Source organism: Ochotona princeps, chromosome 12 (genome assembly GCF_030435755.1).
Source record: "Ochotona princeps isolate mOchPri1 chromosome 12, mOchPri1.hap1, whole genome shotgun sequence".
In the NCBI taxonomy this organism is placed as follows: domain Eukaryota; kingdom Metazoa; phylum Chordata; class Mammalia; order Lagomorpha; family Ochotonidae; genus Ochotona; species Ochotona princeps.
The window spans coordinates 12197764-12320767 of NC_080843.1; the positions used below are offsets into that span (position 1 = coordinate 12197764).

At 38.5% G+C, this 123004-nt stretch overlaps 1 protein-coding gene across 2 annotated transcripts; it reads left to right on the plus strand.

Moving 5' to 3' along the window:
* Positions 1-962: 962 nt before the first annotated feature.
* On the plus strand, positions 963-121183 carry UGGT2 (UDP-glucose glycoprotein glucosyltransferase 2). 2 transcript variants are annotated; one of them, XM_012926534.2, is made up of 39 exons: positions 975-1194; positions 8120-8202; positions 14316-14446; positions 14851-14963; positions 20097-20271; positions 23466-23562; positions 26951-27023; positions 30734-30834; positions 32671-32770; positions 36404-36464; positions 41544-41635; positions 42883-43033; positions 47553-47672; positions 48504-48589; positions 49037-49172; positions 51415-51546; positions 55787-55951; positions 56370-56493; positions 56577-56675; positions 58248-58339; positions 62372-62578; positions 63030-63161; positions 67373-67497; positions 68316-68411; positions 72969-73071; positions 75467-75546; positions 76207-76396; positions 79893-80051; positions 80355-80440; positions 92193-92277; positions 95936-96021; positions 98144-98239; positions 99149-99233; positions 103165-103347; positions 104696-104856; positions 105476-105590; positions 114660-114776; positions 119870-119996; positions 121135-121183. In XM_012926534.2, the coding sequence occupies exons 1-39, from the start codon at positions 1043-1045 to the stop codon at positions 121155-121157; spliced, it is 4539 nt and encodes a 1512-aa protein (XP_012781988.2). In that variant the 5' UTR covers positions 975-1042; the 3' UTR covers positions 121158-121183. The 2 variants fall into 2 exon arrangements, with proteins under 2 accessions (XP_058526609.1, XP_012781988.2); XM_058670626.1 differs by lacking the exons at positions 99149-99233; positions 104696-104856; positions 105476-105590; ... (1 more) ...; positions 119870-119996; positions 121135-121183 and having other exon boundaries at positions 963-1194; positions 103165-103307.
* The last annotated feature ends 1821 nt before the right edge of the window (positions 121184-123004 follow it).

Consider the following 123004-nt stretch of genomic DNA (forward strand, 5'->3'; position numbering starts at 1 on the left):
AAGGGAGGGAGGGAATGGTTCTTAAAATGCAACAGAGCAAGGGAGCTACAGGAAAAAACAAACAAAATAATAGAGGACGGATGCCTCTCTATCACTGTCTTCCCCCTTTGGCTGCGGTTTCTTCTGCCATAGTACTCTAACAAAACGATCCAGCGCATACCAGCTCCTCTCAGCACTTTTCACCTGCACACTTGCATGCGTATCAAAATCACCTGGGTGCCTGCTAAGTGGAAAGTCTCAATCAGGAAGTCAGCCCGGGGCCTGTGATCCACATTTCTAAAGAACTCCCAGGTGAGACCTAGGCTGCCCCTCAGCTCGGGGTAGAAAGGCTACACCTGTGGTTCCCAGGTAAAGCCAAGTTCTCGGGCTTCCAACAATGGGGCGAGACCCAATGAGCCCTACCCTCAGCGAGCAGCTGATGCTGGAGAACCACTCATAGGAAACGAGTTGTGGGATCGTCTGGCTGGCTGGAGTCACCAGCGGCTTTTAAAATGCGCCTCACGATGAGCCCCGGCCGGCCCTAGACCCTCAAGGAATGTGGGGTGTATTGGGCAGCCAGCACTGCTGAAAATCTCTTTCAAAATTAGAGGATCCTAACAGGCAAGCAAGATGGAGCCCTCTGTGTGAGGTGAGTGCTTTTCTTCTCCGGCCTAGGTAAGTTGTGGGTAACATCCACGGGATTCTTGGCTTCTCTGTCAGATTTTGGCATTTCCAGCGGCCCTAGCCGGGTCTCGGGGCGCCCGTTTCCCGACCCCGGAGCCACCCCCCATCCGGCCGCCGTCCGGGGCGCTCCGACGTGACCCGGCTGGCGGCGCGGCCAGCCGGCGGGGACTCCCCGAGGCAGCGTCCCGGGGCCGCCGGCTCCCCACGCCAAACAGGCCGGAGTGGGACACGCATGCGCCGGGCCACGGCCCGGGTCCACCCCGACTAACGGACTCGAGCTCCCCCAACCGGAAGTGGGCGGAGGCGGCTGGAGCTGGCAGCCGGGCGCTCAGGGGGCCGCGTCGTCGTCGGCGGCGGCTCGCGCGTCGCTCCGAGCACCATGGCGCCGGCTGGGCACACGGTGCGGCTGCTCCTGCGCTCCGCGCTGCTGTGCTTCTCGCTCCTCGGCGCCGGCCCGGCCTCGGCGGCCAAGGCGGTGACGGCCCGCTTGGCTGCCAAGTGGCCCGAGACCCCGCTGCTGCTGGAGGCGAGGTGGGTGCCGGCGCCCAGGGGTGGGCGAGCGGGGCCGGGGGCGCTGGCGGCCCCTCACCCCCGGGGTCCTCACGCGGGCGGCGGGTGTCCCCGTGCCCGCACTCGGAGAGCGCGGTGGTCAGCCCCGGCCCTTGCCACTCCTCGTCCAGGGCAGTTTCCAGAATGTCTCTTGGTTTAATTCATTTACGAAAGGCGATGGAGTGTTTGACGCAAGTGCTTAGACTGAGGTAGACAATTTTGTTTCTAGACATCACTCTGCCGGGCTGGCTGTGGGGAAGGCTGCGTCTGTCCGATCTTCCTCCTTTTCTACTGCAACTGGTTCTTGTATCATTTACTGTTCCAGAACCAAAATTATATACTGTTGGGTTCTGCCCCTTAGCATTCCCTCAGTGAAATACAAATGGAAAGGTTTGTGTGTGTGTGTGTGTGTGTGTGTGTGTGTTAGACCATGTCCAGTTCTATAAGAACTATTGTTATCTGTGCGCCAGAGCAGCCCACCCACCCACTGCTTTTGGTCCTGAAGGGAGACTTGATCCCTCAACCTGGCCCGTGCTAGCTACTAAAAGGTTTTTGTTGAGTGATCGCAGCTTCATGTGGAACTCCTTAACTTCTCCGGTTCCCCCAGAGCTCGGCTGGATATGATCCCTCACTCTGCCTTCTCAGACTGCCAGGGTTTCGGCTTGCCTCAGAGTCCTAGGGTTGGAACCCTGTAGGATGCTCCCTCAGGCCTTCCTCATCAAGCCTACCCCCTCCCATTCCAATCTGGTTAGCATCATTAGGATAGTCGCATCCTGACTCTGAAGTTTGTGAAGTTACGGAGCTTAAGATAGATGGCATCGTTTTATTATGCCTGGGCTCCAAGTCCAGTACCATTGTCGGACACTGCAAATGACAGGGAGAACCAGGTGTCGGTGTGAAGATGGATTCAGAAAGGAGTTAGGCAGTTGCAGCCCAGAAACACCTGAAGCCACTAAAACTAGAAGGGGCAAGAAGGCAGTCTCCTCCGCACACTTGAGAGAGGCCGCAGCACTGCCAACACCCTGATTTTGTGTGTTGGGCTTCCAGAACACCCTGATTTTGTGTGTTGGGCTTCCAGAATGGAGGGTATATATTGTTGTAAGCCAGTAAGGATGTGTGTGTGTTTGTTTTTGTTTTGTTTTCCTTCTGGAGCGGGGGGGGGGGGGGGGGAGCGGTGGTGATTGCTTATAACAACTTTAGCAAAGCAATAACCAAAGCGTGTAGAATGCAGCTGGGACAAATTCCTGTATTAGCTAAGTCATATACCACACCTGGAGGGATTTTGAGACACAGGATATAAAAGTCTAATGGATTTGAGACTTCCAGAAGATGTCTTGTGATTGATTCCGGTGAGGACTTAAAGCAAGGAGCCCTGTGTGATAGCCTGGTGGTGGCTAAATTCTTGCCTTGTATCCGCTGGGATCCAATTTGGGTGCAGGTTCATATCCCACCTGCTTTACTTCCCATCCAGCTCCCTTTTTGTGGCTTGAAAGCAGTGGAGAATGGCACAAGGCTTTGGGACTCTGCACACATGTGGGAGACCTGGAAGAAGCTCCTGGCTTCAGATTAGCTCAGCTCCAGCTGTTGCAGCCACTTGGGAAGTGACCAATGGATGGAAGATCTTTCTCTCTGTATCTCCTCTCTGTATCTCTGCCTCCCCCCCCCCCCCCAATTTGTTTTCTTTTAAAAAGGGCAGATTTTAAATGAAGAAATCTCTAATCTTCTATAATGGTAGAGAATGTTTTTGTCAACCTAAATATTAGAAATATGAAACTATGAGGGGCACCTTATTTTAAACAAAAGGAGACTCTTGATAGTGACTAACAGGTTATAAAGTTTGTGGGAAAGAACCAGAGGTGATAAACTTCGTTGAAAAGGTTTCCAGGGAAAGTTTTTTACTATATAGATATAGATTATATATATTTTATTAATTACATTGCATTATGCGACCGCTTCATAGGCTCTGGGGATGCCCCAACCCCTCCCCGTACCCTCCCCCCATGGTGGATTCCTCCACCTTGTTGCTGTATTACATTTTTCTTTCTTTTTTTTTGGATTACATTGTATTATGTGACATGGTTTTATAGGCCCTGCGATTCTCCCCCGCCCCATGGTGTATTCCTCCACCTTGTTGCTTTACCACAAATCAAATTCAGTTGAGATTCTTTCATTGCAAGCATCTACCAGGCAAGAAGCCCAGCATCTTATTGTCCAGAAAAGCTCATCAGTTTCTTGGGAGACCATCTCTGGTCTGAAGGTAGAGCCGGCGGAGTGGTTTTGATAGTTCCACAGAACTGTATTGCTGCCACTCTCACCACTCCAGGCACGATGCAGTTGTTGGAAAATCCACTGATTCAGTCCATCATATAGTCTCCAGTTGCCCGGTCTTTTCATTGCCAACATATAGCTGAGGTGGTTGATTGACTTGTTCTGTCTTCTGTCATTTGATGTTTAGCGCTCGGAGACCGAAAGCTCGATTGGGGGATCCCAGAAGAAACTTTGTGTGAGGTGTTCCCAGACCTGATTCCTGTATGCACCAGCAAGCACAGGGCCCAGCACAGTCCATCGCCCTTATCAGCTGGTGGTTGCAGTTGCTGGGTTGGTTCCACTTCCATCCCTGTTTTCCACTGAAACCAATGGGTGTTTGCTGTCCAGCCTGGTTCTGACCATCACATACTGGACCCTTGCGTAAACCAGTGGGGTCTGCAGCCCAGCCTAGTCAGAGCGACCCACAATAACCCCAGCCAGGCCCGCCCTCTACCCTGGTGTGCCATCATGTGTAGCAGACTAGTCCAGTCTGTCCCACATCCCCTTCTGCTCTCATACATGTCAGTGGGTATTAAGAGCTTGTCCCATCTAACCAGCTCAACTGTCTAGCCTTCACGGATGTTGTTGGGTGTCACTCTGTCTAGCCACCCCAGCCCCCATCCTAGTTTTTGCGCCCTTCCGTTGTGGTGGTAACCCAAGAGGGGGGTGTCCACTGTTTCCCTCCCAGGCCACTCCCACTCCCAGATTATGCGCTCTTCAGGTGGTTTGGTGGTTTAATTTGACTGAACTGCCCCCCAGTGCTAGCTTCTGCCAGCTGATGCTGTGGTTAAGCCCCAACAATCCAGGGAAAGTGTTAAAGATACTGCCTGATTCTCTGCTGTTTATAGGAGAATTAGCAAGGAGAGAAAGAAGGAACAACTAAGGAACAAGGGATCAGCACTTGGAGTTTGGGAGTTCTCAGCCCATTTAGATTGCAAGGGATGCTAAGATTGGGGAACTCAGTATCAGAAATGTGTACTTCCGAAAAGTCCAAGGGAGGGTTAGCGGTCTTTTGCTGTTCAGATTAGTCAAGTGCTAGATCCTCCTAACCATGCCAGTAGAAGCCAGGTAGAGACGGAGTGTCCCGTAGAATCCTCATTTAATGGTGTGGACCCTGACAAACCCCATTTGGAGAATAATAGTACAAACACTGCCAACTTGAACCAAAAAATAAGATGAAATGAGGAGGTTATCGGACTTGTAAAATTCTATGGGCAGCAAGTGGACTGATAAGGCCGGTGGGAAGTAAACCTTACGTTCTTACCCAGGAAAGACTCCCTATGAATGTAGAGCCACAGCAGGCAGCATGCAGTGTGGAGTGCTGGGTTGCAGTCCTCCTCAGACCTCAAACCGTGGAATTTGCCTGCTGACTTTTGCACTTGCGTGGGACGTTCCTGGAGCCCTTTCATTCCTTTCAGTTTTTCCCTTCTGGACTAGGGATGTCCATCCTATGTCACTACTGCATTTTGGAAATAGTGAACTTGTTTTCTTTTGTTTGCTAAATGCACATTTGGAAAAGGATTTTAACCAGGATGGATAATACTTACAGATGCCCCGGAATCAGACTAAGATTCTAGTAGAGTCTGAGGAAGTGAATATATATTTTTTTTTACACATAGGACATATGTGGAGTTTCATTTGGCTGTTTTTATTAAGATTTATTTTTATTTTTGTTTGAGAGGTAGATTTACAGAGAAAACATAGAAAGATCTTCTGCCTGCTGGTTCACTCCTCAAATGGCTGCAAGACCAGAGCTAAACTGTTCTGAAGCTGGAACCCAGGAGCTTCTTCTAGGTCTTCCGTGTGTGTGCAGGCTTCCAAGGGCTTGAACCATCCTCTGCTGCTTTTCCAGGTTATAAACAGAAAGATGGATGGGAGGTGGAGTAGCTAGGACACGAACTGGCATGCATACAGGATACTGGTGCTATTGTGGCAGCACCCATATGTGCACTTTTAAAAGCCAGGGAGAAGGTGGCTTCAGTTATGCTCACCCCAAAAGAGATTCATCCTTGTCCTGAACCCTGGAATCTGTTACATCAACCCTGTCAAAACCTTAACTTCAGATTTTTTTTCTTCAAGAACCATGAGGGAATAAGTTTCATTTCTGTTGAGCCACCAGAGTTTGTGCGAGTGTCTTACAGTGGCTCTGGGATAGTAATCTGAGTACTGCTATACCACCATCCTTTCCTTATTGATACCTTATTTGTGCCGTAGCATATTCTTCGATCGTGGTTTTTTTTTTTTTTTTTTTTGACGGAATGAGTATGTTTCTATTCTGTCATAGCGTTTGGTTAGTCTTTCTGTTGTAATCATTATTGAAAGACATCATGTATACTAATTTCCAGTTTAAATGTGAACTTCTAAGGACTATTCATGTGTATTTTGACAAAGTGTAGCTCAGAAAAAGGTTAGGTATTTAATGATGTGTGGAAAGGATGTTTTTAATGGTAAGGTGTGTGTTTCAGTGCACTTCAGAATGACCTCTGCCCTAAACTGACCTGAGGAAACTGGTCTGTTTGGATAATCCAGACTGAATGCTCAGTGTTATTCATGGGCAGATTAAATTATCAGTAAGTTCCTTATTACATAGCTGAAATCCTCCTCACTGTATGTTTTATTTACTGGTCTTCATCCTTCTCTACCAAATCTGTTTATTCTGTGTGACAGTGAATGGCAGGTGAAAAGCCTATTTCTTTAACCATTCTGCTTTAAAAGAAAAAAAGGTAGGATCGGCATTGTAGCATAGTAAGTAAAGCCACTGCCCGAGACACCATCACATACAGATGTCGGTTCAAGTCCTGGCTGAGCCGTTTCCCTTGCAGCTCCTTGCTAATGTGCTTGGGAAAGCAGCAGAAGATAACCCATTTGCTTGGGCCCCTGTCACCCAGGTGGGAAACCTGGAAGGAACTTCTGGCCCCTGCCTGGCCCAGCCCCAGCTGTTGTGGCCACTTGGGATGTGAACGGATAGATCTCTCTGTGCCTCACTCTGTAACTCTACCTTTAAAAACCAAGAAACAATATGTGTATTTTTCCTATAACTTTATTCTGATAATATTCAATTCATATTAACTAAAAATCAGAACCCCCCCCCACATGATCTAAACTTCTAAATATTTTGAGTACCAGCCTAACATTAGAAGTAGAAAATTCCACATCTGACCTCATTATGGATTGCAGTAAAAGTACAGGTGCACCTAGAACATTGTATAAAAGTGGTTCCAGAGCGTGTTGGACGGTGCAGCCAAAACATAAATCAACTTCATGGTTAGACTTGGAACTAAAGTATATTCAGATATTCTAAAATCTGAAAGAAAAGTTCAAAGTAAAGGATACTCAGTATTTGGTCAAGTCAGTAGAATGTTCAGTGTTCATTTTTGTAGGATTTTGTACCATATTTTTGCCTGTTTGGGCCATGTCACATTTAGTGTTTCCTATTGTTTCTTTTGCTTTCAAGTTTCCTTCATTTTTTTAAGAGAATCATTGAGTTGTACAAAGTGACAGTAGTTGTTTTGAAGTTACTGATTACTTTAAATTGCGATTTCTTTTTTAAAGTTTGTATTGATGAATTAGTTTTTCTCCTCTCCTTCCTCCCCTCTCCCCGTTTATTGGCCATCTCAGACTTGTGGCAGTTAGTTATGAATGTGGTTTGGATATCCTCAGCAATTTCTTCTTAGAATAAGCATTAGTTTAGGTTGACCTGGGTTAGAGAAGAATAAGTTGGGTAATAACAAAGTTTTGGTACCGTATAATTGGTAGCTATTTTCTTTCTAGTTTAAATGGTTTTTTTCTTTTTGTGGATGTTTTAGGTATGTTTTGCATTATTTTAGGTAGCACTATTTCTAAAGTTTTGGAAGGCCTGTTCCATTTTTTTTTCTTATGTATACTGTAGAAAATTAGGCACTTCTGGGTGCTAAAAGCCAGCAACCTAGTGCAATATGTGATTTCCTGTCAGTTTTTAAATTAAGGTATTTTGTTTATAGTAAAATCTTTGAAGAATGTAAAAAAATTTGAGAGTCACAGAGACAAATCTTCCATGTACTGGTTCACTCCCCAAATGGTCACAATGGCCAGAGCTCAGTCAATCTGAAGCCAGGAGCCTGGAGCTTCCTGCAGGTCTTCCATGTGAGTGCATGACCCCAAGTCTTTGGACTGTTCTCTCCTTCTTTCCCAGGCCACAAGCAGGAAGCTGGATTGGAAGTGAAGCAGCCAGACCATGAACTGGCACCTGTATGGGATGCTGGTGCTTGAAGTCGAGGTTTAGCTGTTGTGCCACTGCGCTCGTCCCCAGACAATTTTTTATACCAATAGTTAAAAGAAAAAATTGAGGACTTGCATGAAGTGTTATGGAATGATTTTGTTTGAAGATTTTATTTCTTAGTAATATTTCATATGGAAAGGTGATTGTATCATTTTTTGTTGCTAATAAAGCTGAATTTCTCATGTAATCGTTTCCTGACTTTATACATTTAAGAAGGAACCATCAGTTTAATCTCTTTCTGTGTTAACAATAAATGAAAATCAGTAACATTACATTAGTTTTTGGAGGTTGATAGTATATAAACCACATTTCCTTTACGTTTATTAATTTTTATTTTTATAGTGAATTTATGGCAGAAGAAAGTAATGAAAAATTTTGGCAGTTTTTGGAAACTGTAAAAGAATTAGCAATTTATAAGAACGCAGGTAAGTTATATACACATTTTAACTTGTGTACTTTGTTTTCCTGTGTACAAATTGGATATAATTGTCTTTAATTCTAATGACTGAGAATCTGTGCTGGGTTAGTAAATCTAAGCCTTAAATATGGAAAGCTCTTTAACAGAAAACATCCCAAGTATTTTTTCATGAAAACCCTAATACTTGGTTGTAAGAAAACTCATGTAATCAGTAGCAATTGCTTTATAATAAAACAAATTGTTGTGATAGTTTGTTTTCATCTAGGTTTCCTTGAAATAGTTTTATATCTAGGAATTGTACACATTCTAAGATACTATTTTTTTAAGAACAGTTTTAAGTTCAAAGCAAAATTGAGCAAAATGTCGAGATTCTGTATACTTTCTGTCCCCATAGGCGAACAGCCCCCTCATTAACATGTCCCCCACTAGAGTGGCATGATTATTACAATTTGTAAATGTACATGGACACCTCACCCTTAGCAGGATTCTGTAGTTTACAGTAGGGTTTACTCTTGTGTTATTATAGTCTATATGTTTGGACAGTGTTTGCTGACTTGCAGTGCTGTATTGTTACTAGAATATTTTTAGTCAAACTCCAAAGGAATTTATACTGTTTTCTTCAAAAGCTATGTAACCACATTTAAGTGCAAGTTAGTAATACCTTTCTTAGACATTTTAAAACAGTATGTTTCTGAGAGTCAAACAGATGTCACATCTGCCATTTCCTCCAGAAAGCTTGAAATGGGCTCCGCTGGGCCAGGCCAGAGCCAGGAACCTGGAGCAGGACTGGGGCGTGGAGAGACTCTGGTCGTTGGAGTAGTCTTTATTTCCAAATATGGGGAAACTGTTTTCTGTTTTCCTATTTGTCCTAGTAATTTTAGTTTTGGCAATCAAGTAAAAATAGAATTGATATGAGAGAATTTTAAAAATACATGGAATGCCTGTGATAAAGACACTTGATTTCACATTTTTATTGCCAAATATTGTTAGCTTAACTTTTTTTTTTGAAAAGCAGAAAACAGAGTTCTTTCAGTCACTGATTCACTATCTAGACACCTACAAAAGCCAATGCTAGCTTACTTAAACACTTGAGCCAGATGTTTGAGCCCAATGTCTTTTAATTCCATTTTTAATGAACATTTTGATGTGTGCTCTTGTCAGATTTCATAATAGTTAACACCAAAACTGGTTGGGCCCGGCAGCGTGGCCTAGCGGCTAAAGTCCTCGCATTGAACGCCCCGGAATCCCATATGGGCGCCGGTTCTAATCCCGGCAGCTCCACTTCCCATCCAGCTCCCTGCTTGTGGCCTGGGAAAGCAGTCAAGGATGGCCCAAAGCTTTGGGACCCTGCACCCGCGTGGGAGATCTGGAAGAGGTTCCTGGTTCACGGCATCGGATCGGTGCGCACCGGCCCGTTGCAGCTCACTTGGGGAGTGAAACATCGGATGGAAGATCTTCCTCTCTCTCTCTCCTCTCTGTATATCCGGCTTTCCAATAATAATAAAAAAATCTTTAAAACATCAAAACTGATTGTCACCTAAAATCTGTAATATGTTAGTCCCAGTCTGTAAACAAGAAATGCCTTATATTAATGTTCAGTGTTTTGGAAAAATAATACTCAAAATTGCTCTTCCCAATTTTGAATGTTAATGTTTTTATTTAAAGATATATATACTTTTATTGGAAAGTCAGATTTACCAAGAGTTGGAGAGAGTGAAGTATCTTCCATCCACTGGTTCATTCCCTCCCAAGTAGCTGCAGCACCTGGAGCTGAGCCAATTGGAAGCCAGGAGCTTTTTCTGGATCTCCCATGTCCCAAGGCTTTGGGCCTGTCCTCAGGGGCTTTCCTAGGCCACAGGCAGGGATCTAGATGGAAATTAGTGCCGGGGCACTAATTGGTGCCCATATGAGATCCTGGCTCATTCAAGGAGAGGACGTTAGCCATTAGGCTACCGCACTGTGCCCTGAACGCTAATTAAAAAAAAAAAATTGTATCAAAGACCGAGTTCTCACACCTGGTTTACTCTCCAAACTTAAAACAGCCAGGGCTGGAGCCAAGCTGAAGATGGGAGCCAAGAATTCTGTTCTGCCGCATGAGTGGCAAGAACCAAACCACTTGAGCTGGTAGTAGGGAGCAAGTGAGCTAGAAGCCTGTTGATTGGCACTGGGGCTTAAATTCAGTGATTCTAACATGGAATACAGTGTCTCAATTGGAATCCTAAGCACTGTGCCAAATGCAGATGGCACCAGCTGCTCTGGTTCAAGTATGGCTGCTTGCTGGTATGACTTGGAATGCAGCAGAAGATAGCCCAAGTGTTTGGTCTCTACTACTCATGTAGGAGACATGAATGAAGGTCCTGGTTTCTGATGGTCCAGCTCAGGCCATTATAACCATTTCAGGCGTGAACTAGCAGATGGAAAATTCTCATTCATGTTTTTTCATTTTCTCCTCTTTCTTCCTGCTTCCTTAATTCTGCCTTTCAAATAAGCAGATTTTTTAAAAGGGTAAGCCTAATTATCGAATTGCCCCCAAATTACAAATTTGAAGTTTTGTAATGCAACAAATAGTTACATATCATTGAGTGAATACTTTGCTGTGTATCAGCAAATTAATGCCTATTAAAATAAATACTGTTTTTTGAAATATATAATACTGCAGAATTACATTTATTGATGTCTCAAGATTCAACTGACATGTTAACCTATGTAATTTTATGTGGTGAGTTATAAATATCAGAAAATTATATCTGACTTCAAATTACCTGTTTGTTTTCACATCACTACTTGTTTAGCATATAAAAATGTCATTCTGTAAGTCCTTGTAGATACTAATGGTTTCTGTGAAAGTAAAAATGCTTGTATATTGCTATGTAAAAGATGCGCAGAAAATGTAATGATTATATCTGTTACTTAAAATTGAGTACCAGCATGTAGGAGAATGTAGTTTGAATGTGTCACATTTGAAGAGGTTGTCAGATACCCAGATGCAGATATGAGTGACAGATTTAGGTTAAAAAAGAAGCTGGAATAAAGGGTGTAAATCCTGAGTTAGCAGCATAAAGACCGCAATTGAAGCTATAGGGAAATACACAAAATGAGAGTAAGATAGGGCCTAATGGCAGAACCTTGAATAATACCCGTGTTTAAGGGATGGTGAGAGGAATAACAGGTACTAGAAACTGAAGAAGAGTAACCGTAGAGATCAGTGAAAGCCTACACATGAAAGCCAGGACAACATTAATTGCGAAGTGATTGATATTATCAGCAATATAGACAGAATGGAAATATTAGGCATCTACTCGCCAGGTTTGTCCCTGGACCTCACAGAAGATTCTGACAGGCGTGGACAATCTCACTTGTAAGATACCACTCATGTTACTGTCTGTTCACTTCTGGTTCCATGGAAGTCAACTCCTTTTTGGGTTGTTTCCTTGTCCTTTAAGGACTATGTATTTTTAAATATATTCTTAAAGATACTTCTCATTTTTTGTGTGACTGAAGGAAAATCTTACTTGCATGTTTTTTTTATATTTGGGGAGAAAACTTACTGTGACTCCTACGTGCTGTTAAGTCACCTGGGAATTGTCAGAGAAGTTGACAAAGTTTGTCAAAGAAATAGGGGATGAAGAGCCTGCCTATTAAGTCAACTACTTAGAACTCCTGGATTAGGGCATGGGGTATCTGCCTAATGTTTGAGGTACTGATTAGGATTCCTGCGTTACCACACTGGAGTGCCTGCATTCGATCCTTGGATCTGGTTCCTGGTTTCAGCTTCCTGTCAATGTAGGAAGGTGAAAGGTGGAAGGTGAAAATGATTATTGAAGTAACTGGGATCCTTCTGTATGTGGGAGATCTGGATTGAGTTCCCAGCTTTTTCTTTTTTTCAGATTTATGTATTTTTATTGGAAAGTGGGATATACAGAGAGGAGGAGAGACAGAAAGGAAGATCTTCTATCTGATGATTCACTCCCTAAGTGACTGCAATGGCCTTTGCTGAGCCAATCAGGAGCCAATCCTGCACCATGTGGGTACAGGATTCCAAGACCTTCGGCCGTCCTTGACTGCTTTCTCAGGCCACAAGTAGGGAGCTGGATAGGAAGTGGGGCCGCTGACGCTTGAACAAGTGCCTATATCGGATCCTGGCAAAGTGTGCAAAGCGAGGACTTTAGCCACTAGGCTACTGCACTCTGCTTGGGTTCCCAGGTTTGATCCTAACCTAGCTTTGGCTGTTGCGGCAATTAGGAAGTGAAGTGGCAGATGGGAGCACTCACACTGTTTTTTCTTATCTGTCTCCTCTTCAGTAAAGAGATGAAGGTTTACAAGTAGGATCATTGGATTTGGAAGATATTATTGTCTAGAATAAACATAATAAAATAAATTTTATTTTATTATTATATTTTCCAAAAGTGTAAATATGTTCATTTGAAAGACTAGAAAGGATGTTTCTTCACAGCTTATGGGCCGATGGGAGACAGAATGAAAGAATTCTAAAAATCATTGTGTAATTGCAGTTTTAGAATTGTTCTGGAGATAGCATAGAAAGCCAAATTGAGTGTGTAATAGGAGCCAAGCTTGGGATATCAAAATCATTCTGAAATAAATGACAATTAAGCTTAGACTTAATGAAAAAGGACTTGGCTAAACTTGAATTTTAGACTAAAGGAATAACATGAAGGCCCTAAGTCCTTGATCTCCTGTTTCTCTAGACACTGTCCGTTTATATCCTATTGTCTGTCTATATTACAAGAGCAGTAATGGCTCTTGGTTTTTGTTCGTAAATATTCTTTGCTTAGCTTTGTTAAGTACTGACATTGTTATAACTTGCTATTTTAATTTCAATAATTTTTTGCTCTTGGCCAGTAATTACTGAGGAACCACTGAGATCAGTTTCTTTTTATTACAGTTTGTTTAGTGGAATTTTTTCTGCATCATCAGAACATACAACATTTGCATAGTCTTCTTACAATCTTAATCCCCAAATTTAGTCTTATTTCTGCAGCTAATTATACAGAACTCACTTTAGTTCCTTCTTGGTTATGTAAAGTTTGCTCCCTTGTTGATGCTTGATGAATAAATCTTGGAATGATAGCTCTTGAGTAATTGCTGTGCTGCCCACTTCAGAGTGTGATTTCCTGGGATGGTGTGATGGCTTAGTGTGTTAATCCTTAACTGCAAGTGCTGGTATCCCATATGGGCGCTGAGTCATATCCCAGCTGCTTCACTTCCCATCCATCTTCCTACGGCATGGGAATTCAGTGGAGGATAGTCCAAGTCCTTAGGCACCCATGTGAGAGGCCTGGAAGAAGCTCCTGGCTTCAGGTCACCTCAGCCCGGGCCCTTTTGGCCATTTTGGGGGATCAACCAATGGATGGAAGATCTTTGCTTCTCTCTATAAATATCAATAAATCTTTTTTAAGAAGTGTGATTTTTCCTGGCCAATTGGTGAGGAACAACAGTGGCCTTCCTGACAAATGATGAGCTACCTTCTCATTGAGGTGTCTGGCTTACCAAGATTTAAATGCCATCCTGTTGACCAATACTCTAAGTACATGCAAACATGGAGCAGTGAAATGGTGACTCCTGCAGAATGACCTCAAGGCCGGGCAGAAGACTTCAGCAGCCTTGAATGGTCCCAGGACCCAGCAGCCAGGTAGTTACAGCTGCAGACAAGTAATTCTTGAAGGTCTGTTTCAAATTCTGTCTCCTGAAGTATTCTGTCCACACTAATTAACTTGGTTGCTTAATCTCAATAGAAGTTTTTGAGAGTCATACTATAAAATTTATTAGTAGTCATACTTTAAAATTTGCTATTCTAAAGCTTAGATTTTAGATAGGACCTGCTGTTTAACTCACTCCAAGTTAAGGTTTTAACAATAATCAAAAGTGCCACATCTTCTAGATTTTAGTGGTAAGATTGTTTTCACCTGGTCTCATGTTGACTCCTGGAAGATCCACAATACTTAGTGACAGAACAGAGATGTTATTATTTTCCCATTTATCTCAAATTCTCTATAACCAGACTGAAGTTGAGTTTATATGACAATGGTTACCTTATAATGAGGGCTTGCCAGTTTATTGAGTATAAAATACTAACATCATTTTTAAAACTTCTTTTTATAGAATCAGATTATTCTTACTACAACTTAATCCTGAAGAAAGCAGGACAGTTTTTAGATGATATACACATCAATCTTTTAAAGTTTGCTTTTTCTATAAGGGCATACTCTCCAGCTGTTCATATGTTTCAACAGGTATGTAAAAACACCCAGCCTGCCTTGACAAAGAGGTATGTGGTTAATATAAAGTGATCTACAAAATTGTATGCAGTGCTGGACTCTGTCTATGATATTACATTGAGTGTAATATAATGGACTAATTTTATAGTTATAATTATAAAAATACAGTTGTAATTTGAGAAGGTTATGAAGTCAACTATTTAAATGTAATAATGAAAACTTTGATAGTTTTCTATATTTCCTAGGATAAAGGTGATTTTGTTCACATGTTTCATGGATTTGACCTATATATGTGTGCTTTTAACCTTAATCATACCAAGAACTTACAATTAGTGAATTATTTTAGTCAAAGTAATGTGTGTTTTAAAAATATTGTAATTGTCAACTACCGTAGCTAAATGAATCTTTGAAATCTTAAGCTTGCAGCTGATGAGCCACCACCAGATGGTTGTAATGCGTTTGTGGTTATCCATGAGAAGCACACCTGTAAAATTAATGAAATTAAAAAGCTACTGAAGAAGGCTAATTCAAGGTAAACTAATGTCAACTTCTAGTGAAAGTGGGGTTTATAGAGAGATGAAATAGCAGAAATTTCTTAAAAAGGTTAATTTTCAAACACCTATATCCACATGGGATATATGTTGAAAAGCTTGATAATACGAGAATATTTGTATTCACTAGCTTTTTATTTTAGGATATAAATTATACCAAAATGCCATAAAACATTAGATTTTAAAAATGTAAACAAATTGTTGTGAAACATGCAAAACTTTGTATTTGGACCCCTTTTTTTAATTGTATCATGGGTTTTGTCTATGATGTGTAAAAAAAAAAATAGATCTTCTTAAAAATTTGTTTATTTGAAAGCCAGAGTTAATGCAGTGAAGGGAAAGATCTCCTATCCACTAATTGACTCCCCAGAAACCTCAACAGGTGGGGCTGAGCCAGGCCAAAGCTAGAAGCCAGGGGCTTCCTCTGGATCTCCCATATGGGTGGCATGGACCCAAATATTTGGGCTGTCTTCCATTGATTTTTTTTTTTCAGGTCGTTAACAGGGATCTTGAAAGTGGAGCAGGTAGGAGAACCAGCACCTAGATGAGATGTCAGGGTTACAGGTGTTGGCTTTACCTGCTGTACCACAATGCTGGCCCCATGTTTCTTGATCTTTTTAGTAGCTTTCCAGTTTCTATTGAATTTATTACTGTTCTGATCATTATTTCTCACCTGATGCTGATTTGGGGTTTGATTTATTCTTGTTTTCTGTCTTCAAGATTCATCATTAGATCCTTTGTTTGAGTTATTTCTCTTTTTTATGCAGGTGCTTAATATTATAAATGTCTCTTAATACAGCCTATTCTATATCCTGCAGGTTTTGATATGGTTTCTTATTTTCATTTATTTCAAGAAAATTTATTTCGTCTTTAGTTTCTTTAGTGACCTATTGACCATTGAGTAGTCTGTGATTTAATTTTTGTGTATTAGTATTCTGTTGTTCTTGTTGATTTCTACCTTTTTTCTTTTGTGGTCTGAGAAGATACATGGTATGACTTCACTTTTTTTTAACTTACTGATACTTGATTTGTAGTATATAGTTTATCCTAGAAAATGTCCCATGTGCTGATGAGAAAAATGTGTTGTCAAGCTGTGGAGTGAAATGTCCTGTGTTCGGTTCATTTACTCAATAGTATTTCAACTCTGATGTATCTTTATTGAGTTTTTGTTAGGATGATTTGTCCACTGATGTGAATGGAATTTTAGGTCACCCTCTATAGTACTGGAGGCTATCTCCTTTTGGGTCTGGTATTTGTTTTATATATCTGGGTGATTTTGTGTTGGGTACATATTTATTGATTTTCATGCCTTGCTGAACTGAACATTTTAACAACATGTAATGTCCTTCTTGGTTTCTTACTAGTTTTTGGTTTAAAGTTTGTTTTATCTGACTTCATCTGTTCAATTTTGCTTTTCATTTGCATGGTGAATCTTTTTCCAGCTCATCTTTTTCAGTCTGAGTTCCTTGTAGGCAGAATATAATAGGGAGGGATCTTCATTTTTTTTTTTCATTGAAACAACATAAATCTTTTGGCTGTTGAATTAAATTGACTTACATTCAAGGTTAATATTGGTAGATAAGAATGAACATCTATTATTGATGTGCTTATTGATTTTTATTGTGTCTGTTGGTGAATTTGGGTGTGTCCCGTGTTTTCATGATGTTTACTTCAAGTAGAGGACTATTTTCTGAATTTCTTTGAAGGCTAATTCTATGGTGGTGAATTGTTTTTGCTTATCTGAAAAAATCTCCTTCACTTCTAAATGATGACTTCACTGGATATAACAGTCTTGGATGAAAGAATGTGTTTTTTGTAATATTTTTTAATTCATCTTGTGTTTTGGCCTTTAGGATTTCTGCCGAGAAATCTGCCCTTGCTCTGATTTTGCTTTCTATGTAACTTGCTGCTTTTCTCTTACTACCTTTAGGATCCTCTCCTTGTCCTTAGCTTTTGATAATTTGACTACAATAAGCTTTGGACAAGACTTTTTTTTAGGTTGAGTCCGTATGGGGTCTTTTGAGCTTCCCATAAAATCTGAATGTCCATGTATCTTTTAAGACCTGGGGAGTTTTCAGTTACTATGAGTTAGCAGGTTCTCAGTGACTTTTTCCACTTCCTCCTCTTCAGGAAAATCTAAAGCACACATACTTCATCATTTAATAGTGTCGCAAACCTCACAAAGATTTTCTTCATTCCTTTTAATTTTATTTTTACTTGATCCAATTGAGTTATTTCAAAAGTCTTGTCCTTGAAATCAAATTCTGTCCTCCACTTGGTCTATTATATTAAGCTGTCAATCATATTTTTTTATTTTGCTGATTAAAGATTTCATATCAAATTTTTACTTGATTATTTTGATCCTGTTACATATGTAATATTTTGATTCATGACACTTCTTGATTTCCTCACTTAAATTATCTGTATTCTGTTGCATCCCATTGACTTTTCTTCCAGTCATTTGAATTCTGGTTTTTGACACTTCGTAGTTTCTTTGAGATCAATGTATAACACTGGAGAATTGTTGTGTTCTTTGAGGGGTGTCCTGCTCTTACCTCATGTTTCCTACGTACTTACCTTGGCATCTACTCGTCTGGTATGTTTGTCCCTTCTTCAAGAAGTAGGATTTCTTGAAAAAGTGTGCGCATTGTACCTTGAGCTTTTGAAAAATTATTACATTTTAAAAATTTATCCTTTTATATTACCTACTAGAATTATTTGATTGGTAGCCTTTCAGTTCCCAACAATCAGTGATTTGAAGGAATAATATTAAATAAATATTCTATATAGATGTCCTTAGTACTGATGACAATCATTTTTTGAAAATAATTATCCAGCTGACATTAATGGTATTTGAGTTCATAGGTTTCAGTTAAGAATTGTGTGAATGATTCCAAAAATTTTCTCCAATGTAAGAAGTTTTATTTCTGATGCAAAGTATGACTTTCATAGCTAAATTTTTAACTTTAATAAATAGTATTACATGAATAATGATGATGTTGCAATTCACATCTCTTCATCTGCAGAAGTGAGAATTAGTGTAATGAGATGCTGTTTTGGACTGTTAAAATTCTTTTTATTCTGTGCTTCAAATACCCAAATATTGACAATATTTTAAGTCACATCTTGTATTAAATGCCAATAATTAAGTCAGATAGAAGCAGAAGAATGTAATAGATCCTTGTAAAATTTTATTTAAAAAAAATATTTATTTGAAAGGGTTGCAGAGTGAATTAGCAGGAAAGAGCATTACCCTTTATAGCTAATTCACTCTAATTGGCCGTCATGCTTGAATCTGGGCCAAGCCAATCCAAGAGTCAGGAACTTTGTCCAGGTCTCCACATGGAAGTCAGAGATTGAAATACTTGAGTCAGCTTCTACTCAGTTTTCCAAACATTAGCAACAAGAAGCTGGATTGAAGTAGAGCAAACGGGGACATAAATTGGTACCCTTATGGAATGAAGGTTTGGCAGGAAGTGGATTTACCTGCTGTGTCATGTGTCCCCCGCCCCACCTTTGAGAGAGAAAGAGGAAGAGTGAGAGCTTTGTTCTGCTGGCTTATTTCACAAATGGCCCCAAGCGCAAGGGCGGGGCCAGGCCAGCATCAGGAACTTGATTTGTTTTTGAGAGTTGTACACAAATGATAAAAACAAACCACCACCACCAACAAACACCACAACTTAATAAAAGACTCTAGATCTGTTCCAGAACAAGGAGTGCTATCAGATTCTTCAATATCCTTTAAAGAAATTGCATGTATATATTCATGTACTTGTAATTACATAGATGTTTAATCATGAATGATACACATTTAGGTCTTCATTCTCCTTGGTGTATTCTTCGTTAATATTTTAGGTGAAGGTTTGCAAAAAGGAGAAAAGTGTTCATTGAGTGCTACACATGTAATTTTTGCTGTCTTAGGCAATTTGCAAGTCATTTTGACAAATTCACTGACTACAGGATCTAAGTAGAATTTTCCCTTCAGTACAAATAAATAGACCTATGGGATATCAGATAATTACCCAAGGTTGCAAAGCTAGTAGTTATTTAAGCTATTATGTGAATGTATTCTGACTTCATAATATCCTGTCTTTTACTAACATTGTAGCAATGTTATCTCTACCCTTTTCTCCTCTCCCTAGTATTTTATACTTAGACAGTAATTGGTTGTATAAATATCTGAACTCATTAGATAATAGGTTATTTCTCAGTATCATTGCTACTACCTACATCATTTCTTAATTTCCTTTCTTTCTGTTTAAATTGCCAAAATTGCTTTGGAATTCCCTAGACATGAATTGATACTCTGAATTTTTTTGTATTGTCCTGAATAATTAATACCCTTGAACCCTAGAAACTCAACAGTTTAAGTAAATGATCACAATCATCCAATTTTTATAACAAAGATATAGTTTACTTATAAGTGTAAGGAATTTAACTCATTGTTTGGCAAATAAGATGCCAGTTACAGTTTTGGAGATGCATCGAGACCATAGTTGTAACTAAAATATAAAGCTTACTTCATGAAATATTGTTTTGTTTTATAGTGTAAAGAAAAAAATCCTGTTGGAAGATAAAATTTTTTGGAGATTTATTTGGAAGGCAGAGTGACAGAGAAAAAGGCTGAGCTGAGACAAAGATTTTCTATTAGTGTGTTCTTCACCTGGTTGCAATAGCCAGGTCTGAACAGGCTGCAGCCAGGAGCCAGGAAATTTGTTCTGGTTTCCATATGGGTGGTATTGGCCCGAGCACTTGAGCAAGCTGCTGCTGCCTTCCCAGGCATATGAGCAGGAAGCTGGATCAGAAGTTGAGACTCATACTGTCATACTAATAAAGGATGCTGGCATGCAAGTAGCAGTTTAACCTGCTACAACACAATTACTGATCCCAGGCAAAGACAAAACAACAAAACCAGTTTTAATCAATTTGGATTACCTGAATTTATTTTCTATCATGTAGTAGCAGTTAAGCGCATAGTGACTACAGGATATTTGAGTTTTTTTCTGTGATTTTGTGTATTATAAATTGTTTGATAAACAGATTGAAAAGTGTTGTGATGAATTTGATACATTCTTGACCTGAGCTTCATTTAAGTTTCTTTTGCTTTATTTTAGGCCCAGACCTTACTTGTTTAAAGGAGATCATAAATATCCTACAAACAAAGAAAACTTACCAGTGATTATTCTTTATGCAGAAATAGGTACCAGAGCATTTGCTGAATTTCACAAAGCATTGTCAAAAAAAGCTCAAAATGCTGAAATTTTGTATGTTCTTCGCCATTATATCCAGGTATGTTTCTGTTGTATGTAAGATTAGTTTGGCTATACTTGTTTTTTGATAAAATTATTGCATAAATTAAATAATCATATTATCAGAATAATTGAATTTTCAAGCTGGATGAGACAAATGTGACATGTGGAAAACCATTGGGATTCTGTCTGTTCTGGAGGTACTATGTTTATAGTCCTTTTTGACCTATATTTTACAGATTTTAAACTTGGATAACAACTAGTAGCAAAAACTCAATTTGTATACCACTTGTTACTACTCAAATGCAGCTATTTTAAGTAAAAATATATCACAGTGAAGAATTTTCCAGCATGTACCAATGTCCATCCAAATAAGTCTGCTGAAACTGTACACAAACATAGCAAGCCAAGCAAGCCAACTTTATTACTCAAATAGGCAAATAGGCAAAGGATTCATGGGAAGTATTCCCCTAAGCCTCTGGAAAGCTTGTCAAGACAAAGGTGTCCACCTTACAATTGGCCTGCAGCTGAGCAAACCTGAATGCACACTACAACCTGGGTTTTAAACTGCAGGGACCACTTGGTAAGGTGGACAGTGCATTACAGGACCTTCTGTTTTAGGAGAGGGGTAGAACAGAGCTTGGGCTGTTACAGTTTTGCCTGTGTCAAGTTGGTGCTTTCCGAGCTTATTTTTACAGTTACTCTTAAGTTGGAAGTACTTGAGAGGAAGTGATAAGAGCTGGGTTTCTAAGGCCAGCTAGCTTTTTATCCAGTAGTATCATATCAGATGTTTTTCCCCAGTGTTCTTTGCTATCCTTAATTTTAATTGCTCACTTTGGGTGAGTTACTGCTATTCAAAAGTAGAAAAATCTTACTAAATATTCCCGTGTTTCCTGTTGTGATGAAGTAGGATAGAGATATTACATGATCTATGAAAAGAAATACAAAAATGTGTCTTCAGTGTGTACATAATGGGTAAATTTTTATATTCATTTACTACGTTAATTTAATGAATATTTGAATACCTCTGTGCCAAGAACTGTTCAAATACCAGTGAATAAGATGAAAACATTTCTCGCTCTCAAAGAGTTGCCATTTTAGTTCCAGGTAGAACGAAGAAATGCATTTATGATAGCTGAAAATAAAATAATTTCAATAGCAGAGATGTTATGCTATGATTCACTCCTGGATGAGGCAGAGATGAATGGCAAATCAGATTAAGAATGTGAGTGAAGATGCAGATATTTGTCGTATTTAGCTCTGTCCCAAGTGGTTCTAATTTATGCCCTAAGGACATATGCCGACCTTTGAGAATGTGTACCAAATTATTCTCTGGAGAATGGCATTTGACATGGGAAAAGTAAATGAATTTAATGTTTTTATTCTATTACTGGGGAACTAATAACTTTCTGGAACTAATGGAAATTGGTCATGTGAAATTGCATTTGTTTTATGAACTGTGATAAGATACATGGCCTTAACTTTTCTTTGGTACCAACTATTTGTCCTTTGAGTAGCTGTTCAAAATATCTCTAAATTGAGATATGTAAATTGAAAGCTATTACTATTAAAAGATTTGCAACTTCTCTAGATTACTGTAATTATAAAGAACTCCATTTCCATACTATCTCTCACTGTAGCATTACCTGAGAAATTACCAAGTTAACATGAGCCGAATGCTAAATACTTGTCTATTTTTTGCATTTTTAAATTATTGTACAGTTCATAGGTTCTGGGGTTTCTTTAATCCCCTCAAACAATCCCCAGTGAGTTCTCCCATATCACTAGTTCCTCATAAACAGTCAGAAGTCCACCATTGTGGGCATGGACACTGGCAGGGAGTCCAGCATCCCATTGTTATGACACATCTAACAGTTCCACTGGGAGTCCATCCTCTATTCGGAAGTAGAGATGCACACTGCATCGTATCCTCACATCTTGATATGTCAGTCTACACAGTCACTATAAATCCCCACAAAACAATCAACAGAAAAGAAATTTACAACACCGTGAAGTTAAACAACATGCCACTGGATATGATAGTCTCCATTACACAGTTTCTATGCCTCCGTTTAAATGAAAAGCAACAAAACATAATTAACAGGAAGAAAAAATAAACTTACAACACTAGGAAGTTAACATGGTACTCAGTGACTAATGTGTCACTGAAGAATTGAAAAAGGAGATCAAGAACCTTCTTGAAGAGAATGATGCTACTGTGTGATCTGAGTCAGTGAAGAATTTAATGAGACAGTGTTTTGAAGAGATGAAACAAAAAACATCAAAATCCATGAGATATATTCTGCTGATCTTTGTTGGTGAGATTTATCTTCTGTAGGCACAAAATAATACTTCTTTAAAACAATACCAGTTGAAACTGGTAAGGTCCTTGGATGTCTTCTAAAATATTGTATATGTTTATCTATGTTGCTTTCTGTTGAATAAAACATGTGGTAGATTCTCTTGTTTGATGGGATAATTTCTGTGAGTCAATTTTACATCTTTTTCCCTTAAAAAATTTGTGTATTTGAGATACATAGGGATATATCTCATTTTGTAGATTTATTTATTTTAATTGGAAATGCAGATTTATAGAGAAGAGTCAGATCTTTACCTGCTGACTCACTACTCTCCAAATGGCCGTAATGGCCAGAGCTGAGCTGATCAGTTTTAGTCAGCTGTATCCCTTCATTCTGAAACAGCTTGTGTGTGGCATTTAGTATGCTAACCGTTAAGAAATATGAGAAGTTGAAGCAGGTTTTTCTAAGTCATTCTTGTCCCCTCTCCCGCTACTTTCCAAAGCTTGGCTTGTGTCATTCCGTTGACTTACTGTAGTGAATGAATATCATTTTCTGAGCAGCTCTTGTAGAGGTTTCTAGAAGGAGTGAAGTCTTTTTGAAACTTGACTCTTTTCATTAACTCGCAGGAGTATGGGAAAGTTGTGATGGTGTAACAGGGAAAAAACCTTTTTTGTTTGTTTGTTTTAAAAGACTAAATAGTACAGTTCATGAAAAAGTTTTTAGAAAATGGTGGTAGTCAGCCAATTTCTGATGCCTTAAGACTATGTAGAGAGAATATAAATGTTGCCCAATTGATACTTCATTATACCCCAAAGATTTCATAAAGATGTTTATTAGTTATTAACTGTAATGTACCACAGTATCCTAATACACATTCATACTGAATTTAAAAATGTATTGACTATATACTTTTTTGATAAAATCATTTGAACAGAAACCAAGTTCACGGAAAATGTACTTATCTGGCTATGGTGTGGAACTAGCAATTAAGAATACAGAATACAAAGCATTGGATGATACCCAAGTGAAAGGTGAGCTTTCTGAGGATGGGCTTGTGACACAGTGGTTACCATTGACACCTGCATTCCATGCTAGAGTAGCTGAATTCAGGCCCCAATGCCACTTCCAGTACTAGCACCCTGGGAACCAGCAAGTAATGGCTTCAGTGTTTGCATCCCTGCTCTCCTGGGTGGCCCAGGTTGGCTTTAACCTGGCCTGAGAGTGGACCAGAAAATGAGAAATCTTTCTCTGCCTTGGAATTACGCAAATATTCAAATATACTTTTTTTCTGAAAAAATTAATGTAGATAATTCTAGCTGTATTTCCCTCAAGCTGGAGATGAGGGGAACATTTTCCTACATAATTTGGAATTTAGTTTTCACAAGGTTGTTTTGCTGTCGTTGAAGCTCTTTGTAAATTCTGGATGCTAGTCCCTGATTGATTGTGCTGTGTGCAAAGATTTTCTCCCATTCTGTTTGCTGCTTCATTTTGTTGGTCAACGTCTTTGCTGTACAGAAGCTTTTCAGCCTGATGAAGTCCCCTTTGTTTATTTTGGCTTGACTACCTGTGCTTTTGGTAACTTCTAAGAAGTCTTTCCCAATTCCTATATCTTGGAGAATGCTTCTTATGTTTTTGTCTAGTATTTTGATGGTTTCTGGGTGCAGATTTAGATCCTTGATCCATTTGCAGCTGACTTTTGTAGAAAGTGGCATGTGGGTCTTGCTTTTTACCTCTGCAGGCTGCTATCCAATTGTCCCAACAGCGTTTATTGAAGAGACCAGGCTTTTTCCCTAGATTATTTTCAGTTCTCTTGTTGAAGATTTGGCTGTACATTTATGGGCTCCTGTCTGGGGTTTCTTTGCTGTTCCATTGATCTTCTTTGTTTCTCTAGCAGTCCAAGACTGTTTTGATGCCTGGAATATATCTTGAGATCTAGAAATTGTGATTCCTTCAGCTTGATTTTTATTCTTCTAGATAGCTTTGGCTATTCGTGGTTTCTTGTGTTTCCGGATGAACTTTTGCATCATCTTTTCTATTTCTGAGAAGAATGTTGGGATTTTGATTGGGATCACATTAAATCTGTATATTACTTTTGGTAATATGGACATTATGGTGTTGATCGTGCTGATCCAGGAGCAGGGTAGGTTTCTCCATCTTCTATTTCTTTTTTTAATGTTTTGTAATTTTCATTTTAGAGGTCTTCCATATCTTTGGTTACGTTAATTCCTAGGTATTTGAGGTATTTGAGATTCCTCTCCCCCATTTTAAAGGGAACTGTACTTAAAATCTTGCTTAGCCATGGAGTGATTTGTGTGTATACTCAGGGAGGCATCACTGATACTCATTGTGCCTGTCTCTTTTGCTCTTGGTCATTGCTATTCTGGTTAGACCTTAGGAGAACACAACCTGCTATGTTGTCCTACAGGTCACAGGTCGATTTTACTGATTGTTTGGTGTCCGGTTCTTTGTTTGCAGTTCTGTTCTGATTATCAGATTCTCCTCCTTAGGACAGGTTTCTGTGCTGTGCTATCCACAGGTCTACAGGTCAACTATGCTGATTGTGTTTGGTGCCAGGTTCTACTCGAACCACTCCCTCCAACAAGTTTCAATCTCAGGCTGTTGTGGTAGGCTCCATCGTCCCTGTGGCCCCAGCTCTTGGCTCGCCACTCTTTACCACCTTTAATCCTGCACAGCCTTTATCCCAATTCAGGCCCAAGCAATGCCTGGAATTATGAAGATACCAGGTGTCCTAAGTCACTGGGTGCTGGTTTTGCTGGAACCTGCTGGCCATTTGGTCTGAGGGCCAGCCAGACCTGTTTTGTTTGGAACCTGCAGGATGCCGGGTTGTACTGTTTTCCATGTGGGACCAGTGCAGTTCCACTGAGCAGGAATTGAGTTCACTCCCAGCTTAGTATTTGCATAGTTCTCTGTTGTGCCTCTGGTGCTACTGATGTGGCACTGATTGGGGGTCTGGGTCATGAAATCCACGCTGTTCCTGCACCGCCACTAAGTGTCTGCTCTTCTGTCTCTGCTCCTGGTTAGATCAAACATATCAGTAGGACAAGGCAGTTCTTTATTTCTGACCTCCTGATCTCCTGGTGAACTCCCCTTCCCACCTGGTCTCCGGTAGGGCTCTGATCATCAATGGCCGACAGCTCACCGCTGCTCAGATATCTGGTCACTGCAACACCGGTCAGTTGTCTCTGCTGCTTCCCTGCATCTGCAGGTCTGCAGGTGCCCACCTGCCATAGGCCTATCCTCGCTTATTTCCTGGAATCTGTCTTCACCCTGGCTAATTATTCTGCCAGCTTAAAGCTGTCCTCACCCTATACCAACATCTTGCTCTGGTTGTGCCTTCTTTTTTTATATATATATTTATTTAAGAGACCAAGTGACAGAGTTGAAGAGGGAGCTATCACTCACTCCCTAACATGAAATGGCCAGGACTGGTGTGGCTGAAGGCAGGAGGCTGGACTCCATGTGAGTCTCGGCAGCGACAGGACCCCAGGTGCTTGAGTTGGCATCTGCTGCTTTCCAGGGGTACCAGTAGGGAGCTGAAGCAGAAGTGGAGCAGTTAGGACTTGAACCAATGCTATAAACTAGGATGGTAGCAATTCAAGTGGCAATTGAGCCTGCTGTACCAGAATTGGGGCTTCTCTCTATTCCTTCTTTCAGAAACCCTTTCCATAATCTACTCTCATTGTATATTTACCTGTTTTCTTTTTCACCAAGGGTAATCAATACCATTTCTGTTTATCTTCCTGGTATCTGTACTACCAGTCCCCAGTCTTCACTCAGCAAATATTTGCCGGATGAATGAATAGAAGGAGAAAAGGGGACATTAGATCAGAGCATTGGTGTCTTCACTTGCAGTCTTAGAAATCCAGAGCTCTGGAAGAGTAAGAAGGGCAGGTTATGTGCTGAGCTCTGAAGAGAGAAACCCCATGCCGTTAGAGATCACAGGTCTCAAAATCCCAAAAGTACTCTCCAAGTATTTCACTTTACTGTGTGTTGTAAATATCTGCTATATTAGCTACTGTGATATATATCCTTTCTGGAGCCCGTGACTTTTGATGTTTTCCTGAAGATTCCTTGATGTTCTAAGGGTGTCAGAATATGCGTTTGTTGGGATTTGAACTTCTTTCTGTCTTTAGAGCTAAATTCAGCATTTGTTGCAAGCTGTTTGGCTTATTGTTTCTGATTATAAAATAAAGTTTGACCATGAAATTTATAAAGCATTTATCATTATTCAATAATATCCAAACCTTTTTGCAAAATATGTATTTGGGATATAAGAATTGTACAATGTATAAAGCTGGTCCATGAAGGTAAAACCAATGAAATACTATTTTCATGACTTTTTATTGTAAAATGTTATTTTCTGTGACGAAATTTATGTTTTTTTAACCCAAAATATAGCTGTGACTAATACTACCGTAGAAGATGAGACTGGAGCAGATGAAGTTCAGGGATTTCTCTTTGGCAAACTAAAGTAAGTTCTGAATTGAAATTAAATTGATACTATTTTTCCGTATTGTTTCCAAAAGAGCTAATTTGATCGTCTTTCATTTCTTTCATTTGTGTGGCAGAAAATGTGGGTGTGTATAAATAACACACAGCAAATGACAAAAACCTAGAGAAAGCAAAAATGAGTAATTCACTAACACCAATAAACCCAGTGTTACGTTACTGTTACATTTTGCTGTGTAGTTTTCCATCCTTTTTGTGCACATTTTTTAAAAAAAGATTTATTTGTTTGAAAGGCAGAACGAGAGGGCAAGAGCACTTCCCTGCACTGGTTCCCTTCCCAAATGGCTACAGTAGCGAGAATTGGGACCATCTGAAGCCAGGCATTCTACCAGGTCTGCCACCTGGGTACAGAGGTCCAAGACCTTGGGCCAAAATTTCTATCAGTTTAATAGATGAGGTGATAAGTTTATTTTAAAACCTGGAGTTATTTAGTTATACTGAATCATTTGAATTCAAGAACAGACAAATACAATTATTGCAAGAATTAATTTTTTTATTTTTCTTGGGTTTTGAATGAATTCTGAGGTACATTGCTTGTATGTCAACTTTGCTGCTGTTTGCCCTTTTTAAAAAAACTAATTTATAGTACCTACATTTCAAATGTTCTATATATTTTGTCCCAAGTTGAATTATTTACTGTTGAAGTTTATTTGCATATAAATCCTAAATATAGAAATTTATTAATTAGGTAAAGCTGTTAAGTTTCATAAAAAATTGGAAGTTTTATTTTTAATACTTGTACTGCTCTCTGGGACAACTAGGAAAACAAACTTGTTTGAGTTAGGTCTCTCTACCTAGTTTTTGATGCAAATAAATTGTCCTATAGACATAGAGTTGGCTCAAACTTTAAAACATAAAGCAGTGAATGCAAATCAGTTTGTTAGACTTGTATTTTGTTATCCTGTTTTGTATTTTCAGTATTTGATGTTATTACTATAAGACGCAGTTTTCTGTTATTGAAGATATTAACTTGTTTTGCTGAAGTCATTTCTGTATCAACACATTTTGTTTTATGATAGTTCTAGGAGCGTAGCAGCACTTGCACTCCACACTTCTCCTGCCTGCATTGCCCACTGACCCTCCCCTGCCTTCATTCTAACAAAGCTGCCGTAATAGGGAAGAATTAGCTGTATACTGCTTATTCACTAGGTTTACACGTTGAAGGTAGTATTTTAGCTTATAGTGATTTAATATGCTCTTAAAATTTCATATCATGTAATAAATGTATTTGTAAAATACAAATAGAAAAATGAATATTACCTTGTAATTTATTAAGACTTTTAAAAATAGTGCCAAGAAAAAATTGTACTGTTCATACTGAATTTCTTTTCAGTAAAAAAGCTCATTTTAAAGAAATATTGCAGAGGCTATCCTGGGCACATTAGGCTGTCATTTAGAAAGTTGACTTCCTGCTTGTGCCCTGATGTGAGTCCTGGCTGCTCTATTTCTAATCTAGCTACATACTAATCGACTTGGGAAAGCAGCAGATAGTGCTTGGGCCCCTGTCTCCCAGCTGGGAGATCCAGAAGGAATTGCAGGTGCCTGGCTTTGTCCTGGTTCGCCCTAGCTGGTTGGGGTCATTTGGAGAATGAACCAAAGGGATGGAAGATCCCTCCCTCTTTATCTGTCTCTCTCTAAATAAATAAATCTTTATTTTAGTGCACTTTTGTGCACTAATGGTGTTCTGAGAGTAAATGGCATTTTTATTGTTGCGCTAATTTGGCAAGCTGTAAGAAATTTCAATTATATTCCTTTAATTTTTAAAGGTATTCTGATGTTTTTGACATTCATAAAGCACAAGATAAAAATTAGACTAAAAATCTTTCATTTGACAAATTTGACATTGTATGCTTAGAAAATCGGTGTTAAAAGATAAAAATTGTATCTGGCAGAAACCTAAAATAAAACTGTATAGAATCTAAACGTTTGCAAATCTAACATAATCATATATGTATGATAAAGTTGAATTTTAAACTGAAGAAATTTATGCACAAGAAAAAGTGTATTCCTTAAAATTTTGTGTCACAGATTGCAATATTGAACAAGTTTTAATGTCTGCTGTTAATTTGATACACACATGAATACGCACATGAATAGTCTCTCAGAAATTAAAGCTGCTTCCCATTTTTTATTGTGCCACATTGATTGAAGACAGTAGGATGCGAGTCTTTAAAATGCACGAACGGGGATAGGTGTAAGTTCACCTGTGCCTGCTCACATTTACAGAAGAAAGCTTGATTCCTTCTTACATGAAATTAAAGAAATGTATTCATTAACACTTTGAGTTCTCATTTACTATTTCCAGAATTTATTAAGGACACAGAGTTTGTGTCTCCTGATGAATCTTTAACTGTAGATAGTGAGACACCATTGTTGGAGACCACGTTAATTTATATAGACAATTGAGTATATAAGGGTATTGATAGAGATGTGTATTAGAACTGTTAAAATTCAAAGTTGCTTATAAACCAGATTTATTTTAAGAAATTTATGAATTAGATAACAGTATTTTATCCAATTTTTAGCAAACTTTCAATTTGGAGTTCACTATTCTCCATGGGAATTTTTCATGGAGATAAGTTACATACACTGAAAAAAATTCACTGGGACTACAAGTTACTTACTTTTTAAAAGAAATACTTAGTTCTTCCTTAGCACTCAATTCATTGATTCTGTCAAGGCAAGGATCCCTTACTTTGAGATGTTATGAATAATGTCTCTGTTGCCTGAATTACAAAAGAATTTGAAAAAATAATGATTCTTAGCAAACTTTGGAAAACATTATTCTCCAAATTAATAATTGGTACCTTAAAACTTTAGAAAATGGATTCATTTACTTTTTAGTTACCTTTTAGGAAGAATTTATTTTTTTGCTGTTGAGTAATCTTCATTAGTCTTGATCTATAATCTAAGAGGAGTCTCATTGTAGATACAGTGAAAGATTTTGCCATTCTACTGTGGATGTTTAATCATAAAATTGATCTCTGTTTAGATGATCTATACATTTTTGTCAATTCAATTACAAAATGTTCCTATCAGCTGTTGGAAATAAGTATTTTGTAAGTTGTGCTATTAGCTGTATAAAACTTTTTTCATAATATTTTGTCTGTTTACATCTGAAAGCGGTTTTGATTCCATGAGCAGTGGAGGAAGGACAGTAGGCTGTATTACAGGAGAATACCATCCTAGTACATTCTGTTGTATCTAAAAGGTACCCAGATACGTGACATTTGGCAAAATAATCTGACTCAGTTTTTTAAGAATGAAGGACACAATTTTTCAGAAATAAATTACTACAAGATTGATGAGCTTTTTGTCATTTTGTAAAATTAGTTTTAATTATAGCAGAAATACTTGACATTTAGATGTTAAAATTATGTAACAAACTTAAACACTCTACTTTCCTCCTCACATCTCTACCCCATGCTTCTATCTCTTGAAGGCAACGTTAACACACTTGGGATCATCCTTTCAGATTTTGTTTTATATATTGAAAAAGAACACTTGAGAATGTCCTTAGCTCTATTCTGTGAATAAAGCTGTTATAATTCGTTGTTGTAATTATTAATAATTACTTTAATTGCTTTGAAGGATTAATGTCCAGAGCAAACTGTTTGTGTGTTGACTTGTATTAGGTGATGATAATTAACATGACTTAATATTCTGATGCAGAGAAATACACTCAGACCTTAAAGATAATCTAACAGCATTCCAAAAATACCTGATTGAGAGTAATAAAGAAATGATGCCTTTGAAAATCTGGGAGCTACAAGGTATTTGAATTACTTTGGCACAGCATTTTAGTAACTGATTTATTTTTTCTTTAAAAAGCTTTTATTTAGCATGACTGTCTATTAACATTCTCTGATTTCTGTATTTTGCCTACCCAACACAAATTTTCCATGGGCTAAACACTGTTAGAACTTAATAGAAAATTACTTAGTAGAATGTTTAAGAAATGAGATGATAAATTAGTTGAAAAGACTCTACCTCTTTGAACTGATAGAATCTATTCTGCTTTGACCACCCTGTTGTGGTTTTGTGTTTGAGCCAGATCTCATGCATGGTCCTCTTTTCATTATATAGCAACTATTGTGATTACTCTGTCATTTGACGTTATGGTGATAGTAAACACAACCAATTTCAACGGGGGTGCTAGGATACTCTTTCTAAAATAAAAAGTTGTTCTTGTGTACAATCAGCTGGAATTTATCACTTAGAAGTCTGATTAGGTAGCAGTCCTAAGAGGCAGCACAGGATGACATTGGTACACACAAACTAAGGAAGTTTAATACAAGGAAAACAAGAAAAATGGATTGTCAAAACCCAGTACTAGTAACTTAGGTTATCGGCTGTAATTGTGAAAAAGCGAGAGAAGGGTTATGAAACCTGGAGAAGATGTGGAGAGCAGGGCCCCCTGCTGGAGGGACGTGAGCCTCTCGCTCAGAGAGGTGAGTAGTAGGTTGTCAGTCTTCCTCACTAGCTGTCGTTAAAAAAAGGAAAGGACTTTTAAAAAATTTAAACCTTCCAAAGATTTTTTTTTTAAGGGAGAGGTGCTTAGAGTATGGCATGAGATACTGTTGTACCACCAGGAGTATCCTGGCGCTCACCCACAAGTTGAAGGGAAATGAGAAAGCCAGAGTGATGAGAATTGGGAGTTTGTTAAAGAAGCACAAGCACAAGGAAACATCTTCAAGGATGAGAAGATCTGTGATCCCATTACAAAAGGATTATAAGAGAAAGATTAAGACTGTTCATTTACCATTCCTAAGTCTAGCAGTGTCCATTAAGACACCAAGACACTTAAACTTACTGCAGCATTAGGCTCAAAACCTGTTGGATAGATTGAGAAAATTCAAAAGTTACTGAGCCAGTGTACATGAGAGCTGAAGTTGGAGCCATAGTTCATTAGTTTCTGTTGTCCCATGGAAGGCTACCCTAAATGCCTGATCTACCACTTCACTTTGAGAATTTAGAAACACAAGTAACTGATAATTTTACTAATATTTGATAAACTAGGGTTCTTATGAAATGTTTCAGAAAAACAATCATTGCTATTATATAATTCAATTTTGGAATCTCTTCTGATTCTTGACAAATAACTGAAACTAAAGATTCCTGGAAGCCACACAAGTTCTTTAACTAAAACTGTCATTTCAAGCAGAATGCTAAGTATAAGGTCTTATTTCATGATGAGCTAAAACAGTGTTGAATGCTTCGTATTTACTGAATTTAGTGCAGTGGGTTTTTACTATAATTATTTCCAGAACTGGATGTGCATACCCATTCCTCCTTTTTTCCCTTTTAGTTAAAACTTTGTCAACTTATAGAAAAAAATGCTCATGTCAGTATTTACACCTCTTTCAAAGTTAGATTGTAACATGTGAAGAATCAAGTAATAGACATTAGAGGGTAACTGTGTTCATGGAAGTATAAAGCTTACCTTAACTGGACATAGTAAAAAGTTTCCACTTAAAGCGCTAAATGGAAAAGTGTCAACTTGGTTGTTTGAGTCTGTGGGGAGATGGACTAAGTTTTTAAAGTTTATGCAAATATCTAAAAATGCCTTTCAGAGTTCTAGATTCATTAATCTGTTTTTTTCTTTCTAGATCTTAGTTTTCAAGCAGCTTCTCAAATAATGTCCACTCCAGTTTATGATGCCATAAAATTAATGAAAGACATTTCACAGAACTTCCCCATAAAGGCCAGGTATAGTAACAATTATCAGTTTAATTACAGCCACAAATCTTTCCATTGAATTTTATGGAAGCATCTGATTTCATTTACCATGAAGATAGCAATAATACTAGTATATACAGCTTTTATAAACTGTTTTTATTGTATGTGTTGCTTTTTTATTGAAGAAAATATTGGTCAGTGTTTGTGTTTTATGTACTATGAAATAGAACTTTTGAATTACACGCAAATTTAAAGTAAATATTTTATGAAAAATTTAAAATTAAGATATAATGTATGATAATTTTTAAATTAATAAGAATATATTTTATGGAGGACAATGAAATTATTGAGAAATTTTAAATTCTGTAATCACGTTCTTGCCTTTTCAGTTTCAAAACAATTAGTGATGTTTAATTGTGTGGAATATTTTGTGGAATACTTTGTGCTAGTAGTATGTTAATTGATCAGCTTTCAGAAAATACTGATGTTATATTAAATATATCTTCTATGTGTTACTGATTGTACAGTCTGGTTACCATGCTTTATGAGAATTAATGAAATATTGTGACATTGGTCATAGCTTGATGACAGCGTGGTTGGGAATGACAAAACTATGCAATAATTACTAATTTTATTCTGGTTTTCCATTATGCAATTTTGCAGGCATAGGGTTTCCTGCCTTTCCCTTCCTTCCCCCCTTTTCCTCTCTCACCCTTCTCCCCAATGCCCCTGTATTTTACAATACTATAGTCCTTAAATTGCAGTCACAACTCTATCCTTTTCTATGTGTGTCATGACATTGTAGGTATAGGCAGTGGTAGAGATTCTAGTATGTTGATGTCAGGCATATTAAAATTTTTGTTGGGGGTTGTCTTTTCTTTGTTTCCCAGTACTGTAGTCTCCATTACACTGGTTATGAGATGTGTGTGTGAACTTGTTTACCTAAGTATCTTTTTGTTTTATATTTTGTACAAAAGTTGTATTACATCAGAGACAACATTTGATATTTGTCATTTGGGGATTAGCTTATATGAGGAAAATGGTCTCCATTTGGGACCATTTGGTTACAAATAGTAGCATTTCATCCTTTTTGGTGGCTGAGTAATATTCCATAGAGTAGATATACCATAATTTCTTTATCCAGTCCTTTCTTGGTGGGAATCTAGGTTTCTTCCATGTCTGTGCTGTTGTGATTTGTGCTGCTATGAATGTAGGGATTCAGGTTGCTTTCTCATATGTAGGTTTCCCTCCGTTGAATATATTCTCAGGGGTGGGATTACTGGTTCATGTGGTAAACGGATTTTCATTTTCCTGAGCAATCTCCATACTTTGTTTCATAATGGCCGTAGCATCCTAAACTCCTGCCAACAATGAAGTAGGGTGCCTTCCCCTACATCCATGCCAGCTGATGTTATTTGAAGGATTCTGCATACAGGCCATTCTCACTGAAGTTAAGCGGAACCCCAGTGTGGTTTTTATTTGTATTTCCCTAATAGCTAGGGAGCCTGGGCATTTTTTCATATGTCTCTTAGGCATTTGATCTTTTCTTTTGAAAAATGCCTGCAGATTTCCTTTGCCCATTTCTCAGACTATACAATTATAAGTAACAGCTAAAATATGAAATAATTTCTTTGTAAAATTACATTTTAATTCATTAATACATAGAAAATTTATTTCATAAATTTTGTTGATAGGATTTCATGAATACCATGTTTTTATCCCTCCCCATTCCTTCCTTTCTTCTTAACTTTTGCAATAACAGACTTTAAATACAGGCTCAGTGCTTATCTAAACAAAGAGCTGTACAAGTTAAAAGTAGAAAGATGACTTTTCCACAGGAATAAAGTCAAGTTATAAGCAGTAATTAAATCACAAGATATGATTTCACTCGAATACATGAAGTGATTTTTTTGTAGTCTATATATTAGCTACCACAAATCAGATAAGACAATGATTTTTGTCTTTTTGGTTCTGATTTATTTTATTAAATATAATGATTTTCTGTTGGGAAGGCACAGATGTGTTAAGTCACGAGTGCATATGCAGCCATAGTGTTGTCTTGAGAGGAAATGGAAAGCAATCCATGCTTTCAGTGTAACTTTTAAGCATTGAGTGATTACTCTGCCTCCTTTTTTGGTCCCAAAATCTGTTCTTGTGCATTCATCCATAGTACAAGTTACAGAAACTTAAATCTTACATTCTTTGCCTTTTATAGATAAATATTCGTTAGTTGGCCTCAAAACAGAAGAAGAATATTTAGTGCAAGTAAAGATTGATGATTTGATTTGCAGGATAAGAGTGAATATAGTTAGGACTCCATTTTAACTGCCAAGAATTGAAGAAGTCAATACGATGGAAAGCAGAATATATATGAATAGGTATATCATTTAGCCACATAAAGTTATTTAGCTTCTGAAATTGTTAGATGAAATACAAGTAAAAGTAATTAGTTTTCAACAAGAGAATTGACTGCCTATATTAAAACTAAATCAGTATAATTATTGGAGGGTTTTTATGTTACATACTGTTTATGGCCACTAATAAAAATTTACAAAATGTGCTACTATTGCTTCATGGCTAGATTGTAGGCTTGAACATTTTTGATTGTAAATCTACTAGTATAAAATCAAATGTTTCATAAATCAAAATACTTAATAAAACTTAAATTTTCAATAGGGATTTTATTAATGCTCCTGAATTTTAAGGCATGATACATAATTATGGTGGGTTGTTTGAAGATACACCTTTGTGCTAGAAAACTTGACATTTAACAGTTATTTCAGTTTTAATTTATTTTCTGCTATGTATAAAGTTGAAAGATATATAATAATTATCCTTATTGATTATTAAGACGAATAAAATCTGTGTATATGACATGTATTAAAGACCTATCTTTCTCAGGGATTTATGAAATCTTCACGTGTGAGTAAGAAAGTAAGCGCAGTCTTCTGTATCTCAGGCTCCATGTCCGGAAGTTAAATGAATCAAACATTTTTATAGACATTTGAAAACATTGAACAACTGTTGAATATATACTAAACTTCTTTGCTCCCTGAATAGTGCAGTGTTAGCAACTACTTATGTAACATTTGCATTGTGTCATGCATTAGTTACGTAAGTTAAAGTATATGAGGGGATGTATGTAGATTCCATGCAAATACCGCATCATTTTATAAAAGCAACTTACGCATTTATGGATTTTGTTACCTGTGTTGGGTCCTGAAACCAATATGCCAGGGATGTTTAAGGACAACTGTATTATCAGCATGTGAGACCTGAGTAATCCAATAAAATACCGCACTAGCCGCAGTTCTTTATATTCCAGTATTCTGAATGTTGCCTATTTGCATTTATACATATGATAAAGTTGGTGAATTTCTAACAAGTATCTCTGTGGGAAAAACAGCACAGAGTAGCTTTTTTCATGTTCTGAAAAGGTAAATATTAAATCTATGACAATATGCAGTCCATGAAATTTTGATGATCTCATTGTATAACTTAAATATGCTTGTCAAAAAAAATCCTTAGTTCAATTGTCTATGTGGAAATAGTTTTCAGTCTTGAAAGGATTGACAGTTTCAGTTTCTTTAATGTGTATTACTGAATTGTGGATTAGTCATGAACAATTGAGAAAGAATGAATTATCAGCATTTATTTTCCCAGGTCTCTGACCAGAGTTCCTGTAAGTCAGCAGATGAGGGAAGAAATAAAGCAGAATCAAAAGGTTTGCTTAAAATACTGTCTTAAAATTACCATAATATTCTTATTTCAGGTTTTGAATACTTAATTGTCACACAAGGAAGTGTTGATCATAATGTTGATCTTTTTTAAAATTACTGAAACAGTTCAAATTCTTTCACTTTTATATTTATTATAAGTGTATACTCTGTGAATGTAGCTAGGTTTTCATGATGTCCACTACTTACTTCGCCCAACACTGTAGATTTTCTACCCACGAAGTATGATTTTTCTTCACAGGATAACAAAGCTGTGAGTTAAATATTTTTTGTAACTGACTTTGCTCGAAAACTTACTGGGACTGAAGCATTGTTAGCCATTGGAACATTAATAGATTCCTTAGAAAATAAGACACAATTGATCAATAGTTATGATTCCACCAAATCGTTTGTTATCTCTGGATCCCAAATGATCCTAACTATGTTAATAATAAAATGTTTATACTACTGCCTGTCTGTATTTTATGGGGCAGTTTTGACTTTCAGTAATATAATAATAGATTCACTGGGCCCTGAACAGTAGGAGTTGATGTTCTTTACATAAAAGTAAGTCTCAAAGCAAATGTATTTGGAAATTGCAGTACTGGTGCTCCACAGAGTAAGGAATACATCTGTGAAAATGTCTTGGCTTGCCGTTCATGGCTGCAAGTTGGGAGCCACACTTCTGTACTACCTTTCTGTCTTCAGAATTGAGAAAGGAAGGAAGGATGGTGCCAGCTGGTGCTCCACACAGCAGCACAAACAGGGTTGGAGAGAGCAACATGTAATTTAGAAAATGAGAAATGAGATGGACCAAAGTTCATACTATGAAAACAGGGAGGCCAGAGCGAAGCCCCTTTCACTAAGGAAGGATGTTCACTACCCCACCTTTATGTTACTGCTTGAGGAATCCAATGACAAGAATGGCATGGCATGCGCTTTCATAGCTGTGCCCCGTATTGATGCTGAGCAGCCAGTGCTTGCCAATCAGGAGGCAGCAGTGTGTCCCAAATACGAAAGTTCAGCACCGACTGTCTCAAGGACAGAGTTCTGTGGCCTTGGACCGTTGCCCAACTGTGGACCCTCACCAGTTGGCCTTGGCCTTCAGACTTTTGCCCTTCTGCAGATCGTTGCCTACAGACTTAGACCTTGGTTTCTTTCACCAGCAGTCTGTGAGCTCACACAGTCCATCCTGTACTTTCTGATCAAGTTACACCATTATGTTTTACAGATTGCCTGTGGCACCAGCCATGTTCATCTCATCACTAAATCTTTCCTGTAATGTTCGCAATAATTTTGATTCCTACATCATTGTCTAGTTTTGTCATGTGGTTATCCCTATCTGCTTTATGAAACAGTTTTCATTCCAGAAGATAACTCTGGAGTTTAATTAGGAAACTAAATACTTATGACTCCTCAAATAGTCATGGTGAACTATCTCTTTAGAGCAGAAGCATTGGTGAAAAGCAAGGATAATAATGGTATCCTGACTGTAGTTTTAGAAGAACGTATTTGGGCTAGCAGTACGTGTTGTCCTCTAGCCCGTGGGCATGTAAGAATTGTCGAATGAAATGGAATTACAGCCCTGGGAAAGAATAGCTCTGACTTGAAAGTCAAAAATATCTAGGGCTTTCCATGTGATGTACCTGCACATGGATTGGTATGTGGATGCTCTGAAGTGTGTAACCGTTCTAGCCGTCAGACATGCCAAAGAGCACATTGCCTGCAATACCTGTGGACAGAATCATTAGAGAAATAGAATTAAGCTGAAAAACAAAATTTCAGAACCTCAAAAATTGGACAAGTGTATTCTCTTATCAAGTAAGTCTTTTATGTAAGAAAGTAGAGAAAACTAAATATTTGTGTTTCCATAAAATAGTCACTAAAGATGAACAGCAATCTTTGAAAAACCAAAAAATATTTGAATATAAGGGATAAGTGACAAGGAACAGTTTAGAGGATGCCGCAGTTGACATAAAATTCCTTGTTTATGGCCATTTCAATACTTGGTGACTTTAGACTCATGTGAAAATTATTAAATTATGATCATGCTCAAGTTGTACAAGTAAATTGGGTTTGGTTTTGTTCTGAAGAAAGTTGCTTTAACTTGAGTGATCGTAAAATATTCCTGGGAAGATTATAATTGATGCTTTGAATAGCCAAAATCTACTTTTGAGCGATGCTTAAGTTCAATGTCAATCCAATATGTATGTATCATTTTTTCAGAGATGTTATATTTCATGACATTTTTTGTTTTTAAATAAAGTGGTCACTAACATTTTTTGTTTGAGCAGTGCAAAACACATAAAGTATATAACCTAATATAATTAAATGTAAAATTCAAATGATACTTTAACTGATAAGGTTACACCTCTCCTGAACATTTCCAACTAATTAGTTTGTATGAATATTTTACAGTTAAACATCTCCCTAATACTATTTTTTAAAAACATTTTTCTTGGAATCTTATTTTCTCCTATTATCTTAGATACAAACCTTCATATAGAAGGTTTAAATTTTTTAATGTGACTTCAGCTTTTTACAATTAGGATGTAAATAGTTGTACCTTACGAACTACCAGCCATGTTTATAAGCCAGTTTGCCTTTGAAAGCCAGTTAGAATGTCTTCAGCTTCAGTTAATAGCTCAGCTTTGGTGATATCCTTTTATTGGATGAAACTGATTTTTTAATAAGTGAAATCTTCTCTATGGGGATTTATGTGTATTTCTTAATCGCAGGAATACTCTTGAGTTTCCTTTCATTTTAAATAAAGACTCTTGGTTTTATACTGCTTTGAAACAAAACATAATGTGATTATCAGGTCTCAAAACCCATGTAAAGATAAACCAGAGGCCATAAATCAGGATGGAAGATTTTTTTCTTACTCTTACAGAAGCTAAGGCAAGATGGATGAAGTTTTGTGCTGTTTCTGAATACCATTTTGTTTCCTATTACACTATTGCAATGTGAGCATAGCACTTCTTGATATGTACACAAAGGCATTTTTGACTTTTTCCCCGTACTGCTATTCTTAGCTTGATCCCTCAGAATCCACATTTTCAGTCACCTGAGAAGTTTTAGCTTTCCTCAGAGCAGAACCTTGGTGACTGCCTTCCCTGGGTGCATAGTCCCTGTCATTTCAGTCTTAGGTGGATACTTTTTTTTCCCTAAGACTAAGCTATGTTTAGAGAATGTTAAAATCTAGAGTTAATGGTGTTTCATTTAAGAGGATTTTAGAATTGTTGGTCTGTTGTGTTGCTGGAAGTTAAGGTCTTACTCCTTGTTCGGGAAGGATCACTTAAGCAATACAGTTAGGCTGCTATGCCAGCATCTGAAGTTAGCCAGCTGGAGCAGAGGAAAGGGAATTTGTGAGCACCCATCTCTAAGTATTCAATCCATTATCTGTTTTTTAAACGCCCCCTTTTTTAAGGATTATTTGAAAGGCAGAGTTACACAGGGACGACTTCTATCTGCTGGTTCACTGGTTCACTCCCCAAAGGTCCCTATGGCCAGAGCTGAGCTGAGCTGAAGCCAGTAGCTTGAAGCTTCTCCTGGATTTCCTATGTAGGTGCAGGGGCCCAAAGCACTTGGGGCATCCTTCAGTTTTTCTAGGCCATCAGCAAACAGTTAGGTAGAAATAGAGCATCCAGGGCTAGAACCAGCACCAATATTCAAAGCCATTACCACAGGCAAAGGATGAAGTACTGTGCCATTGTGTTGGCCCCTTTTGAACACCTTTTGTTTCAACGCACTGCACAGAAGTTTTGAGGTTATTAACAATTTTGAGTGGATTTGTACTTATACTTTCTACTTACACACTGAAATTGAAGTAAATAAGGTGTTAAGAAGAAATTGAATTGATTGGTGTGAAGAATGAATGCAAGTTTGGCAAGAAACAATAGGCAATACAAATTTGTAGGGCATCGATTTGAAATTTGAAATAGATTTTTTAGTACAATTCACTGAAAGAAAAGTAAAAAAAAAAGCTCAACCTATGACTCTTGTGATGTTAGGTGTTTAATCTCTTGCTAGTATTCTGTATAAAATATGGGGAAATATTCCTCTGTCCTGTTGAAAAGTACTCATCTCCCTTTTCTGTGTATAACTCATCTGTCTATTGAGTGTTAATTTACAGAAAACTTCATATTTGGAAAGCTTTCTCTTAATCTGTTTAAGTTAGTTCTTCCCCTGCCTTTCCAGAATAATTTATACAAATCTCTATTAAATCACCTGCCTAGCATTGAAATGCATTTGGTTAAAATTGATTTTCCTCCTATATCAATTTGTTTATCCCAATAACACTACAAGTTTTCATTTGTGGTAGCTGTGCTTGTGATTAGACATATTTCAAATTTAAATCACAGCAAAATGATCAGATTTACATAATTAATCCAGTTTTACAGATGAGGAAACAAAGAATTACTGGATTGAGTTTGCCCAAAACTTGCAGTTGGTTGGTATCAAGACCAAGATTTAACCAAGTTCTGATGTCCCATGATTTTAATAACTTCATGGTAATGTAAAAATGGGACTGGATTTGTTTCTAACACGTGGGAGGCAGTCAGAAAATATTTATTGAATAAATAATAACAATTTAAACATGGTCGTAGGAGCAACTTTTATGAATTTAGAATAAACTCCAATTTTTTTATACATGTATGAAAATTTGACTTCTCGAATATTTTGTCTAAAGGAATAGGAATATTCTACCTCTTAAATTTTCAGTGTGTGCCTAAATATTATATAATATAGTAAGTATTATAACAATATAAGTTATTATGTCTTACTGAATCCAAATATTCCAATATTGCATTCTGTTTTTAACTGATGTGGATCAGAGATGGTTAAGCTGCTACTGTGGGCCATAATTTGGCCTGCCACATATTTTGATAAATAAGTTTTACTGGAACAGAATGATGCCCAATTGTGTATTTTGTTACAAAGGCAGAGTTGAATAGTGGTAGCAGAGACTATATACTCTACAAAGCCTAAGATATCTGTTCTATCTACAGAAATAATTTGTATAACCCTGGCATAGATGACTGTTTTTTGTCACTTGAGTAACTGTTATTTTGCTTTGTTTCAAGGATCTGCAAGAAAGATTTGAAATTCAGCCAGGTGATTCTCGCCTATTTATAAATGGCCTCCGTGTTGATAAGGATATTTATGACCCTTTTAGGTAAGTATTAAATTATTGACATAAACTATTGAAGGTTTATGTAAAGGTAAAAATTAACCTGAATTTAGTATTTGCCCAAGTATAAGGAACTGAAGGGCCGTAGTTGTGGTACAGTGATCTAACCAGCTGTTTACAACACTAGCAACCCGTAATGGAGTGCTGGTTGGAATCCTGGCTGCTCTGCTTCTGCTGTTGCTTGCTGGAAACTTGCCTGGCAAAGCAGAAGATGATGATGTGTTTGAGATGCCTTCGTACATTTAACTACTCTGGTTCAGAACTGGCTGATGGTGGCCATCTGGAGAATCAACCTGCGGATAGAAGATCTTCTGTATGTCTTCCGTCTGTTTCTTCACCTTTCAGATAAATAGATAAATCTCTAAAAAGATGAAGAATTAGTAAATATAGCAAGTGAAAAGTCTTGTTTTATTTTTAATTCACGTATGTATTCATTTTGATTTATCAGAGGCAGACAGATGAAAAAGTTTCTGTCTACTAGTTCACCCCTCAAATGCTTGCCATGACTAGGGCTGGGTTGCATCTCAGCTGGAAGCCAAGAACTAGTTGCATGATGGAGACCCGGTTAATTGAGCCACCACGTGCCACGTCCTGGAGTGTGCATTGGCAGAAAGCTGGAGTCGGGAGTAGAGCTGGCGAGTTGAGCCTCGGCCCTTCAACCTGCTAGACCAAATACTCCCCCTGGTGTGATACTCTGATAATGTGTGTGATGAGTTATCAGGGTGATTGATAACATAAATGTTAATCTTTACATTATCTCAAATATTCTAGATGTTGAGAATGTTAAAAATCCTCCCTGATAGCTGTTTAGAAATAAACAGTCAATTGTTAGTTGTTGCTACAGAACATTATAAATTAACCCTCCTGTCTACATTTTAGTACCCATAACCTATTTTGCCCCCAAAATGCATGCTTTTGATTGTGCAAAACAACTTATGAAAGAATATACCACCAAAATGTATGAACCCAAAATATCAGAATAGGAAAAGTCCTTAGAGAGATTGTTCAATTGAATGTTAATTTTATTACTCCTTTATCTTCCCGAAAGCAATTAATTTTACATTGAATGGCTTATTACAAGAAATATTTGATTATTAATGAACTTAATTTAGTAATATGTTTTTGACTATTAATAAAAACACCAAATGGTTTTCTTAAAGTCTGCCAGACCTTAAAAGACGTTTTTAATTTGGTCAAGCGAAATAAAATTTCTTTTATTTTTTTTAATGAAGTATTCTGGATTTTCTGAAATCAGATGGAAAAATGATGAATGGCCTGCGTAATCTTGGGATTGATGGGGAAAATATGAGCAAGTTTTTAAAATTAAGTTCCCATGATTTGGATAATAGCTATGTATTAGACATTCGACATTCTTCTATAGTGGTAAGTACTCTATGTCTTCCTTTTTCTGGAACTTTGAGTGCATTTAACAGGTAACCAAATATTTCCAGACTTTACACTAAATATAAGCATTTTGGAAAAGTACTCCATAAAACTAAAAGGTAGGTATGTAGACTTCTACTACTCATTTCTTACAGCTTCTGTTCCCTTTGTTACATTTTCTGAATTTTCTTAAACGAAAACACCTTATTTTCCTTTGGAAAATAAAACATGAAAAAGAAACTGGAGAATAGCCTTGATAATCAGCAGTGAAGTACTAAGTAGTGAAAAATTGGGAATATAGAATACCACTTGACATAATGCAGGTCTTGCCTAGTTGACTTCCTGACCTTCTGGTATATATATTGCAATCTAAGTGAATCTTTCTGATATCTGATCATTTGCTGAAAAGTACAAAGATAAATGGTCTTTGGTTTAGTCTGTGAGGCTGCTGGGCCTTCTTCCACCTTTACTTTCTCAGAGTGTGAAATAACTTAAAACCATTCTCACGGATATGCGCGCAATGAATTTTTTTCATTTCTTTATCCAGTCAGCTCCAGCCTCATTTCCAAATTCATCGCCAACAGTTCTTCCACAGAGCAGCTGTCCTCAGCAGTCCGGATGAGACACACACACACACACACACACACACACACACACACACACTCCGTGGCCCTCCCTTAGACCACCCTGAGCTTCAGTCACTTCCTGAGACTCTTCAACCCAGAAATTGCTACACTCATGGTTGTGCTGTGTTAGACCTGAAGCATGTAAAGCCAGGGTGTCAAAGGTGAAAGGCATGGGAAACCAGACACAACTTCTAGGACTTCTCACTTTATGGAGCTGTAGATGTTACGAAGTGCAACCTACCAGGGACTCTCCTGAGTTGGGGAATTCCAAGTTGTGAAAGGGTTCTGCATGTAGACATTCATTGGCTCTGTACCTGCCCTCTGGAATTCAAGTTCCAGATTCAGAGAAAAAGCACTGTTTGTATAAATTCTAGTCAGACTGCTCAAAGTTCTGCAGTATCACTCAAGGCCTAAGCATACAAAGCACCTTTACCAGGAAGAACATTCCGAGTTCAATTCCCAGGAGTGAGTGTTATGACAAGGTATTGGGGAATGTGGGTCTGATGTTGAGGTGCCATCCCTTAAAGGAGCCTCAGTTTGAATCCCCGCTGCTTCCTCTCCAGCTTCCTGCTGAGGCGCCTGGAAAAGCAGCAGAGACCAGGATAAAGTTCCTGGCTCTTGGCTTTTTTATACTATATATTCAAGCAGAGAAAAAAAACAATAATGAAGAATTTGCTTACTCTCGACAGAGCAAGAAAAATTTGCATTTTTCTAAAAGAACATGCTTTATGGTCTTAATTCTAGCTAAACATCTACCCTTATTTCAGCTCTCACTCTAATAGAAGCCTTTAAAATAGTTCTCTGTTAGGCCTGGCGTAGTAGCCTAGTGGCTGAAGTCCTTGCCTTGCATGTGCTGGAGTTCCATAGAAGCTCCTGGCTCCTGGCTTCGGATCGACTCAGCTCCGGCCCTTGTGGCCATGTGGGGAGTGAATTAATGGACGGAAAGTCTCTCTCCTTATCTCTGAATTTCCAATAGTAAATAAATCTTAAAATAGTTCTCTACTACATATGGCCTTACGTATTAATAATTGTTCAGACGCTGTCCATGTCCTCCACCATTACCTTTGTCTTTCCCAGAGATCTGGGAACAAAGATAAAAAGGAAAAAAAACTATTATCTTTCCTAATGAAAACTAAGGAACATACATGGCTGCATGAATTTGCATAAAGTAGTCAGTAGAATAAAGGGAACACAAATTCAAGGTTTTCTGGATCTGTCCAAAATTCTGTTCTGCATTTAATTTTCATGATATGCTTTTTATTGATTTTTATCATGACCAGCTTTTGTATTGATCTTTTGCATTAAATTGTGTTCTTTTTCACCCTGTTAAATCAGTCAACTTTTTAAAAAAAGATTGATTTGTAATGCAGTGCTACAGAGAGAGATGGATCTTTGATCCGCTGGTTCACTCACCAAATGGCCAGTGTTCAAGAGCTGGAGCATGTCAAAATATAACCAAAGTAGTATTAAGAACACTAATCGTAATAGAGCTTTAAAACCTAAGTTCGTGTATAGTGGTTTAAGTGGTTGGTTTTATAATGTTTAATCCCATGTATGATACCTTACCTTATAGAACAAAATGTTCAGTTCATGGTATGTATTGTGTTTTGAACAGTTCTATTACATTTAGGTTTTCCCCTGTGTTTACTATTGAATTAAAGGCACCTTTGGTTTTATTTATTTTTATCAAAGGGCCAAGGACTACAGGAAAATGGATAAGACCATTGTTTCCACACTAATATCATTTTTCCCCTGTATCTGGGTCAGAGGAGAAACAAAGGGAGAAGCCCCCCCCAACCTCCCACCCATCCCAGGTCCGCAATGTGGGGCACTTTCTGAGGGTCCTGCTCAAGCGGTTTTGATAGTTCAACAGTTTTGAATTGCTGCCAATCTCACCATTCCAATCACGATGAAATCTATTCAGAATCTACTGGCTGACATAGTCTCTTCATGGTTGGAGTTCTGAGATCAGTTCAGGTGGAGGGTTCTCCAAAGAAATCTCGTCTGAGGTGATCCCAGACTTGATTCTTGAGTGAGTTTGCCAGTACAGGGTCTGGCACAGTCTATCGTCTCAATCAGCTTATGCACTTGCTGGACACTGCGATTGCTGGGTCAGTTCTACTTCCAGCCCTGTCTTCCACGCAAACCGATGGGTGTTGCGGTCCAGCCCGATCCTGCCCACTTTAGACTTGGCCCTCACACAAACCAGAGGGAGCTGCAGCCCAGTTGGGGCGATTCCCCATAACCCTTACCAAGCCTGCCCCCACCCTGGTTTCCACGCTTGCCAGTATGTACCGCAGACTTGTTCAGTCTGTCCTACTTCCCATTTAGCTCTTGTACATGTCAATGGGAATTGAAGCCTCGTTCAACCCAACCAATCCTATTATTCAGCCCACACACATACTGGCAGGTGCCTTTCTGTCTAGCCACCCCTACCCCTGTCCTGGTTTTCATGCTCTCCAGTGGGAGTAGTAATCCAAGAGGGAGGTGCCCACTATTTCCCTGCTAGGCCACTCCCACTCCCAGATTATGCACTCTCCAGGTGGTTCTGGAGTTTAACTTGACAAGTTTACCCTGCAGTGCCAGCCTCTGCCAGCTGATGCTGCAGCAAAGCCCAACGCAACGCTCAGCCACTCTAATTTTTGCTTGCACCAGTTGGAACAGTCAGCCCATCCTAGTTTTTCCATGATCTAGCTCACATGAGGCCCACTGGTGTGGTAGCCCTGTCTGGTCTGGTCTGCCCCCATCCCAACTCATGCTCTCCAGTGGTAGACACCTTTGGTTTTAATTACTTGTGTTTTATTTCCGTAGAACTAGAAAATTAGCAAGTTTCAGTTGCAAAGAATGGGCTTTGTAGCAATAGTTTTCTTTGAGGTTTACTTATTTTTATTGCAAAGTCAGATACACAAAGAGGAGGAAGAGAGAGAGGAAAATCTGTTCATTGATTCACTCCCCAAGTGGCTGCACGGCCAGGGCTGAGCCAATCTGAAGCCAGGAGCTTGGAGCCTCTTGCAGGTCTCTAAAGTGCAGAGTCCCAAGGCCTTGGACCATCCTCAGCTGCTTTCCCAGGCCACAGGAAGGGAGCTGCATGGGAAATGGGGCTGCCAGGATTAGAACCTGCACCCATATAGGATCCTGGTGCGTTCAAAGAAAGAACTTAGCCACTAGGCTACTGCGCTGGGCCCACAATAATAAAATTTTACATGAATTAAATGTGCAGCCTCCTGATATTTAAAATTGTGTATGTAGAGGGAGAAAACCTCACAAAATGAATTTTAATAACTCAAGCATGCTATAATAGGATCCATAGATGCAAATGTGGCTCTGCCAGAATTTTAACACACTGCCCACAGGATTGTTTTATCTTGGACTTAATATACTGTTGAAGACCATCATTTCTTCTCCTCCCTTTGTTGCTTTTCCTTTGATTTCTTAAAAATTGGTTTTCTAGATTATTTGTCGTTTGTTGGAGATTGTCCTCATCAAGTACTAGAACACTACTATTTTTAAAATTTATTCTGTGCTACAGTTTATAGCTCAGGGATTTCCCCTTCTTCCCCTTCCTAATTGCCCTCTGTTCGCTGATTTCACGTGTAATCCTTCAAAAACTCATCAGTCCCATCATTACGCTGTGTAGGTGTATGCTGGCAGTGTAGATACACACAATGGCAGAAAGTCCAGCGTTACTTCTTCGTTACACACAGGGAAGACATAGCAACATGGAAACTGGGTTTTTGTTTGCTGAAAAAACATGGAAAACACTGTGTTACATATTCTGCTTGTCATTTGATACAATGAAAGTAAAGCTTTGAAAATAATTTTGTAGTCATACAGCTTTTTTTTTTTTTTTTTTTTTTTTTTTTTTTTTTACAAATTTCTCAATTCTTTTCTAGTGGATTAACGACTTGGAAAATGATGGTTTATATGTTTCGTGGCCTACAAGTTGCCAGGAATATCTGAAGCCACAATTTCCTGGAAGTGTGCCTTCCATAAGGCGTAATTTTCATAATTTAGTAAGTTTTGTATTTTGTTATTATATGGTCATGTGAAAACATCTTCTTTCCTTGTACGTCATCCTTGTGTTGGGGAATAAGAATCTTAGCCATGAAGTCCCTACGCGTGCAGCAAGCTTGAGGTGGTGTTTCTGGCTACGCAGCAAAGGCTCATCACTGCGCACAGTGCATTCAGCCCGTGGGTAATTTTGTAGTGCCAGTATCAATTGGTGGAACACTTCTACATTGTCTTAGAGGAATGTATAACGATACTTTTCTTCATCCTGTTTTATGAAGAACAAGTGATTAAATTTCAGTGCATTGTGTGGAAATGCATAAATACTACTTCAGCAGATATAACTTCATTATTGTAATGGTAAATATCTAAACAATTATTGGAACTTTGAAATATGCAGAAAACAGCTAAGGCTTTTTTCACATAAGAGAATCTTTTTTCTTAAAATCCTGAGAAAATATTACGTTGATGCTATTTTAGAGTCAAACATCAATTTATTTTTTTTAGAAATGACAGAAAATTCAATTAGAGTAAGGCATTTTACTTGGTATAAATGGTAAGCCTTATGTCATACTTTCAGAAAGGTGTTAAATTTTATGTGTAACTCTGGATTGCAGCTTTTAAAAATCCTTCATAATTTGTGAAATTATTCCTTATATACACACCCCAAAAAGTTTGTAAAATTGAAAATATTATTTTTATATAACTTATTTTTAATTTACATTATAAAAAGCACAATGATGTTATGAAATTAATTTCTGTTATAGAAATTAGACTAAACTTGGGTTTCATGAAAATTCTGAAGTATTCAAATAGTGATATGTAATCTCTTCTAGGTTCTGTTTATTGATCCTACTCAAAGATATACATCGGATTTTATAAAAGTTGCTGAACTTTTCTACTTTCATGAATTGCCTCTCAGGTAATTTTGAATTTAAATTAGCTATCAATTGAAGGAAATGCAGTGATGGACAGATCATGAGCACAGTGGAGCTCTAGTGCTTGTTGTAAGTAGCTGGGTGTTAGTTACCATCTGCCTTGAGTATAGACTGTTAGTGCTGCCTGGAAATGTGGGCAAGACCTGATGAGCTCAAGAACCATGAGAAGGGATCCATTTTCCCATGGCTGTATTTAAGGCAAGTGCACCTCCATGTTTATTTCTAAGACACCATGGCCATTTGGTAATGTCATCACTAGTGAGAGTGTTTAATATTTTGCAGGAATCCATTAGCTTTGAGAATATTGGCAAATAGACATTATAACAAAATATTCCCTTTTTCCTCCTTTATTCAATACATTGTTCTCATCTAAATTTTGTAGTCTAATACTATTTTCTAAATGATAGTAACATTTCCTTTCTTTTTTGCAGGATTGGTTTTGTGTTCATTCTTAATACAGATGATAAAGTCGATGGAAACAGTGATGCAGGCGTTGCTCTTTGGAGAGCTTTTAACTACATTGCAGAAGAACGTGATGTGTCAGAAGCATTTGATTCTATTGTAGATGTGAGTTCATGTACTAGTGATGCTCTCTTTAGAATACATAATTTTCTTACATTATAGTACTGCAGTATTCCAGTTTTTGAAAGCTATCATTGGGGTTGAAATCATGGGAATTTAACTGTTACAACTGCATATGGGTCTGTAGTATGCTAATTCTAAAAACTGGGGAAATAGGGACTGGCATTGTTTCTAGCTGGTAGAGTCATCCACAGCAATGCTGGCATCTCATTGGGTCTGGGTTCAAGTCTTGGTTACTTGACTTTTTGTCCATTTATCTGCAAATAACATGGGAAAGCAGTGGAGGATGGCTTGGGCTCCTACATACACATGGAAGACATGGATGAAGCTGCTGGCTTTTGCAGTCATCTGGGGAATCAGCCAACAGATGGATTTCTGTCTTTTCCTCCATCTCTCCTCTCTCTGTAACTCTGCCTTTCAAAATAAATAATAATTTTAGACAAATAAGGAAAGTAGGTTTTAAATAAAATAGTAAGATTATTGATAAGTTAAATATTATAACTGACAAAGTATATAGGCACTTCCTTAACAGTTCCAAAGGGAATCATTTAAGGATAGCAAATTGTGTGAAAGAGGTAAGATTGATATCAAGTTTAAATGATTATATGTGATGAAAAATCAAATTGCTAAGGAAATGATTCAAGAAAAATGAGGTAATACCAAGATGATTTCATAATTGAGGATTTGAAGTTCTGTATTTGGTTTCTCATGAGAATTTATTAACTATATTGTTTTTGCTGTGAAAAGTCAAGTTATAGCTTAAAAATAACTCTTTTTTACATCTTGATGTTCATTGAACTTTTGCTTGATTACCATATGAAGCAAGGACTGGTGCTTCTTCAGACGGAGAAATTTCCAAAGCAGCGTAATTATTAATCCTTCTTTTGTAGATCTCGGGAAAATCACTACATAGCTTATTAGTTCCTCAACTAATTATGTGTTAGGGTATAGAAACAAAACTAGTTGTACCTTAGCAGATTGAAGATGTACCTAGTTCTGTAAGATAGCAACCATATATATGTGTCAACATTGTATTTACTGTTCATCTTACTAAGTTATTTTTGTAAGAAATTATAAGTAGTTTAGGATGACATCTTTATTGGCATCCAACCAGTTTCTTATAAAAAAAGGCTCAGTATGATGTTCAAAATTTAGAAACTAAACAGACTCACATTTTTAATGTCAAAACAAAAAAGAAAATTGAATTAACATTTCTGAGTCCATATAGAACATTCTAACAACTTTATTTTGTTAGTATGTCTAATATTTCATTTAAAAATCTCAATGTTGTAGTCTTTGTATTTTTGGAAGGCTAAACTTTTCACTCTTCAAATTCTTCATGTGTTCATATGTCCTAATACAAGCTGAAAACTTATCCCTGAGATGAGATGCTCATGAAAGTAAGCTCTCTAAGTGTGGACCCAGGCCACTTTAAGAAATGCAAGGTCCATCATGATAAAGCTAGACCAAGAAAACATCAGGAGAAACATTAGGATTCCTTCACCAATAATATGAAGATTGCCTCTGGTATTTTTATGAGTATTTGCAATTGGTTTACCAAAATGCTACCTCATAATGTTTGTACTTAATCGTTCCTTTTTTGTCTTAAGGTTCCTTTCCCAAATAGCTTAGTGCAAGCTCTGTGGTCATCACTATGTTTCAACTCAGTTTTCTACACATAAATGCCTTATTTCTTACTCATACCAGGAACCATGCTTGAGTGGCAGTAGAGGGTCTCTAACCACTTACTAAGGAGAAAAATGGGGGTGGGAGAAGAAAAAGGAGTAACAGCTTATTTCTGCAAGTGTGTTTAGCAAATTTTAGAGTAGGAGAGAAATGAGGATAGAGATAACATTGGTCAAGGTATTGACTGAAGAGCAATCAAAAATGAAAATAAAGCATTTGTGAAATTCATCTTAAAATATTTTGTGTATACCTTATTAAGGATAGTTAACCATAATTAGGAATCACCATATATGGTTTCATCAAAGTAGAATATAACAAATTTGTTAGTATATTTCTGAAAACTAGGATATTCTAAAAGCTTTAAGTTAAATATAGTATTTTGTGTGTATTATAGTAGTATTTTGTGTATTATAGTATTTAAGGGTTGTGTATATATATAATTAGAACTTACAGATATAAAATGTTGAATTAACACATGTGTTTTGGAAAGAAAGTAAAAGTAATTGTTGTAAAAAGGGAAATTAATTATCTATTTCCACAGATGTACCAGAATGTCAAGGATAAAAACATACTCACTGTGGACAATGTAAAAAATGTTCTTCAGAGTAAGTTTCCTCATGCTGAAGTTGGAGATATTTTGGGAAGTTATTCACAGTATGATAAAGAGCGAAAGGTAAGGTGAGACCTTCTGTAAGTGATGAGCCAGGCAAATAGACATGTGCTGCAGGATGCCTATCAGCTGTAGAAAACAACCAAGTAGAAGTCATACGAACTGAAGGTGTAGTGGTTTTTACCAATACCTGGAAAGTGTGCTATTAAGGTGTCAGTTAAAGACACAGAATTTCAGTTACACATTACTGTGGGTAATAGCAGTCTATCATATATTTACAAATTAAGCAGATCTTAAGGGTTTTCTCTAAGAAAAAATAAGTATGTGAGCTAATACATTTGTTTTTTAGTCCTTTTAGTCATCCTATAATATATAAATGATATACAGTTAAAGGCCAAACCCAAAAGATTCAGAAATTTTTTTTAAAAAGCTTCACTAAGAAATTCTCAGAGCAAGAGAAATAGTGCAACACAATTCCTAAAATTGAGGATATGTGTCCAGTTTTGGAAGAGGTTCACCAAATATGTAATAAATCGGATAGACGAGGGCTGGCTGGAGACAGGAATGTTCTCTGAAGTAGTAATATTGAATCTGAATCCTGGAACAGGAGTTGAACAAAGAAAACAGTGAAGTGGTGAGGAATTAACACTTAAGCAGAGAAAGCTTGTAGAGTCTGAGCTGTGGAGGAAGTGAAGCAAGCTGATGTTATTATGTGTGCATTGCAAGCAGTGTTGAGTTTTGTTGTAGGGGAAATGCAGGAGCTGGGCCTGGGGAGGTCATCAGTGCGCAGGATTTCATGCAGAGATGTTCCTCAGTGTCCGCGGACAACTGGATTCAAGACATCCCCTGGATACCAAAATCCTGAAATACTTAATTTTCTTGCAAGAAGTTGCTTAATGTTGGTGTGTACCCTGTAATCACTTTCCTGTATACTTTAGGTGGTCATCTCTAAGTTACACACAATGTCCAAGAGTGTAAGTACAACATTAGTAGTAGTTGTGCCATATGATTTTGGGAATAGTGACAAGGAAAGAAGTCCGATACAGTTATTTTTTAAGTTCATGCAATCCTCGGTTGAATCTGCAGATGCCAAATTTGAAGATGCAAAGACATATTTAATTTAAACACAAATCAAAAGAAGTCAGCAATAATGGAAAATGTGTAAAGCATTTAAGAAATTAAGTGACAGTGACGTTCATTTGGGAAAAAAAACTTTCTCGTTGAGAATGCATTGCCAAATATGAGTCTTGTGATATGAATTGGAAAAGGGATGAGGCACTTGATCGTCTGGTAGGGTTTTGGACATAGAGGCGAAGGAAAATGGAAACAGGAATGTTGAACTAACATCCAAGATTTGCTGCTGGATTGCATAGTGTAGAAATTTTAAAGTTTTAAGGATGTCTCTCGAGTTTTATTTGAACTACTAACCGAAGAGTTTGTAATACCATTGCCAAAATGGAAAAGAATGGAAGAGAATGAGATCAGTTCATTGTTTCACATGTAGGATTCAAGATCTTGTACAATTTCCAAATGAAAGTGAAATAAGCAATAACTCAGAGAGCTGGGCTATTACCAGTATAAGATGCACTGTCATTAGCTTATTTGTGGTCATTAACATTTTGGTGGTAGAAAGGTTGCCTAATTGGAAATCAGAGTAAGAGCCAAAGAGGGGATTTTTTTAAAAAAGATTTATTTATTTGATTGAAATGTTAGATTTACAGAGAAAGAGAGACGGAACGATCTTCCATCGGCTGTTCACTCCCCAAGTGGCTGATCCAAAGCCAAGAGCCAGGAGCTTCTTCTGGGCTCCCCACCCGGATGCAGAGTCCTAAGGCTTTGGGCTGTCCTCTACTGCTTTCCCAGGCTCCAAGCAGGTAGCTGGAAGGAAAGTGGAGCAGCTGGAATGTGAACCTGTACCCATATGGGATCCTGTTGCATGCAGGGCGAGTACTTGAGCCACTAGACTCCTGTTCTTTCTGCCTTAAAGAGGGGATCCTTCTTGCTGGGACTTTAAAGATCCAGACATGTATATTTGATTTGCTACTGACTGGTTGCCTATTAAGTTCTTAAGTTAAACATCTAAAACAAGCAAATTGTTTTCCTTGTTAGTACATCTCTTCTTTTCTACTTATGTCCTGTCTTGGAGATTAGGGTAATATCACTGCTTACTCAGATTAACTATGCTAAAAGCCCAGCGATCCTAAACTACTTTTCCCGAAGTCTTTTACACTGAGTCTTCAAGGTGCAATATTAATGTTGGATATTGATTAGGAACTGACTGAATATTAATATAAAATAATTCAGAATCTGCTTCATTGTCACCTTTCCCACTGCCACTGACTTTCTGGATTTTTCTTTAACTTTTCCATCCTACTGCAGTAGCCCCCCAACTGAATGTGACTGTTACCTGCTCTTCCTTTAAAATATTGCTGCAGTGTTATTTTTGCAATACTATCACTGTTTTTCATAGTCTCTTCCTAGATAGAATTAGTTATTTCCTTAGTACCCCAGATATTAGATCCATGCTTGATTGTAATGTATCAACCTCAGTTTCTTTCGAATAGCATGTCTAGCATTTTTGTGTATGCATACGCCTAATGCATAATAGGTTCCCAGTAAACGCAGAGATGGCACAGTATAATGGTCAGGCTCTTGGGGGCACAGATGTTGAGTACAGAGTCACTGGTTCCACGAAATAGTAACTGACACTGGAATTGAGTTAATGTGTCTCATCATTTGTGAAATGAATGTAATAGTACACATGCAAATGCCTAATGCAAAAACACAAAGTCCTGAGTGCTCTAAAGTCTGAAACTCTTATTTAAAAATCAACACTCACTAGTCTGTCACCAAGTCCCTGCTCTCTTCTCATTCATGACTCAGAGATCTTAGGGGTTTCTCTGTAGAATTTTTCTTTCTTGAATTTGAGAGTGAGCTGCCATCCACTGGTTAATTCCCCCAATGCCTGCGCGACCCTAACTAAGCTAGTCTGATTCTGGAAGCTTGGAACTCCGTCTGGATCCCCCACGTGGGTGACAGGAAGTCAACTACTTGAACCCACCTGCTGCGGTCTAGGATGTGTATTGACAGGAGCTAAGTCAGGAGCTGTAAGCAGGCATAGAACCAGGTACTCTCACATGGTTCAGGCATCCTCAAAGACAGCTTAACCACTAGGCAAAATGCTTGCTTCTAAAACTGAGTACCAAATTTCAGATTTGTGATAGTTTGAAATTTGAATTTTCATGTACAAGTTGCTTGTTGGTTAAAATTGCAGAAGTATTGCAGAACTTGAAAAATCAGTAAGCTCTGAAGCACATTAGTCTTGAGTGTTTCAGATAGAGTATTTCATATATGCTTAGCTTCCTGGAGAGTTTGTGAGAATATAGGGTATAATTATTAATCATAATGTTTTAGTGACTCTAAGATAAAATACAAATGTTGAATACTTTCCTTCCCTGGCAGCTGCATAAAATCTTTTAACCTTGTTATCTGACAGTACTGTTTCTTTTGTCACCATATTTGTTTACCATAAAATGTTGTTTTCTAAATTCATTCCATTATTACAGTTTGATTTCATTGGCAATGTCTCCATTGTACTACCTGGAACATGTTAATTAATGCTTTAAGGCTTTCACTATTAACTCTGGGATCTCTACCTCTTCATTTTTAGCCTTGTTTCAATGTTTTCTGAGCATCTGCAGAAATTTGTGTATGTATGTGTTTTACTTAAAGATTTCAATTGGTGTTCAGAGTCTGGCCCAGTCCTGGGGCTATAACCAATTTTGATAAATGGCTTCAGGGATCAATATGTCTCTAATGCCTGTAAATTTTAAGTAAATGTCATACTCTGCATCAAGGGTCTATAAGCTCATGTACTTTTTTTTAAATGAAGCATTTTTGGCACAACCATGTTAATACATCCATGTATTTCCTGTGACTGATTTTTCACTAGCATGTCAGATTTGAATCATGAGAAATGATGGCTTCAAGCCTAAAATTACTAACTTCTCTTTTACAGAAAAAGCTTGCTAACTGCTGTATAAGTAAAATAACGTTTAAATTATGTTTGAAAGGTTAGGAAAAATTAGCGAAATGGCACTTTTTCTATAGCGTATGAGGGAGAAGAGTAGGGGTGAATGAAAGAAGTTTGGTTGTCTTCATGGGACTGACCCTGCGGAGTGCTTGAATACTGCCACCTTTATGTTAACTTAAAGAGCTCTTAAAAATGTAGCCATGTCCCTTTTCCTTAAATGCATCTTTCAAGTGTCAAAGTCTGCTAACACTCTGTTTTTGAACCAACTAGGCAGGAGCAAGCTTTTACAGAATTTCTGGCCTGGGCCCTTTACCTCAAGCTCTTTATAATGGGCAACCCTTTAACCATAAAGAGATGAATAGAAAAGAAATGCAATTGGCTATTATCCACAAAATGATGACTACATCAATAGATTTACAAAAAGCTATTCTTACGGTAAGTACTAATTTTGAGAAAATACATGATAAATCATATTTATGAATGATATGAAAAGCTTTTCCAAAGACAGATAATTTTATCAACTTTTCATCATTTGAGTTAAAATGAATTAACAAATATCATATGTTCTCTCTGATATAAGGCAACCTTCATACAAAATACAAAATAGGTGGATATGTAGGTAAACCTGTATATACATATATTCTCATAAATGAACTCTATAATTGAGATTAGCATACTGGAAAGTGGAGATATGTTGCAGTATGCATGCCTCTCCACTACTTTTATAAAGATGATCCCAAATTACATGTTATTTATTTACTTTAGATTGTGCAATCTTTAAATTACCTGGAAATTTAGAAAATGTGCATAAACATTGCTTGTATTATCTAAATAATATTTTTTGTCATCTTAGGGCACCTTACATGATAGACAGAATGCAATTGATTTCTTAATGGATAAGGATAATGTTGTACCTCGTATAAACTCTTCAATTTTGAACATCCAGCAGCAGTATCTCAATTTAATCCCGTCAACAGGTAAAATAATACTCCACATGCTGCTGTACAAATGCTGAAATTGTGAATGCTTTCTCATTATTTAACATTATGAAATCTTTCAGTAACTGCTGATATTGAAGATGTCTCTACTTTCTCTTTCTTGGATTCACACGATAAGAGTGCTGTAATTGCAAAGAACATGTTTTATGTAACCCAAGAAGGTATTCAGTTTATTTATTTTTCTAAGTTTACTGCTAAAGTAATAAAATATTTTAAAATATTACTGTGCTTGCCTAATATATAGATTTTATGTTACCATTTTTGTTGCCTAGATTTCAGTTTGAGTTTGTAATTTGTTAGGATTAAGAATTGGGCTGAGAAAATGATTTCTCCTTTGCTATGGAGTTCATTTTTGCTTTTTATCTTTTGGAAAAAAATAAATTCTACAGTTTTCCACATTTTAAGAGCAAGTAAAGCTTTTTTGTTTAATTTGAGAAGAGAACACTCCCATCTGTTAGTTCACTTCCTGTATGCACATAGCAGCTGGGACTAAGCCAGAGCTCCAAGTCTCCCACATGGGTCATGGGAATCCACTCATTGTGCCATCACTGTTAGCTGCTGGGGTCTGCATTGCCAGCAAGCTGGAGCCAGCTGGAGGTTAGAATCAAACCTCTGTACTTCACTGTGGGTTGCAAGTGTCTTCGCTGCTAGAACAAATGCCTATCCCAAACCTTTTCATGGTGTCAGCTGCCATTTTGTATTAAATGAAAAAGTGTAATTACCAAGACATATGAGATAAATCTCCTGCATTGTGATTAATCAGCAACTGAACATTTTGCCTAAGTTGGAAGTTAGAAGAATAGAAAGCAAAATAACACAGTTAGGAAATAAGGATATATACTAAACAGAAATTCTGCAACCATTGATTAGCATATGATGAGTTATGCAGATAACTGAAGATAATTATGGAAAAAAGGTAATTAGAATTTGGTTGTTTGTTTTGCTTTGCTTTGTTAAGCCTGCTTTGCTGTGGAGATTAAAAAAAATAATTAGTGTGACATTTAAAAAGGCTAACTTGGACTCAGTAGATAATGTAACTTCTTAACAGTGAGTGATCTAAAGATAGAATGAGTATGTTGTGTGGAATCAACATTTATGTATCAGTGATTTAAGGCATTAAGTTCACTTTGTAAGAATGTTGTAGCTTGGATTCAAAAGCTTTCATCCTATGGTCCTTAGTTTACTTTTTAATTGATCCTTTGATTTTTGTGTTCATAGAGTGATAAGTAGATAAGAAATCCAACAAATAATACTCTTAGAATTGTACATGTGCTGATTAGAAAAAAACAATAGGAATTAGGTCATTATTGATAACCAGGCATTTGATTGTGAATTATAAGCTAATAAAATATCACTCTATTTTTTATCTGCAGATGAAAAAAGTTGTATGATGTAACCATATCAGTTCTAAATGCCAATTTTATTTTCAATGAAGATAGCTAGGATGTAGTTGGTTAACTAATACTGGGATTGGAATGCCAATGTGCAGCTTTCTTCTCTGGTGAAAGTATTCCATAGAAGTGTCCTTAGAGGTTGTTCTTCCGTGTAGTTATCTGCATTAATATAAAGCGTAGGCAATGATTTACTCTCATAGTATTTTAAGTGTGTGTAGATACCTACATATACATATAAGAATAATGAATATTTGCTTACTAGAAATACTTTACCATATTTCTTTTTGTGTTTTATTACTTGCAAATGCTAAGTTTGATTAGACTGTTTGAAACTTTCAGATGATGTGATTTCTTCAGTCACTCTCTGGGTTATTGCTGATTTTGATACACCATCTGGGAGAAAACTGCTTTCTACTGCACTAAAACACATGGTGGGTAGATATTCTTACTATAAGAATAATAATTTGTAATTTCAAGAAAGTTATATGAAGAATATGTATTTCACTGCATGCAACATTTTCATTAAAGGGAAAAAAGTAAACACTAATATTAAATTTTAAAAATCAAATGCAAAGTATGAATTCATGAGGTACAGATATTCTTATATTATTAGTGGAAATCATACCAGTACAAATACTGTTAAAAAACTGTTTTGTGTCTTCAATTGAAGATATGCATATTTTGTTTGTAGAGCTTTAAAGTAGAAGATGATAAAGTATCAATATGGATAAAACAGATTATTCTAACAATGAAATCATGCATTATACCAAAAATGTGATCACAGTGACAAATGTAGTATTGGTGAATCTAACATTACTTCAAATGGGAATAGAGCACAAAATATTGTATACTGTATGACCCCATTTAGGTGAAATTGAAAGAGGAAATGTTTAATAATGCAAGAATATTGGTGTATTCTCACAAATGGAAGGAAAGTGGTTGTCTAAGAAGAGTATAGTATTGACAGGATTTTTTTTTTCTTTAATATTCATTTATTCATTAATTACATTGCATTACATGACTGGGATTCCCCCCCTTCACCCCAAACCCTTCCCCCATCATGAATTCCTTCACCTTGATGCATAACCACAGCTCAAGTTCCGTTGAGATTCCCTAATTAAAAGTTTACACCATACAGAGTCCAGCATCCCACTTGTCCAGTTCAAGTTCAACGGCCTCTTAGGGAGGCCCTCTCAGGTTATGATACATTTGCATAGGCCTTGAGATTTCCCTTAACCCCTCCCCAAATCCCTCCCTGAGTTCCCCTATATCATTACTGTAGTATTGTTCTTCAAACACAGTCATATATGTCCATTATTGAGGACATAGACAATTGCAGAGAGTCCATCATCCTATTGTCAAGATATAGTAAACAGTTTCATTGGGAGTCCATCTTTGGAAGTAGAGATGCATATTGCATTGTATCCTCACATCTGGATATGTCTCCATTACACAGTTACTATACATCCCTTTAAGTGAACAGACACAATACAAGATCGATAACAGGAAGAAAAATAGAAATTTACAATGCCATGAAGTTAAATAATATGCTGCTAGAAACGATATCTCCATTACACAGTTACTATACATCTCCTTAAATGAAAAGCCACAAAACAAAACCAACAGGAAGAAAAAATGACAATACCATGAAGTTAAATATCCTGCTACTTAATGACTAATGTGTCGCTGAAGAAATGGAAAAGAAAATCAAGAACCTTCTTGAAAATGATGCTACTGTATGACATATGAGTCACTGAATAATTTAATAAGAAAAAGGTGTTTTGAAGAGATGAAACTAACAAAAAAAATCACAATCCATGAGATACAGTTTCTGCGGATCTTTGTTAATGAAATGTGTCTCGTGTAGGCAACAAATAGATGGGTTTTGTTTTTTTAATCCAGTCTACTAATACGACATTTGATTGATGAGTTTAAGCCACTTGCATTCAGGGGTAATATGTATGAGTGGTAATTTGGTCCTGTCATTTTAGCAATGGGTTGTTCATTGATTTAGTCTTCTGTCATTTTACTGGGATGTCCTTTGCCTTTTGTTTTGGTGGGTGCTATTCCTCTTCTCTGTCAAGAGGATATCTTTAAGTATCCTTTGTAGTGCAAGTTTCAAACAGGCAAATTCTTTTGTTTATTTATTCATTTTGAAAGACAAAAGTTTTGCTGGGTATGTTACCCTGGGCCAGTAATTTTTTTCTTTTAGAATCTGGAATATGTCATTCCATTCTCTTCTTGCCTTTAGAGTTTCCTGGGACAGGTCTCCTGTGAGTTTAATTGACATTCTTTTATATGTCAATTGACTTTTCTCACATGCACATTTAAGGATCTTTTCCTTATGTTCAATTGAAGAGGCTTGATTATCATGTGTCATGGTGAAGATCACTTTTGGTCAACTCCGTTTGGAGTTCTGTGTCCCATCTGGATGCTTTTTCCCAATTCTTTCTCCAGATTAGGGAAATTTTCCCTTATTTCGTTGAATATACCTTTAATCCCAGTTTCTCTTTCTGCACCTTCTGGGACTCTGATAACTCTTACAGTAGGCCTTTTAATAGTCTTTCAACTCTTGAATACTGTTTTTTAGCTTGATCCAGCTCTGTTTCCAGCTTTCTGTTTGTTTCCTGTTGGTGACAGGAAATATCTTCCAATTAGGAGATTCTTTCTTCTGTCTCCTTCATTTTGATTTGGAGACTCTCCACTGTACTTCATTTTCTTCATTTCTGATATATCCGCTTTCTTTTGATTCATTTCCATTGTGACATTCCTTGAATTCCTTGAATGCCTGTTTTACATGCTTCTTGATGTTAAGCTTTATAACAAGTGCTTTTAATTCTGTATCCCTGTTTTCTAGGTGTCTGAGTTTGGCTTAGGGTTTTTCTCCTTTGCTGGGGAGTCTTCAGTAATATTCATTGTGCCTCTCTCTCTTCTTTTGCTCTTGGTCATTGTACTTCTGGTTAGCAGAGTCTTCTCCTTGGGGCAGGTTTCTAAGCTGTGTCACCCACAGGTCTTCAGTTCGATTTTACTTATTGCAGTCACTTGTGCCACTCCCTCCAGCAAGTTCCAGGTTTGGTTCTTATGTTAGATTTCCACCATGGTCTCTGTAGCCCCAGCTCCTGGCTCACCAGTCTGTACATTCTGTGTGACTCTGTGCTGCGGCTGCACCGTTGTCTGTACAACCCTTCTCCCACTTCTGGTTGGAGCAGGTCCCAGGATTTGGGAGACTCCAGGTATCCTATATAGCTTGGTTGTTTGTGGTGGTGATCTTGCTGAAACCTGTTGGCTGTGAGGCCTGAGGGCCATACACACCTATTTTGACACATACAATGCCATAAACAGTATTATTTCCTGTGGGACCAGTGCAGTGCAATGAGCTCAGTGAGTTCACTCCCAGCTCAATACATGCGCAGCTCACTATTGTCCCTGCAGTTTTAAAGTTTTTCCACACTGTATGAAATGGCGCCTGATGTGCCACTACTAGAGTTCTTGATCTGCTGGCCATCAGGTCTGGAGGCTACCTAGACCTGTCTGTGGTGGAATTTATAGGATGGCATGTTGGTACAGTTTGCTGAGCCTGAAATGAGTTCACTCCCAGCTCAGTGCATGTGCAGTACTGTCCATTCACCTTGCCTCCGCAAACAAAATGGTGCCCGATGTGGCTCTAGCAGGGCCGACTGGGCTATGAAATCCACGCTGTTCCCGCACGGCCTGTCTGGGATCCGCTACTCTGTCTCTGCTCCTGGTCAAGTCAAACAGACCAGCAGGATGGGCAGTTCTTTGTCTGGGTTCACCTCCGGAGATCCAAGTGTTCACCTCCAGAGATCCAAGTAAAACACCCTTCCCACCTGTTTGCTGGTCGAATTCTGGCTGCTGGTGGACTTTAGGTCGTTGTTTGGTGAATGCCACTGGGGTGTCGGTCACTGCAACACGACACTGTTTTCTCTGCTTTACTGTGTCCATCAGTCTCCAGATACCCCTCTGCTATTGTTCTGTCCTCTCCCACTTCCTGGAATGTGCCCTCTCTGCCTCACACTGGCTAATGCTTCTCTGTCTGTTTAAACGTGTCTTTATCCTATTCTGCCATCTTGTTTCTTCTTACAGCAGAGCTTTTACAAGGGCTTTGGATTGCTGACAGGGCCGGCCTTCTGGACCAGCATGGTAATTTTATGGTACTTGAACTTATTGAGCTCTGTGTTTCTGTTATTTGTAATTTTTTGTGTGTACTGTTTAACAAGCTTAGAAAAAGAGACTAAGTAAATTAGCAAATTGTAATCTTTCTGTGAAAATGAAATGACCACAGCTACTAAAATGATCAGTTCTTAACATATTCAGGAGTGTCATCATGGAAGTATTGGCATCAAAAGGTGTCCATGGTGAAGTAAACACATTCAATGAAAAGAAATTATTCTCCTATAAACTGTTTTATAAGATGATTTTTTAACATGGCATTGGTTTTGCAGAAAACAAGTGTTCACAGTCGCCTAGGGGTGATTTATAACCCTTCATCAAAAATAAATGAAGACAACACAGCTATTTGTAGAGGAATTTTGGTCGCTTTTCTGACGCAGAAAAGTAACTCTTTGAGAAACTTTCTTGGGAAGCTGGCAAAAGAAGAAACTGCTACAGCTATTTACTCTGGACATAAAATTAAAACATTCCTGTCTGAGGTCAGTACTTGCTTGAAGAAATACATTTTTTGTGTATTTTAAAAGTATAACTCAGTGTGTTTGGAAATGCCATGTTATAGAAAAGTAATAACTAAGCATAATGGATTGCGGATATGAAAATAGCTTTTACAATTTATGACACAAATATTTATGATATGACATTGCATATGACATTTTAATCAAATTTCATGTTTCATTAACTAGTTTTTAAAGTAGCTTAAATAAAAATATCTTAATTTGAAATTGACTTCCTTATTGTAATAAGTACAAATATAAGATTTAAACATAAAAGTTGGCAAAAGTGGTTGTTTAAAAAAGTTTTGAAATAATGCAGTGTTTTAAGATCATAATTTGGTGTAATCTCAAGTTTAGTAAATCTTTTGAAGGAGAAGTTTTAAGAAAATAATATATTTACTTTTACTAGTATCATCATTTAAAATTTCTCTGTTAGGGAATGGATAAGAATGCATTTGAGAAGAAATACAACACCATTGGAATGAATATTTTCCGAACTCATCAGTTGTTCTGTCAAGATGTACTTAACTTGCGTCCTGGGGAAACAGGTGTTGTCAGCAATGGGAGAGTAAGTAAAAACTTTGTTCACTTTGTGACTGACACTGCTCAGTCAAGTTTCAGGCCTTTCAGTCACAACACACCCGATGCAGAATATGCAGAAGGCAGTGTTTGTGGTAGCACAGCACATGGGGCTGAGCATCGCTGCCATGTGGACAGGGCACACCAACTCTTACTCCTCCTCCCACTGCTGTAAGCATGGCTACATTCATAAATTCATATTAGGAAGATTCTTCATCATTTATCCAGTTTAAAAAATACTTACTCACTGAATCTACAGTGTGATGGTACACTTAGGTAGTTGAATGATGGACTTGAAACTGTTGCTGACGGACTATGTTATTGTAATAGCATGGGGAAAGTGGTGTGGGGAAGGTGAAAGTGGAAATCCCTGAACCTTCAGAACTGTATCATGAAAACTGAAAAAATAATAAAATAATAATAAAATTACCAAAAATTTTGTTCACTTTTAGTGAACAAATTTCACATATTTTACAATATAGTTTTAAGAACAGTGATACAACATACTCTACTGCTCATGACCCCACCCACCTGACCTGTCCTTCCATCCCTGGCTCACTGCCTCACCCATATTTTTGCCATGGCATAATTTCAGTTCACTTCTCAAACACAGGCACAATATTCCTTTAGGTGAATTCAAGAACTGGGGCCTGGCACAGTAGCCTGGTGGCTTCCAAGTCCTCATCTTACACTGGATCCCATATGGGCGCTGGTTCATGTCCTGGCTGCTCCACTTCCCGTGCAGCTCCCTGCTTGTGGTGTGGGAAAGCAGGACGGCCAAAAACCTCGGGACCCTGCACCCGCGTGGGAGGCCCAAAGAAGCTCCTGGCTTCGGATCACCTCAGTTCCGTCTGCTGTGACCAGTTGGGGAGTGAATCAGCAGATCAAAAATCTCACTGTTACTCCTCTTCTCTGTATATCTGACTTTCCAATAAAAGTAAAGTAGATCTTTTAAAAAAATTCAAGAACTAGAAGGTAGAAAAGCAAAGACTACTGTTTCCTCAAGATTTGGCAAAGGCTGTATAAAATAATCACTTTCTGTACTCTATGTGTTAGTTACCATGGATCAGGGAAAGCATGTATTTCTTTTTTTTTTTTTTTTTTTTTTTTTTATAATCCATTTTATTGTATTGTTGTTGACAATCTTTACATAGTTAACTATAGTTGAAGGAAAAACAAGAAAGAGAGAAAAAAAAAAAAGGTTCAGGGGGATAGGGAGGTGGGCAATGCTATTATGTCCATATTGTTTCCATCATGTATCTGAGGTAAAAGGGGATATTGAGGGAGAAGCCCCACCCGGTTTCCCGCCCACCCCAAGTCCCGGATGTGGGGCATGCTCTGAGATATGTGCTCAAGTGGAGTTAATAGTTCTCCAGTTATGAGTCACTGCCAGTTTCGCTCGATGAGGTGGTCCACTGATTGATATGGTCCATCATGAAGTCTCCATTTGTCCCATATTTCGCTGCCAACATGTAGCTGAGATGAATGATTGTCCTATTCTGTCTTCTGTCTTTTCTTGGTTAGAATTCTGAGTCCAGCAGTTCAAGTGGGGAGATCTCCAAAGATACTTTGAGGTATTCCCAGATTAGTTGCTTGTATGTTCTAGCGAGCACAGGGCCCGGCACAGTCCATCACCCTAATCAGCTGGTGGTTGCAATTGCTGTGTTGGTTCTGTTTTCAGTCCCGAGTTGCACTGGAACCAATGGGTGTTGCAGTCCAGTCTGGTTCGGCCCTTACATCAACCAGTGGGAGCTGCAGCCTAGTTGGGGCGACCCACAATAACCCCCACCAGACCGCCCCCTACCCTGGTTTGCCAGTATGTGTAGCAGAAGACCAATCTGTCCCCCATCCCATTTGGCTCTGGTACTTGTCAATGGGTATTGAAGCTTAGTTTTATCTAACCAACTCAACCATCCAGCCCTCACAGATATTGTTGAGTACCTCTCTATCTAGCCATCCCAGCCCCCGTCCTAGTTTTCATGCCCTCCCACGGGAATAGTGACCCAAGGAGGGGGAACCCACTTTTTCCCTCCCAGGTCTCTCTGTCCCGGTTTATGCACTCTTTAGGTGGTCCTGTGACTTGACTTGACAGAATTAGTCCCCAGTGCCAGCTTCTGCCAGCTGATGCTGTGGCCCGAAAGCATGTATTTCTTTTGGGGACTTGCTTAGTTCACCAAGCATAATGATTTCAATCTGCCTCCATTTTGTTGCAAAAGACAAGATTTTATGGCTGTGTATGATTCCATAGTGTATACTAAAACACATCTTTTAAAATCCATGAATTGATGAAAATCTGGGTTAATTCTACATCTTAGCTATTGAGCTGAGCTGCAATGAACATGGGTATAACAATAACTATCATATGCTGATTGTATTTCTTTTGGGTAAATTTCCAGGTCAGAATTGCTGGGTTATATGGTAGATCTATTTTCAGATATCTTAGAAATCTCCAAACTGCCCTCCATAATGGTTGTACCAGTTGACATTCCACCAGCAGTATTTTAGGGTACTTTTCCCCCACATCCTTACCAGAATTGCTGATTTTTTGGAGTTTTGGATCATAGCCATTCTAAGTGTGGTAAGATGGCACCTCCATAACCTTTTAATTGGCATTTCTCTGATGGCTATTGATCCTGAGAATTTTTTCATATTTTTTGATCATTTGTATTTCATCCATTAAAAAGTGCCTGTTCATATTCTATACCCACTTCTTAAGTGGGTGTTTGTTTTGAATTTTTTGAGCTTTTTAAGATTTCTAGATATTCTTTTTTTTTCTTTTTCTTTTTTTTATTATTTTTAATTCATTAATTACATTGTATTATGTGACAGTTTCATAGATACTTGGGTTCTCCCCACCCCTCCCCAAATAGATATTAATTCTTTATCCATTGCATAATTCTTCCATATGGGTGGTGGGGACCCAGGTACATGAGCCATCTTCCCTTTCTTTTCAGGCACATTAACAGGACTGGTCTGGGATGCTGGTGTCACAGGTGTCAACACAGCAGAGCCGGCCCCATGTTCTTCTGTTACTTGATTGTCAAGTCTGAAGCTATTTTTCTAGGGACCTTAGACAATTTCATAGTTGCTTTTTTTTCCATATTAAACTTTAAAATAGGACACAGAATAATCAGGTTTCTACCTATTTTATGTTGTGCTTACAAAGGTAAAATACATCCAGTTCTCTGAGTTGATTAATAGTCTTACTAATCCTTTAAGAAAATAATTTAAAATTATATTTATCAGCTAATAACAGAATTGTACAAGTCACTCAAAGTATAAATCCAACTATTTTCCAAGCTTTCCTGTTCAGAGTTGCTAAAAAATGTAAAATTAGAAGTGCTTTCAAAGTTACCTTAAAAATTCTGTTAAATCCTAAGACAATGAAATACTCGTATAAGAACATTTCTAATCAAAGTGCCATTTGTGTTTTTAATAGCTTGTGTTTCATATTTAAGGTAAACTGTGATGTTTGTTTAGACATCCTAGATAATGTCATTTTTGATATGAGCAAGTGCAAAGGATTCAAGAACTATTCAGTGATTTTTTTTTTTAGAGAATGTTAATTGCAGAAGCAGATGGGGAAATAAGAAAATTTAGCTCCAGCCATTATATTTGTATTCTTTTTAAAAAAAAATTGGGGGAAAAAATCTGACTTTTTTTCTAATTGTAATTAAATAGAGTTGTTTAAAATATCAGATATGCCAGTCTCAACCTCTGTATCAGGGCTTTATGTACAAGATCACGTGATTCCATTTACAGAGGTGTTTTTAAAAACAATTTATTTTTATTGGAAAGGCAGATATAGAGAGGAGGAGAAACAGAGAGGAAGATCTTCCATCCAATGGTTCACTCCCCAAGTGGCTACAACAGCAGGAGCTGAGCCGATCCGAAGCCAGGAGCTTCTTCCGGGTCTCCCACATGGGTGCAGGATCCCAAGGTTTTGGGCTGTCCTCCACTGCTTTCTCAGGCCACATTCAGGGAGCTGGATGGGAAGTGGAGCTGCCAGGACATGAACCAGTGCCTGTATGGGATGCCCACGCTTGCAAGAAGAGGATTAGCCAATCTAGCATTACACCAGGCTCCAGAAACCTATATCTTAAACAACTTTTACCTAACAAAGAACTATCTGATGAGAGAATAGTATCTTTAACATTTGGCTTCTAGACGTCATATAATAATTCAACCTTTTCTTTTAAGTTTTTAGGGCCTTTAGATAAAGATCTATATGTAGAAGATTTTTACTTGCTGGAAAAAATGACATTTAGTCATTTAGCAGAGAAAATTAAAGGCATTGCTGAAACTATGGAAAGCAATTCAAAGAAGTAAGTGTTTATGATCAAAATAGCTGATTTTGGACTCTGGTTATCTCTAATTTTTCTTTTTAAAAATAAATTTAAAAAAATTTTAAAAAATGGTATATTATAAGACTTATAAAGACATTTGTGAGCATTGTGGTGCAGCAAGTTAAGCAACTGCTTAGGATGTCCACATCAAATACTGGTCTGCAAGTTCAAGACTTGGTTCTGTCCCTTCTGTTCTAACTCCTTGCTAATGCAAGTGAGAAGCAGGGATGATGCTTCAGGTACTTGAATGTCTGCACCTGTGTGGGAGCCTGGGTTGAGCGGCTGGCCTGGACCAGGCTCAGTCCTGCTATTCCAACAGTTGAAAGACCTGTCGGCATCTGTCATCCTGCCCTCTCCCTCGCTCTTTCTTTCTCTCCCTCAGTCTCCTCTGTCACTCTGCCTTTCAAACAAATTGATCTTTAATGAAAAAGATATTGGTTTACTCTAACACCAGACTTTGGATATTAATATTTCTCTTGAATTTTGCTGTTAACCCACCCATCTGTACCTCTTCCTTCCCAAGAGGTAAGCATTTCCTAAATGTTGAGTGTGTGTTTCCTCCATTTGTGTGTACGCATTTGCTCCATGTGCAAGTACCCTTTTCAGTGTTCCTGTACTGAATGTCTTGACATTTTTTAGAGAAATGTTATACTATAAATTTCCTTTGTATCATATTTCCCTAGGAGTTTTAACTGTGTTCATGTATTTAAATAGAGCATTTCTCAAGTCATTGATTGCAGCATGCTGTGTGGGACTCTCGCCCTGAATCTCATGCATTGCTTGTCTTCTTTATGTAGCGTAAGTGAGCTTGTTATGAAGATTGATTCCCTTGTTTCCTCTTTGCCCAACTTTGGAACTAGATATGACATCACATTTCTTAAAGAAGATCACAGGTAAAAATAATAGTATTTGTGGGTTTGCTTCTTTTGTTGTTGTCAGTACATTCATTACTCGTTTGTTTCCATAATGTATCGTTTTAATTAAAAGTTCTGTTAAAATTTTCCTTATTATCAAATATCTAATTATATATTCTAATGAATAAGAGTGAAAATGATGCATTTCAGATAAGTATTATGAAGTGTAATATGTTCTGTCATACTCACGATCATTTTTGCTGTATCATGAGATAATCATGAATAACCCCATCTTTGTGTGTTCAGTGTGTGAAAGCACTGTTACTGAAGAGTTTTAATCAGTGAATGTGAATGTGTCTGTAGACTGTAGTTGTCTGCCTATGTCTTGAGAAGCTTCAACTATATAGTATTTTACAACAGCATGTCCCAGATTATCTTCTGTGGAACACTGCTTAGGGAGTGAATTGTGAGGGGATGGCTGTCTAAGTAAATTTCAGGCACACTACATCTTATTGATTCAGTGTGCATCAGCCCAGTAATGGTTTTGAAAATTTGTGTTAAAAAAAAAAAGGAAAAAAAATCTTTTTGGATTAATTCAACAGTTAGACAAATCATTTATTTCTCTGTTACTCAGTGAAAATTGGGTACCATGCATTGTGCATGTTTGCTTTTAACTGATCTGATTCATGACTCAGAATTGTCCTGTCAGAGTGCCCCCATCTTCTGCAGGATGCCCATTCTATACCATGCTGGAAGCAATGGGGACCAACCAGGTTTCCTTCTATTGTATTTAAACACCCTCCTTTTCCACCTGTGCACCTCAAGGTCCAGCACCAGAAGTAAATGTCCTCAGGTGAACAGCTTTACTAACTCCCATAGTTGTCTGAGAGCAGCTCCTATAAATAATCCCTAAAATTCTTTCTTGTCCAGCTCCAATATGCTTGAAATACACAGGCCAATATGTTTATGCATGCATGCATATAGATCTCTTTTTAGGTTCCTGTCTCCATAATGGTTGTTCCATTGTACCTTCCCAAAGTGTATTTGGATACCTTTTTTGCAAAATCCTTAGCAGCACTTGCTGTTTTTGGACATTTGGATGATAGCAATGATATTTTAAGGTTTATTTTTATTTGAAAAGCAGATTTTGTGGAGAGAGAGGAGGAGAGAGAAAGATTGGGTCTTCCATCTGCTGATTCACTCCCCAAATGACCCAGAACTGAGCTGAACTAAAGCCAGGAGCCAGAAGTTTCTTTGGGTTTCCTCCATGGGTGCAAGGGCCCAAGGACTTGAGCCATCCTCTGCTGCTTTTCCAGATCATTGCTAGGGTGATAAATCGGAAGTGGAGCAGCTGGGACTGGAACCCGTGTACGTTTGAGGTACCAGTGCTGCTGGTGGAAGACTAGACTGTATACCATCACACTGATGCTCGTTGAGTGATAGTCATTCTAAGCCGGTTGAAGTGCAACCGGAAGCCACAGTTGTTTTCCTGTGTTTTCCTGATGACTTGTGATCCTGAGCAGCCTTTTGTGTCTATGGATATTTGCATTTCATCCTTTGAAAAACGCCTATTTGCATCATTAGTCCGTATGTGAACTGTTTTGTTTTTGAGTTTCTTGAGCTGCCTCTATGTTCTGGACAGTAATCCTTTAGTAGAAGTGCATAGTTTGTGAATGTTTTCAGCCAGTCTGTTAGTTGCTGCTTCACTTTGTTGAGTCTCTTCTGTGAAGAAGCTTCTTAACTTGGTGTACTCCCATTTGCTATTTTTTGCTTTTATTGATTGACTCTAGAGACTTGTAAAAATTCTTGTTTCTGCACGTGTTGTACAGTGTTGGCCTGTGTTCTCCTAGTAATTTTTTGCTTTCAGGTCTTAGATCGATTTTTATATAGGGTGTTAGGTAGTGGTCTTGCTTCCCTAATTCTGCATATAGTGATGTGATTTTTCCAAAACTACTTAAACAGACTGTCCTTTCTTAAGAGAAACATTTTGCCTTGTTTGTCAAAGATTGGTTGGTTGTAGGCATCCATGTGGGAGGCCAGGAAGAAGCGTGTTGAAGCCCTGTATTTTATTGAAGTCTGTGTCTCCCTTGAGGTTGTTTTTATAACAGTTACTTTAAATAGCCAGATGCCCTACCATTAGATGCATATGTTTTTCATCATATCCTCCTGTTGAATTGATTCCTTAATTATTATTTAATACTTTTTGTCTCAACAATTTTTTCATAGTCTATGATATTCCATTTCTCCCCCTCTTTTATCTCTTTTTAGTATTTGCGGTAACACCTGAAGTTTACATTGTGGTTAAAAAAAAAAATACTTCACTGAAAAAGTTGAACAAGTATGAAGGAAAACGATCCTAGCTTAGTGGGAATGCAGACATCTATAAATAGTAATTGAATGGAAAGGGGAAAAGCAGTTTTTTGGTATTAGGATGGCTACTCCTGCCAGGTTTTTGTTTGTTTTGATTTTTTAACTTGGAGTGTGTTTTTGTTGATGAAGATGTCTCTTGTAGGCCGCATATGGCTCAGTCTTGTCTTAATCCATCATCTAGTCTGTACCTTTTATTTGAAGAGATTGGCTTGTTTACATTCATGCTTATTATCGATGAATGTTTACTTGGTCTTGCCGTTTTCCTGTAAATATCCCTGTTATTTGTTGTGGATCACCTTTGTAGTAGTATTAGAAAGCTTATTGCCTTCACATTCTTTTATGATGATGACTATCTTTGTTTCTGTTTCTGATCAATCCTTAAATATTTGCAATGCCTGATGAGTGGGGACATGTTTTCAGGCTTTTTTAGGAGGTCTTTATTTCACCTTCATTTATAAATGAGAGCTTCTCTGGGTCTAGTATGTTGGCTTGATATTTCTTTTAGAACTTGGACTATGTCTCCCCATTCTCTACTAGACTGTAGGGGTTTTTATAAAAAAAATTAGCTGTAAATTTGTTTGAAGATATGTTGAATGAAACATGGCATTTATCTCATGCACATTAGAGAATCTTTTTTTTTTTTAATTGGAAAGTCAGACATACAGAGAAAAAAGAGAGGAAGATCTTCCTCCATCCGTAGATTCACTCCCTAAGCATCTGCAATGGCCTGAGCTGAGCCAATCCGGAGCCAGGAGCCAGGAGCCTCCTCCAAGTCTCCCCTGTGGGTGAGGGGTCCCATGGCTTTGGGCCGTCCTTGACTGCTCTCCCAAGCCATAAGCAGGAAGCCGGAAGGGAAGTGTGGCTGTCAGGATTAGGATTAGAACCAGTGCACATCTGGGATCCTGGTGCCTGCAAGGCGAGGACTTTAACCGCTAGGCTACTGCGCCAGGCCCTAGAGAATCTTTCTCTGTTCTACCTTTGAAGGTTTGACTGTTATGTATGATCGTGAAGATCTTACTGATCATGTCTGTTAAGAGTTCCATTTTGTCCTGTACTTACTTGCTTTAACTTTCTCCAAGTAAGAGAAGCTTTCTGCTGTTTCACTGGAAATTGTAATCCATTCTTTGTTTCCTACCTTTAAGAAGTCCTAAAACATGTAGATTTGCTCATTTGATGGTACTTCATAAATCTTATGTGCTATTTTCAGGTTTTCTAATTTCCTTTTTTTTTTTTTAGTTTCTCAGATTTTTACAAAGATTTGTCTTTTAGCTTGGATGATGTTCTACCTCACCAAATCTGTTGTTAAAGCTTTCCATTATCTTTTATTATTATTTCAGATACTGAATTCTAACATTAAGATGGAATATTCTATACTTCTCATCATATGCATGCCATTAACTTGTAATTACATTAAATGTAGAATCAATTATCTCTCCCTGGCATTTTCTGACTTCTAATGTTTTCCCACTCTCCTTCAAAGATTATTCTGCGTTCTGATTTAGACGTATGTCAATGAAATGGAAAATGGAGATGGCAGTGAGAATGAGATGAGAAGGAAAAGATTGCACACAATATTTTGAAATATTTAATAGAAGTGTTGAAAGTCTTTTCAATTACAAAGAAATTACTTAACTAGTACAAATGTTAATGGATATTTTTTATATTGTATGACCCCTGAGAATTTTGAAAACCTAAAATTAACAGCTGTAATGATTTTTTTTCTGAAGATTTATGTTATTTACTTGAGCAGAATTAGAGAGGGAGGCACAGAGAGCCTCCAACTGGCCTATCTCCAGTTGGCTCTAACTGCAGGGGCTGATCAGGTCGCCTGAGCCTGCGTCATCAGAAAGGCCTAAGCACTAGAGCCATTGTCCACTGCTTTACAAGCTCGTCGATGGGCTAGACTAGAAGTGGAGCGGCTGAGTCTCAAACCAGTGTGCACATGCTGCGTCAGTATCACCCACCACGGCAGAGCTAGCAGTCCCACAAGGCCAGCCCCAATGCAACTATTATTTAGAGAGTTTCTTTTAGAAAAGATTTGAAAAATCTTCCACTTTCTTGAATTCTTTACTGTTCTGTAGTTTGTTCAAATGTTAGACTTTCAAATTTTCATTTTATTATGAGATAATGCATGAGAAACAAAGCAATTTATAAGAAGGTACCTAACAGATCATGATTAATGAGGTGTTTGTACATGCTTAAGTTTTCATTATTTTGTTTTTGCAGCGTTGTAAAGATAAATCCTCAAGAGAGTGATATGTTCTTTGATGTCACTGCTGTTGTGGATCCGCTGACAAGAGAAGCACAGAGGATGGCACAGATATTGATTGTAAGATATAAATTGGACCTAATTTTTTAAGTTCTGAAACTTTTGCATCTATTTTCAATTATAAGCAAATAGCTGCGCGCTGAATCATTTATCCAACATTAAACAGACTCTCAAATATTGGTGTGGAAAATGAAATGACAGTTTTTCACAGAGTGTAATTGCAGTGCTGAGGGTAAGTGTTGCTGTGAGCTCAGATATGTCTGTCTCCCAGGGATTTTATATTTCAGCACATGTAATATGTTCCAGTGAATGTGAAGCCTTAACCCCCAGTGTGACTGTGTCTGGAAATAGATCCGTTTGTTCTAATGGAACCCATCTCTGATAGAATTGTGGCCTTAACAGAGAACTCTGAGTGCTCACATCTGAAGACCACTCAGCAGACTCTGAATCAGCCTTGTGCTCTTCAACCTCCAGAACTGCGGAAGAAACGCCTTTCTGTTGGGCCAAACACACCAAGTGAGGTATTACCGCATGGCAGCTCCATCAGAGGCATTCATCAGTTTTCCTCTGTTGGAAAAGTTGATGTGTAAGCTCATTGGTCCAGTTTAATTAAGACCAAACTAGTTGTACCTTCAAGAAGACTGGCATCCATTTGTATTATGGACCAGTCCAGTGGTATGTTCCTTAGTACTGTAAAGACGGTTTCCAGTGTGAGCAGCTCAGTTACTGGGTGACTGTTACTGAGATTTCTAAGTTTTAAATTGTGATGTAGCTTTGAGTAGTTGGATTTGATTAGCTGGTTACACTAAAAGGCTCTTTTAAGTTTTCAAACATCTTGTGTACTCCTGCAAAAGATTAGTGCTATTCTAACACATGTTTTTTAACAATAATTATACATAGGTTATAATTTTATACCAAAGAAGATTTTATATTTTAGTTATATTTTCCATGAACTATTTGAAGTACATTATAGAAGAAGTTATTGGAAAAGGGTGTTTCATTTAACATTTGGGAAAAACTATTTCAATAGTCTTTCTGGTATCAAATATGAAGAGTAATAAAATGAAAACTCATTTTTAATCCTTTATATATTATAATTACTCATCAAAACTATACTTTTGTTTCATCACTTCCTGGCCTTTCAGCCAAAACCATCTGTGGGTTGTTTTTTTTTTTTGCTTCTTCCTTTACTTGTTTGCTTTATTGTCTAATACCTTTCATATCTTCACTAATTCGTTGCCTGTGCAGACATGAGAATTACTAAAATTATTATTTTCCTGGTTTTTAAATCTGTATACAAACAGTTGTCTATATATACATATATGCATGCATCGCATACATAAGCACATATGCCCTTTTTCATACATACAAAGAGAAGGAAAGGAGGGTGGTGAGGAGGGGAGCATTGCCCCGTCTGTTGGCTGGCTCCCCTAATACCCACAGTAAAAGGGGTGAAGCCAGGAGCTGTGAATGCAGTCCAGGTCTCAGTCAGGTGTGGCAGGAACCCCATACTTTAGGCTGTCACTAAGCCTTCCAGGATCTCCTGCACTGGCAGGAAGCTGGAGCCAGGTGTGAAACCCAGATGTTCCTGTATGAAAAATGGGCGTCTTAATCCATATCCTAAATGCTTGCTGTCCTTTATCTATTTTTTTAAGATTTATTTATTTTATTACAAAATCAGATATACAGAGAGGAGGAGAGACAGAGAGGAAAATCTTCCGTCCGATGGTTCACTCCCCAAGTGAGCTCAACGGCCGATCCGATGCCAGGAACCAGGAACCTCTTCCGGGTCTTCCACGCGGGTGCAGGGTCCCAGTGCTCTAGGCTGTCCTCAACTGCTTTCCCAGGCCACAAGCAGGGAGCTGGATGGGAAGTGGAGCTGCTGGGATTAGAACCAGTGCCCACATGGGATCCCACTCACATTCAAGGGAGGATTTTAGCCACTAGGCCATGCCGCCGGGCCCCTTGCTGTCCTTTTTCTACTGTTTATGCTTTCTAGAAATAAAAGGGAAAGAGCATGTTTAATCTCTGTGACCATGAGAGCTTATTACATCTCTTATAGAATGGAATTCTAAAAACGATCGGATACACTCCACAATGCTACTGCATGAATCCACTTTATAAATCAAATTTTCAGTGATTATATTACTTATTCTTTGATAGTAAGGAATTTTAAATCTTATTTAAAAAGTCCGTTTTAGTAACTTGGGTAAAATTACTCTGGTACACTGAAATCAGCTGGTAGGGTTCAAATCTTACCTTTGCCATGAATGACTTGTGATTTTTGGCCAATTGCTTAGTGTTTCTGTGCCTCAGATATAGAATTACTGCTTCTAGAGGTTTTATAAGGACTGAATGAGATAATGAAGTGTTAATTACTAGTCTATAGTACTTGTTCAATAAATGTTAGCTGTCAATGTTGTCTGATTTTAAATGGGGGAACTTTTTAAAATAGGTACTTGGCAAGATTATCAACATGAAGACAAAGCTGTTTATGAACTGTCGGGGTAAGCTGTCAGAAGCCCCTTTAGAAAGGTGAGTCTGTATGTAATTGTGTTTGAAAAATCAGCATATGTTAGCAAGAAAAAGCAAATACTATTCTACTGACAGTACTTTATCAAGAAAGAGAAACATATCCTCTTTTGATCAGAACCGTCATTGTGAGCCACTCTTATTTATAAGAATATTAAATATCATTTAGGTGTCCTTGGGAAGGAAAAAATGTGTCCACTGGATGAGGATGGTTTTGTAGAACTTGTTCAGTGCTTTTCTATGTTTCACTTAATTTTGTAGACCTAAACCATGCACATTAGGTAGAAAAATAGCATTCACTTAATCCATATTATTAGTAGTGGTAAGAATTAAAATAACCCAAAAATATACATGGTCAAATTTGAAGAACAAGTGAATGACTTAAACTACAAACTACCATAGCCTACATAAGCCAGATATGACATGAAAAATTTTTAATCAGACTTGGTAAGACACAGGTAACAAGCTATATGGTATACATAGTCTTAAAGTGCCAGCAAAATAATAAATGTCTACTTACATGTAGTATGTTCTAGTTTTTAATTTCAGACTTTGTGATTATGTTGCTAGGCCATTTCCACATTTAAAATATTTTAGAGGAGAACATAACTGAAGTATATGTATTTATATTTATAGATTTGTTCTTGTTTGTTCTTTTAACAGCTTTTACCGTTTTGTTCTGGAGCCAGAAGTGATGTCAGGGCCTAGTGATAGTCCTTCTCTTGGACCTGTGGCAAAATTTGGGGATATCCCAGAGTCACCTCTTTTAACCCTCAACATGATTACTCCAGAAGGCTGGTTGGTGGAAATAGTGCAAAGCAACTGTGACCTTGATAATATTCACTTAAAAGATGTAAGTTGTGGTGTAAGATCATATAGAAACTGGGGTAAATTATTACCAGATCTCCAGTTGTCGTAACATAATGGTTGCTTGCCACAGTTTTCTCTATTTTCTTTATTTGCTGATTTTCCCAGTTTCCAAATTCAGCTTCTCTAGTTTTCCAAAAGTTCCTCAAATACCCTTGATATTTTTTGTTGCCTCAGACTGTTAGCCCCAAAGACTACTTTAACATATGAAGATAAGAAAACAAATTCTAGGTCACTTATTTTACCCTACAGTTTAGTTTTAACTCAGAAAGGATACTTTTCACACAAAGCATTTTTTCTGCTTTTCAGTGCTAAGAGAAGGCAATCTTAACAAATTCAACTAGAAAGCAGGAGTCAAATCCTCTGGCTAAATACACCTGCTTCCCGTTATCTCCAACAGACCCTTCTGTACTAAATAAGTTTCTCCTCTTTATATGTTGTCATTCAGTGCACAAGACAAAAGGAAAGGAGAATATTGTAATATAAACTTACTGTTTTAGAAAATTCAGAAAGAAAAATGCAGAAATCAAAAATTTAAGAACAGAAGCATTTTGGGATTCATGTCCAGAAATTTGGAGATAATAGTTGATTTATACACTCATGAATACTTTCTATGGGATCCTAAAGTATTTGCATGCAAATACCAGCACCCTCAACTGAACCCCTTAAGGAAATGTAAACTGATTCATGTTCATTATTTTAAATTCGTCCTAAAATTCTAGGGAAAGAAAATATGTGAAAAATAATTTGGGGGAAAATGTGAAAATGAACTTGGAAAGAAGTAAAAAAGTTAAGAAGATCCCTGTTTTCTTTATTGGATCCTTCTTGAAGCAAGTGCATCATTATTTATCAAGAAGACAACTTGAAAGGCTCTAACCAACGCTGCTGTGAGAACTTCACAGCAGAGGAATTAGCACAGCTTAGGAAGGGCTTTAAATGGATTCTGCTGATGTATACTTAGCAGCTGTTAAACAGTGGTGATTAAAGTTTTTTTTTAAAGATTTATTATTATTGGAAAGCCGGATATACAGAGAGGAGGAGAGACAGGAAGATCTTCCATCCGATGTTTCACTCCCCAAGTGAGCCGCAACGGGCCGGTGCTGCGCCGATCCAATGCCAGGAACCAGGAACCTCTTCTGGCTCTCCCACACGGGTGCAGGGTCCCAAAGCTTTGGGCCATCCTTAACTGCTTTCCCAGGCCACAAGCAGGAAGCTGGATCGGAAGTGGAGCTGCCGGGATAAGATCCGGCGTCCATATGGGATCCCAGCGCGTTCAAGGCGAGGACTTTAGCCACTAGGCCACACCGCCGGGCCCAATTAAAGATTTTTGTAGAGAATAGAACATTCTGGTCTGGTAGTGTTTATTTTCTTTTTTTTTTTTTTTTTTTTTTTTTTTTTTTTTTTTTTGGTGTGTATCTTTTTTTTTTTCTTTTATTATTATTTAACTTCATTAATTACATTGTATTATGTGACACAGTTACATAGATACTTGGGTTCTCCCACCCCTCCCCAAACCCTCCCACCATGGTGGATTCCTCCACCTTGTTGCATAACCACAGCTCAAGTTTAGTTGAGATTCCCCCATTGCAAGCATATACCAAACATAGAGTCCAGCATCTTATTGTCCCGTCAAGTTCAACGGCTTCTTAGGTATACCCTCTCTGGTCTGAAGACAGAGCTAGCAGAGTATTATCCCAGTCAATTGAAAGCTCCATCATACCATCAGCAAAAATTTACATCATTATGGAATTAATTGACATAGTAATGAGTAACCAATATGTTAAAAGTAAATGCGAGTTAGATGCTGTTTGAAGAGCATTAACACTAAAGTTAGAAAAGTAAAATCTTGTGTCTTCATGGACTATTTGAATAAACAAGGAAATTATAAATTGTTGCATCTGCAAGAAATTTATAGTTAACTGTCTATCAAATTCTTCCATTGTGTGCTTTACATAGAATATTGTCTGCAAGTGATAATTCTGAAAATTACCTTGAAATTTGAAATAATATAGTATTTTCCCTTTTGTTTTAATCATTTTTATTAATATAAATGGAAATTTTATGTATCCTTTAGGTGCAAATGCAAGACAGCCCCATTGCCCTCACTGCCCCCCACCTTTTCTTCATTAATTTTTACTAAGATACAATTTTAATCCACTCTGTATTTATAGACTTAATTTGCCCCAGGTCATAATTTTAATTATAAAGTAGGAAAACCAAGTTTTTTAGAACTATAAACATCATAATCCTATCCAAAAATAACCATCTCATCTGAGTATGTTTTTTAAAGATTTGTATTTATTTGAAAGACAGAATTACAGAGAGGAAGAGAGACAGAGAGCGAGCTTCCATCCGTGGGTTCATCTGCCAAATGGCCACAACAGCTGGAGCTGAGCTGATCTGAAGCCTGGAGCTGCTTCTGCTTTTCCTGGGTTGATATAAGGACCCAGGCATTTGGGCCATCCTCTACTGCTTTCCTAGATCATAAGCAGGGAGCTGGATGGAAAGTGGAGCAGCCAGGACTCAAACTGGTGCTCATATGGGAAGGTGGTGCTGCAGATGGAGGATTAACACACACTTCAAACATATTGGCTCACATTTCTATACAATTTTTATGTGCCATGTTAACTGCCCTCAGCAGAGAAGACATTTTTGTGTTTTGGAGGCTGGCATATTTCACTAAGCATAATAGTCTGTGGTTGCATCCATTTTGTTGCTAAATATAATATTTTTTTCTTTTTTGTGGCTGAGTAGGAGTCCATAGTGTGTATATATCACATTTTCTTTATGCACTCATCAGTTGATGGTCATCTGGGTTGATTCCAAGTCTTAGTTACTGTGAATTTAGCTGCAAATAAACATAGGGATACAAATGGTTATTTCACTCACTGAATTCATTTCACTTGGGCCAATTCCCAGGAATGGGATTATTGGGAATATATGAAAAAAAAAAGGATCTAGACAAATTCACCCTTAGTGGGGTTTAGCAACATAATTACAAGTGAAAATTTCATTGAATAGCCAATATTAATGCCATAATTTTCAATTACGGAGTTGAATGTTGTAGCACAGTGGATTAAGCCATCTTTTGGGACACCCAAATCTCCTGTCAGCAACAATATAATTATTGAAGAGTTTCCATTTGATTGCCCGAGTCATGCTTAAAATCATAAGTGAAACCATGTTATGAATGAAGACAATTGAATAAATTCAATTATCTTAGACAAAGCTTATTCTCTGAATTGTATATTAAATATATCTCAAACACTTAGCAAATTTGGGAGAACAGTAAGATATGTAGTAGAGATTTTTGGCCTCTCTGCAAAACTGAGCGATTTAACCCAAACTCGTAAAATATGATTCAGAAGAGTTACACTAGATTTATCAAAACACATTTGCTGATTTTCAAATCCTGCATATTTGTTGTTGAATATATTTTATGACCCCTACTAATGCTAAAACCAATGACATGTCCCCAACAGATTGAGAGAGCTGTTACAGCAGAATACGAACTCGAGTATCTGCTGCTTGAAGGACATTGCTTTGATTCAGTGACAGAACAGCCACCTCGGGGTCTGCAGTTTACACTAGGCACAAAAAATCAGCCTGTTGTAGTGGATACGGTAGTGATGGCGAATCTCGTAAGTATTACACACATTTAATTGGTGATATTGAATTAGGTGCTCTCGTGAAATTCTCTAGGTTTTCTGAGTAAGCAGAAATAATCTGTATTCTGCTGCTGTTATACAGCTTGCCAAAAACAAAATTGAAATGTTACTTAAACCAAAAATGCAAGCAATCATACTCTTAAAGGTAATTGTAAATCTTGGGATTCATTTAAAGAACTTACTTCACAGTAAACTTTCTTGGATGATTCTTGTGCAGTCTTTATTAAACAGTGGTGCTTTAAGTTATAAAACTGATTTTCCCCCTCATCTTAAAAGGGATATTTTCAGTTAAAAGCAAACCCAGGTGCATGGATACTGAAATTACGGGACGGAAAATCTGAAGATATTTATCAAATAGTTGGGTAAGTTACATGAACCACTTTTCTATTTTTTTTTTTTCTTGAACAGAGAAAATGAGTCAGAACTGCCATCTGTTGCTCAGTGTCCAAATGTGTGCAGTGGCCAAGGCTGAAATGGTGCTGGTGTTAGAACTAGGAATATGATCCAAGTCTCCCACAACAGTGTCAGTAACCCAAGTACTCGGGTTGTCACCTGCCTTCATGTCTGCTGAAGTCAGGAGCAAGACCTGGGATTGAACCCAGATACTCCCATGGCAGATACGGGCACCTGTTAGACTGTGTAAATGAATTTCTGGTCTGATTAAAAAGACTAAGTAAAGTCCAGATGTTATCAGTATGACAGAATAAAATTTTCCACAGCTCATCCGGCCAGAGATTTTGAATTATCCACACATGAAGAGGTTTTCATGGGGTGTGTGCATTTCTTTTGATAAGAAAACCAAATTGAGGATACGGCATTACCTACTGCAGCACAGGAATAGGAAAAGATGCTTCATAGAGGAGAGTATGGACAGTATTAACATTGTCAATTTCCTTGCCCACAATCCCAAGCTGCAGAGTCTGGAGTAGTCTGTTTTTGGGGAGAAGAGTTTAATTAATTGCTACCTTGATGGAATTAATTCCAGTGTGTACTTACAGAAATGGATGCGTATCATATATTCTGCTTGCTATAGAAGGAATGAAAGTACAGAAGCTAAGCAAGATCTACTTAGATCTGTATTTTAGCCTTATAAAAATCATGCTTTCGGGCCCGGCGGCGTGGCCTAGCTGCTAAAGTCCTCGCCTTGAAAGCCCCGGGATCCCATATGGGCGCCGGTTCTAATCCCGGCAGCTCCACTTCCCATCCAGCTCCCTGCTTGTGGCCTGGGAAAGCAGTCGAGGACGGCCCAGAGCTTTGGGACCCTGCACCCGCGTGGGAGACCCGGAAGAGGTTCCAGGTTCCCGGCATCGGATCAGCGCGCACCGGCCATTGCGGCTCACTTGGGGAGTGAAACATCAGATGGAAGATCTTCCTCTCTGTCTCTCCTCCTCTCTGTATATCCGGCTTTCCAATAATAATAAATCTTTAAAAAAAATCATGCTTTCAAGGCCTAAGAACTATTTCTACTTGTTCGAGGTGAATGAGGTTTGTTCTGTGTTCTTGGACATGATTAGCTAGTATTTTGTTGAGGATTTTTACACCTCTATGTATTCACTGGTTTATTGGCCTGTAGTTCTCTTTGTGTATCTTTTTCTGATTTTGGAATTGGTGATGCTGGCCTCATAAAAAGATTTTGGGAGGATCCCATTTGGTTGTTGGGAATAGCTTGAGAAGACATGGAATTAGTTCCTGAGAAGTTTGGTACAATTCAGCAGTGAAACCTGGGCTTTTCTTTGTTAGGAGTGTCTTTATTACTGATTCAGTCTGTGTCCTAAGTCTTGGTCTATTCATGTTTTTGATGTACAAATAACTCAGTTTCAAGCGATTGTGTCTAGAACTGTTTCTTACAGATTTTTAATTTGTTGGCATATGGTCAATTGTAATGATTATTGATGATTCTTTGTATAACTAATGTGCTCTTGTATTTCCCTTTTCATCTCTGAGTTTATTGATTAGGGTCTTATGACTCTTAGTGGGGAGGATAGTTGGGCTAATGTTGTATTGATTTTTGTTATTCAAAAAGCAGGTCTTCAGTTATACATAGCATTTCATATGTGTCTTCTTTTGGCTTCAATTTTAATTCTCTGATTTTAATTATTTCTTTCATGCGACATTGGGTTTGTTTTTTTTTTTTTCAAGTCCTTGAGGTGTATTAAGAGATGATTTATTTGAGGATTTTCTGATTTCTTCATATAGTCACTAATCGCTATGAGCTTTCCTTTTTTTCTCTATTTTGCTGATAATGTTTACATAGTTGATTATGGTGCAAAGGGTAAAAGGACTGGAGGAAAGTGGGTAAGACCATTGTTACCACATTCTCTTTTTTCCTTCTTGCATCTGGGGAACGGGGAGAGATAAGGGGAAAAGCCACACCCACCCTCCCAACCATCCCAGGGTCCCAAATGTGGGGCCTGCTTTGAGGGCTCCATTCAAGTGGTTTTGGTAATTCAACATTTCTGAATTGCTGCGGATCTCGCCACTCCAAGCACGATGAGATCTCTCCAGAATCTACTGGCTGATATAGTCACCTCAGAGTCTTCATTTGCTTAGATTTTCACTGCCAACACTTGGCTGGGGTAGTTGATTGATTTGTTCTGTCCTCTGTCCTCTGTTCTGGTACCATGTGTCCTGTGCAGGTTCTAGTGTGTACCATCATATCCTCCTTGTGCAACTGGCCATGCTGTCCACTGCTCCATCTGAGCCACTGAGGAGGCCCAGCTCTGACACAAGCATTCTATGGTCAGACCATGGACCCTGCAATTTTCTCCATGGCTGAAGTTCTGAGTTGAGCAGATCACTTGGGGGATCCGCAAAGAAACCTCATCTAAGGCAAACCCAGATCTGATTCTTATGTGTGCTTGCTGATATAGGGTCCGTCAGTCTGTCATTCCAGTCAGCTTACACACACACACACACACCCCGCAATTGCTGGATCAGTTCTGTCTCCAACCCTGTCCTTTACAAAAACCAATGGGTGTTGCAGGCCAGACAAGTCCCACCCACCACACTCTTGGCCACATAAACCAGTGGGAGCTGCAGCCTAGTTGGGGCAACTCCCAATAACCCCACCATGCCTGCCCCATGCCCTCATTTCATGTTTGCCAATATGTACAGCAGACTGGTTCAATCTGTCCCACATCTCATTCAGCTTTTATACATGTCAATGGTTATTGAAGAACTTTCTTAAATACGGCTTTGTAAGTTTTGCTACATTTCCAAGATTTGTTTTATTTCTTCTCTAGTTTATTAGTGTCTTTTCCAAGAATGTTATTTCCTCTCTAATTTATTAGCGTATTGTTAAGCTTGTTTTATGTTTTCCAGAGTTTCTTGAGTTATTGATTTCCAGCTTCATTCCATTGTGGTCAGAAAAAAATGCATGGTATCTTTCTTAATTTGCTGAGGCTTGCTTTATGGCCTAGAATGTGGTCTATCCTAAAGTAGGTTCCATGAACTGATGGAAAGAATCTGTGGGATAAAATATTCTGTAAATATCAGATCCATTTTGTTCATAGTATAGATTGACTGTGTCGTTTCTTTGTTTTTTTGTCTAGTGTCTCTCCGTTGATGAAAATGAAGTGTTGAAATCCTTCATTATTATTGCATTGGAGTGTTTGTCTCCTTTTGGATCCGTAAATACTTGTTTAGAATAGCTAGGTGCCCTGGCATTGAATGCAAACATAGATATTCTATAGCCACTTATTCTTGTTGAATTAATCACTTGATCATTATGTAATGCCTTTCTTCATTCTTCATGTCTTTTATTTATTGTTGTTTATTGCAGTCTGTTTTATTTAATATTAGGACCCCTATTTGTTTTTCCTTTCTGTTGGCATCTTTTTCCATCCTTTCACTGTCAGTCTCTGTATATGTTGGTGATGTACATTTCTTGAAGGCAGGAAAGAGGTGGATCTTGTTTTTTAAGCCATTCATCCGGTCTGTATCTTTTGAGTTCAGGCCATTTGCATTCAGGGTTATTATTGAAAGGTAAGGACTTTGTCCCACCATTTTTCCATAAAAAAATGCTTGCTTCGAATTCCATTAGTAGTTTTACTAGAAGATTTTTTTTTTTACCTTCATTTTCAATTTGGTGATTGTCCTTCTCTATTTCTGTGTGGTACAACCTAAGAATCATTTATAAGCCTAAGCAAGTGGTGGCAAATGCTTTTCATTTTTTGTTTGCTATAGAATGTCTTCATTTCACCGTCATGTATGAATAGAGCTTTGCTTGATGTAATGTTCTGTGTTTGCCTTGTTTAAAGTTCCTAGTACATGTTTCTTCATGCTGTCCTAACCCTTATGCATAAGCATGTATGTGTACTTATACAATGAGGAGTTAGCTGTTAGTCTAAATGGGGATCCTCCGAAGGTTACCTGATGTTTCTCTATTGCACATTTTTGAATCTTTATTTGTTACTGTCGAAAGTTTGAGTATAATGTGTAATTGGGACAGTCACTTCTGATCATGCGTATTAGGAGTTCTGTGTGTGTCCTGCACTTGAATGTCCCTGTCTTCTTACACGTTACGGAAATTGTCTGCTGTGATGCTGAATGTACCTCCTGATCCATTCTCTGTCCGCATACTCAGGAGCTCCTCAGATACATACGCTTGGTTGCCTGATAGTGTCCTATATGTTTTGACTGCTGTTTTGAGTTTCTCTAATTGTAAAAATATTTTTGGTTAGGTGATACCAGATTTTTGTCTTCAGTGTCAGAAATTCTTGTGCTTCCCCAGGCCTGTTGTGGAGGTTTGCCATTGTATTTTCCATTTGGCATATTGAATTATTTGTTTCTAATATTTGTTTTATTTCTCTGGAGAATCTCAGTGTCTTTGTAGAATTGGTCATCTATATCATGTATGGATTTCTTTACCTCAAAAGTTTATTTCTGAGTAATCCTATAATCGTTTTGTTTTACACATATAATCATTTATTTTTACACATTTTGTCAATCTCTTCATTTTTACCTTTTCTAAGATTGATTTTTTTTTTTCTTATTGCAAAGTCGGATATATATAAAGAGAGAGGCGGAGAGACAGAGGAAGATCTTCTGTCCGAAGGTTCACTCCCCAAGTGACCGCAATGGCCAGAGCTCTGCCAATCTGAAGGCAGGAACCAGGAGCTCTTCCAGGTCTCCCTCACAGGTGCAGGGTCCCAAGGTTTTGGGCCATCCTCCGCTGCTTTCCCAGGCCACAAGTGTTAGGAGCCACAGACTTATGGGCCTTAGACTTGGCCTACCTGACAGCCTGTTGCATTGCAAAAGCCAGCAAGCAGGGCTACAGCAAGCAGGATATTAGGCCAAAACATCCTCTGTAGAGCAAGCAGAATAGAACCTCCACCTTTGTTCCTGTTCAAATAATTAGTTCCTCTCCTATTTCAATATAGGTGATTAGTTCCTTCCCTGCTTCAACGAAGATAATTACTCCCAGGAAACCCCTCCCTTTCTCCCCCTCCCCTAGAGAAGAAGGTATATATATGAGGACAAAAAATAGAGAGGCACTCTTTTCCACCAAGTACGAGTGTCCGGGTGTTTCTTGGGCCAGCAGCCCGGGCTAATAGCCCGGCATTCCCAGTCCACCCTCAGGGTTTGAGCATCGTGTCCTGCAGGTCGGGACACACGAGCAGGGAGCTAGATGGGAAGCGGGGCTGCCAGGATTAGAACTGGCACCAATATGGGATCCTGGCATGTTCAAGGCAAGGATTTTAACAATTACGTTATCGCACTGGACCCAAGGTTTTCAAAGAATTCCTGGGAAATGGTAGGCCACCGCACCAGGCCCCATCTTTACCTTCTAATGCTGAAGAATTCTTATGTTCCTTTGGAGGAGTCATAATGTCTTCCTTGTGACGTTTTGTGTTTTTTTTGCCTTTATATGTAGTCATCTGTGGAAACATTTGTTGGTTTTCTTCTCTGAGGGTTTAACTAAAAATTCTCTGTGTTTAGACTTCATTATAACAAGTATTTGTTACTGTAAAATAAAACTAAATCGAAGCAATTGCCTTTCATTCTTAGCGTCAGCTTCTTTGTTTCCAGGCTGCATTGCCAGAAGCTTGGCGTTTTGTATAATTCACCATTATATTTTTGCAACAAAATTAAAGTGTAATTCAAATCACTTCTGTATCACAAACTATCTGTAAGATCTTGCATAAATTTCTTTATTGAATCTTAATTTTCCCTTCACAAAAGGAGATAAGCCTATTTACCGTGATAAGGATTACATGAGAAAATTATCATGGAATGCAGTATCTTGCATGTTGAATAAACAACCCATTTTCCTCGCACTTATTCTGCCATCTTTACAGACTACAATTGCAGTCTATCATGTTTAATACTTAATATTATACATTAAGTTTTATCTTCTTTGTGATTATTTTTAATTATGTGATCTACAGATGAATGTTGTAGGGAGAAGATATCCCCCTGTGTTATAGTTTATGAACTAGCACATTAGTAGAAAATTGGGATTTTTTATTGAATATTCAGATATAAAGAGAGAGAGAAAGATCTTCTGTCTGTTGATACACTCACCAAGCGAATACAACAGCTGGTGCTGAGCCGATCCAAAGCCAGGAGGCCAGAGCTGCTTCTGGGTCTCCATGTGAGTACAGTATCCCAAGGCTTTGGGCCATCCTCGACTGCTTTCCCAGGCCACAAGCAGAGTTGGATGGAAAGCAGGGCTGCTGGGATTAGAACCAGTGCCCATATGGGATCCTGGAGCATGCAAGGCAAGGACTTTAGCTGCTAGGCTACTGCTCCAGGCCCAAAAATTAGGATTTTAAATTCATAGACAACTTCTAACAATACAAATCACTTCATAGAAGGAAATGGTAAGCTTTTCTCAGTCAATTCCATCCAAATCAATTAACATATAGACAAACAAAACAGGAAAAAACATAAGTGATGCTTCCTATAGTAAAATTTCTTTGAAACTAAAGTGTCAATAATGAAAAGCGGATGGATATGTAATTGAAGAAAATGGACATTTTGTGGTTTCATTGCTGATTTACTTCTGATTGATATAAATTTATGTTTAGAAAGATATTGCTGACACATAACAGAAAATGTGAGGCAAAATGATGTTGACATAAATTTCTAAGTCCAGAATTTAAAGCCATAACTACAGATTCTTTCATACTTTTAAATTCAACTTTGCATTTACTAAGCATATTCTCAAATATACTGTCAATTTCTTCATATCTTTAACTACAGATTGACTAGTTCAATATGCAAAGCTCTCAAAGTATTCTGTTAGAAAAGAAAATCTTTGTAATTTTGCTAAAATTAAATGCTCCTCCAGATTTTCCCAATTAACTATAAATACCAAGGATGATTGTACCTCCCACATGCTAAATATTATGCTACATTTTTCATCTGGAATCTTCTGAAATATTCCTGCCAAATTGCTGTTTATAGAGAATTTTTTTATTCTCTTGAAGTTAAGCTGCTTTTCCTATATTTGGTGTGTGGACAGGAGAGGTTTTGGAAAAGACTGCACTGTTTCTCCACAGATAAATGAGTTGCTCCATTGTAAGCTGGCTCTGCACTCTGGTCCCCTGGAAGAAGACCTCTGTGGGCTCGTTAGGCGTCTGCAGCACTCCCCTCCCTCTACTCGCCTGACTCCCACTGGGTGCATCTGTTGCAGCAGGTCAGATGCTGTTAGACAACTGCATGATCATAGCAAAACCCAGGCCCCTACTTGGCTATAGCTGATGACTTGCCCAGCAAACCCTTAATCTTGGTTCATCGCAAAGGCGGTAAGCACTGTTCTGGCTCCTCAACTAAAACAGCCATTCTTTCCCAGACAAGCTTCAGTCTGTGATACGCTTTTCCAGCTGTGAGCCAAACACAATCCTGTGTGCCCTAACATCAGAATGTACATTGCAGGGTCCTCCCTCCCTGCATCGTCTGCCTGACTAAGTTTGGGAATACATGGTACAGATTGTCTACTTCTTCCCTCAGAGGGTGCAATAATGGGAATTTGAGGTCTAGCTCCAGCTCAGTGTATCCCATTCTTTGAGTATTCTTTACTCAGTTGGTTCCTCTGAGTGGCAGCCTGCATGGAATGGTAGTAATGGAAGATGATAGCAGTTCATTATCACTTCCGGGTCTGGTAGAGGTCTCAAATATGCCTCAGTGGCAGCTTTCTAGCATCATTTTGCTTCATACTTTCCCCCTCTTCTTCTCTCTTGTTCTTTTTGCGGATACTACTGCTAGTTACATATGGATGATATTGAACTCACTGTTAAATAATTTGAGGTTTTTTTCGCATTCGGTTTTTATTTAGCTAATGTCTGAGTTCATTTTATGCTGCTATCACAGTTAAGGATAAGGGGTAATGCCGGATTTCCTCTTGTTTGAGTATTCTGGATAGAATAGAAACCAGTCTGATGTTGCTTTTCCTACCTCTAAAAGTGAGTGATTTTTGCATGCAAAATTCTAGGAAGAAACAATATATGTTCTTGAATTTGGAAATGACTTTCACTGAGCTGTAATAGTTTCTAAAATCACCTTGAAAATAAGTTATTTGAATGCTTCCCATTTCCCTGTTAGTCAAGGACTTTGCCTGTGCTTTCAAGCTGCAGGTTTGCCTTGCGTCGGAGTGTTAATTGTTTCATCTTGATCAAGCTTGGACATGCAGTGGGATCCAGAATAATAATTAAACCCTCTACAAAGGATGGTTTATGGATTAGAGGAGTTAGCATCCATGAAATTCTTGGGATAATACTGAAGCAGAAAGAGCTCATCATGACTATCCACTACATTAGGACTTGCAGGTGTCTTGGGAGCAAGAGGGCCGAAGTGGCTGCATTCTGCCTCAAGGATGCACAACTTGCTTGCTAATGGTTTGTAGTGTGATGAATCAAAGCATTTGAAAGGTTTTTTTTTTTTAATTTGGGATTTGGGGACGTATGTAGCCTAGCAGTTGAGATGCCTATATACCAAATCAAAGAACTCAGGTTTGAATCTTAGGTCCAACTCGTGACTGCAGCATCCTTCCAGTGTAGATCCTAGGAGGCAGTGCTGATGGGTCAAGTAATTGAGTTCCTGTGTGTGAGACCTGGATTATATTCCTGGCTACCAGCTTCCAATTTCAGCCCAGGCATAGCTCCAGCTTTTATAACCATTTGGAAAGTGAACCATGCATCTTTCTGCTTTTCAAATAAATTAATGAAATTAAAATATACTAATTCTGGTATAAGGTAATAGTGGTAGAACTTCGGCAGCAAGGAGCTGAAGTTTGACAACCCCAGCTGATCTGTATCCTGTGACCCACCATAGGATGGCTAGAGCTACCTCCAACAGGGCAATTCCGGCCAGCCTCCACAGAACCCTTGGCCAGCTGTGCGGCAGCTGTGGATATCCTGTGCATGATAACCTGTCAGGACCATCCCAACTCCCTTCTGTTCTCCGCTCAGACCTGCCTCCCATGCACCTCAGAGTGTTCCCTGCTACTTCCTTCCTCTTCTAGTAGAAACCAGTATAGAAGCACTGCCAGCTGGAAATACTCAGTATGCTACAGGATGTGCCCCTGTTGTGACTGTTAGGGCATTATAAAATCATTATAATAAAATTATGATGGAGGACGCACTCCACTTCAGTCATGTACCTGACACCCTGGTATTTACAATGTTTGCAAAAAAAAAAAAAAAAAAGCTATGGAAATTGAGAGGACTTTACCCCACCCCAAGCTCTGCCCGCTTTGGCGTATTGATTTAAGCCCTAGTACCAGATACTACACTCTGCACCTCCTAATTAAAAAGCCCATATGTTTTTAAGGGGTCTTTTTTTCTGTGCTTTGCCTTTTTCTTCGTTTCTTTCTTTCCAGCCCACTTGAACATAGGGAATGTGCACTGTGCCTTTGCTTTTGAAAAATCCAGCTTCCCTATACACCTTTATGCCTCCACCTTGAATTCTTAGATGTGTGGACAGAAGAGGCTGGAATGAACCCAGCTGGGACCCGGGTGCCCACAGCAAGTTGACATGTCTCCTGTATAAATTGAAGCTGTTTATTTTGTGGTAATTGTTTGACAGGGCTTCGCCTTCTTTGTTTTATCCATCTTAGCTAGGCACTTTGGAGCACAACGGAGTCAAAGGCATACATTCAAGTAATCATAGTGCTGCAACAGTGATGTGGTGTTTTAGAGAAAGTCTAAGTGTATGTTATAAATATGAAGAATCTACTGAAGCTTTCTGTGATGACTTTCCCCTTTAAATTAATAATTGAATTATTTTAACATAAAATTCTTCAACATGCTGTGGGAATAGTATCAAAAAGTAATTACTGAGCACAGCTGTCATATTTGATTTACTTATCAGGCAACTTCGCAAACTAGGGAATGAACTATATGTAATGTAACTAAAAACATGCAGGTGTTGCAAATGTCATCACTAACAGTCTTATAGATTTAACGATGCATTTCACATTTGACATTGCAAAATGACTAGCAGATATTGAAAAGTCATTTGGGTGGTGGAGAATTTCTTGGACATGTAAACAACTTCCATATTTCATACTTCAATTACTGTATCAGATGTGAAAGTTTTGAGTTTTGAGGTAGTGTTGGCATACAGTAGTAAAGTTAAGCAATGATTTGGACAAGTGATTTTTTTTGAGAGTAGACATTAAGCTTTTTATATATTTATATATTATTGATTACATTGCATCATGTGACACTGTCTCATAGGCTCTGGGATTCCCCCAACCCCTCCCGGTACCCTCCCCCCATGGTGGATTCCTCCACCTTGTTGCAGTGTTACAGTTCAAATTCAGTCAAGATTGTTTCGTTGCAAGCATAGAGTCCAGCCTCTTATTGTTCAGATAAATTCAATGGTTTCTTGGGGAGACCATCTCTGGTCTGAAAGCAGAGCTGGCAGAATATCATCCCGATCAATTAAAAGCCACAGCATCGCCAAGATCAGCAAAATTTTACTTCAACACAACAAATGGCTAAATACTAAAATGAAATAGACACGAAACAGCTGAATGGTACCTTATAGCCATTTTAAGGTATATAGTAGCTGGTCCTGTATATAAACTAAAAGTGAAATGTCAATGAGCTAATCATAGGTTGTGGTTAGGACTTGTTTTTTTTGTTTTGTTTTGTTTTGGTTTTTGTTTTGTTTTTGTTTGTTTTGTTTGTTTTTTGTTTTTTTTTAACATACTGGTTACTCAAAACCATGTCAATTCCATAATATTGCAAATTGCTGTTGATGTTATATTGGGACTCTTAATCGACTGTGATGATATTCTACCAGCTCTAACTTCAGACCAGAAATGGCCTCCCCAAGAAACTGTTCAACCCATCTGGACAATAAGTAGCTGGACTCTATGCTTGGTATATGTTTGCAAAGAAAGAATCTTGATTGAATTTGAACAGTAATACTGCATCAAGGTGGAGGAATCCACCAGGGGGGAGGGGAGGGGGAAGGATGGGGGGACTCCCAGAGCCTATGAAACTGTCACATAATGCTAAATAATTAATAAAAAAAAAAAGCCACAGCATAACATCAACATCAATTTACAACATTATGGAATTAATTGACATGGTATTGAGTAACCAATATGCTAAAAAAAAAATGCAAGTTCTTAACCACATCACACATGACTACTTCATTGACATTTCAATTTTAATTTATACACAGAACTGGCTGTTATATACCTTAAAATGGCTATAGGGTACTATTCAGCTGTCTCGTGACTATTTTCATTTCAGCATTCAGCAGTTTATGGTGTTGAAGCTTAATTTTGCTGAACTTGGCAGATTTTGGGATAGTCTAAACTGACTTATAACTCTAACAAGGCATATGTCAACAGTTGAAGTGCAGAACAGTTTTAGGAGGGGTGTGCAGAGAAATCTTCAATGCCTTACTGAGGAGTAACTAATCTTTGGGACAAGTGATTATTTAATAGAAAATTTAATGAGTTAAAGCTTTTGTACAATTTTAAGTTAAAACTTATAATTATGAAAATTGTCTATTATAGCTGAATTCACCACAGAAAAAAATTACATGTGTACAAGTGATAATGTACTTTGTTAATTGCAAAATGAATTACTTGTCCTAATTAAATGTCTAGTCTGTGATTGGTTATGGACATTTCTGTGTTTCTACTTTTAGGCATAAAGGTACTGACTCTCAGCCAGACTTGGGCAATGTCACTGTTGTAATGAACAGCTTCAAAAGCAAGGTCCTCGAAGTCCAGGTGTGTGCGGCAGAAGCTTTTTTCTAAGCTCTCAATATTTACAAGTGTCTTTTCATCATTACTTGTGTGATGTTTATTTTACAGCTAATTTTGCAATTTATATAGAAACTCATTGGGGCCCTGGCAGTAATATGAAGGAAGAGTGGTAGTTTCATTAAGTAAAAGCAGAATGTGAAAATATGAGAAGGATTTTTAAAAAGATTTTTAAAAAATATTTATTAGAAGGTCAGATTTATGGGAGGAAGGAGAGACAGAGAAAAATTTTCCATATGCTGGTTCACTCCCCAAGTGGCCGCAACAGCCGAAGCTGAGACAATCTGCATCCAGGAGCCAGAAGGCTTCTCCAGGTCTCCCACACAGGTGCAGGGTTCCAAGGCTCTGGGCCGTCCTTCACTGCTTTCCCAGGCCACAAGCAGGGAGCTGGATGGGAAGTAGATCAGCTAGGATATGAACCAGTGCCCAGATTGGATCCCAGCACATGCAAGGTGAGGACTGTAGCTGCTAGGCTACCACGCTGGGCCCAAGAGAAGGAACGTTTCTTAAAGTTGTGCTTTAGCTTCTGTTTCTACCATACCTGTAGTCAGACAGTGTTACAAATTAGACTCTGTTAAAGAGGTTGAGACAGGGCTTAAACTGGTGCTGAAAAGGCAAGATGGTATCACTTCTCTTTAAAGTGAGAGAGTGTTTAAAGATGATAGTGTTGGTTCTTTTGGACTCTTGTGACTGCTAAGACTAGCTTTAAAGAGAGACTAGGAACTCAGTCATGTGGTCCCAGTGGCTACTCTTGGCCTGAGGAAGCTACTGCTGCCCTAGGAACATTACTGTACCCTGCAACACCTAAACTGTCACTTAGAGCCAGTGTGCCACGTTACAGGGGCAGGAATTCAAACCCAGGACTCACATGAAATATGCAGGCAATTAGAAGATTCCTTCTACAGTAAGTTGGCTCTGTGTTTTTAGTAAACTTAAAACAAAAACTTAGTCCACTTAGGTATTTAGTTCAACTTTGTGTCATCTGATTAGTGCAAGGAATCTCAAATCTTTAATTCATATTAAAATAGTTCAGGTTTATAGATTATGCAAGTGTCATGCAGAAGTATGCACAGTTCTCTGAAGTAGGTTATAGCAGCTATGATGCAGATTTTTTACTTAGAGGCCAACACATCAAACAAGTTCAGTAGAAACAAGAAAGAAATATGATAGCTATTAGCTGTTAACACAAACTCTAAAACAGCTGTGCTTACTGGGTTTAGTAAATAAGAGATAAACTTAAATAATTGCTGCATTTACAGGAATCTTAAGTCTATAGCATATTTTTATTAGGTAGAACTTTTGAGACTGAGCAATACAAAGAAAATTAAGAATTCAGTGGATGGCTTTAATATACTTATAGAGAGAATTAGCATATTGGAGGTTAAGCCAGAAGACATATCCCAAAGGAACAGACAGGAAAAAAGGAAAAAAATGCGAGAGCATGAAAACCATGGAAGGTCAGAAAAAAGCAAGCAAGCAAACAAACAAAAGTGGGTTTAAAATTGGTTCTACTATTCACTAGTAGTCTGATCTCCGATTACTTATCTTTTTGTATTATTTGCTTTGTCTATGAAATGAAGTTACCATTAGTAGCACCTTTTAAATATGTTTGTAACTTATTTGAATAAGTGAGCAAGTTTCCTGTATCACACAGTACAGGCTTACGGATGCAGGGGTACTTCTCTCCCAACTTTCCCAACTTCCTTCCTGCCCACTTTGCCTACCCACTCTTTTCCTTTCTTCCCTTTTTTTTTTAATTTTCAAATGGCATACTTTAATTTCACTTTCTAATTATGGGATTATCGGTGAATTAAAGATTTCAAACATAGCAAATAGAAGGAAAAGAAACCTATTATTCAAAAAAATACATAAAGGCGATAACCAGTTACTGTATCTCACTATTACCTAGTAATAGGGCTGTTTCACAGCTAAGACATTTTTGCTTTGTAAAGTATTTATGGGCCCGGCGGTGTGGCCTAGCGGCTAAAGTCCTCACCTTGAACACACCGGGCTCCCATATGGACGCCAGTTCTAATCCCGGCAGCTCCACTTCTCATTCAGCTCCCTGTTTGTGGCCTGGGAAAGCAGTCGAGGACGGCCCAAAGCTTTGGGACCCTGCACCCACGTGGGAGAGCCAGAAGAGGTTCCTGGTTCCTGGCATCGGATCGGCGTGCACCGGCCCGTTGCGGCTCACTTGGGGAGTGAAACATCGGATGGAAGATCTTCCTCTCTGTCTCTCCTCCTCTCTATATATCCGGCTTTCTAATAACAATAAAAAAAAATCTTTTAAAAAAAGTATTTATGAGTATTTGTTCAGTAGATAAAATCAGTTTAGATGGAGTTTTTGAACTTGATGAAAATATAGGGTAGGGTACTATTTGAAGCAGTGTGATTAATGGGTTTCATGAATTGATGAGAAAGACTAATTGCATTCTATGGCCTAGCAGTAGCTAGGTCCTTACAATCACATTTGCTTTTGTAATCATTTATTTATTGGAATTACAGCAAAAAGGGAGGAGGGGAAAAGGTAAGCTTTGTGAAAGGAGAAGTGCATGAACTCCCTGCTCCCTATGAAGAAGTGTAGTAGAAGGAGCAGAGACAATGTACCCTGTGGCTCAAGAGAGATCCTTGTTGTAAAAGAGCCCACAATTTAGAAGCAGAGTTAAGTGGGAAAGGCCAGGGAGAAAAGGCAGGCCACTATAATAGCAACACCAGCACACGAATGTCAGACTTCTCACTGCCAAGTTCAGTGTTAGGACATCAAAGCCTGCAGTGTTCCAAACAAATTCTAATCACAAAATAAAGTTGTCTTCTGAAGTGGGACGGTTCCTTTCTTGGAACTGTTTGCCAGCAAAATGGAGGTGTGCCCATGGCTCATGGACAGGTGACACTGGTCTGCAAACCAGTGAGAAGCAGGTGAGAGAACAGTTAACTGTGGTCGCACAGCAGACGTTTTAACCACACCGAAGAAATACGTGGCATTTACATTGTCATGACAGGCACTATCCTAGCAAAATGCAAGCAATTTACTGTTTCCTGAATTAAATAGTAATTATTCCGTATATTTACAAATGCTAATGTGAGTTGGGGGAAGGGGGGAAAGGGTAGAGATATTCATAGCTTTCTTATAAACGTGGCATACAGAGAAATGGTTGAAGATGAAAAACATAGACTTAAATACTATTTAAAGTTTTCAAAATAACACCATAGAAAAACTGAGGATATAGTTATTACTATTAGAAATTGCAGACACGGAGAAGGGGTCAGAGTGATATGGGCTGCTCATCTGTATTAACAATCAGTAAGGTTTAAACTTAGAGTCCAGAAATAACTGCTAGATAGTGCTTAAAGTCGGCAAATAGGCAAACCAGGAAATCAGTAAATCACCTTATTTAGCATTTTAGAGTCCACTAAACATCAAAGAAGCTAAAAATGAGACTGAGTTAATTTCAGGCCAGATTTTGACCATAATGTTGTGCTAAAATATTACAGACCTTCATTTGTGATTGCCATCTTTATTAGATTTGTAAGGATAATCTTGTCCAACATGTTCCACTTTGTAACTGTGCAATGTAATACTCAAAGTTGCCTAATTCTAAAAATTTTTCTTCGCCATGCCTCCTAGGTGCGAAAAAAACAAGACAAAATTAAGGAAGATATCCTTTCTGACAAAGAAGAGAAGAAAAAAGGAATGTGGGATTCCATTAAAAGGTAGTTACTAATACATAATTAAACACATAAGTAGATTTATGAAGAGTCTCGCTAGATGACTCTTCACTCTTGCAGGTGGTGAAAACCAAGACCAAGATTTTTCCCTGAAGAAGGTAAAATACATTCAGAAATGCTCTTGAATTCCTCCTAATTTGTGTGGTTTTGTTGCCTTATGGCTGGCCAAAACTTCTAAAACTTCCAAAACTTTATTGAATACAAATAGCACGAGAAGATGTCCTTGTCTAGTTCCAGAGAGAGGGAGTGTCCCCCACAGGAACAGTGCTGTCGTGGGCTTCCCATATACTGCCTTTATGATGCTGAGGTATGTGCTTGTCCCAGTTTACACAAATTACAAACTTTGAGCCATGCAGTAATTGAAAATGAAATGCTACATAAGCCGAAGGAGAAAAAGGGTGAATCCAGTTAGGAGGAAGTTCAGTAAAGACTTCTTAGAGGACTGGGTGACTGCTTTGTTTTCTAAGGACAGATAAGATTTCAAGTTTGAATGGAAAGTACCTGGTTACATGAAGTTACAAAGTAGTGATGGGTATAACTGAGACAAAAAATATAAAGTTAAGGCCCTAAATAAGATGTATTGTTAATTAAAAAAAAGTAGTGACAAGCATAAGTATTTAATTAGTAAAGATGCCCACATACAATAGCAGTTTGATTCCCAGCTCCAGCTGCCTGCTAATGCAGAATCTATAGGCGATAGAAATGGCTTACATTAGTGTGTCCCTGGCACCATATGGGATAATAAAAGTGAATTCCTGGTGCCCAGTTTTTACTTGGTCCGGTCTGGTGCTATGGGCCTATGTGGATTGAACCAGTGGGCAGGAGATATTCTCTCTTCCTCCTTCTTTCATTCTCTCCTCTTTTTTCTCTTCCTCCTCCCTTGTTCCCTGTATGGCTGTTTCTAAAATGGAAGAATGAATAATATTTCAGAAAAAGAAACATATAGGGCCACATATCGGTAGTATCCACGAATAGTCCTGACTTTGGATCTTTATGTGATGGGATCTGAAAAATTTCAGTGTATTCTAACTATTTCTGTGCCCACTCTTTTTCTTTTACAGATAGTATTTTTAAAACATTTGCCATCTCCAGTTGGAAGACATTGCCTCTTCTTTTTCAGATTCATTTATTTTTATTTGAATGGGCAGATATTAGAGAAAGAGGAGGAGAGGTGGAAAGAGATCTTCCATTCACTGGTTCACTCCCCAAATGGTCACAACAGGCAGAACTAAATTGTTCTAAGCTGAGAGCCAGGAGCCCCTTCTGGGTCTCTTACATAGGTACAGGGGCCCAAGGACTTGGACCATCCTCTGCTGTGTTCGCAGGCCACAGGCAGAGAGCTGGGCCGGAAGTGGGGTAGTTGGGACATGAATGGATATGCCCAAAGGGGATACTGGCACCACATGTGGCATTGGCCCTGATGTTGCCTCTTTATGAATAGTAGCAACAAAAGTTTCAGGAATAAACTCAGTGGTCTAGCTGTAGATATGTATCCCAAACCAAATTGATCATTGTGACTTTGATTAAATTAACTTAGATCATATACCTATCTTTAGAACCAGTGGGAAGGCCTTCCACAACTTGAACTTCATAGAATGAAATTTGAGGAGGAATAGGTTCTCCAGAAGCACTAGGTCATCATAACTCTAAGGGGAAAGAACGTTAGGTTGGGAAAACAAAAGCTGTCTGCTGTAGTCCACAGTATTGAGAACTTCAGAAATCCATTTTAGATTCTTGGGATTATGATCATTTTGTTCTAGGATAAGAAACAGAAACTTTAGCACAGACCCAGCCATCAAAGCAGATTTTGTGACATAGTCAAACATTATTCCATTATTTGGGATTTTCCCCAGTATAGACCTTTTTACATTTTTTTTTTGAAGACAATACAGTTTCACTTCAGGTTTAAATATATTAAAAACTCAAAACTTGAAGTGATGCTGTTGCATGTTTTAATATTAATCATGATTTTTTAGGGCAAGAGTTTGTTCATGGTTAATAACTATACATTCTTAAAAATGCAATCCTATTGCTTATCAAATCTTGTTAGCTAAAAGGAGTTTGCATATGAATACTAAATGGTGAATAACTACTTTTTATTTTCAAGTTTCACAAGAAGGTTACATAAAGAAGATGACAAAAACAAAGATGTTCTAAACATTTTTTCAGTTGCTTCTGGCCATCTATATGAGCGCTTTTTAAGGTAAATGTTTTCATGTGATATTTTTGAAAAATAAAATATTGCTATGGTTCAAAAGAATGAATAGAATGACAGCTCAGTGAAAAGAAATCTGTTCTTTGACAGCCAGGCCTGTGTAATAAATAGTAATGTTGTTTTTGTGTTCTGAAAAACATATATGTCATAAGTAGTTTTCCTTTAATCCTTGTTCACCCGAAGAGAAACAAAGTATATACTACTCTACACCTTATTTGAACTCATGATGTTGAAATATCTGTATTTTTAAAATATTACAAAATTTATCAGTTTTGTTTTGAAATATTAGTCATATATAAGCCTAGGATATCTACAGAGTCATAGGAGGGTAGGTGAGAAAAAGTATATAGTACATTTGTTTTCCAGGGAAGAAATGATTTGTCCTATAAAAAGGAGGCAATAAGAATGGAAAAGCTTATTTACAAGGTACAAAGCCTATTTCTCACCTGCCTGAAAAATATTTGCGTTGTGTTAGAGATATTTTAAAATGAAACACTTATGTATGCTTTTCATTCAAAAGCCTACGTTACAAAACAAATGAACATTCCAGTGAATTTGTCAAGATGCACATATTAAGCTCTTTTAGGTTTTAAAGACATGATTAATCACACCCACTGTTACAGAAAAAAAGATTAGAATCTGATTCCACTAAACAAAGCTATTTTAGATATTTTGTCAACTGAAGCAAACAAAACCCAATCAGTTTAGTATGCATTAGGTACTTACATATTTCTCTCTGCACACATTGCGTATTTGATCAACCATAGTGTTTGAAGATGTTTATTTCTTCACAATTGGTAGTGATAAACTTCATATTCACACTTCTAAATATTTAAAAGCCTTTTAAAAGTAGAATCAACTGTTAATGTATGTTGGATTTAATGTTGTTTTGTACAGAATTATGATGCTCTCTGTTTTGCGTAACACCAAAACACCAGTGAAATTCTGGTTTCTAAAAAATTATCTCTCACCAACATTTAAAGTAAGTACATAGCTTCTTTCATAAAGTGACTAAGGTTTGAAATGAAAATTCTTTGTGTAACTGTAAAATTCATCTTCAGAGTGAGACTTTTAACATTTATACTTATTTCTTGGTATTTTTAATTTTTAAAACTTCACTATTTAATAGTTTTTACCTAGCCCATGAAAATTCCTGTGTCATATTTAAAGATGTTTTTTAAAGGAAGGTTAAATATGGTAGATTTTACTTAAAAATATATGGGGTGGTTATTGATTTATTTATTGTAGTGAATAATACAGTTTATCAATGGAAAATATATAAATGTTTTCAATGAAAGGATTGGATTTTGTCATAGCTGTATAAGAGTAGAAACACTAAAAGCATGTTGGGAATATTTTCCCGGCACGGAGGCAATGAAGACCCCTAGGCGTCTACTCTGGGTGTCTGCGCACGTGATCCCAAGTGTGCTGTCCTTGCAGAGTGACCGACATTGGTCACCCACCGCCCAGCCCCCCACTCGTGCTGCAGAGTGTACACTACTCCTTCTGTGTTCACTGTATGATAATGAGATTTTTAAAATTAAGTCTCATTCATTAGAATTACAAAGACTCCTATTTCTGTATATGGAAAGTAATACTAAATACAAAAGCAAAAATAGTGTATTATGGTTCTGTTCCTTAATATTCCCAGGGATTTTGTAAAGTGCTGTCTTGAAAATATCCAGTGATTTTTCGCAGTAATGCCATATGGTCAGGAAATAGACTAGCCTGCACAATTGGAGGTACCACAGACCACCCATAGGGCCACTAATTTTAGATTGAGTAATCCATTTAGAAGGTCTCCTGGAACACAGAAAAGCAATTAGCCTCTCAGTTACCAAAGTATGCAAAAGGTTGGGTATATAAAAGTATGTGAGAGTTGGGCTAGTGTCCAGTGGGACAGGTGAGGAGCTGCCAGTTGGCCTCTCAGATGGCCTGAGGACAGTGCTCACCTGCCAGCAGCAGTGTGCGACTCCTCACGGAGCACTGCCAGCCTCTAGCCCCCCTGAGTTTGAACCGGTTTTCAGCTATTTGCCAGAATTGTGCTTAGGCACAGTTGTTTTCTGACCGCACTGTTTAAGCTGTAATGCTCCCTTATCTATCACTTGATTTCTTATTTTTCTGCATAGAACTGTCTAGAATAGTCAATTTGTAATTTCCTTTCATACCTGCTACTTCTGAAGTGTAAGCCTCATGAAGGCCGTGATTTCTGTTTCTTTGGTTCCTGGTCTCCTGATACCCTGGGGATTAGAACTGTGCTCAGCATATAGTTGGTTTACAAGGACTATTTTTGATATATACTTACTGTTTAATAAAGAGAATATTATAAAATTTCTCCTGTTAAATACTCCTACCAACCACTCCAGCATGATTTCCATGTTTGAATTCATAAATTGACACTCTAATGTTAAAGACCTTAATTTAAACTTACATTGTCCTTACAAATGCAAATTAAAAAATTGGAACTGAGCATAAACTGGGAAACTAGTTATCGATAAGAACTGAGTGAGGAAAAGAAAATTTCATCTTTAATTTTCTTTTAATATCCATCACTAGATTTTGGGAACTAGAGCACAATTGAGCTAATTACCTATTTCATAACTGCTTCTTGGTTAAACAGATAATAAAGTTCTTTTGTATCAGGTCACTGAACCAGCTCTTTAGACCACAGTCTTTCAGTTGAACCTCACACCTCCTGCAAAGAATGTAATCTGTAAACCTATACTTCATTTTGGTGTTTTTTCTTATTTATTTGATTATCATCATCATTATTTTATGATACAGTTCCATAGTCCCCTGGGATTTCCTTTATACCCCCTCAATTCTTGCAATTCTGAGATTCTTTCTTCTGCCTCCATTCTGTTTCGGAGACTCTCCACTGTACTTTTAATTTGCTCTACTGTATTCTTCATTTCTAATGCATCAGTTTTCATTTGATTTGTTTCCATTGTGACATATTCGTTAAATTCCTTGAATGCCTGCTTTACATGCTTCTCGTTGATAAGGTTTATAACAAGTGTTTTGGATTCTGTATCCTTGTTTTCTCGATGTCTTCCTCAGTTAACTCTGAGTTTGGCTTAGGGTTTTTCTCCTTTGCTGGGGAGTCTTCAGTAATATTCATTGTGCCTCTCTCTCTTCTTTTGCTCTTGGTCATTGTACTTCTGGTTAGCAGAGTCTTCTCCTTGGGGCAGGTTTCTAAGCTGTGTCACCCACAGGTCTTCAGTTCGATTTTACTTATTGCAGTCACTTGTGCCACTCCCTCCAGCAAGTTCCAGGTTTGGTTCTTATGTTAGATTTCCACCATGGTCTCTGTAGCCCCAGCTCCTGGCTCACCAGTCTGTACATTCTGTGTGACTCTGTGCTGAGGCTGCACCGTTGTCTGTACAACCCTTCTCCCACTTCTGGTTGGAGCAGGTCCCAGGATTTGGGAGACTCCAGGTATCCTATATAGCTTGGTTGTTTGTGGTGGTGATCTTGCTGAAACCTGTTGGCTGTGAGGCCTGAGGGCCATACACACCTATTTTGACACATACAATGCCATAAACAGTATTATTTCCTGTGGGACCAGTGCAGTGCAATGAACTCAGTGAGTTCGCTCCCAGCTCAATACATGCGCAGCTCACTATTGTCCCTGCAGTTTTAAAGTTTTTCCACACTGTATGAAATGGCGCCTGATGTGCCACTACTAGAGTTCTTGATCTGTTGGCCATCAGGTCTGGAGGCTACCTAGACCTGTCTGTGGTGGAATTTGTAGGATGCCACATTGTTGCAGTTCGCTGAGTCAGAAATGAGTTCACTTCCGGCTCAGCACATGTTCAGTTCTTTCCCTTGCCTCCTTATACAGCGGGGCCGACTGGGCTATGAAATCCACGCTGTTCCCACACAGCCTGTCTGGGATCCGCTGCTCTGTCTCTGCTCCTGGTCAAGTCAACACACCAGCCAGCAGGACTGGCAGTTCTTTGTCTGGGTTCACCACCCAAGCTCCCAGTGAAAGTCCCTTCCCACCTGTTTGCTGGTGGAGTTTAGGTCGCTGTTTGGTGAATGCCACTGGGGTATCAGTCATTGCAACACCACACCGTTGTTTTCTCTGCTTTACTGTGTCCATCAGTCTCCAGGTACCCCTCTGCTATTGTTCTGTCCTCTCCCATTTCCTGGAATGTGCCCTTTCTGCTTCATACTGGTTAATGTTTCTCCATCCATTTAAATGTGTCCTCACCCTATTCTGCCATCTTGATTCGCTGTTTTTTTCAAAATTTTTTGGTTTTTTTTTTTGGTTTTTTTTTGCTTTGTTTTATTGAAAAGGTAGACATACAGAGAGAAGGAGAGATAAAAATCTTCCAGCTGTGAGTCCCCAAATGGCCTCAATGGCCAGAGCACAGATAATCTGAAGACAAGAGCCACGTGGGTGCAGGATCCCAAGGCTTTGAGCCATCCTCCGCTGCTTTCTCAGGCCACAGGCAGGGAGCTGGATGGGAAGTGGAGCTGCCAGGACATGTACTAGTGCCTGTATGAGATCGGGCAATGCCAGGCCATGTGTTAGGTAATTGAGCCATAGTTCAACTTTACAGGCCCAGTCTTGGTACTTTTGCATGCCCTTTTCATTTTTGCATCATTCTGTCAGGCAGTAGCATACACACATACTCTTTGTCACAGAGATACTTAGTGGCTTTCATTTCTGGAGTTAAGATTTCTCAAGTGAAACACTGGTAGTAAGTTATAGAAACATAATGTAGTTTGATGTGTACTTGTGTTTTCATATTTGTGAGCATTTTCCTATTTCTCATAGGCATCAAAAGTAGTGCTTACACATTATGCTGATTAGTTTTTAATAGTTCATAGTAAGCACCACTTTCAAAATGTCATGTCTGTTTTCCTTGAACACGTTGTTTGCTTTTGTATGTATATGTTTTTAGGAGGTGATTCCTCACATGGCTAAGAAGTACGGATTCCAGTATGAACTGGTCCAGTACAGGTGGCCTCGTTGGCTTCATCAACAGACTGAAAAGCAAAGAATTATCTGGGGTTATAAGATTCTCTTCCTTGATGTCCTTTTTCCACTGGCAGTTGACAAAATCATTTTTGTTGATGCTGACCAGGTAATTGACTACTGTCTTTACTGTTCATGTTTTTCATAAGTTTCTGTCTGAATATGAGCTTAACTTACTGTTGCATATGTTGTACCGGCGTGCTCTGACAGAATTATAGTGTATGCGCAAAGAATCTACTAAAAAAAACAAATTTTCAGAGTCTTTAAGGAAATTGTAGGGATTGTTATTTAGAATATTACCATTTTTGCTCTGAAGTATTAGTTTTTAAAGGTTTGACTATAAAGGTTAAGACGTATTTATGTTAATGATAAGACTGGGTACATGAATTCCTGTGGGTGTGAACTGATACTTAACATTAGCAGTTTCTTCTTGCAGAAAAAACATAACAAAATACATCCAAGTCTTCTGTCATTCATCATCCTTCAACATTTGTTGGCATTCAAGCAGTAGGCTCATTAAGAAAAACTATGTTTAACCAAAAAAAAAATGTTAATATCTCAGCCTTCCAGATGTGTGTGTACAGGAGCTATGACGTTTTCCCTTCCCTCCTTGAATTTCCTTTGTAACTGCTGACGGGGAAGAAGTTCAAAAAGCATACAGATTTTCTAGATAACATGCGTATATGTGTGCATACATATATTTGTGTATGTATTTGTGTTATAATGCTATAATTTAAAGCCTGAATTATAGATATATAGATAGATACATAAATATACACACAGGACAAAAATTAGGTGTTCAAGTGCTACATCAAATTACAGTTAATATGTGGGCTCTATTAGTTTTGTACTATTTTCCAAATTATAATGTCCTTGGACATGTATATTTTGCATAATAAAAGCTAAAAGGCAAATGTAGATGAAGTAACCGTTTCCAATACACTAATGTCATTCATTCTCCTATCTTACTATTACTTTTCCTATAAGGCGCGATTCTGTTAAAAACAAAACATATACTTTAAATATATTTTATTTCGTGAATCTGTTTGGAATGATCAGAAAATCTTTCTTGGAGACTGGTGTTTGCCAATACCTAGAGTTTTAGCATAGAAATTAGTTTTGAATTGCCAGTTTATACTCCAAGAAACTGAGAGCATGAACTAGAGTAATATGTAATCCTTGACCTAAATATATTTGTGTAAAGTTTCTTGCTTAAAAATGGCACAACAGTGATATTGGTGTACAAGATGATTGTCAGAAACATTAGGAATATTCATTTTAGTTTCATTTATAAAGACAAAAGAAACTAAAATTCTAAAGCTTCTTGCTGCATAGAACTGCTGTGAGAATGGGGACCTCTGTCACTCCGATACTGATAAGATAATGATCTGAAATTCCTATAAATGGGGTTATGTTGTCTCACTGTCATCATCAGAGACACTGTTTTAATCCTTCAGATTGTGAGACACGATCTGAAGGAACTCCGAGATTTCAATCTGGACGGGGCTCCGTACGGATACGCTCCTTTCTGTGACAGCCGCACCAGCATGGATGGGTATCGTTTCTGGAAGACAGGATACTGGGCAGCACATCTTTTACGACGAAAATACCATATCAGGTAAGACAATTCATGCTTTTCACCTGTAGTAAATAAACACTGTATTGGATCACAAAATTCAGTTTTCTTAGAAGTTGTGCAATGTTGGTAACCAATTGTATGGTGCTTACTGCATGCCAATTATTCTTAGAAGCCTGTACATATAGTAACTCACAAAATGTTTATAATAATCTTTCTAAGACTGTTAATTTCCAGTTTCTGAGGGTGGAAAAATGAAGCATATGGCATTTATATAACTTGCCTAGTCTTGCCCTGCTTGTACATTGATAATCCAGGAGTTGAACCTCAGTAATACAGGTTATGTGAATTCTTTCAACTGCTGAAGGAACTGGACTTGATTCATGAAATACAAAATCAAAATAGTATCTTCATAGCTGTTACTGTTTTGTGGAGCCATGAGTTTAATGTAAATTCAGAAAAGCTTGACTCTGAAAAATGACAAATCCTAGCAGAATTACAAACAACTTTAAATTCCTTAGAGATAGTACTAGGCAATGAAAAGATTATTATTATTAAGTCCTAGGTCATCTGCAGGTAGATTGATTCCATCACTATAGACAGTCCCTGTCCTGGTGGGGAGCTAACCAACACAGGCTAGCAAAAGTATTCCTTTTTGCAGTGCCTTGTATGTAGTGGATCTGAAGAAGTTCAGGAGGATTGCAGCAGGTGACAGGCTCAGGGGCCAGTACCAACATCTCAGTCAAGATCCAAACAGTCTCTCAAACCTAGATCAGGTAAGTAAAATGTGAATAGAATTAATACAATAATTCAATACATAAACATAGCACACTCCATCTCCACCCCACCCCCGTAAATGTCAAAGCTTAGGTTTTCAATTTCTCTCTCAGCTCCTGCTCTTTATGCGGTTCTGTATTGGATACCTGTACTTCCCACTTTGACATAGAAATAAACGACTCTGCAGTCCAGAGTGTCTGTTTTCCTTTGTTCTTATTGGAATTTACGTCTGTATTCATTCATTTAAGCAAGGATCTGCTCGATACTTGTGATGTGCTGCATATTCTCGTAAGATGTGGGAATTGGAAAATTGAAAAAATAAACTTCATTTCTCAGTGTAAGTTCTATCACTTTCAAGATACTTCTGTAAGTGCTGATAACGGGCCATTTTATTCTTCCCTCAAGAAATATAGGATTAGGAATTTGACGTTGTAGGAACAGCCTTTATTACATTGATAATTGAAAAGTATTTTAAATTTTTTGAAAGGCACATTTTAAAGAGGAAAGACTTCTGTCAGTTGCCCCTTCGCTTTGTTGAGTGTTCACATTGCAGGAGCTTCTTAGCTGCTTATAATCCCATTTGTCAATTTTTATTCTTACTGCCTGTGTTTCTGGGGTGTTATTCAAGAAGTGTTTGCTGATTTAACTGCCCTGAATAGTTTCCCCAGTGTTTTCCGCTGGTGACTTTGATAGATTTAGATCCTCGATTCATTGTCAGTTGGGTGTTTTATAAGGTGTAAGGTTATGGTCCTGTTTCATACCTGTGTCATAGGTCCAATTTTCCCAGTATCAGCTACTGAAGAGACTGGCCTGGCTCCAGATTGATTTGGCTCATTTGTCAAAGATTAATTCTAGATTTGTGGGTTCATTTCTGGGGTTTCTATTCTGGCCAATTGGTCTACATATCTATTGTGCCAGTATTAAGCTGTTTTGATTATAACCACTCTGTCGTATGCCTTGAAATCTGACATTGTGTGCCTGTTTAGTTATTTTTGCATCTCTTGTGATTACATATGATTTTGGTGGGGTTTTTTCCTAACTTTGAGAAGAATATGCTATTTTGAAACAGGTTGCATTGAATCTGCAGATTTCATTGGGTAGTATGGACATTATGATGATGATGCTTCCAGTCCATGAACAGGAGATATTTCCTCTTCTTCCCTCTTTTTCTTGAATGTTTTATAATTTTCATATAGAAACATTGCACATTCTTGGGTAAATGTATTTCAAGTATTTAAGCTTTCATAGCTATTGTGAGCGTGACTAATCTTGCAGATGTTTTCAGCCACGGTCTTGTCTGTACAGATGCTGTGGAGTTTTGTGTGTTGAATTTATATCCTGAAACTTTCTAAACTCCTATGAGTTGCAACAGTTTTCTTAGTCCTTCAGTTTGCCTATCTGTAGGATAATGTCATCTGCAAACAGGGTTAATTTTACTCCTTTCCAATTTGTTTCCTAGGGTTTTTGTTGTGAAAGGATGTTGTAATTTGTAAATGTTTTCTCTACGTCTATTGAGATGTAATCATGTGCCTTCAATTTAATTCATTAATGTGCCGTGTCATGTTTACTGATTTGTGTATGCTGAACCGCCCCTGCACACCAGAGATCCCACATGGTCCAGCCGGGTTATCTTGCTGCTGTGTTGTTGGATTTGATTAGCTAGTATCTTGTTGAAGATCTTTTCATGTGTTTTCATCATTGATTTTGGTTTACGGTTCTCTTTCTTGTATTATTTTCTGGTTTTAAAAAGTAAAGTGATGCTGACCTCTTAGAAGGACTTTGGCGGGGCTTCGCTTTGTTTTCAGTTATTTATAATAGTTTAAGAAGAATTTGGATTATTCTTTAAAATCTAATAGAATGCAACAGTGACGTTCCATTTCAATTTTGGGAAGTTCTTTATTACTGATTCCATCTCTTAGTTATTAGTCTATTTAGGTTTTCTATATTTTTATGCCTTAATTTCAGTAAATTGTACATGTCCAGAAAGCCATACATTTGATTGATGTAAATCTATAATGATTCTTAATTTTTCTTATTTCACTGGCATAAGTTGTAAAATCTCATTTTAACATCGGTTTTTCTGTATCCTATAAATTTTGATATGTATTGTCATCTTCCTTTGTTTCAAGGATATTTTAAATTTCCCTTTTGATATGCTTTATGACCCCCTGTTCATTCAGGAGCATGTTGTTCAGCCTATGTGTGTGCATGTTTTCTATAGTCAGAAGAGAGAGATGATATGCTGACTGCTTTTAAAAATTTATCAAGACTTGTTTATGACCTAGCATATGGTCAGTCTTTTTTTAAAGGTTTATTTTTATTGGAAAATCAGATATACAGAGGAGGAGAGACAGAAAGATCTTCTGCCTGATGACTCACTCTCCAAGCAGCCGCACTGACTGCAACTATGCCATCCGAAGCCAGGAGCCAGGAGCTTCTTTGGTATCTCCCACGCTGGTGCAGGGTTCCAACGCTTTGGGCGTTCTCTACTGCTTTGCCAGGACACAAGCAGGAAGCCAGATGGGAAGCGGGACCTATGGGATTAGAACCAGCACCTATATGGGATCCTGGTGCATACAAGGCGAGGGCTTTAGCTGCTAGGCTACCATGCTGGGCCCACATAGGATCAATCTTAAATAATATTCCATGCACTGATGAAAAATATTTTCCAAGGCTATGGGATAAAATTCTCTGGAGATACTTATTAGATCTATTTGCTCTTTTTTTAATTATCATTTTTAATTCATTAATTACATTGTATTATGTAACACAGTTTCATAGGTACTTCGATTCTCCCCACCCCTCCCCAAACCCTCCCACCATGGTGGATTCCTCCACCTTGTTGCATAACCACAGTTCAAGTTCAGTTGAGATTCCCCCATTGCAAGCATATACCAAACATAGAGTCCAGTATCTTATTGTCCAGTCAAGTTCAACGGCTTCTTAGGTATGCCCTCTCTGGTCTGAAGACAGAGCCAGCAGAGTATCATCCCGTCTATTTGCTCTTTAGTGTAGATTAGCTCTGTTCTTTCCTTGTTGTTTTTCTACCTAGGTGATCTGTCTATTGATCAAAGTGGGGTGTTGAAATCTTCTATTGCGATTGTATGGTTTAGATTGGTGAACATTTTAAATAACCGAGTTTTCTAGCTTTGAGTGCATGTACACTTAGTGATCGAATAATTACTATATAATTACCTTGTTTTTTAACAGTTTTTAAAGTATTAATATTAATATAGCTCTTCTTTCCTTTCCATTTGCATGGAATATCTTCTTCCATCCTTTTTAGTCTATGTATAGCTTTATCAGTGTGGTCTGGTTCTTATAGGCAGAAGGTAGATGCTTTTTAGTCCATTCAACCAGTCTCTTAATTGGAGAATTTAATATATGTTCGAGCTAATTATTGGTGGGTGATGACTTGGTCTTGCCACTTTTCCATAACTATTCTTATTGTTTATTTTGGATCTTTTTGGTACAATTTTAGATTTGCTGCCTTCACATTCGTTCATGATGGTGATCATTTTTCTCTGCTTCTGTGTGTGTGTAGCATATCCTCAAACACTATTTGCAAGGCTGCAAAGTGGTGACAAATCAGTTTGTGCTTAATTTGGAAAGCCTTTATTTCGCCTTCATTTTTAAATGAGAGCTTTGCTAGTTACAGCAGTCTCGGCTGACAGTTCTTTCTGTTTGTTCCTTTAAGAACATGGACTATGTTCACTCCATTCTCTTCTAGCCGTTACAGTTTCTGGTGAGAAGTCTGCTGTCAATCTAAATTGGAGATCCTTTGAAGGTATTCTGGAGTTTCTTTCTTACACATTTTAGGATTTTTGTGTTTTACTCTTGAACGTTTGAATATTTATCATTGTGAAGATTTTTTCTGATCATGTCTAGTTGGGGTTCTATGTGATTCCTAAACCTGGATGTCCATGTCTTCATCCAGTTAAGAAGTTTTCTAGTATCATATCAGTGAGTAGGTTCTCTAAGTAATTATGCTTTTCCACTCTTCAAGAATGCTTAAGACACATGTATTTTGTTACTTGGTGTCATCCCAGAGGTCATGAATACTGTTTTCACTTTCTCTACTTTTTCTTCTGGGGGAAAGGAGTCAGATTTTTCAAAAGTTTTATCTTCTAGTTCAGATATTTTTTCTTATTCAACAAATGTATTGTTCAAGCTTTCCACTATTTTTATGTTATTTTACATATTACATATTGAATTGTTCGATTTAAAATATTTTCAGTTTGAGCTTTCTTCAACATTTCTGTTTCATAAAGATTTTGCCATCCATGTCCTGCATGTTGGCAGAATTAAGTAGGCACCCTGCCTGCCAACAATTTGTTCACCTGGACTCAAAGTCAGTGGGGGCCATAAGTTTCTTCCCCTAGAGAGAATCCCTAATGGAGCCTGGGCACACTCCTCCCACTTCACTCTGGAAAAACAGCTTCTGGCACCCCGCCAGCCATGAAATACGGGAGTCCCTGGCAATGTCCACAATCGGCTGCCCGTCTCAACCATCCTTGCTGCTCCCTGGAGTCTGTTTTCTGCCTGTACATGTTTGACTGAAAATGCTCTCCGACTATCCTCCAATAGGTCCTCCCCTGTTTTTCTGATATCTTCCCACCATAAAAATCTTTGCATCGTTTGTCTTTTCAGCCATCTCATAATCATTGCGATCTAAACCTTTTTTAAAAAAGATTTTAATTTTTATCAGAAAGGCAGATTTACACAGAGAAACATTTTCCATCTGCTAGTTCACTCCACAAGTGGCCACAATGACCAGAGCTGAGCTGATCCAAAGCCAGGAGCTAGGAGCTTCCGCTGGGTCTCCCACATGGATGCGTGATCCTAAAGCTTTGGCTCGTCCTTGACTGCTTTCCCAGACCACAAGTAGGGAGCTGGATGGGAAGTGGAGCAGCCGGAACATGAACCGAGATATTGTTGACTTTGTTGTACCATTGATGAGAAGTTACTTCTAAAGCCTGCTGGTTGTCCATGTCTACCTCAGTATGTTCAGCCTTATGTGCTTGCACTTTGCCAAAAGTGTTGTCGTTCAACTAGCTTTTTTTCCCACCTTTTGATAAGGCACTTGAAGTCCTCTGTTGGATTAGAGAAGCCAACTGTCTTAGCTTTCATGTGCATTTGAGTGTATTCTTTATCCTTGCATGAGAGTTAGTAACAGAGATAACCCAGGCTAGTAATATAAGCTCTGTTGCCAGTCCATGTGTCTATGTGAGGTTCCCTGAGTGGTGTAGTTGGGGAGACCCCCACAAACCCTTACCAGACCAGTCCTCAGGCCCAGCTCTCATGTATGCTGGTAGGTATAGCAGCCTGACCCAGCCCAACCATGCCCCAACCCATGCATGTACTAGTGGGTGCAGCTGCCTTGACCCAGCCTGCCTCTAATGAAAATCATAACTAAATTAAAGGTATTCTATACTTATGGAAAAGAAGACTCATTACCGTTAAGATGTCCATTTTCCCAACATCTACCTATAGATTCAATCCAAATTCAAAGCAAGTTGTTTTATGGGTATTTACCAATTTTAAAATTTACATGGAAAAGGAAATGACTCAGACTAATACTACCAAACTTGAAATCTTACTATAAAGCCATCAAAGTAATCAGGAACAGTTGGTATGGACAAAGATCCATGAAACAGAGACCTGTCACACACAGTCAAGTCATGTTTGACAAACGAGTAGACAATACAGTGGAGGGAACCAACAAATAGTGCTGGTACAACTAGAGTCAGTGTTGAAAATAAATCTAGATATGGCCTTATTCTTTGTATCTAGAAGATGGGAGATATTATTGCTAATCTGTGAAGCTCAGTATGGCTGGTGAAATGCATCTCGTTTTAACCTCATGAACGTGAATCTTAAGGCAAATATTGATTCTTACAGATAATGTTATCTATGACTCTGCTCTCACTTTTTTGAATTATTATTTCTTGCACTTCCCTCTTACACTGTCCCTCAGTGTTGTGTAATCCATAACCTACTTTTTGTTTCTAAGGGATTGTCTATGTGGAACTATCACATAAATCATACACTATGAGTTCTTTTGTATTTAGTTTCTCATTTACCAGAGTGTTTTCAGAGTCCATCCATATTGTAACATGTGTCAGTACTCCAGTCCTTTTTATACCAAAATATCATTCCATTTGTATAGATATCCAGCATTTAATTTGTCCACTCATCAGATAATAAGGTTTTAGGTTGTTTCCTGCTTTCCAGCTACTCTGAATAACAGTACCATGGAACATTTGTGTACAGATTTGGTTTGAGCCTGTGTTTACAGTTCTTTTTGGTCAGACAGTAACTCTAACTTCTTCTTAAACTTTATGTGAAAATCAGGGAGACAGAAAGAAGCATCCCATTTGTTCACTTCCCAAATGCTTGCAAGAACCAGGACTGGACCACCTTTTTCCTGGAGCCCAGAACTCAAATCTCATGAGAGGCAGGGACTCAGGCACTTGGGCCATCACCTGCTACTTCTTCAGATGCATACTGTCAGAACAGAGAATTGGAAGTAGAGCCAGGATGCAAACCCAGTAACTTCACATGGGACAAGCTTAAGCAGTGAGTCCTAGTGCTTAACTTCTTCAGGACCTGCCAAACTGTTTTCAAAAGAAACACAATATATTATGTCCCAACCAGGAGCTTATAATGTCTAGTCTGTCCATATCTTTTTAAATTGTATATGTATTGTAGGTAGCAAGTGATATCTTATGGTGGTTTTTATCTGCAGTTCCTAATGATTATTAAAGCTACATGTCCTTTTATGTGTTTCTTGGCCATCTGGATGTATCTTCTAAAAATGTGTATTTTAATCTTTTGACCAATTTTTTAATTGTCTTCTTTTTATTACTGAGTTGCAAGAGTTCTTTTTTAAAATATATATTTGAAAGGTAGTTAGAGGGAAAGACCGAGCTCTTCCATCTGCTGATTGACTCCTAGACAACTCTAATAGCTAGGGCTGACTAAGCCAAAGTTAGGAGCTATGAGCTTTATCTCAGTGTTCTGCATGGGTGCGGGGGCCTTAGCACTCAGGACATCATCTGCATTGCCCCCAGCCCATCAGCAAGGAGCTGGATTGGAAGTGGAGCAGCCAGGACATGAACTGGCATACATCTGGATGCCAGTGTTGCCGGCAATAACTTTACCAAATAACGCACTGGCCTCAAAGGAGTTATTTATATTCTAGGTACTGATCTTGTCAGATGCATGATTTGCAAATATCTTCTCCCATTCTGTGGGTTGTCTTTTCATCATCTTATGTCCTTCAAAGTATAAAAGCAGTAGATTTTGATACTATGCAACTTATTGATATCTTTGTTGTTGCTTTTGCTTGTATCTCCATGAAATTTTCTAATTCAAAGCCACTAAAAAGTTGGGCCCCTACTGTACATCATTAATAAAACTTAAAATGGATCCCAGTCTAGTAGGGTCTAGACCATAGAACTCCTAGAAGAGGGATCATGGGATAGTGACTGGATCCTGCTGATTTGACATTCTGTGGAATCCAAAAATAGAGAAGAAAGGAGACCAAGAAATGGAAATCAGAAGATTGAGCCTAGGATGGGTGAGTGACCAAAATAAGAGGATGCAGCAAGCTACTTAATTAAATATTCCAAGGGATGTAGGGTAATAGAACATTTTTATCATGTAGTTACCACGTGCATATTTATAGGAAAATGGAAAATAATGAGATATTCATATTTCTGGGATGTAAATTACTTCAATATTTGTACGTCTCTTTGCCAGTAATTCACTATTTTGATTACTATAGCATTCATAGTAAGTCTGGTTTTGTCAGTTCTTTTCTTTCTCTTTGAGACTGTTGAGTTGGTGCTCAATGTCCATGTCAGAACCTGATGAGAATTTGTACTTTGGGGTTGTGTGGAATTCATAGGTAAACTGGAAGGCAGACATCTTAACACTACTATCGTCTTACATATGAATGGACATCAGTTCTTCATGTATATTTGATTTCTTTCATCAGAATTGTATGGTTTTCTACATATACAGGATTATATTTTTTTATTAATTATTTTGCATTATGTGACAGTTTCATAGGCTCTGGGAATCCCCCCACCCTACAGGATTATATTTTATTGAATTTATACCAGAGTGGGGTTTTTTTGGTGCTGAAGTAAATAGTTTTTAAATTTCAAATTTAGTTGTTTGTTGCTGACATACAGAAAAGTGGTTAACTTTCATCTGTTAATTTTAGGTTTTAGAAGCTTGCTACAAATACTTATTGATTGTAGCATTTTCCCTCATTGTTATGTTTCCATGCATAAATAATCCTATTATTTGCAAATGATAACAGTTTCTTTTCTTCCTTTCAATCCACATCCTTCTGTTCCCCTTACTTTATTACAAGGACTGGAAGCTAGGACTTCCAGCATGTGTTTAATGGCAGTGTTGAGAGAAGATCCTCAAGCTACGACTCAGCTTACCCAGCATAGCTAGTACCATCGCCCTGCACATCCCCTGGGAGAGAGGCAGTTTGCACTTTGCTTGGAATGCAAACATGTTTTCTGGGGAGGATGCAAAGAACAACCCCTGGATTATAAACAGTTTTATGTGGGGACAGCATCTCAATCTCTCCACAGGTCTCTTAACTTACATGGTTCGTTTGCCAGTCAGCATCCTGTAATTGAGGTATCAGCAGTCTTTTCTTAGAAACTCCTGAACATGAGGGTGAGGGACTATGAAAATATTCATGGACTATTGTTTGTAATAGCATGATGAAAGATCAGCTCAGACCCTGCAGACTGGCCTGGTAACTGGGCAGAGGTAGTCGGGTCTCGGAGGCAGGGGTGGACGGATACTGAGTGTAGGTCCCCGAGTCTTCCTCTTCATCCCTGACACTAGCCGTGAAGTTTAAGGACGGTGCAGGTGTAGCACCAGTGCTCATGGTCATTCGCTAGTTGAATCTTGTTGGAGGTTTAAAGCTTAGACCTGCATGGCCTTTATGACCCAGTTACAGTTTTAATGGTATCTTCAGCTTATCCCTTTCTGACATTATCTATCCCTCTAAACTCAAATCCTTCTTTTTATAGGACCTTCCCAATAATATGATTTACCAAGTTGCCATTAAATCTCTTCCTCAAGATTGGCTCTGGTGTGAAACTTGGTGTGATGATGAATCCAAACAAAGAGCCAAAACAATTGATCTGGTGAGTATCTGTGATTGCATTTGTTTATAAGCACAAAAGGAAACAGATACATAGAAGTATACCCTCTGGATTTGTTTGTTTTTTTGAAAGACACATACATAGAGGTTGAAGATGGGTAGAGAATTTCCAAGTACCCACAGTAGCCAGGGCTGCAGCTGTGAGCTGGGAACTGAATCGAGGTGCCCCGTGTATACAGCAGAAATCCAGCTATTTAAGTCATCACTGCTTCTCAGGGTCCACGTTACCAGGAAGCTGCAATCAAGAGCTGGAGCTGGGATGGAACACCACTAGGCCAGACGGCCACATGTACCAAACTGTGTACCACACGTGCTGCCTTGCTTTTCCTGCTGCTCGGCCTGTTAGGGGTCCCTGAGACCAGGGGCAGGTTTGATGAGTGACTAGGAGGACTCATAAGTACACAGGAGAGCTGGATTCATGGCTTTGGATTATTATACTGAAAAGACTCAAAGGGGAAAGGGAAATTCTAAGAGCCGTTTCTCTGAATTACACAGACGAGCTTGGTTCCTCAAGCAATAAGACAGCCCACATTGCGTGGCAAGTATTACCTCTCAAGAGGACATTAGAAACCCAAAGCCAAGAGCTTTTATTGGGACCTGGTCACCACATAAACACCCTCTTCCTAGTGCATACCAAATACTCAGTGAGATTTAACACAAACCATGATGATTGGCCAAAAGCAAGGCACGCTGTTGTCAGGGAATGGAGAGCCCTGCAGCCTCCCACGGTCCTCCAGCCAACCGAAGGCTAAACTTGCGCGCAGGCAGGCCTCGCTCAGAAGGCAGTCTCAGTCACTGCGTTAGCTCATTGCTGCACAGAGTATTGAAAGACCACGAACTGGTTACAATTTTCACAGATTTAACTTTCATCTTAGCACCAGCAGGTTTTTTTTTCTCCTGACAGCATTGTCTGCCAAACATAATTTTGTCTACTTAAATGATCCTATGTATATCACATTTTTCCTTAGTTTTCAGAAATTTTTCCTCAGATTTTCATTTAAAGTGGCTCAATTATGCCAAATAGTTTCTTTCCGAAACATACATACTTCATGCTGATTTGTTGTCCAACCACCTAGAAATTATATTTCAACAGTATTATCTTTAATAGCAAAATATTTTTCTTCTAACTATATTGTTTTCCATGTTCTAAAAAGTCTAGAATAATTAGCTGATTCTTCAGTGAAGATCTCTATCAAAATGTTACGTTTGTACAATTCTAAGAAGGCTGGCAATAGAATGTGAGGAAGTCCACCAGTATAAAAATCCAACTCCGAGCTAATGCCGACCGGAAGGCAGCAGCGCCTGCCCCAGTGCCTGGGCCCTCCCAGCCTTGCGGAGACCTTTAGTGAATGCCTCACTCCGAGCTTCCTGCTGGGACAACACCAGGCATTTGGGGATGTGAATCACAGGGCAAAATTCAACCTCTGTCTCTCAAATAATTTGGTTTTAAAGAAAGTAGCACCCAGCATGGTACAGTGCAATCATAGGGAAAAGAATGTAGCAAGAAAAAATTAGGGGTTGGCACTGTGACCCAGTGGGTTCAGCCCACTGGGCATCCACTACTGGATGCTGGCTTGAGTCCCCACTGCTGTTTCTGATCAAGCTCCCTGTTAGTGCAGCTGTGAAAACAGCAGAAGACAAACCAAATACTTGGGCCCCTTCCATGCACGTGGAAGACTCAGATGGAGCCACTGGCTTCTGCTTGGCCCGGCCCAGCCCTAGTCACTGTGCCATTCAGAGAACCAGCAGACGAGGAAGTCTTTGTCTCTCCCACTTCTCCTTCCCTCTCCCCCATCCATTGCTTTGCCTTTCAGAATAAATCATTTTTAAAGTAAGTAAAATGGCATTGAGGAGGAAGCAATGCATTTTTTTTAATTTTAAAGATTTATTTTTTATTATTTTTTTAAAGATTTATTTATTTTTATTACAAAGTCAGATATACAGAGAGGAGGAGATACAGAGAGGAAGATCTTCCGTCCGATGATTCACTCCCCAAGTGACCACAACGGCCGGTGCTGTGCCGATCCGAAGCCGGAACCAGGAACCTCTTCTGGGTCTCCCACTTGGGTGCAGGTCCCAAAGCACTGGGCCGTCCTTGACTGCTTTCCCAGGCCACAAGCAGGGAGCTGGATGGGAAGCAGGACTGCCGGGATTAGAACCAGCACCCATATGGGATCCCGGTGTGTTCAATGCAAGGACTTTAGCCACTAGGCCACGCCGCCGGGCCCAAAGCAAGGGAATTTTTAAAGGAAAGATCAAGAATATTTCTGAATATAACGATTAAAATATTACCTGTGCTGTGACAGATGAGGTTGCATTGCATGATAATAATATTGGTCTCCTAGATGTTTGGTATTTAGGTTAGCATGAGCTGCTGTAACAGACACCAAAATCCCAGGGGCTTCACATTCACCAGTACAGCCACACCTAATGCATGCAGAAAGCCGGCACCCAGCATTGTCCTTTGGGCCTAGTGGCTCTCCAGTCCAGATAAATCTAAGCGATGAAGGGACCCAAGTCACAGCTGTGTGCATGGAGATCCCAGCTTTGCCACCAGGGGGCAGACTCCCTGTGCCTGGTGACTGGGAACTGCGCCATCTGTCATTGGGATTCATCTGGAGCCACTCCTAGAACAGCAGCCACTTGCTGCATGTGGTTACAAAGCCCTAAAAATGTCGCAAGCCTGGCTGAAATGCGCCACAAAGGTAGAAAAAGTAACAGTTCTGAAGACTATCGTTTTTTAAATGTAAGATGAATTAATTTTATAAATTTTATATTAACTAATTTTATATAATTGACGAAATGCTTACATTGTGTTGAATTTACCTCTTTTTTTTTTTTTTTTTTTTTTGCCTTACTTTCCAGTTTCCCCCAATAGTTGGGGTGGACTGGGTAAAACCAGAAGCCTGGACTCCACCTGTCTCCCAGGGGGCATGGACCCAGCTACCTGAGCCATGGCCTGATGCTGAAGCTGGAGTCACAGGTGCAGCCAGGACTCCCCAGTATGGAATGCAGGCATCCCAGCGTGCATCCTAACTGAAGAGCCAAACAGCCACCACTCTTCCAAAGTTCTGTTGGCTGGGACTGATTTGGGGGAAAAGGGAAAAGGCTGTGTGAAGAATGAATCCTCAGCCCTACAGATCCGCCCCTTGGTGGGGATGGTTATGTGGCCGCCGCCTCTAATGTCAGAGAAGCCAAGGTCATTGTTGGGTGGGCAGCTATTTCTGCATAGATTTCCGTTTTTAACATAACCACCTCTCTCTCTCTCTCTCTCACACACACACACACACACACACAACACACACAAACACACAAATTCTTGGGAGAAATGGGAATGCAGAAAAATCTTTAAAAAATAACCTGTTGTGGAAGTGAAAAGCATAATGGTATAACAAATGTCATGATGCAATTTCAACTCTCCATTTCAATGATGGTTTCTTGACTTGAGCAGTATTGGCATCTGGGCGAGATAGCTGTTGCATGGGCTGTCCTGTACAGCGTCCCTCCCCTCCCCACCCTACACTTTGAAGGGCACGATTGCCCGGTTAAGACCCATTTGGAGGAACAGGCTTTCGATACGGGAGTTAACATGCAACTTGTAATGGCTGCATCCAGTATCGGGATGCCCGGATTTGAGTTCTGGCTATGTCTCATTGCAGCTCCCACTAATGGCTCAGGTGCTGGAGCACCAGCCCCCTGCCCCCCACTGGGAGTTCCGAGATCCTAGCCTAGCCATTCAATCTGGGCAGTGAATGAGAATATGAATTATTTCTCCTCCTCCTTCCAAATAAATGAAAGTAATTTTCAAAAACTCCAAATCATTGGTGTGGCATCAAAAACATTGTATCATAATAAAATAAAGGCAACATAATATTTCAATAGCTCATGAATTCTTTAATATGACTTGTTTATATAATTCAAAGAGTTATGAGAGAGACTTCCAATTTACTAGCTCCCTCTCCAAGTGGTTGCAACAGCCAAGGCTAAGGCAGGAGCTTCATTCAAATGTCGCACTTGGGCCATCTTCCACTGCTTTCCCAGGCCACGAGCAGGGAGCTGGCTCAGGGTGGAACTGGGAAACCAGAACCTGCACAGAATGCCAGCATCAAAGGTGGCTGGCTGCTTTACCCATCATGTCATAATGTCGGACCCTCTGCCACAATTAGAAACTAGTTGTATCATTTCAGTTTGACATTGCCTTGGGCATGATTCAGTGGCGAAATCTACCTTGCACATGCTGGATTCCCATGTGAGAGCTGGTTCGTGTCGCAGCTGTGTCACTTCCCATCCAGTTCCCTGCTTGTGGCATGGAAAGGCATTAAAAGGATGCCTTGGTACCTTGCACTTGAGTGGGAGACCCGGAAGAGGCTCCGGGGTTCTGATCAGCACAGCTCTGGCTATTGCGGTCACTAGGGAAGTGAACCAATGGATCTTTCTCTGTCTCTCCTTTTCTCTGTAAATCTGACTTTTCAATAAAAATCAATTTTAAAAAAAAAATTACCTATAAAGTTAGCTTCTGCAAATAAGATCCTGTTTTCCATTTAGTTAAAGGAAAATATTACTGAGGAAGGAAATCCACCATGAACTGCAAGCATGTGGCAAGGAAAGGGTTAAGACAGCCACCTGGTTCATGATGAATAGTTTGAATGAAAATTGAATCTGCCCATGTCCACATGTTTGTGACATGCCCAGGTCTTCCTGCTGGTAAACGTGCAGTCGGCACTGTGAGGCATGGGAATGGACTTGGCTGCCTTCCACAGTGCCTGAGGAGCAGACCGGGCTGCCAGTGTGGTAATGTACCTGGAGCTGTGTGAGCGTCACACTGCACTGGTCAACATTTTGTGAATCATCAGAGTGCCTTTAAAGTTTGTGTAAATCGGTTTATAGTATTAGTATTAAGCAGTTACTACTAAATAGTCTGAGATGTCATTTTACATGGACCTGTTAAGCTATAGCACTTAGTTTTGCTTTTTGTAACATTGCTTTATTTGCTCTAGTAACAGGAGTGTCCTGAAATAACTTTTTATGCTGCTTATAACATGGTTTTTCATTAACAAGACATATTTAAACTTTCAGTGCAATAATCCCAAAACAAAGGAACCCAAACTAAAAGCTGCAGCCAGAATTATCCCAGAATGGGTGGAATATGATAATGAGATACGGCAACTGTTAGATCAGCTTGAAAAGAAGGAGGAAAATGCAAGTAAGTCATCATCCTAATTGGTTACTCTGATGCCTGGAGACCTTGACTGCATGTTCAAGAATGAAAAGTTAGATGGATCAATAGACAGCTGGCAGAGGGTTTCCTCTGAGATGAAAACAGACCTTCTCCAGCAAGCTTCTACCCTCGACAGACGGCGGGTTACTTAGGCAGGCTTCCCTTCAGGTGGGTGTCTAGACAATGAAGAGATGAAAGCCCACATCACACACCACCACCCCCAGTCCAAGTGAGGGTGTTTTACTCAAGAGCACTGAGACCTTTTCAAGTATTCCCCCCTCTCTACATTTTCTCTCAGGATTAGGCTTCTCCACCATTTGGAATAAGTAAACTGTCAGCTCTCTGGGATGCGTAAGAGTGGGCAGCCAACGTATATAGGTTTTCAGACACCCTTTAACTTAACTGGGGGGCTTTCTCTGGTCCTCCAAGCAAGTAAGCGCTTGGGCTCGGCCATGTAGTTGAGTATGAGGTGGCTGGTTTGTCAGCGTGCCCCCTTTTGTTTCTGGAAATGTACTCACAGCTGGGTGTCAGTCTCTCAAGCACTCCCCTCATCCCTAGGTTAGGCTCTTTCATCCTACATTAACTGTCTTTGCAATGGAATGTTGTGAAGAGTGGAGCATTTTGTCATGTTTGAAATGCATGGATGAATTTGAGTTCTCTCTCAATTCGTTTCTGACTAAAATATTTTCAGTTCTCAGTGCTTTTCAGTCAGTCTGAAGCTCAGTGATGGAAAAGGAGGGTGCTCCAGGAGTGGTCATTGGCACCGATCGCACAGCTGGCTTGTCTGCTGTGGAGAGCTCTCTCCCCCATCATAAACGATCACTGCTCTGTGCATGAGGAATGATCATGTTAGTAAGCCTCAAGGCCGCCTCCTGCCAGACAGGACAGCAGGTCTTCCAGCTAACGCAGAAGTTCCTGTGGTCACAGGCTCGTGGCGTTGCAGATCTGGGTAGGAAAAGGAGGCAGTTACAATGCTCTGGAACAGACAGTAGTTGTACACAAAATGAATCCGATGTCACCAGACCATCAAAGGCTCCTCAGGCCACACTTTGCTTTTTTCTATTTAACTGCCCTTAGTAACATTTAAGATTTCAAGAACTAAATAAACTTTCCCTTCTTACAGTTTTGGGTCACGACGAACTCTAGCAGTGGTTTTATAAGACGATGAATATGACGACATCTGCTGCCTGCTGAGAACGGTGGAACTACTGCTCAGACTCTGCGAGTTTTGAGATCAGTGACATAGCTGAGTTTTCAAAAGCTCGATTATTTAAAACATGTGTACTTAAGTTTAAATAAAAATGACAAGTGAGTATTTAAATCTATTCCTTTTTCCTGATTGTTTTAAACAATGCATTTTCATCAATTAAATGACATTTTAACAAGATAATTGATAGAAAGTATCTAACTGGTTCTTCATGTTTACCAAACCAGCCACATCCTTTTCCACTTCAGCTTTACGTACACCCTTATTTTCTTACGTCTAAAATCAGACTCTTCTGAGAAAGATGTTTGCTTTTGGATAATAGATGTCCATTTATATCTTAATTGCTTTAAAATGGAAGTGATATACTGTAATAATTTCTTAATCATGTCTTAAATATTTTTAATGTATTCAGTGTTCATGCATAAAATGATATTCCTTGGCATATATTCTATTTAAAAACACCAAATACTTCGGTAGGAAGTTAAGAACATAATCTGTTGTAAAAACTGTCCAAATATTCTGGAATCGTAAAGATAGGGATTAGAAGCAATTCCAGTGTCTCCTGGAACCTCATCCCCGGAAGAGTCCGATTGTGTTGCTAGGTTTGAGAAGCCTTAGCATTTAGCTCCCCCTCACTTACAAGGCTCTGTTATGTAGTTCCTCAGGCAATCTTGTAAACCTGCAGGGCAAGAGGGAAATCCTACTTCTTTAAACACAGCTGGGTCCAGCTTGGGACAGCTCTGTGTGGAGCTCCAAGTGAGCCGAAAGCTGTCCACCAGCTGTCTCTGCTCTTACTCCTGTAAGCTTCATGGCTGGGCTGGTCCTCTGAAGTAACTGGCCCAAACCAGAGTGCTGGAACAGACTGCCTTTCTCCAGCAGCACCTTTCACTGCTGCGAAGGCATCCTCCTCCCCTCCCCTGTGGTGTTACTGTCCCTGTGTGTGAATCACATGCTGTAGGTGGGGCCTGCTGCGGTGGAATGAGGCCATTGCTGTGCGTTCAAAGGTTCCTACAAAGTGCAGCAGCCGAGGCTAGCCCAGGGTACCAACTCCAAGGTGCTTTCCAGCTCCTTGTTCCTCGGAGTTGGGCATGGAGCTAGGCGCAGCGAAAGCCCAGGACTGTCTGAAACTCCAGCTGCAGCTACGCAGAGGTCTGCAGGGCAGAATCCTTGTGTCAGGTGTTACTTTGTTTTCGGTTCTGTAAGAACCTTGTGAGAGGAGGATGTGGACACACCTGATCCACAGCTTCATTACTGAGCCACCTTCCCCAGAAGCCTGGGTCCCCCTGCCTGAGGAAAGCCAAACCACAGAATGACGGAGACAAAATCTCAATGATTCCCCTCCTGGCTGACTGATCTAAGTTTGTTATTTGCAAGGTCTCATCTTCAGAGGAGTGATAAGAACGATGCTGACCTTGGCCTTGAGAAGGCTGTGTAATTTTAGCCACTCCTGTTTTGTTTTCTGATCTTCCCAGCCAAACAGTGATAAATGTTTACTTAGTGCAGAGAGTTTATGGAAAGTGTACTTCCTGAAGAGTGGATTTCAAAATTTCCTCCAAAACCTTCCAAGACCTTTTTTAAAGATAGAATTAAAGTGCCTCAGACTTCGATGGTAGATTTTTCTGTTTCTTATTCTCAATGACTAAACATGAATTGACAAAGTACTGATATGGCCATAAATATTTTTATTAAATGTGAAAATACACAGGAATAAAAATAGTACCCTTTGTAGACATGTCTATTCCCTTTTTCAAGTAATTTTTTTATTAAAATAGTAAATTGTGATTAA

Bases quoted from the DNA above. Each gene is read 5' to 3' on its own strand.
- UGGT2 (XM_012926534.2), top strand. From the start codon at position 1,043: ATGGCGCCGGCTGGGCACACGGTGCGGCTGCTCCTGCGCTCCGCGCTG. The intron at 20,272-23,465 runs GTATGTTTCTGT...TCATTTGAACAG, and splicing joins TTCTTCGCCATTATATCCAG to AAACCAAGTTCACGGAAAAT. The intron at 105,591-114,659 runs GTAAGTAAAATG...TTCTTTTTATAG, and splicing joins GTCTCTCAAACCTAGATCAG to GACCTTCCCAATAATATGAT.